The sequence below is a fragment of the Typopeltis vanoorti genome, chromosome 1 (genome assembly GCF_054136105.1).
Source record: "Typopeltis vanoorti isolate ZY-2024b chromosome 1, IOZ_Tvanoo_1.0, whole genome shotgun sequence".
Lineage (NCBI taxonomy): Eukaryota > Metazoa > Arthropoda > Arachnida > Uropygi > Thelyphonidae > Typopeltis > Typopeltis vanoorti.
In genome coordinates, this window is record NC_143549.1 from 57,149,766 (window position 1) to 57,279,408 (window position 129,643).

General features: G+C 35.9%; 1 protein-coding gene across 1 annotated transcript; it reads left to right on the forward strand.

The window, feature by feature from the left end:
- The first annotated feature begins 39,891 nt into the window (after positions 1 to 39,891).
- LOC150110007 (monocarboxylate transporter 9-like) lies at positions 39,892 to 103,406 on the forward strand. Its single transcript, XM_090390562.1, has 5 exons — positions 39,892 to 39,969; positions 65,909 to 66,162; positions 90,477 to 90,620; positions 95,074 to 96,009; positions 103,185 to 103,406. The coding sequence occupies exons 2-5, from the start codon at positions 65,979 to 65,981 to the stop codon at positions 103,292 to 103,294; spliced, it is 1,374 nt and encodes a 457-aa protein (XP_090246688.1). The 5' UTR covers positions 39,892 to 39,969; positions 65,909 to 65,978; the 3' UTR covers positions 103,295 to 103,406.
- Positions 103,407 to 129,643: the final 26,237 nt, after the last annotated feature.

Sequence of the window (129,643 nt, forward strand, 5' to 3'; positions counted from 1 at the left end):
GCAAACAATTCAACTAAAGGGCACCTTGGGCGAATACCAACTCATCGAACCTGGCGTTCTTCAATGCTCAGTTCGGGGAACTATCTAATTTCTGATTTACATAAACGACTTATGTTCGTTGGAATTGAAAGGGAACCTCATCAAATCAGCTATGCTGATGATACGAATAATAGTTTGCTCCTGGAGCGACATGCAAACTTTAAAGTGTAACAAGGAAACTGATTTATTAAGTCTGCATAAACGGTTTAGTGGAAATGAAATCAAAACAAACATTTAAAAAACTAAATTTATCTATTCGAACCCAAGGATAGAGAAGCACTATCGTCAACCAAATACTCTTCCACTTCGTGCGACCCCAGAAGTGACTTTAGTGCTATACTATTCAGAGGGTCTACAGTTATTATTATTTGGACCCACTTGTGGATCATAATTCGAAATGGGAAACTCATATCCAAGATGTAACAGACAAAGTAAGCTACACATTGTACAGAATGTATAATATTAAATGCATAATATCTCATAAATTTTACAGACTCTATATTAAACAGTGGTATATTCAAGAACGCGGTATGAAATTTGTAGTTACACCTATTCTCCTCCCCCTCTCTTCTGCAGAAGATGTCTGCTCTGCCTAGTAGTGATGAGTGAGCTCATCTTTTGCGGATATCTTTTAGTGATGTCACCTCCAACTGAAACTGATAACTTTGGAGGGAAAAAAATAGCATTTGGGTAGTGGAAGTGAAAGGGTAGTCAAGAGGGTGACAGAGGTCTTCCCTGCAATACTCCCCCTCACCCCCGCTCACCCAGAAGATGTCTGCTCAGGCTAGTGGAGATGAGCGAGCTCATCATTTGCAGATATCTTTTAGTGATGTCACCTCCAATTGATACTGATAACTTTTTAGGGGAAAAAATAAAAAAAACGCATTTATTTATTTATTTATTTATTGAACTTTAAGATCTTAATTTTAGACAAATCAAAATATTCGGATGACGTGTGAATAAAATATGAACTTGAATTAGAATATGAATATAGAAGAAAATACGGATATTTATTCAACTTTAAGATCTTAATTTTAGACAAATCAAAATATTCAGATGAATTATGAATAAAATATGAACTTCAATTAGAATATGAATATAGAAGAAAATATAGATGAGCTATGGAAAAAAAATTGTGTGTTTAAGTGACACCAGTATATAATTAATTATTCAGAAAACCTCGAAAGACTGCAGCCATCACGACTTACTCTAAGAATTCCCACCCTTTAACAGGAAAGAAATACCCCAAAATGTATTGGAAAATTAGTACACCCATCTATAGAAGGAAAAAAACTGTATGTTTGAGTGACATCAGCATATAATTAAATTCAAACATTCACGTCACGATTCCTTGTCTTATCTTGATCTTGATCTGGTTAAAAGTGTCCCACCAATCACGACACGATTCCTTATCTACTAATATATCTCACTTTTCCATTCAAAACAATATCGTCACTTATTTACAAGTAACAAATGAAGTCACTTATCTACATCTCATAACAACCCACACCCACATCACCATTCCTTATCTTATCTTGTTCTTGATCTGGTCAGAAGTGCACCACCAATCACAACACGAATCCTTATTATTTCCCATAATTCCATACGCGAATCAAAACACAAGAACTCACGTCATTGACACATATGCCCCCCCCCCCCAAGGAAATTCCTAATATTCCAATCTCATGACGTCAGCCCGCAATGACGTCATCAAATGAACAACCAATCACGTTACGATTCCTTATATTATCTTGATCTTGATCTTGTTCAAAGTGCCTACCCTACCCTACCCTACTACTTAAAAGAAAACAAATACTGACTTGGAAATACTGAAGGTCATCATCACTTCATTGTAGAATGGTATGGAGAACAACTTTTAGGTTATTGGTTGTAGACTAAAGTTGTCCTGTGAGTAGGAGCACTGGCTAGGTTTTAGTTTATTTGGTTTAACGGCAGAAGCAACTCAGGCTATGAGACCAGTGTTATTATGTCTGTTAATGCGTGTTTCTAATTTCCAGTTTGCCTGCTTATGGAATGAAAAACTGAAGTTCTCCGGAGGAAAAACTATGCCATCTACATTATGAGATCGATAACTCGTTTCAGTTGAAAAACGTTGATAATTGTTCTTCGCGTCTTAAACGGGATTAAAATCCAGGTATTTTAGAATCCAGGCCGAATCCAAGCCAGCGCGATTGGCCGAGTGGTTAGCGTATCAGCTCTCTAGCCAAAAGGCTGCGGGTTTGAATTCGCATTGGGCATGCATGTTTGTGATTGTCTGTGAAAATACTAGTGGTGGTGAGTGGTAGATGGCGTTGATGTAGATAATGGTAGTTGCGGTTCGTTTTAGGTGATGGATTGAGTTGTGAAGACAGAGAGCTGTAGAGTTAAAATAATTCATTGGCGTGTATGGAAAAAATATGGCATTCCTACTTCAGATAACTGGTGGCAGCATAAAATAGAGACAGTATTGGAAAACGAAACAGAAAAAATTCTCTAGGAGTTTAGAATACAAACTGATCGGCATTTGGAACCAATAGACCTGACATCACAATTATAAAACATCGACAGGTTTGGATTATCGATATTGCAGTACCCAGTGATAAAAACATTAACAACAAAGAACTGGGAAAAAATTACTAAATATCGAGATCTGGCAATTGAAGTTGGCCGCCTGTGGCTTAAACACACCAAAACCATCCCAATAGTTATCGGCGCACTTGGTGCAATTTCAAAGAAGCTGTCCAACTATTTACAGCAATTAAACATCAACGAAGTGATCCCATATGACCTACAAGAAACAGCATTACTTGGAACAGTCCATATTTTACGATGCTACCTAACGGACTATTCTTAGATTCTTGGGTAGAACCTGAATTGTTCTGTATCACCATTCAAATTGTTGTTTAAATGATATCTTATTTTCAGTGAATAATAATAATAAAAATAATAATAATAATTTCTAACATCAAATGTCATCGGCGAAACCGACTGAGCTATGGATGCTCTGAGTACGAGGAATGGTAATCGATACCATCGAAAAAACTATGCATATGATTCGAGAACAGTGATACAGAGATAGGAGTATTTATTAATATTAAAAAGATGGGTGATGTAACGGAGTCTTGAGGAACACTTCCATTAGTACTAAAATTCGAAGAGAGAGAGAGAGAGAGAGAGAGAGCACTGTAACACTGTCCATTATCATAGGTTGAGAAGCACCAGAGAAAAAATTGTCGACCGAGTAACGAATGGTAAACTGAGACCATAACATGAAAATTCCTGAGAAAACCTTTTTTGCTGGATCTCAACTTAGAAGGTTCTACAAACGTTTCTACGGTAACCGTGCAGACTAGAGTTGTACTGTATATGTTAAGTAGCGAAACCTGTGTGAACATTGATTATTTGGTAGTTCTCTAGATTTAAAAGAAGTTGGCCAGTTGATTATTGCCTTTTTCAATTTCCATAGGAAATTGATTCGTGACTGCAAATGTTTAGAGAGCACCGAGGGGATAGAAATAGGTTTATAGTTTGATAACAGACTTTTATTTCTGTTTTTCGTTTTTCTTTCTTTCTTTTTTTTTTTTTTGAATCAGAGCTTGCTCCCATGCTGTTGTGAGGTGAATACCACTGAGTATAGTAAGGTGTAGAAAGGACCGCAAAGGATTGATGTGAGGTTAGCTGTTTGCTATATCCCCTGGATTCTATGGTTTACCTAAGATACATAAGTAAGACATTCCTTTTCGTCCAATTGTCGACTGCATAGATTCATCTATTGACCGAATAGCCAAAATTTAAGCACACTTATTGAACGCTCAGATTGGTAACGTTCGCTCATTCATAAAAAAATCTTCCAGTTTTCTAGATAAAGTAAAAAAAAAAATGTTTCTTTACAGCCCATTGATATAATGGTTAGCTTTGATATAGAATCTCTCTCTTCACAAATTTTCCTGTTGAGGATGCATTACGTCTATTTTCAGAAGCATTACTACCTAATATAGTGAAATTATTCGACTTGCTATGCATTCCGGATATTTTATTTGTCAAAATAAGTTTTATAGTTAAGTTGAAGGAAGGAAGTTCCCATTAGAAAGTCCCCATTAGGAAGTCCACTTGCTAATGTTTATTTAAAACATTTGGAAGAAACATCGCATACCTTTTTAATTTAATAGAAACATTTGCATCCACGAATTAAATTTGCTATGGATATAGATAAAGACAACAAAGTAGTCCTTTTTATTCCAACTGTCACCATCAGGTGAATTAATTACTTCCGTTTATCGGAAGTAATTAATTTGAAGCAACATTCATCATCTACACCTCAACTATTACAGCAGGGACTCTTAAACATCAAACGATATATGAAACTCAATGGCTTTAGAAAGGACCGCAAAACGTCTTTTCAATTGCTGTAATCGTAGATTAAAATAATAAGGAAACAGTATGTTGAGTTCCAATCCCCTACATTTGTGGCATCTGAGAAGCCATTTCCAGAATTCTTAAGAAACACAATTGGAAGACGGACCATTTAGACGATGGGAACCATTCTGCTACTTTTATTCCTATCAACAAATTAGCAGAATGGTTTCCATCTTCCAAACTGTCTCCCCTAGCTCTTTCTGGTGTCTACAAAGTTTCTCGTGACTGCCATCGTTCTTAAATTGGACAAACTAGACGGTCAGCAGAAAAGAGACTACAAAATTCCCAATCTTAAATTAACAACGGTAAATCTGAAAAATCTGGCTTGGCACAGCACGGAATAGATAAAGACTACAGTATACGATGGTCTGAAAGCTGCTTTTGGTGGAATGAACTTCATAATATTGTACCATTGTTTTCGTTTCTATTTTATTATACTTCTAATAATTTCTTAAACTAGTTTAAAATGATTTTTTGGGGTTATTGTATCATATAAGATAACACTTACAGGTGGCATCAAAGTATTACTTGAATACTTTGATACCAACTAAAGAGTGGTCCGAACTACATTATGTACGTTTTGTGTGTGTGTGTGTGTGTGTTTCTCACCTATTACAAGACGTACATTTTGTATTCCATCACAGCAGCAAACTAATAAACACAACTAACAGTATTGTAAATTCACAGAATTTTAATGATAACAGAATATAAAATAACACATTCTTATGTTAATTAGTACACTAATATAAACAATACTTTTGTATTTTGATAGAACTCTTTTCAGGAATGTTCATTTATAAATTCGGTTGTTGGAATTTCTAAATGGAAGGAAGTATACTTATAGCAGTGGGAATTACATGCTGTGTCTTTGCACGAAGTACACTCATGTTAACAATATTCTATGGATTCATTTATGGTAAGTTATAAAAATATCATCGAAGCAAAAATCATTAATCCTAAATATACTTCATATATTTTATTTAATTATTTTAAAAAAAATTGATGTTGCTCTCATCTATGAAAAGCTGTGTGCAAACCTATAGTACATTTTGTACCCTGGGTGGAATTAGGACTTTTTTCTATTTTTATCAATTTTATATTTTTTTTGCGTTTTGTAAAATTTATTTTTTACACAATCCGGAAATCCTGCTCTATAGACCAAACATTGAAGTATCTGATTATCAATTTAGAGGCTGCAGAATCGTCAAGTAGGACACCGTTTTTCATATTCTATTACGAAACATCCTTAATTTCTGTCTACAAGTAAGGAAGAGCAGCATATCTATCAAAGAACACCGCGTTAAAAACAGAGAGTCGAATTTACGTGCGCAAGAATAGTTTGGTAAATTTAAAGTGTTTGAGAATTAAAGACCTTCAATAGAAAAAGGACTTTATTAAAGAGCTTGCAAATTAGTCTGTTACTGTCATCACTCCGATATTTCGTATCCAGCATTACGGTCTTTTAAGTTATTTCTGACTGAGTCAATTCACTAAGATCATGGTCTTCTTCTGGTCTTTTATCTACATATCTTGACATCAAACACCTGTTTTGATAACCTTTCCACTTCTATTCAGTTTAAATGCCAGTATCATATTAAAATGAAGATATTGGAATGAACTTGACATTGTCTGCATCCATGAACGTCTAAGCAGGACTAATCTTAGGTAGTATGGTCATTTATGATGACAATACTACCTAAGATTAGTCCTATTAACAGATGACATCAATTGAGCCAATAATTGTTCTCGGAGTCCTCATATTTGTAGTTTTCACTCTTTGATCAAGTGCTTTATTTCTTACCCAACTCTCAGATCCATAACTTAAAACTAGTTTGAACACTGTCTTGTATCCTGCAAGTTTATTTTATTTTATTTGCTAATTTCTTTCCTAAGACATAAAGTTGTTCGCCTAGCATTCCAGCTCTACGTATTATGTTAACTATTTCCCATATTCGCCATAAATTTCTCCTGAATAGTTGAAATATTTTACTGTTCAATAGGTTCTCCGCTGAAAATGCAGCTGAAGTGTTCTATTTCTGACGATATTCATAGTTTTTTTGTTTTTATTGATAATGTTTTTGCCAAATTAGTTTTAGCTGTTATTTAATTTAGTGCGAGAATCCTGGAGACTTGCACTAGATGTAAGATTTAGGAGTACAGCATGATCTCCATAAAGCAAGCATTTAGGTTTTACATCTCAGATCCACATATCAGTTTAATGCTACTTTCTTTCATAATGCATTCATATAAATCATATATAACAGTGGAGATAGCATGCACCCTTCTCTTGCACTTGGTTTTACATCAAACCCTCTTCCTGTATTCCTTTTAGGTTAAATAACAAGTTAAATATAGTCTATGTATAGCTCTGTGTAATTTATCCCTCCCATTGATGTAGCGTTTACAAACACTTTCCTCTGGGCTCATTGTTGTGTGCCTTTTTCAGATAAAAAAACTTAAATAGAGATCCTTTCCAGATACAGCATGGAACACTGTAGCAAAATTTAGAGAATAAGGGTTTGGATTATAAAATATCAGCATGCATAACAGGATGGCTGACTGACAAATATCAAAAAGGCTTATACGGGGGATGCGAAATCTGTAAAATTTAAGGTAACTAATGATGTATCAAAAAGGATCAGTCTTGGTCCACTGTTATTAAATCTGTACATTAATGACATTTGAAAGGATTTGACAAGCAATATATAGCTATTTGCTGATGAGGCAAAGATAGGTAGGATAATTAGGAATGCTGCGGATATGCAGTACTTGCAGAATGATTTGAATAGGTTGGAATTTTGGACAGGGGAAAATGGGTATCAGTTCAATGTCAGTAAATGTAAACTCGTGCTGCTTGGCGTGAGTAGATGTCCAATACCATATTATATTGGTGCGAATATGCTAGAAGAAATTGATGAGGCTAGCGATCTTGGAGTGTTAGTAGAAAGCAAGTTGAAGTTCAGTGGCCATGCAACAAAGATTTCAAATACAATTTAATAATTTAGCAATACGGAAACGAATTTTAACATATAAAGAAAAGGCTGTCCTTTTCCCTTTTCACAAAACTTGGATATGACCTCACTTGGATTATCATGCACAGGTCTGATCTCCTGGTGTCGTTGTGATTCCGATACAGTGGAGAAAGCACAAATGAGAGTGTTAAAATGATATCAGGATTGTGGAATACTGATTATGAAGACATTGAGAATTTGTAGACTGCAGACGTTAACAAACAGGAGAAAGAGGAGGGGGGGGTGATATGATTGAGACTTACAAACTTCTGAAACGGTCATACAGGATTTCAGTTGAAGGAATGTTTCATCTTATGCAGTGTGGAGAAAGGACAAGAGGGCATTCTATGGAAGAAGAGAATGAATTCTGCGAAGAAGGGGGATGAGGATTAGATGTTTCTCTCACAGGGTGGTGCATGATTGGAATGGATTGCCATTGGATGTTGTGAGGTGCAAGTAATGTGATGAATTCAAAAATAAGTACGACAGTTTGTGATTGTATTATAGTATGTGCTCTCCCTCGAAGAGTCCCTGACTCCCTAGAGATCTCTCTTAATAATAATAATAATAATAATAATAATAATAATAATAATAATAATAATAATAATAATAATAATAATAATAATAACAGATAACAGATAACAGATACTTGCAAGTTAGTAATTTTCTTCCTCGAAGCTTAGCAGAGCTTATCTGAGGAAGATAATAGATGACAGAGAGTGGTGGTTTCATGGTTGTGTTCCTATAGTGGTCACAAGCCAGGTGTTGATTTTATTGTTTGTTGGTACGTGATTGAAAGACTTCGACTGCTATTACAGTTTAACTTTTTTTTTTTGTGCAAATAGGGTTGGATTTAGACATGGTGTGTTTGTTTCTTTGTGTTCTTGTAGTGGTAGTTTTTTGAGAGGAGGGGTTGTCGTAGGTTTATGTGTGTGTGTATGTGTGGTGGGGGAGAGAGAAACAGGAATTGCGCTAATTTTCATTCTCGCTATAATATTTATATAGTGCCTGTTTCAGCTCTCTGTATGTTCCTAGGTTTCTGTTGTCGAACGGTAGTTTGTTTATCATATCAGGTACGTAGAAGTTTCGGGTGGCTTTGTCATTTGATTGTTGTACTTATATGTTATGTAGTTTGTTGACTGTGGTCTTGTTATTTGATATGTTGTTCTGGTTACTCTATATGTTGGGCTGTAGTAGTGTTTTAACATGACTGTGTAGTGGCGTAAGTGTTCCACCTTAAATATTTTGTGTTTTGTACATGCTTCCTGCATAAGAGTGGGTTGTTCCCAGAATATCAGTTTTATCATTTTATCTTGCAACCATTTTAGCCTTTTAAGTCGGTAGTCTGCGCAGAATGCGTATGATGTGATTGCATATCTTAAAATGTTTTCACATAATGCTTTATAGATTAGTATTTTTATGTGGGTTGGGGCAATGTCTTTTAATCTGTATAGTTTGCTTGCTATTATCCTAAGCTTGGTATGTAGGTAGTTTGTATGGCTATTCCAACTTTGATCTGCATCGAAGTGAAGTCCAAGGTAGCGTGTTGTTTTCACCTGTGTGATGGTTGTGATTTTAGGTTCTGCACTTTGTGTATAGGAGGATGTATGTTTGATAGTGAGATATTTAGTTTCTATGGGCACGGTTTGGGGGTTTTTGAATATCATTAGCTTTGTTTTTCCTGGGGTTATATATATGCCATTTTCGGTTAACCAGTTAGTGATTTGATTGATGTCATGTTGCATATTTTCGTAAGCGATTTTTGCAGTGTTGTGAATGGATACTATGGCAGTGTCGTCTGCATACTGGAAGATTTTACTTTTTAGGGGGAGTTGGCTTATGTCGTGTGTGTATATGTTAAATAGAATGGGAGATTGGACAGCTCCTTGCGGTACTCCACAGGTTACATGTACCTCTTTGCTGTGTGCTGATCCTATACGTGTGATGTGCTTTCTGTTTTTCGTGTATGCTTTAAACCACTGGAGTAGGCGACCTCTAATTCCGATATGGGTAAGTTTCGTTAACAAGGTTTTATGTGTTAGTGTGTCAAATGCTTTTGTTAGGTCAATGAATACCACTAATGTTATTCTGTTTTTATCCAATGCAGCGTTTATTAGATCTGTGAAATCTTCCAGGAGTTTTGCTGTTCCTTTATTTTTTTGAAAGCCGTATTGTGTTTTGGGTATGATTTGAAATTTTTCAACGTATGTGGAGAGTTTCTGATGTACAATGCGCTCCATGATTTGGTTGATTACAGGCAGCGTGGCGATAGGTCTGTAATTACTTATTATGTTTCTTTTTCCCTGTTTGTGTATGGGTGTGATTAATGCAGTCTTCAGTGTTTCAGGTATGTGTCCCGTTTCGAAAATTTTATTTAACAGTTTTTGTATAACAGGAAGTAGGTCGGTTGAGTGTTTCTTGATGTCTTTTGGTCTGATTCCGTCTATCCCTGGTCCTTTGTTAGGATTAATTTGTTGAATTGCCAGTGATAATTCTTCTTTTGTTACTGTGGGGAACCACATCGACTGGGTTGCTCTTGGACCTAGTGGAGAATGTTCGTATGTGTGAGGAAAGGTTGTTTCTTGTAGCTTTTGGACAGAGTTCACGAAGTGCTGATTAAAGTTGTTTGCCAACTGTTTGAGGGATTTGGAGACGCAGGCAAAGCTGTGTTTTATTGTTTCTGAGGCAGTGGTTCTGTGTATATTGTCCAGCATTTCATTAATCAGGTGCCAGGTTTCCTTTATGTCATTCTGTGCTGTTGTTAATTTGTTGCTGTAATAGTTTCTTTTTGCCGTTCGAATCTGGGTTGTTAGGAGATTCCGTTTTCTTTTGTATTCAGCTTTTAAAGCGATATTGTTCGGCGACTTCTTAAGTTGTTTCCATAGGGCATCTTTTCTTTGTATGTCTGTTAGTATGTTGTCTGTTATCCATGGATTTTGTTTCGTTTGGGGGCGTATTTTTATTTTTGTTAATGCTTTGTTGTATATTTTGTTAAATGCAAGTTTAAGATTATTATATACAGCTTCAGCAGAGTCTAAAGATGTTATCTGCATCCAGTCTGTTTTTCTGATTTCATCGTTCACTATTGCTTCGTTTACAATGCTATGATACTGTTTTGTAGTCTCAGTGATTTTTATGGGTTCTGGTTCAGTGTGTAACTGCAATGCTGTGAAATAATGGTCTGCTAGTTTGCATGTTATGACGGCTGCTGTGTGGCTGTTTGGAGGGGCCCTTATATTTATATGATCAATGCAGGTTGAGGTTGTTGTGTTTCCGACTATCTCTTCTCGTGTATACGACTGTATGGATGGGGTTATGTTATATGCGATAATAGGTCTAGGTATTGTTCTGTGTTGTTATTTATGTTCCTAATGTTTATATTAATGTCTCCTATTATTATCAAGTATTTTGAGGTGCCTACTTTCGTGGCTGAAAGCCATCTGTTTAGTTCTTCTAGGAATTTTGTGGTGCTTAAGTTGGGTGGTCTGTATATTGCGTTTAATATCAGGGGGGTTTCTTGTTTGATGTTTTTAATTTCGATGCATATGTTTTCTGCGTGTTCTAATTTATAGTTTATTTCTGTTACTTCTAGTTTATGTTTGGTAAATATTATTATACCACCGCCTCGTTTTGTTTGTCTGCAGTGTTTGTGTTGTTGGAAGTGTGGCATTTGGTAGGAGGATGCCTCTTCGTTTGTCGTAGATACTTCAGTCAGTATTAAAATGTCTATTTCGTCTATATCTTCCTTCAGATAAGCTTGCAGGGTCAGCCAGTATTTTTGAATGCTTCTGATGTTGATGTTGAGAATAGATAGTCCTTTTTTGGGGGTTGTCAGTTGTTTCCATTCTGATATTGATTTCAGAATGTGGCAATTATCATGTTCCGGGGTGATTACGTCTGCTTGATGGTGTGCATTCATGTTGGTTGGGGTGCTGGTCCTTCTTTACGAGTTGTCATTGTTCCTTTCAATGTGACAGCCTGTTGAGGTCATCTACGGATTTTATTTCGATTGGTTTTGAGTCTTGTGTCTTTCTAAGGAATATTTTGCTGTCTCTTATCCATATAAACTGGTAATTGTTTTCTGTTTTTACTTTCCTTGCTTGGTAGAATATTTTCTGATAGTGTGGAGTAAGGTATTCAGACAAGTATATTGGGGTGCTGTCGTGGTCTCCTTTCAGATCCTTTACTACTGGATTTTTAATCGTGAAAGCTTTAATAAGTGTAGTTTTTGTTAGGCTGTTGGTGAGTCGCACTACAACGGGAGAAGGACGGGTATTATTTTCTATTTTCCTTTTTTGTGGTAACCGATGAACTGACTTGATGTCTCTTGGTTCAATGGGGGAGCCAATTTTTTGGCTTAGTTGTATTACAGTGTCTCTGGAAGGTTCCGTAGCTATTTCTGGGAGACCATTTATGAGGATGTCATTTTTGTGCTGCTGTTGATTTGAGAGCTCGTACTGTTGCTTTAGAGAGTTTAGTTCTTGCCGTAGGTCCGTAGTCTCTTTAATTAAATTATGCTGTCTTTCAGTTATCTCTTTGACGCAGTTTTTAATTTCTCTAACGGTCTGTAACATATCTTCTATCGAGTTATTATTAAATTTTATAAATGCCTCTTATTGGTTAAATTTTTCTGTAATTTGTGCGGTATGTTTTTTAAATAGTTCTCCAACAAAATCGATTAAACAGTCTTTTAGGTTTTGTAATCTATTATCTAGTAATGCATTTAAAGATGGCTCACCTGGGTTTCCGTTGTTGTTTTCTTTGTTTTTAATTCCCTCTGTTGTTGATAGCTGTTTACTGCCTGCGGTTATTTTCTGCGTTGGCTGTTTTCCGCCTGCGGTCGAAGGCGACGTTCCTTTGTTATCTCTGCAATGGGGACACTTCCACTCGTCACGATTCTTGTTTGATTTTCGCTGCCAGGTAGTCTCGGACAATCCTGAACATAAAAAATGCATGTTTCTTTGGCAGTTCCTACATGTTACGTGGTTTTCTTCCCCCGTTAGGTCTTCTTGGCATTTGTAGCACTTCATTTTTCTTGTCTGACGATCTTGCTATATTTTCTAATATGGCGTCCTCCTTTGTTCTCTTCTCGCGTAGTTGACCAACTTATACTTCGAACTTTGAATACTTATAGTTTACTTATTACTTAACAGATACTTACAGTTTTTACATCTATATGTTCGTCTTGAAGAACGGAGTTCACTGGTGTACTTTAAATTTTAATTCACAAGAAAAGATCTACTTTGCAACTTAAAATTATAATAATAATCATATAATAATAATAATAATAATAATAATAATAATAATAATAATAATAATAATAATAATAATAATATTTCAACATTTCTCGCTGAATGTTATCTATTCCAGCTGCCTTTCCACATTTGTGATATCTTTTTCTATCCGAAGTATTCATATGTACTCTTTCTATGTATGAATATTTTCTACTACTACTCCTCTTTCACTGTTTGTTTCATTTAATATTTCAAAGTTATTACTTCAGACATCTAGGATACATGAACATCTCCAATGTTCATGTAATATTTCTTATCTTTGATTCCTTTTACACTACTCTTTTCTCCATTACTAAGGTGTTTCAATAGTCTCCGAAACATTTTCCCACCTTCTTGATATTTATCTTCTATGCTCTTGCTCTTGAATATATGAAAAACAGGAATGGAACACTGCTAACAGAATAATTAGAAATCAAACACAGGCGGAAAGAATACTGTGATGAACAGTGCCGAATTTAACCTTGTGGCGGTCCCTAGGCAGTCGAAATCTCGCCTGCCCCTCGCAAATTATCTCCTAACACGTTTTAATTTTACCAACCAACAATTTTAATAAACCAATTTTATTACACAAAACAAACATTAACAATTATTAATGTTATTAAACAAATAAATATATTATATTATTAAACAATAATTATTAGATATTATTAAACTATGTTACACAATATTATTCAACAAAAAGTAAGGATTTTTTAATTTTAATAAACAAACAAAACTTTAAACACAGAAAGCTTCATTTCTGGAGTTTCTGGTGCGCGCGCTCTAGTGGGATAACATTGAACTAAGTGGTGTGCACGTCGGCCGCTAGATGGAGATAACCATCACTACTGTACATTGCACGTATGTATGTTGCACCGAAATTATTTACTAACTGACAGCTGACAGAAAATGAGCTTTTAAGAGACAAACTGTAATGTGAACTTGATGTCTATGGTTTATATACTTTAAGTTGTTAATGGGTACATTACATTAATACAGTATTTTCTCTATAGAGTCTTTAATGTAAAGTTTACGTTTCACTGAATTTATTCATTTTTTATATCTTTTGGAAACAATTTAAGAACGCTTGATTGTAATTTTCATTCAAGATAAAATCAATATTATTTTGATCCGTTGTCGCAGGGCTCCTAAACGGTGTTGGACCCATTAGTAGGGGCCTACTCTGCCAATTTGGTAATCCGGCACTGGTGAGGAACTGTACAACAGATTGGACAAAGAAAATTTGGAGAAGCTGTCTTAACTGGGAAATTTTTCGATTTGGAAGCTCCTCCACTTAGACGTGAAGTTGAAAGAGCAGTTAAGCAGCTTAGCAGCAATAAGGCTCCAGGTACAGATGGAATCCCAGCAGAGTTAATTACGGCCACAGAGGATAGAGGAATAAGAGCGTATTGTAGATTGATTACAAGGATGTGGGAGACAGGATCATGGCCTAGAAACTAGAAGAAGTTGGTTTTCATATCACTACATAAGAAGGGAGATATGAAGGATTGCAAGAACTACAGAACTATTAGTTTAATATATCATACAAGGAACATTTTATTGAAGATCATGCTAAATAGGATAAAATTGAAGCCAAAGTTGAGACAGAGATGCCCAAGGAACAAATAGATTTTAGGAAAGGTATGGGCACCAGAGATCAGATCCTTTGCTTAACAGATCACAGTAAAGTATAAAGAATTTAGACTCCCTGTAAAAATCTGTTTCTTAGCTACACTAAAACGTTTTACTGTGTTCAACATGTGAAACTGTGGGAAGTAATTAAACGAATGGGTTTTCTCATCACTCTATCAGGTTGATAGCTAACTTGTACAGGGAGCAAGAAGCCGTGGTAAGAACAAGTGTTGGTTTAAGTGATTGGATTCAGGTAGGAAAGGGAGTTGGGCAAGACAGTTTACTTTCTCCTCACCTATTTAGTATCTGTGCTGAGGACATCATGCGTGAAGCATTGAATGAGCTCACAACAGGAATTAGTAGAGGTGCCAGATTGATCTGTAATCTGAGGTATGCTGATAATACCGTACTGCTCTGTAATGACAAGGAAGAACTAGGACAAACACTTGATAACGTTCACGAGATTAATAATAATAGAGGACTTCAGCTCAATCCTAACAAGACAATGATTATGGTTCTCAAAGGAAATACCGACAGGGAAGCTCTTGAGAAACAAGTGTACAGTAACAGAAACCCAGCAGGTTCTTATAATTATTATTACCCATGTTGCTCTTCCCAATTTTCTCAAACTTTTGCATAGGTGTGGTAGGATTCCTATCATACTCTTCTGTTTGGATCTCCAACAAGGATCTGTTATTCCATTTTTTTACATCTTCGAGACATTGAGAAGTTTGTGCAATGTTTCGAAAAACTCCCCTACTTATTCCTTAAGAGACATTTCTATTGGATCATAGACACAAATAAGATTCATTGTTTCTCTGGAGTTCAGACGAATTTCATGTGTCTCTATTTCACCCATCTTCTCCAACAATGTTGCTGGCACAAAGAGATATGGATAAGATGGTAACTTATCATCTTCATACACAAATGGCTTTTTAATACAATCACAGCTGTATAGAAAAACAGAGAGGTGAAGTATAATAATTACAGAACTGCTAAAAAAACTGATTCTTCATTCCATACGACAGATTTCCAGCGGTCTATCCAATCACAGGGACAGAGCTCTGCATCAGCCATATCAATCTGGAGTACTGTATTTGTCTGAGGATATAATTTTGTTACTCAGTGGCTCATCTGTGGAAACCGCACCTATGTATTTACAGTATATGAAGTTCTGGCACAAACACTGCGTTTTTCCCACTAGAGATATACAGGTTCGCTGCGATGTCTATACTCTCTAGTGTGAAATTTTCTCTACTAAAGACATAGTACAATATTATAATAACTACATACATTTTTTTGCAATATTTTGCTTAAATTCTATTTCATTGATTTTGATTATTATTATTATTATTATTATTATCAGACTCTGCTGAATCTGTATATAATAATCTTAAACTTGCATTTAACAAAATATATAACAAAGCATTAACAAAAATAAAAATACGTCCCCAAACGAAACAAAATCCATAAATAACAGACAACATATTAACAGACATACAAAGAAAAGATGCCCTATGGAAACAACTTAAGAAGTCACAGAAACAATATCGCTTTAAAAGCTGAATACAAAAGAAAATGGAATCTCCTAACAACACAGATTAGAACGGCAAAAAGAAACTATTATTACAGGAACAAATTAACAAACAGCTCATAATGACATAAAGGAAACCTGGCAAATGATTAATGAAATGCTGGACAATATACACAGAACCACTGCCTCAGAAACAATAAAACACAGCTTTGCCTGCGACCCCAAATCCCTCAAACAGTTGGTAACCAACTTTAATCAGCACTTCGTGAACTTTGTCCAAAAGCTGCAAGAAACTCTTCCTCACACAAACGAACATTCTCCACTAGGTCCACGAGCAACCCAGTCGATGCGGTTCCCCACAGTAACAAAAGAAGAACTATCACTGGCAATTCAACAAATTCAACAATTCAACCAACCTATTTCCAGTTATACAAAAACTGTTAAATAAAATCTTCGAAACGGGACACATACCTGAAACACTGAAGATTGCATTAATCGCACCCATACACAAACAGGGAAAAAGAAACATTATAAGTAATTACCGACCCATCGCCACGCTATCTGTAATCAACCAAATCATGGAGCGCATCGTGCATCAGAAACTCTCCACATACGTTGAAAAATTTCAAATCATACCCAAAACACAATATGGTTTTCAAAACAACAAAGGAACAGCAACACTCCTGGAAGATTTCACAGACCTAATAAACGCTGCATTAGATAAAAACAGAATAACATTAGTGGTATTCATTGACCTAACAAAAGCATTTGACACACTAACACACAAAACCTTGTTAACGAAACTAACGCATATCGGAATTGGAGGTCGTCCACTCCAGTGGTTTAAAGCATACACGAAAAACAGAAAGCACACCACACGTATAGGATCAGCATAGAGCAAAGCGGTACAAGTAACCTATGGAGTACCGCAAAGAGCTGTCCTATCTCCCATTCTATTTAACATATACACACACGACATAAGCAAAATCCCCCTAAAAAGTAAAATCTTCCAGTACGCAGATGACACGGCCATAGTATCCATTCACAACAATGCAAATATCGCTTACACAAATATGCAACACGTCAATCAAATCACTAACTAGTTAACCGAAAACGGCATATATATAAACCCTGGAAAAACAAAGCTAATGGTATTCAAAAACCCCCAAACCCTGCCCATAGAAACTAAATATCTCACTATCCAACATTCCTTCTCCTATACACAAAGCGCAGAACCTAAAATCACAATCATCACACAAGTGAAAACAACACGCTATCTTGGACTTCACTTCGATGATGATCAAAGTTGGAATAGCCATACAAACTACCTACATGCCAAGCTTAGGATAATAGCAAACAAACTATACAGATTAAAAGACATTGCCCCAACCCACATAAAAATACTAATCTATAAAGCATTATGTGAAAACATTTTAAGATATGCAATCACATCATTCGCATTCTGCGCAGACTACAGACTTAACAAGCTACAATGGTTGCAAGATAAAATGGTAAAACTGATATTCTGGGAACAACCCACTCTTATGCAGGAAATACAGACAAAACACAAAATATTTAAGGTGAAGTACTTATGCCACTACACAGTCATGTTAAAATATTACTACAGCCCAACATACAGAGTAACCAGAACAGTATATCAAATAACAAGACCACAGTCAACAAACTACATAACATATAAGTACAACAATCAGTACGGCAAAGCCACCCGAAACTTCTACATACCTGACATGATAAACAAACTGCCGTTCGACAACAGAAACCTAGGAACATACAGAGAGCTGAAACAGGCGCTATATAAATATTATAGCGAGAATGAAAATTAGAGTAATTCCTGTTTCTCTCTTCCCCTCCGACACATGCACACACAAACCTATGACAAACCCCCTCCCAAAAACCATCACTACAAGAACATAGAGAAGTCTTCCAAGCACAAACAGTAAAATCAACACCTAGCTTGTGAGTATAGGAACATAACCATGAAACCACCACCATCTATCATCTATTATCTTCCTCAGATAAGCTCTGCTAAGCTTCGAGGAAGAAAATTATTAACTTGCAAGTATCTGTTGTCCACAATTGTAGTGTGTCATAAATATTATATATATAATTATAACAGCATCTATGCATGCAATTTATCTGAGACATAAAAAAAATAAAATATTATTAACAATATTATTCTTATTATTATGTATATTCTATATTCAAAATTCTGTATAATCTTTACTGTAAATATATTTTTAAAAATTTTAATTGATATCCAATGTAGAAAAGTACCACTTAGTGCTGAATTCTGTAAAATTATAAGTTGCAATGTCACTCAAGATGTTTATTGTATGTTAAATATTTTATCAGATCAATAAAAAAATATTATTATTATTATTATTCCAGCTGGTAAAAATTACAAGATGGAATGTCATTAAAGACGATTATTGTAATTGTGTAAAAAAGATTTCAGAAATCAATGTAATTTTATCAGCTATAAATTTTGTAATTTCTCTAATTTATAATGTAATTATTATGTGTATGAAAACAAAATAAAGTGTTAAAAAATTATTATTATTATTATTATTATTATTATTATTATTATTATTATAAAACATTATTTCGATGCCAACTACAGGAGAGTCAGAAATACATGCCATATGACCAGACCTCAGACAACTAATTATATCCCATATAAATACAATAATCACAATGGAAAGGTCACGCGAAACTTCTACATCACAGACATGATAAACAAATTACTTTTTGAATACAGAAATCTTACAAACTACAATAGCCTGAAAAGAGCTCTAAGGACATACACAACATATTCGTTCAGGCTTCCAGTTCAGCGTCGCATCAAGACATTCCAAGTTGTCGTGTGTGTGTGCGTGTGCATGTGCGAATTTCTCAATCAATGGCATCAGTGGAAATCAAGCCAATTAAATTTGATTTCATAGCTTCTCAACACAGCAAATAAACCAATAAATAATAACAGATAAGCTCACAAATAAGCTTCGAGGATGAAAGCTGAGAAAATAAATCTTATCTCGTCGAAGATAAAAAATATAAATAAATAAATAAAAAATAAATGTATCATATGTAATCAAATGCATGTAATGTACGTATCACATGTAAACAGATGTATGTAATGTTGTATCATATGTAATGATAAGTATGTAATGTATGTATCATATGTTATAAATTATTATAATTATAATTGCGAAAAAAATTATTATTATTATCAGAATACATGAATGTATCAAATGTAAAGAAATGTATGTAATGTTGTTTCATACGTAAACAAATGTAAGTAATGTTGTTTCATATGTAAACAAATGTATGCAATGTTGTATCATACCTAATCAAAACTACGTAATGTATGTGTCATATGTAATAAATTATTATTATTATTATTATTATTATTATTATTATTATTATTATTATTATTATTATTATTATTATTATTATTTCTAAATAATAATAAATCCCACTAGTGGGCTAAATCCCACGTTCTTCATAAAAGCTAACCCAAGCTTTGAAGTAGGTGGGATTAACTTGCCTCACTCATCTACAAGTAATCCTTATAAACAAATGCAGAAATTTGTTTGTATAATCACTCTTTCTGAAACTTCGAAAAAAAAAACATTATTATTATTACACAGAGGGTGTTGTGTAGGCAGACGGAGGCATGCACTCTATTATCGCTGCTCCCATTTTTATAGATTTAAAGTGGTTTTAACTCAAGTTTTTAATTTGAAAGTGCTGCTATTGAATTCTACTAGTCACGCTGAAGGCAGGGAGATTTAAATGATTAAAATTAGCTAAGTAACCTCCAAATTTTGTGTGCTGAAAGTCATAGAGTGAACTGTTGTCACTAACAAAAAAAATCAAAGGACGTCGCCAATTTAAAAGTTTCACTACAGTCGCTAAAGGGAAGACAATCCAAAGGTCACCGAGATAGCAAAGGTCAGGCACAATGAGCTGTAACAAGAGCAATAAGCCATTAAGCGACAAATGGGATGGGACGCATTGTTCTGGATGTGGCCGAAGACAACGCTACCAATGCTCTGGGATCTAAGAAAGCACCTGGAAAGCAAAAGGAGCCTCGAAACGGACCGAATGGCGCTGTCTACAATGCATTGAGAAAATGAAGAACAAAGAAAAAACACCAAAGAAAAGCAACGATGGACATCAAAGTAAGTCCCTTTCTGATCCTGAAATTAGAGACAACTTAGACTCATTCAAACTTATGGTTAAAGATTTGCTAAATACGCACATTGAACAAATTAACGAAAAATTCAAGGAGTATGAACATTACATACAGTAAAATAACATGACTATTGAAGAAATGTTAGGAACCGTGCAAGAAATAAAGACAAAATTAACGGTAGCGATAGAAACATATGAAACACTCAAGCGCGAAAATGAAGAATTGCGGAAAGAGGTAAACACAGTCAAGTATCAAATGGAACACATGCTACAAAAAAGAAAGAAAAAAGAACTTCAAATTGAGGGAACACCAAAAGAAAAGACAGATTTAAGCAACATAGTGCAACAGATCGGCAGCAAAATTGGAATTCAAGTTGCAATCACAGCAACCGCCACCAACCATCGCTCGTTTTACCAACATAAGTCTGAGGGACTCATTCTTGCAGCAAGCAAGAAAACATGGCCGACAACATCGATCCCAACTGACAAGAAACTCCCAACATCAATGCATACATTTAAACACTGGACTCCATACTTCAAAAATCTTTTATACCAAGCATGGAAGACAAAATCAGAGAAGCTCGACAAGTTCCTATGGACTAAGAATTCACAGATATTAAGGAGAAAGAATGAAAACAGTCGAGTTTATATAATTGCAAGAGAATCCGACCTGCATAGCCTACCAATTTAAAACACTAACTCTTCACATCCTTAAGAACAAGATTAGAAATCACTTAAAAACTATGTAATGGAGACCTCAAATATAGTTGAATATATCCAATCAGACAAAGAAGTATAAACCTCAAGGTCTTGGACTCTTTGAAGAAATGGTCAGAAAACATTTCCACCAATCCCGACTTCACTATCATACACACAAACATAAGAAGTAAAAAAAAACACTAGATTACATTGATAAGACTGCTCAACTATACCTTGACAAACATAGATGTGTTAATACTAACCGAAGTTGCAATAAACGATAAATGACACAGAAATTTACGCACACAACAAAAATTATTACCAAACCTACAACTTATGTAGACCAAACAAAAGAGGAGGAGGCATCATAACATTTATCAAAAAAATACAATGCGACTGAAAAACAAACTCATTTCGAACATGCTGAAACACTAATTTTGGAAATCACAAACAGCGACAAACATAGTATCAAATACACAATAAACACAATATACAGAACCCCAGATAATAATCCACTAAGTGTTCTGCATTAGTTAGAAGCATGGCTAAGCAACATCGAACCCCGTACAACACAGAGGCTCATCCTAATGGGAGACATTAATATAAATGCATTTGAGCACGTTTCTTCAACCACTAACACATACCTTGATATCCTAAGTCAGTATAACATAAACCTTACCATTAACCCACCAACAAGAGAAGAAATACTCAACATTTCACTAACACAATCATCAATTGACCATACCAACATATGGGCTCCCATCCATGCATATACATCAACAATAATTACAGTCAAAATTGCCAATCACTACTTTGTTTCAAATTCGTTTTATTTCGTATCCTACCCCCATAATACAGGACATAATATTCCAGTTTTGGAATATTATGGCCTTCGTGGTTGTTTTTTAATTTTAGGGGTGTGTGTCTATGCATGCGTTCATTTCTACGATTGTAATGAAATCCCCTCCAAAAACGATCTCTCCTGATGAGTCCGATAATCAAGGAGACAGAAGAAATACACTTGAAATCGATAAACAATTCGTTGACCCCATAAAGGAGAGAGACGATTCTTCAAATGTTTAAAGGGTCAGAAATCTTGAAGCTGGAAACAAAAGAGTATTTAGAAGAAGAAAAAAAAAAGAAGTGGAACCAGCCAAGGAGAGAATGTCGTTTGTTAGATTTATGGAGGCAACACTTTCCACTCTTCGAGTTACCTTAAGATTAGTGATAAATTTAAAAATTATTATACTTGCATTCGTATACACGGCATTTACCCTTTCGTTTATAATGCATTATACTGTTATAATTGATTTTGCTAGCGATAAAGGCATCAGTAAGAAATATGCTATTTATCTTGTGTTGTCTGCCTCTCTACCAGGCCTATTCTATCAGCTGTTGGTTGGATGGATGACCGATAAAAGAAACTTAAGCAGAAAGAATGTTGTTGGATTATTTATAATAACAGCAGGAATAGACATGGCTTGCATTTCCTCGGCTAACAGTTATACAACCTTGATGTTGGTGTGTGTGGTTTCGGTTCTTGTAACTGTGTTTTCACTCAGTGATCAAAATTTTGTTTGATGATTTTCTGGGAAGAGAAACATTTGCACTTTCAACTGGTCTCTCTGTCTTCATTACATGATGTGTTAATATCTTTACACCAACTCTTATTGGTAAGTAGTGCATCGAAAATATGTCAAGCTCTAACATAACATATGATATCTACCTTTTACTTTTAAATCAGACTTAACATTCTTTAAAAGAGATATTTTGTTTGCATATTTAAACAATAATGGCCTGATCATGTTACAGTGTTTGATAATGTCCTGTTAGCACAAGACGAAATGACATAGAAAAATAGGAAAGATTCCCCTCGAATACTCTAATAGCATTCGAGGGAAGGAGCAAGAAGAGAAGAAAGAAAGAATCAAGGGAGGAAGAGGAGGGACCAGTCTGCAGATAATATAACAGATGTATATTACATGAAGTAAGGCATGGTCCAGCATCAAGTACCTCGGGTTTGCCACACCAGAATCCCACCAGAACACCTGAGCTTGGTGGCAGAGAATCGTGACCATTGGAAGTTCCTCTTGCAGCTTTTGCCCCCACAACCCAATTAGGAAGAGTGGGCCTTGAAGATGTATGTATGTATGTATGTATTTAAATAATAAATGACTGTTTTTTTAATTGCTGAACTGTGGATATTTAGAGTTTTTTTCCCTCCTCCCCATTTTTCTTTTTGTAGGACAAACAGCAAGTTTACCACAAACAGCTCCCTACCTATGATCCTTAAGGCTTACGTAGGGAGACTGAAAAATTGAAGTATTCCCGTAGAGGACGCCTTTATATCTGAATCTTTACTGGCCAGGTTGGCAGTGATTTTTGTGTTATTTTTTATTATATTAAAGCGCTGAGCAAGTATGCTTTGTTTATACCACTTGTGTGTTGGTTTCATTATTTAAATTCTGTAATGGATAATCAAACTACATCGGTCAGTTGAAAAACAACAATATGATGAAATAGGATAGTGATAATTGGTGTGAATCCTCTGACGAAGATTTCAATGGTCAGTGGATAAATATTTGGAGCAGAAGTGAAGTAATGACTGTTTTAAAATTCACAGAATGAGGAGCGGAATATTTCAAATTCATCTCATAACACTTAGATTTTCCTAAAGTCTTGAAAGAAAAATTCCTCTGAAAATAATGAAGCAACATTTCACATGATAGTTTTAGTTTTCTGAAAAGTCGAAAATATTTTTCTAATCAAAACAATCAATCGTTCTATGAAACTGGATGGTTTACAAAGAAGCTGACGTATGACAATTTCTGAATGAAACGAGTGCCTATGACTAAAGAAACTGATTTAATCATGCCGCTCATAGACAATTTTTGTATACCAACATGTTCATTTAAATACGTTCTCCATTTATACTTGACGTATTCGAGTAGATATCAGTTTTCCAATAATCATGATCATAACAAAGACAACCGAAGTAGTTGAAAAGAATAAGAGCTTTGTTATGTTTGTTGCCCAGATTATACTGAGATATACTCATAACGCTGATTATTTCTGTCGCAACAAGTGATTTATGATAAGTTGTATGTTTTCTCTATAAATTAATATATATTAATTTATAATAGCAGGCTTGATTGGCCGAGTGATTGATGCGTATCCGTTCTCCAGCCAACCCAACAGGCTGCGGGTTCGAATCCTGCCGTGGGCATGGATGTTTGTGATTGGCTTAAAAATATTAGCGGTGGTAGTCGGAGGTAGATGGGGTGCAGATGTTGAAAGCAGTTGTAGTTGGTGGATTGAGTGGTGGAGACCCAGAATCGTGGAGTAGATGCCCTCCTTCGATGAGTCCTTGAACTCCCTGGAAGTGCCATGTAATAATAATTAATATTCATCTTGGCTTCCCGTATTAGGCAACTGTTTGCCTGTAACGTTATCTTGCCCATCTCCTCCTGGACCTTCCACTTGATCAATGTCCCTTTAATTTATATTTCCAAGCAATATTTGGCCATCTGTCCTCATTCATTCTATCTATGTGCTTTTTTCCAGTTCTTTCTATAGTTTGTGATGTCTTCTGTTATGCTAATTATGGATAACTGCCTTCTTATTTCTTCATTTCTTATCTTGTCTATTCTTTTATAGTCTGCGAGTGGTCTTAGGAACTTCATTTCTGCAGCTTCCCAAGTACTTGTCTTTTATCTCGTTCTGCCCAAGTCCATGTTTCACTGTCATATTTCAGAATTGGTTTGGCTATTAGTTTATATAGTTTTATTTGGGTTGTTCTATACATCTGTTTAATGAAGTGTCTATTCCAAGTTCCAGTGACTGTGTAAAATTCGATGCAACATCATAATTCTTACATTGTTTAATAACATCAGTTTTACAGAAGTCACATCCGAAATTCAAAGAATTGTAAAATTGTATATAAGAGATGTAAACAATAATATCAGCCCATATAAAATTAGCCCAGAAAAATTTACATGATTCTGTAGATAAAAGATATATGAGTATGTATTTCAAAAGAGAATCCCTCAATGATTAGAAGTACATTAGAATTACCTACATAAGTAATACAAAAGGCCCATCTGTATAGACCCAGAGGAATTACACATGGCAAAATAAAGTAAACAGGTATCTAAAAATAGAAGTTTAGGGGAAATTACCTTAGAGTTCCGAAATATATTTGATGTATCACTTGGTATAGGGTAGAATGGAAACCCATTGTAACCAAAGCAGTCCGACACTGCCATCAAGGTCGATAGCAGAGAGGGGGGGGGCGGTATACATCAGAAGCTGTTACGCTATGCTGAAAAAGGGATTAAACTATACTTCAGAGAGATAGAAGTCAGAACTCTTTAGAAGGAAAGGAGTTAGCACGTGATAGGTACGAGGATCTCAGGCCTTAGTTCAAAGTTTGCGCGGAAATATTTGGGTCTAAGAAACTTCGCGCAAGGTCCAGAGAGGCGAAATAAAAAGGTCAGGAAACTAAGGTGGATCGACTTGGAGAGATGGGACGCCAGGAGAAAAGAGGGGAGTCGATCGATGGACTACGTACGATCCCGGATGAAGTCATGGAGGGTTATCGGAGGCGAAACCTTGTAGAGCGAACAGCGGCCCAGGACCAAGATGACCCTACGTCCGAGTCCCTGCTATGCCGAAAGATCGCGCTCCAGCCCTGCGAGAAATTCCAAAGGTGAACACGGTTTCAATGATGCGTCTGAAGCGATAGAGCAAGCCGTAACAATAGAAGGGGGGGGATCCAGAATAAGCCCGAAGAGAAGATACGATTAAAGTGCAATTGTGCCTATGAAAGAATTAATGTGAGTTGAATTTTTTGTTGAAAACTTTCTCTTAATTTATGATGTGAAGGACTGTTTTGGATAAACTGAATTCTTAGAATTGAAAGAAATAATAGATCGAAAACTAATTCGCATGAAGTAAATCTGCTTTCTGAATAATTGAAAAGATGTTAATGAAAGTTTAAGCTTACGTTGTATTACATTGAAATGGTTTAAAAGAGCTGATAAGAAAATTATAGAATTTAGAATTGTAATGGTGTGAAAGGTTGATTGCTAAGTGAGTGTTTCTTTTTGTGAAAGTAAGAATTGGAGATTTTATTAGTCAAAGCACGATAATTCCTAGATTGTAAATGGGCTGATAGTTATTTGATATACAGAATTAATTGTCTGATGAGTTACGTATTTGATGCTTATAACATACCTGAGAGTTGTTCTATGTGATGTTTAAATTTTGATGCTTAGCGTTAAGAGAAAATGATAGTAACATCATTTAAGTGTACAAATTGTATTATTGTCTAAGTGTGAATAAATATGTTTGTTTTAATTATAAGAAGTGCCGTCTGATCTTTTTTTTTAGCAATTACACTGTTCCCAAAAATACGATCCTGTAAGCGGGAAAGAAATTAAACCTTGGTACGAACTTTATGTTAGGAGTTAGCCACGACTAGAATTAACTATATAGAGGTGCTTTACTGGAGTGTCATTAATTTCTTATACCAATTAGAGATTTTTTGTGGCGCAGTCTGGAATAATCAAATAAATTTCTAAAAATCTTAAGTATGAGTTTAATATACTGAAAGTAGAGAAAAGGAATTAAGATTAACTGATTATATAGAAAGGTAACGGATAAGGATAAAGTATAGTAAAGTTAACGAAGGAAAGTATAAGAGACAAGTCAAAAGAAAAGATAGATATATAAAGAAATCGATAGACTGATTAAAAGAAAGATAGATATATTACAAAGGCGCAGTAACATTAGAACATTATAAGTAAATAATAAATAAAAGATAAAAAACTCAAAAATATTACAACTGCTTAGAATTTTTGCTTTTTATATGCGATGTCGATTTCTCCATTGGGGCTTATGTAATTTCCTAGATATTTAAATTTGTTCACTTGTTCTAGTACCTTGTTGTGGATGACTAGTTTGCATCTTTTAATTTATTTACCTTGAAATGCTATTGATTTCGTTTTATTTATTAAGATATTCATGTCATACTGTTCTATTATTTTGGTCAATACGTGCAGATTTTTCTGTAATCGGTCTTCATTTTCAGCAAAAATAACTTGATCGTCAGCATATAAAAGGCTGGTTAATTCTTTATTTTCTATTTTAATTCCTACGATTTTGTTTTTTTCTCCATTCTCTTGAAATTTTTTTTCATATATATACTGAAGAGTATTGGTAATAATCCATTTCCTTGAATGAGACCCCTATTGCAGCAAGTTTTTTACCTTGGGTCTAATATACGTTATAGACACCAAGAAATTTTATACTTGGTTTTAATCCCTTTCCCAAGTAAGCAAAACAAAGTTTTGCGCGTGAAATATATTCACGTTATCCCGTATAATGCAAAGCATACCCCTTTTCAGGCGTGTATAATGCAATGCATAATGGGAAGGGCCAATACCCAGGCCGGTTTCACTGAATAAGTAAAGCCATCGTTTTCCCAGGAAAACGAACTCATCAGTGAGTAGGTAGACCTGTTTCAACTTTTATTGAGGTCTTTTCAGTGGGAACCAGACTAAGGAGAGATACCAAGGTCCTTATAAGGACTGGCTTAAAGGGGCGAAGCAAGAATGCTTTTCATCTTCCCCGTTATCTGTAGAGGACAGTGTAGGAATAAGGTGTTATTGAGCTATTAAAGCTCTGATCATGGCAGGAGGATAACAGCAATAGCCGAGCCTCAGTTAGAACTTCATTGGCTACAGTATTGCCATTATTTCCTCGAGATACCAAGGTTTTTCAACTTTCAACATTACTGACATAAGGGGTGAAGCAAAAGCTTTTTATATTCCCCGCTATCTTAAGAGAAACTGTGAGTGGAGAAAGTTTGTGAGCTAATTGCTCGCCCTGAGTGGGTGGGAGATTACTCCTCAGTGTTGAAGTTAAGGATGGCTTTAGGTCTTTTATGTTTGAAATAATCCATTGCGTCATAATCTGCAGCCAGTTGGATCAGTTTGTTAGGGCGCACAGATGCTTTTGAGAAGAATTGGATTGCTATAGTCTGCATGAAAGTGCAAATATAGGGGACATTTGTACCCCGATGTAGCTGGACAGTTCGGATGAACCACGGGGCGCTCAGGATCATTCTGAGACATTTATTCTTGATACGTTATAATTTGAGAATACTAGTATTTGCAGTATGACTCCAGGCCGGTGAAGGGTAGATGAGTATTGGACGAACCATCAGTTTATATTTGAGAAGTTTGATTCTGGTGCTCAGCTTACTTTTTCTGTTAATTAGCGGATAGAGCTGGGCTGTGGTCTTTGATGTGTTTACACAGAGATTCTTGATATGGGAGCTGAAAGTCAGTTTTCTGTCTAATACTACTCCAAGATATTTGATCTCGGTTTGCCACGGGATTTTTATGTTGAAAAGGAGGATATCTTCTTTAGGAAGCAAAGATCTTCTAGAGAATAGGATAGTTACGCTGTTCAGGGGATTCACTTGGAGTCTCCATTTGTTGAAATACTGTTCGATTAGCAGCAGGTGTTCTTGCAGTTTCTTGATCGCCTAGGTGCGGCTCTAAAGATCTGGCCAATATCGCTGTATCATCTGCATATAGAGCTTTAATTGAAGATAATGGATTGTGAGGTATATCAGACAAGTATAAGGAAAATAGAATCGGTGCTAGTAAGGATCCTTGTGGAACTCCAGCCAAGATGCGTTTTTGTGTTGAAACTACCCCACACATCATGACTTGCATAAGCCTATCGTAGAGGTATGCCTTTATAAGATGAATGATTCCCATTGGTATACCAGATGATATCAGTTTGTATAGCAAACCATAATGCCAAACCTTGTCAAATGCACTGGCTATGTCAAGGAAAACAGCCCCAATGCATTGACGGCAGTTATAACCCGTGATGATGTATTCCACTAATCTGTGTATTTGTTGCGTAGTGCTATGAGATTGGCGGAAGCCAAACTGCTCCTCAGGCAGGATATTTAGTCGGAGAATTGAATCTTGGAGTCTGGTAAGAATTACCTTCTCGGCAATTTTGCCGAGATTTGAGATGAGGGCTGATTGGTCTGTAACTTTCATCTGGGATCTTTTTCAAGTTTATGGATTGGTATTATATCCGCCAGTTTCTAGTAGGAAGGGAAATGTTTGTAGTGAAGAAGGGAATTAATTATATTTGTCAGATGGACAATAGATCTACGTGGTAGAAGCTTTATTACCTTGTTAGAGATACCATCGGGTCCAGGAGCCTTTCTGTACTTAAACTTCTTAATAATATCATATATTTCAGCAGATGAGGTGGGTGCAATTTGAGTGGAATATGTGACAACAGAATTGAGTGAACATCTGACGTTACGGTGGATCTTGTATATATGGTTAAAATCGAGGTGATCGTATGCAGGTTTACATTGTTTTTCAAGATGATTTCCTATTGCTTCTGCTTTATCAGCATCAGTGTGGATGAGACCTGAATCTGTTTGGAGGAGGGGGGAACAGGTTTATTTCTGTTTTTAATCTTTCGGATGAGATTCGATATGGAGTGGTTATCAGTAGAGATGGATGTCAGTTTTTCTTCCCAGAATTGAGTTCTATGGGCTGCGAGGGCATCTCAGACTGCAGAGTCGAACCTGTTCAAGATCCGTTTGTCTTGCGGTACCCTGGTGTTGTGGTATCTTTTTCTTGCCTTACTTTTTTCTCTGATCATATTCATAATATCTTCTGGTAAGTGGTTAGATTTGCGGGTTGTTGCAGGGGTAGTAACTGTGCACAGACTGCTTCAATCTGTTCTGTTAGATTTTTAACGGCTTTCAATTTCCTCTTTTGATTTTATGATGGGAACAGGACCAATATATTTCGGAAGTACCTTGGAGAGCCTTTCCCAAGGAATGAATGAGTGAAGGAGGGGGGGTAATTTTTCAAGGTTTCCCAATTTTAACCGTATTGGGTTGTGGTCTGATGATAGATCATTAATCGTCATTAAATTGTATTGGAGTCTGATGTGCTACAGTATGGCTATGTCCAACACTTCAACCCGACCATAAGTGCTGTGATGGTGGGGTCCTTAAGTCCTTAAAAGGACTGGCTTAAAGGGGCGAAGCAAAAATGCTTTTCATCGTCCCCGTTATCTGTAGAGGACAGTGTAGGGATAAGGTGTTATTGAGCAATTAAAGCTCTGATCATGGCAGGAGGGTAACAGCAATAAACAAACCTCAGTTAGAACTTCATTGGCTGCAAGCATTGCCATCCATTACCCTCCAAGGGCATTGGATTGAGTGAATCAACCACCGCATCTCACGGTCGATTGATTCAATCTCCAACCATGGGCGGGGTTGAAGTAATGCAATTGACATTTATGTCTTTAGGGGTGAAGCAAGATGCTTTTCATATTCCCGCTATCTGTTGTGGTTGCAGTGAAGGTAAAATTTATGAGCAGAATGCTCGCCCTGATTGGGCATGGAGATTATGCATCACTAAAGGAGGCCAATATAGCTTTTGGTCTTCTATATTTGAATATGTCCGTTGGATCGTATGCTGTAGCTTGTTGAACCAAATCGTTGGGATGTGTGGGCGTCTTTAGGAAAAACTTGGTGGCTAAGGATCGTAGAAAAGAGAAAATATAGGGAATATTTGTGTCTCTGCGGAGTTGAATGTTTCTAACATACCACGGGGCGTTCAAAATCATTCTCAGGCACTTGTTCTGCACTCGCTGTATTTTGATGATGTTAGCATTAGAGGTGTTGAAGTAATAATGCAGAAATCATTGCAGAAATCATATATATCTCATATACAAGCAGAAAAAAGGTACTTGACCTTCATAATAAAAATCTCTGGAGGAGATAAAGATGTAGCAAGTTTCTTACCCTGGTTGTAATATACGTTAAAGATACTATGAAATGTTATACTTGGATTTAATCCTTTTCCCAAGTAAGCAAAGCAAAGTTTTGTGCATGAAAATATATTCACGTCTGAGCTACTTGTATATAGAGGCTGATGACTTCATATCACTTGGCTTAGTATGTATCCCATAATGCAAAGCAAATCGCTTTCAGGCCTTTCAAGGTTAATTACTTCCACCTTGGTATCTCTCCCGGGTCTGGTTCTCACTGAAGAGATTTCAATAAAGGTAGAAACCGGTCTGGGTAGTGGCTCTTTCCATTATGCATTGTATTATACAAGCCAAAAAGGAAGGGTATGCTTTGCATTATGGGATACATACTAAGGCAAGTGATATGAAGTCACCAGCCTCTATATACAACTAGCTCAGTCGTGAATATATTTCAAGCGCAAAACTTTGTTTTGCTTACTTTTACACCAAGTATAAAATTTCTGGGTATCTTTAACGGAGACCTCTATTGGTTTTAAATTTTCAGTTGTTTCATTATTAATTTTAATTTTAATATAGCTTTCTTCCATAATAATAAAAAATATTAATATAACAATTATATTAAAGGTATTATTTCTGGGATAAATCCCATGTTACTCCTCTTTAAGCTATTATTTTTACAGCTATTTTGCCTGATTCTGTTTAGGAGTGCCCCTGTTTTAATGTCATTGGCTTTTTACTCACGAATTCTTAGGGCATTGTAGATGTGTATTTACAGACAAATATATGTAGCATAATGAAAGACAATTCACACATACCTTTTCTTGGATGCTGTTGCTAGTCTTCTTTCTGCGGTGTGCATACGTCTGCTGTTATGGTGTTGGAATGGAGTGTGTTGGGGGGGGGGGAACTTTGGCAAAGTGGGAGAATTAAATTGAAAACCCGGGTTTTTTGTATAATATATGCATATTATTATTAAGGGTGGGCGGAGTGCTTTTTTATAGGGTGGGAAAAGATGAAAGGGGTTGAAAATAGCAACTGATTTTTTTTGAGGAAAGGGGAAGGGGTAATGGGAAAGGGGGGGGCGTTGACGGGGTGCGAGCAGTTTCGACTATGTTGGTCCTCGTCTGAATTGTTTTTGAAGTGTTTGTGTTGTCGCCTGTTGGTCGGAGTTGTGACCTCAATTTTATGTTGTGAAGCTTCCAAAAATCGGAGATTTTGTAGGGACGGTGGACGTTGAATGACCTGGCGTCACATTTTATGGCTATTGTTTCCGATATTCTAAGCATTATCTTGTCTGTCTATTATGATGGCTTTGTCGATTTGCGAGGTATGTTTTTGTTCAAGGGCGTGAACTGCTATTTCTGTTACAGAACAAATCCATCAATTTCTTAAACCTGACATTAATTAGAAAAAACAACAAAATAGACAAAAATATACAAACCCACACATATCGGAAACCACCTCCATTTCCACTCATACCATCCATATTCTGTCAAAAAAATCGGTCATCCTTTCACAATTCATAAATGCCTACAAGTTTTCAACTAACCATAATTATCTGAACACAGAAATAAAAAAACTAACACAGATTTTTAAAAATCGCAACTGTCCCACACAAGTAATAATTTATGCAAACAGGACAGCAAAATCCCGCCAAAATAACCCAAGTATCAAAACAAACTTCCCAGCACAAAAAATTATCAAACTGTCATACACCCAGAATACAATACAAAGCCTACAAATACATTTTCAAACATACTGACTACAAACTGGTATTCATCACAAACCAAAATTGGCAAATATTCTAAAATCCACTAAATCTCACTCGAACAAAGAAATATTTGAACACCACAACGTAGTCTATAAATTTCCCTGGTTCCACCATCAGGTCTTTATGAACAAGACCAAGAACACTTCCGTGACTGTAACATCCCCATTCCAGAACATTTAAACACTAAAAAACGCAACATCGAAAAGAAAATTAGAATACAAAGTACTGGGAAAACAGAAATAGCAGTTCGTGCACTTGAACAAAAACATACCCTGCAAATCGACAAGTCCATCATAATAGACAGACAAGACAATGAAACAATGCTTAGAATATTGGAAACAGTAGCCATAAAATGTGACACGAACTCAATTAACGTCCACCGTCCCTACATAATCTCCGATTGTTGGAAGCTTCACAACATAAAATTGAGGTAACAACTCGGACCAATAGGCGATAACACAAAACACTTCAAAGGCAGAAACACATAGCCGACTTGAAGTAGTATCCACTTCCTCCATGAGTTCAGACGACTACCAACATAGTCGAAACGGCTCGCACCCCGTCAACCCCCCTCTTTTCCTATAACCCTTCCCCTCCCTCAAAAAAAATCAGTTGCTATTTTCAACCCCTTTCATCTTTTCCCACCCTATAAAAAAGCACTCCGCCCACCCTTAATAATAGTATACATATATTATACAAAAAACGCGGGTTTTCAATTTAATTCTCCCACTTTGCCAAAGCGCCCCCCACTCCATTCCAACACCATAACAGCAGAAGTATGCATACCACAGAAAGAAGACTAGCAACAACATCCAAGAAAAGGTATGTGTGAATTTTCTTTCATTATGCTACATATATTTGTCTGTAAATACACATCTACAATGCCCTAAGAATTCGTGAGTAAAAAGCCAATGACATTAAAACAGGGGCACTCCTAAATAGAAGCAGGCAAAATAGCCGTAAAAATAATAATTATATTAATTAATTAATATAATTATTAATTCCGAAAGCGGTAATTATCTCAGATGATGATACTGATTTATCTCCAAAGGGACAGACAAAAGTAGTTTTATCGGTCCCTTTGGAGAATGAATATTCATCAGAGAATTTATTTATTTATTTATAAATAAATAAATAATAAATTTATTAATATAACATTTAGTATGTTATATACTGTTATTTATATTTTAATTAAATATAACTTTTATCTGTGCTTAATTTTCACTTGCTATTACCAAAACTTACAAATTAAAAACTTGCAAATTAACTACACATCAGTGCCCACCGCAAATATACACAGCTTTAAGCTGATCATAGCAGCAAAACCAAATGACAAAGAATAACTGATTTATGGAATTCTAATTCTCTTATTGTTTTTGTAGATTACTTTAGAAACACTCGACAAAGCTATAATGGTTTGTATTACACGCTTGGTGCTGTAATAACTGCGGTAGGATTATTGGCTTTATTTCTCGCTAAGAAACCTCAGTGAGTTGTGAAACCAGAAGACTACTTCTACAATTAAAATGAAGTTTTTCAAATAAAGTACAATTATGTATTTTGCTATCATTATCCACTAATTAAATTATTTGTCAATCGATTTCTATTTTTATTATGTTGCTTCGTTAATATTTATCAAAGTCTGAACAGGATGATTTAGAATTACTTAGTTGTGAGATAAATTATCCGAAGTGGTTCGCAGCATTAATGTGCTACACTTTAATATACTTCTGTGGAAGATTTATCATAAATAATCAAATAAAACTGTCAGTGGGACCTCTAGATAACTTACGACTTAACAGCACCTGTTAGATGAACTAACTTCTAGGCATTTTCTTCAGCCGATTCTTAGCATACGTAAATAGGCTTTTTTCTTCCTAAAGAAACTTGTGTATATATAATTCTAGCATATCATCAAAAACACAATATCATAGAACACATATGTGCACATATAAATAACTCATCTTTGAAAATCATATCTAGTTATGAATTAAAAAAAAGTAATATCTTAAGTAGTTTTTTTCTGTCTATTTTAGAGAATGAAAATTCGTTAGTTAAATAAATAAATAAAACATTTAGTATATCATTTACTGTTATTTAGATTTTAAATTTAACTTTTCCTGGCACTTAATTTTCACTTACTATTAACAAAACTTACAAATAAAAAATATTTGATATTTTACGTTTGCAACAATGATTTGCTAAGCCTTTCCGGAAACAAGGAAAAAAAAAAGGTCTAACAGTCTTAAATGCAGACATGTGGTTGCTATCTTGAACGGAACAAGTTCGAGTGATAAGAAAGGTTCAACGAGTTAAACAAAATTTTTGAGGTTTACCGAGGGTTTATATAATACTTGAATCAGAAAAGTAAAAAAAAAAAAAATAGCTACCCACTCTGTTTTGAATGTTTTTTTTTTTTCATTTTTTTATCCACGATTATAAACAAGTTATTATTCAATCAGATGCCTACAGTTTTTTAAAGTTAAGATTTTGTTTTCTTTCTGAAAGTATGTATGTTTAGATTTTGCTAAACGTTTGGATAGATTGCCACGTGACAAGCTAAGTAAACTAGAACAGATGGGGTTGGATGGTAAATTAGTGCACCAGACTGGAGATTGTTTCCCTGCCTGGTATTAGCAAATTGTGCATGGGAGAGCAATAAGCCGGATGAGGAACGTCACCAGGATATGTTATGAATTTATTGCTGATTAATTTGTATGTAAGTAATATTTGGAATCGCATGGATGGTGATAAGCAGTTCTATGTAGATGGTGCAAAGTTGGGAATTACAATGAGGAGTACAACGGATGTTGTTAGCCTTGCAATTGGATTTCAATTGACTCTTTGAATTGGCGAATGAATGGGGCTTCCAGATCAACGTAGCAAGGTGTAAGATTTTAAAGTTTGGGGAAATCAGATGAGATGCAGAGTAAAGGATTGTTGGATATATCATAGAAGAGGTGGACGGATGAGGGATCTAGCAGTGTTGGTGAATAAGGACCTGAAAATTTGAGGACAGTTTGCTAAAATGTTAAGATAGTACAGCGCACTAAGGGATTATTACCGGATTAATGTGGATCATATTTCTCATAGATTAGGTGGAGACAGGTGGGTAGAAGAGGCTATCTCTGGAAGCTATATAAGAAAGGTGTGAACAACAAGTTCAGGTATGATGAGCTGTGTATGCGTGATGGAGGACCTCCCACTATGAGTCTTTGACTCCATGGGATCCAATAATAATAAGAATATTTTTATCTTTTACAGACTTAACACGCGGAAAAACTGTTGCTTAGAATATGGCTCTATCTTTTCAGGTTTTCAAACAAACAAATAAACTTGACGCTTTAAAAAAATATTTCTGAAAACGCTTTAATCACGTTTTAAAATTAAATTAAGATGTGCAATCCCTGAAATATATTTAAAAATGTGGATTGGATTATGTAGTTTTAAAGACTTCGTAAATAAGTAAAACATAACAACTCACTAAGAAATACTATTAATGACAACGTAATTTTTACAACATAATGGAAGTCTCTTATTTGTCGTATAATACTTACATGTCTAAATCACCAAAAGAAACTTAAAAGAGGAAATGCCAGGCCTGTAGGACGATGGCCTCCAAACCTACACTCGCTATGTAGTGAAATCACGTGACCTGGTGGACAGCAGGATAATATCACATGAGGTGACATCATCATCATCATGGCACCCTGTAGGTCTCCGAGGCGAAAATAAGGAACCATTATGCTCACCGTGCGAAAGAACAAAAACTGTTATGTGGATTCTTTTTCTTTTTTTTTTTTTTAGTGGAATTTCTTGAAGGTAGTTGGATGTAATAATATTTTATTTGTGCGCTTGTTTTTAATGAATGCATTATTACTTTTATGTGTGTTCACTTTCTATTAGTTATTAGAGATTTTGTTTTGAGGTCGGTGATTTTGAGCTGGAGAAGGCAGGTGTGACAAAACTGGAGGGTGGGAGGGTTTGATCCTAGGAAGGTGCGTGGCTGCGATGTGCAAAGTGGCAGCGATATTTCACGGGTGGGTGTTTCAGGTGATGGAACAGTGAATCCGCCTTCTATGATGTCATTTCCGGCGATGTGACAACAGAGCTGGCGATGTGATGCAGAGGTTGTACATTAGACTCCGAGGTCTAAAGGCCAGAGGTGTTTGGTGCTTGTTGGCTGCCTTTCTAGTATTGCTTTTTTTCATATTTAGTTTTTTTTTGCTTATGTTGGGTGCTGATTTTTTCGTTTCACTGTAAATGGTCAGTTACTTCTCGAGAGCTTCAGTTCAAAGGCAGAATCCATATTGCTGACCATTAATTACTATGTAAAAAAAATCTGTAATTTGAAAATCATTTAGGCTATCGTTTTTGTTTTGATTTGATTTGCGGAAAATAAAAAAAAAAGTTTTATCTCATTTGCAATATTGATATATGTTACAATTATTTAGACCTTATAATGTTACCCGTCCAAGCACTTTTTGAAGATTATTCTTGGAAGTGAGAATCATGAATGTATTGATAATGGTTTTCTCGTTATCCTGATTTTCATAAATTCAAATAACTCCTACTCCTGTTCATATGATTTCTAAAAATACGTGTGGGCGTGTAGATTTCATAGAAAATTGATAGGCTGGAAGTAATACTCGAGACTCACTTTATGATATCGATTTGGTTTTTGTTTTTCTTTGCTTCGTATAAAATGAAAATTAAAATACAAATCAGAGTTCTTTCACTTGCAGTATTGTAATATATACCTTGTAAGATATTTTCATTCGAAGCACATTCTGCACTTCGAATCCCATATGCTGCTGTTGGCAACCCATCAGCAGGTGTTTAGGCAAATACTACTTTATAAACAAATCAAATATATTCCAAATTCGGTTTTATTTATACTTTGTATTTATACTTTAATATTACTGGTTCATTGTTAAATTCTTTCATTATTTCATCATTCTTTTTAATGATCACATAGGATACACTTTGCTGTTTTTCGCATAAATTTCATTTTGATCGCTTAATAATCTCTTTATCTGTTTTGTTTCATTCTCCAGATTTCACTCCAATAAAGCAGTGTTGATATACAGCTAATACACTGCAAATACAATTTACATGAGCTATTATAACCTGATACAATTGCATCAGGTTATAATTGCTAATGTAAACTGATTATCGCAACAATTATAATAAATATTATATTATTAATACCAACACAGGAGATCTGATGGCTGAAACAAAAGTTGCTGGGTCAAAGCAACCAGGTTTTAAGTAAGGAGGAGGAGAAGGAGAGCATAGCGACAGCAGTATGAATCCTATTAAATCCATCATTTCTGGTGACAATAGTATAATGATATAGGAAATGTTTATTTGTCAAGCGCCTGGGTGCTCAGAATCTGAATTTCTCTACAGTCCGCTTGAATATTGGTGTGGATTCAACGTGCTCATAAACATTAGAATAACAATAATGCATTCGTATGATCATGAGGAACAGCAGGAACTGACATTCATCTACAAGGACTAGCATCCATGTGAGACACTTTTAGAACTCTCAGGGAGTTCATAAGTCCAATCTATTGCAGCTGTTCTGAGGCTAATGAGAGTGATATTATGTAGGTGGGCCTAAGGCTTGTAAATTCCACTCCACTTCACTTCACTGTTGTGAGTGAGCTACGAGTTAAAGAGTCTCTACAGCAGAACTCTTTTGGTTGCTCTGCTGTAGAGATTAATTAAGGAACTTTTTTTCCAGCCAATTTACTCTTATAAAAAACAAAAATAAAATGGCATAATAATTACAATATTATAATAGAGAGTGGCATGGACAGCTGTTTCTGGGTTCATGCGCATGCAGGACAAATTATATCTACCTGCATGTCTAAATTATCATTCATTATGTTTCTATTGCCAAAGAGACGGTTTCTGATAAATCCCGAATAAATCCTGAATTCGTCTAAAATTAATATATGCGTCAGTGAGGCATATATTAATACTAATTGTAGTATTATTCAGTATATATATATATATATATATTTCAATGAGATTTCTGTAATCTCAAACAGCAGCCGAAGAAAGGTGCAATTAGTCACGTGATATCACTGAATTATATTGTCGAAGATCAAATTTAACTCAGTCAATGCTCTGTGGTTTGAGATAAACAGATGGATCCATAGTGTATTAGTAAAATGCATTCTCTGTACTCATATATCGATTAAAAAAATGAAAAGAAAAGAAATTGGAAACAAACGAATGAAAAGTACGAAAAGAACTAATAACGCTAACATTCATTAGGGCTTTTAATCAATGGAGGAGGACTGTATCATTTATCTTCACCAAATTTCCTTGCATTATTTTTATTGTTGTTGTCGAGTCCGTTGAAGAGCTTCTAGATATGACCGTGTGCCCGTAGTACTGTTTTGGCAATCTATTGAACTTTGATGGAATAGAGCTTTTCTATAAGTTTATTGTTAATTTTCTGTAGAGTTTAATATTATCAAAAGGCTTTTCTGTAGAAAAGCCTTTTGATGATATTAAGCTTTTTAAGAGATTTATTAGATATATATGTAATATGAATTATAAATCTCAGTTCAGTATCTAGGGTTAGGCCTAAATATTTAGTATTATTGTCAGCTAGTATTTATTTAACTCTCTTTCATTTTCATTTTTACTGTTTAAGACTAAGAATAAGCACTCGATGATATCCGATTTTAAACCATAAATAAAATTACGATTAAATAAAATTAAAAGTTAAAATAAAAATTTATGAGAAATAAAAGCGTCTATTCTATTCTACTCCCTCAGCCATACGGCTGGTGTGGGGTAGCTATGTGCTACCGTACTAGGGAGATGATTATGAGCAAGATGGTTTCCCGTTGCCTTCCTTGCTATAGTATATTTTTATGACTGAAGCCGTGTGTGTGTGTGTTCACGGGACCGGTTTGTCTGTTTTGAGGGATGAAAAACCCGATGTAAAATTTCACGAGAAATTATTTTTTTTAGAGAATTTTCGCTAAGGATTTAAATTTTTTTTTGTCTGAATTTATAAGAAAAAAATGTTCTTAGTAAGATGTAAAAATATAACAGAATAATTTACTGTTAGAATGCACTTGCACTTTAAACTTATTGGTACAAGCTTGATAGGAGTTAAGCCGGATTAGAGCCGAATACCACCAAAATCGTAAGGTCAAGCGGCCAGCGATGACGTTAATTCTTTCATTGCTTCTGGCTAATCCTGGAATACTCTCTTAAATAAGAAAAAATGACTGAAAATGGAATAAAATGCAACAGCACAGGGTTCTGGGCTTTGTGATCCTTGGTCTTGTGCTTGGCTCTTCACCTGCGAGGTCAACGGTTAACTTCCCTCAATCCAGGAGGATCGTTTTTCGCGCCGCCGACGCCCGATGTTCCTCCGTCGCCAGCTCTCTCTCTCTCTCTCTCTCTCTCTCTCTCTAGGCTCCGGGTATCTACGGCAGAACCCCAGCTCGTCCGGCGAAGGAAAGCTTTCGAGGACTGATCGGACGGAAGACGTACTAGTTTAAATGTATGTTACGGAATGTAAGTCGGACTTTCCTCTCGAGATTGTTAGCAAGTAAGCCATTATTTTGTTGTAGTGTGTTATGTGAATGGTAACTCGAAATCGTAAATGATTGAGAGAAGTTACTTGTTAACTGGCGGGTAAGATTGAATGTGAAATAACAGAAGAATATGTATTGTTAAGTATGTCTAATTCACAGGTAGCTTGTATCTGAATTAGTATCATTTGAGTATTGAATGTGTTGGAAGAAAGTTAATGTAATCCTTCCTGGAATATTTATGCATGCTTGTAAGCCAAGTTGTGTCATAGAAGACACTTTTATTTCACGGCACAATAGGTTTTCTATTAATGAACGCACTATGGTCTTTCTTGCTTAGATAGCAAGTTGTTTTTTGTGTTAAAGTGCCTTTGATTAAGTTAATCTTTTCTTAACGTTTATGTGCTTTGTATCATATCCTTTACTTTGATAATAAATATGTTTTTTTTTTATAATTACCTAGTTCTCATTCCTTAGCTAATGCACTATCCCGAAAATATTAACGAGCCTGCGGGAATAGAATATCGTAACGAGTCACGACTTGCATGTAAAGAAATTGTATACAAGTAATAACTTCATTTTTGCTATCTTCTCGCCCTGACTTTCAAACATAGAAAGGTCAATTAAGTAGCGCAGTCGTTAAGAAGAAATAAATTGCTTAATTGATTTTGTGCGATTGCTCAGCGACTGTTACATTAGATAGACTTACAACACGAGGTCTAATTAACCACAGAAAAAGGGGTGGGGGGGGCAAGAATAGGTATAAGTAAGAACATAGATAAAGAAACGGTATATATTACACCGAGTTGCCTGAAAAAAAAACACCCTCTACCTCCGTACGAGACTGCTTAACTCACCTTTAGTCGAAAGGGACCAGATAAAGGTTCATCACGTTATGGAGGGGAATCGAACCCAGGTCTTTCCGACCAAAGAGATACTGACTGAGCAACGGAGACTCGAAATGAAAGCGTAGCTAACGACATTTTATAATCAGATTAAACTTTAGCTAATGAGCAATAATCCAACGCCATGTAATAATGCCTAATTATTTTTTACTTTAAAAAAAATAATGAAATTCCATTTCTGCTTATTAGATATTGCTCCCTGTTAAGATTCCATTGTTCATAAATAGAAAAATAAATGTAAGAAATATTTAAAAAATTTTGAAAAACTGGAAAAATATTCTTGTTAGGTAATAGTAACAGTACCACAATTTATCGCGCAGATCGTTATATCATTATTTATGAATGCTAAAGCGGATGCATTATGGAATCCAAGCTAACCTTGTTTCAAGGAGAAGCGAATAAATACCGTAAGGTTAAACTCATATCTTATCAATCATATTTCGTAGATTTCCCAATTATAAACATAACAACCGTTATATATATATAATATTACTGGAACTTTAGAGTAGTTCAAAGTTGAAGTTAATTTTATCGCAATGAACGCCTGTGTGCTGATTAAATGTAAGCAATCGCATCAGTATAACTACCTTTAAAATGTGCTCAAATGATAAGTCTTGGTAATCTAAAAAAAGACGTATTAATAATCGAAATCGATCGAATGGTTCCTGAAGAACTAGTGCTTCAAAATTTCTATAACTATATTGAGCAAGCTACACTACAAGAACAAAGGTCGCAGACACTGATGCCATATAATCCTACGACTCCAAGAGCTGCGACGACGGCCAACTTTACCTACCTAAACGATATACCTGACTAAACTGCAAAAGGTGCAAAGGACAAATAGACAAAAGCGACTTACTGCAATGTTCTTCGGATGTCGCGAATCATACTGCAGGTATAGGTATTACAGAGTCTAATTTTCGAAAAATATCTAAGGACAAGAAATTAAAATGGAAATGCCACTTAAATTCACCTTTAATTTCTACTTAAATGCTATAAGTAGAAATTAAAGGTGATAACTCCGTGATAAGAAGTGAATTGGAAGACTTATTTAAAGCTGAGTAAATGATTTGAAATCATCGCTGGAGTACAGGTTTGGAGTACAGGTCAGGATTTAAAGAATAAAGCTGAATGCAATGAAAAACTAATCCAAGAGTTGTGTAATAAAAACGCAGAACAAAGAACCGAAAATAAATTACTGAAAGTTCAAATGAACGAATTAAAATGGGAAATGAATGAAATTCAGTAGTGCACCATGTTGAATATGCATACTATAACTGAAAAATAGGTGAATCTACTTGGAGTTAAAAGGAAAGACATCGTGCACGCCATTAGAATACCCACCAGCAGAAAAACAGATATCAAAGCAGTTGTTACGTAATTAGTGAACAAAAATATTAAAAGTAAATGGATGGCAGAGGCAAGAAAACCCAATATGATTACAGTGCAACAGTTTGATGAACAGTTAAAGCCGGCGCCAGTCTATATATAAACGAACGCGTGACCAAACTTAAAAAGCAACTTCTCATGAAGCAAAACAATTTGCCCTATTTTTTAATATTAGTTTTTGTGACGCCCCCCCCCCATCTTCCCCACTTGCAGTTCTTGTGTTGAGACACTGACAAAAACCCATAAAAGTTAGCAAAAAAAAAAAAAAAACAGGAAAAAATTAAAATCTTTAAATATTCATACAAATTTAAATACGTCATCAAATTTTTCGAAAATATTGATCTGTCATCACTGCACAGATCGTTGAATCGTATTCGCCTTTCGGAAACATTATCGATTTCATCACGGGAAGTCTCGAATGTTCTGGAATGTTTTACGAGTATAAATAAGGCTTAAAATGGCAAGACGACAGTAACACTGCAACAGTGACCAACAGTGAGATGTTGATGGTGAGCGTTATTTTACTCCAATTCGCAACGACTGCGATGCACGGTATAAAAATTATCTTTTCTAGTGTAGAAAAATTGATACATTTTAACTGGATATAAGCGTGCATCTGAAGACTGTGGATAATATTTAGATTTTGGTTTTACAAAGACTGAAGTAAATGATGAAGAAAGATCACTGTGGTTACTTGTTCAAAAGTTTTGGTGGCTGATAGCATGAAATCGAATAAATTTAAAAGGCATTTGGAAACATTTCATCAGGAGTATGTTAACAAACCTCGAGAGGTCTTTGCTGCCAAACAGAAATGTTTTGAAAGCAAAAATTTAGCATTAAAAAAAATTGTCTCTAATTGAAAAAGCTTTACTAGCTTCTTACAAAACTGCATATAAAATAGCTAAGTACAACAAGCCCCAGGCTATCGGAGAAGCCCTAATTCTGCCAGCTGCGATTGATATTGTGGAAACTATGCTTGGAGAAAGTTTGACTAAACAACAATAACAGTACATACCTCTATCAAATGATACTGTTGCTCGGCGAATTGGTGATATGTGGGAAAATATGCGGCAACAACTTTTGTCGAGGCTTTGTGACCAATAATTCTCAATTCAGCTTGACGAGGCAACAAATAGCAATAGGATTGTCATTAAATTGCGTATGCTATGTTCCATTTTGTGATAGATTATCAACAGTTGAAGAGTTATTGTTTTGTAAACCAATAGAAAGAAGAGCAACAGCACCTGAATTGTTCAAAATATTAGACGATTTTATATGCAAGGCCAACATACAGTGGAAAAATTGTGTTGGAATTTGCACTGATGGTGCCCGAGTTATGTCTGGAAGGTTTAAACGTTTACAAGCCCTTGGGAGGGAAAAATTCCGACAATGTATTGCATGATTCACAGAGAAGTTCATCTGCAAAGGAAATGAGTCTTGGTCTAAACATTGTGTTAACAACAGTTATAACCGTGGTGAATTATATAAAAATGAGACCCTTAAAATCAAGACTGTTTTCTGAACTTTGCCAAGACATGGTTGGAACGGAACATACAGCGTTACTATTTTACAAGATGGTTATCATAGGGAAAATGTTTACAACGTGTTTACGAATTAAGAGACGAAATAGCAATCGTCTTGGAAGAGGAAAATCACGAAGAAGCAGAGAAGTTTAGAGACCACTTATTTGTGATGAAATTGAGCTACTTGGTGGACATATTCGAAAAACGAAATATATCAAACCTGCAACTTCAAGGAAAAAAATACACATATCTTAGAGATGAGTGAAAAAGTTAATGCTTTTTGTGAAAAACTAGAGTTATGGAACAAAAATGTAAAGCAACAAAAATTAGAAATGTTTGCAAATGTGGATGAATTTATCAAAACCTACAAGGCAGAAGACCAACACATTAAAGTTTTATTTGCAACTATTGAAATTCATTTAACAATGTTGACGAAGAATTTTAGAAACAATTTTATAACCGACGACAACATAAGTGCAATGTACGAGTGGGTTAGAAGCTCATTTAAAATTACCCTGATGGTTTCTCAGTTGAAGGAAAGGAACAATTCATAGACTTCATGTCAAGCGGTGAAATCAAAAGACAATTTGCAGCTAAATCGCTGTTTGAATTTTGGGCCGCTGTTGATGATAAATTTTCTGCACTAAACTTTTACCATTTCCAACATCTTATCTTTGTGAAATCGAGTTTTCTGCAATGGCTGCCTTAAAAACAAAATATAGACCTCATTTAAATATAGAAAGAGAACTAAGAGTATCAGATTCCAATGTCTCACCATCATATGAAAAGCTTTGCTCCGCAACACAGACCCAAAGAAGCCATTAATTTTTAAATTCATTCTTATTGTTTAGTTTTAATTAGTTGCTTGAAATATTTTGTGATACTGATATCTCTCGTAAGCGTAACTAGTTTATTCAATACAGTAGATTTTATACATTTATTAATTTTATTTTGAAAGTATCCGCGTGGTTAGCCGAGTGGGTATGCTAGTCGCAACCATATGCCTGGGAAAGAAGTGTGTGGATTCGATTCCCATCCTCAATGTGAGTAGCTTAAGGATCTTTCTCAGACATAGCCAAGTTAGCCGGTCTTGGACGTGAACTTCAAGTTTTTTTCCCAGTTTATGTGTGGTTTTTCTTCCCGCAAGCAGGCAAACCTGCCCCAGTGAACACACGCAGCCACAGACATAGGACACACACACACACACACACACACACACACACACACACACACACACACACACACACACACACACACACACCTTTTCCTCGGGATGGGTATGGCTTAGAAGGGCTAAAGATAGCTCAGTCAGGACATCAAAACGTGCTGAGTGAGCTTTCCTTTACCACTGTTACCTCAGTAACAGTGGTAAAGGAAAGGAAAGGAACTGAGGTAACAGTGGCCTGTTACCTCAATCAACTAGGCCTAATACCTGAAGGGAGGAAGAAGTAGAAGAATTTTCAGAGTGCATTTTATGTTTTTGTTTTTATATTTTTTTGTGTCAAGAAATAGTTTCATTAAATGCTTTTGTTTCAGTAATCATCCTCACACCATCTGCATTTAGTAATTATTCTTTCATATTCATTATTTCTTTTATTTGCAGAATAAAGATAGAGTTCTTTGGGCAGATTTCGCAGAACCAGTTTTTTTTCACACTCAGACTTAACTTGTTTTTCAACAGTTGTGATTCTTCTGACTTGCTGGTTATAATTTTCATAACGGACATAATCTTCATGCACACGATATTCTTCCACATCATCCTTTTCTTACGAATCTCTTGCTTAGTAAGAGTTAAATAAGATTAAGCATTCATTTCACTCCTGCCCTATTTATTCTTCGAACTCTCGTGTCATATTCTGATATTGTATAATTTAAGAATATTTTTAAACGCATTCCCATGCACGATCTGTCGATATTTTTACCATTCAGCAACCGATATCATTGCACTAAACTCAGTATACTCCTCAGTTGGTTATAATTTTTTGCTTTGTAGTTCAGCATTTAATCTTTCCTGAATGCATCGTTCATAAAGTTCTGCATGATCATTGTCAGCACTCGGAGGCAGAATAGTTTCGTCTTTACTGAAATAACTTCCGACACTATAAAACAAATCTAACACTCTCCGACCTTGAGTTTCTTCTGTCACATGCGGCTTGAGGAAGTTATCTTGCAACAGCTCAATAAATTCAGTTTCATTCTTTTCATAAGATTTTACTCCTACCCAATCAATGTATGGATTATTAATTTCTCCATTATGATTACTTCCTTCTCTCCCATCATCTTTGTTTGGTGATACCTTTCTTCATCACCAGAAAAATATACACTAGATATATAACAGCACCTGACTATGTATTTGATCTTGTTGGATTCTACCTCACACCAGATTGCTTCAAACTTACTGCCAGAAGAAAAACTGCTACTGGTATTACAATCAAAGGTTTCAACACTAACTGGATTAAAGTCATCCGATATCATTAAAATGTTGTCCGCGCAGTTAGCCTAGTGGCTGTGCGCTTTGCAACCATATGGCTGGGGAAGAAGTATCTCAGGTTCGATTCCCGTCGAAGACATGAGGAATTTGAGGATCTTCCTCAGCCACAGGCAAGTTAACCGGTCTTGGGCGCGGGCAGTAGGGTTTTTCCTCCAGTTTATCAGTCGTTTTTCATCCCGCAAGCAGGCAAACCGGCCCCATGAACACACACACTCACACACACGGATCTTCAGCCATAAATACTTATCCCCCCATTAGGGGGATCAATTCGCCCCAGTAGGGACGGGGGAGAAAAAGGGAGGAAACTCCATATGAATAAATAAATAATTTAAAATGTCGAATTCTAAAATTTCAGCTTGAAATTTTATTACTCTCTCTCTCTCTCTCTCTCTCTTAAGAAACATTATAATAAAGTTATTGTCAAGGAATTCTTCCTAAAAGGGCCTCTGCAAGTGGCTTTGCTTCCACAGCGCTAGGTCGTTTGAAAACAGTTTTTCTTGGACCAGTTCCTGAGTGAGTTATTCTTTGGTATGTCAGCAGGTTTCTTCTCCCAAAAAGTCGAATTTTTCGTTCCAAAAACCGAATAAAATCGACCCTACAACTCACTGTTTTAGACAATAATATAGTGTGTTCTGTTTCAGGACTGCAAGATGGATGCGCTTGTCTGCTTCTCTTTATCAGATGCCGTTTATAATTAGTGATAACTTGGGAAGTTATCTCTGATTGGCTACCATTGGAGATGGAACTCTTATCTCAGTCTCCCAAAATTAGGGCTAGAATGGCCATGCATACTAACTTTAGGAAATAAAAAGGTGTTAGGAGATTTATTATTATTATTATTATTATTATTATTATTATTATTATTATTATTATTATTATTATTATTAACGCTGTTATCGCTGGTCCCGCTATTATAGGTTTAAATTGATTTTTAGCTCATGCTTTTAAATTGAAAGTGCTGCTATTTAATTCTACTAGTCACGGTGAAGACAGGGTCGTTTAAATCACCAAAATCAGCTAAGTAATATTCAGATTTTCAGTGTTGAACGTCATAAGGTGAACTGCTGTCACCAACCAACAAAGAACTAAGGTCATCGCCATTGTAAAAGTCGCACTACAATCGCTAACGGGAAGAAAGTCTAAAGGTCACCGAGACAGTGACGGTCATGCACAATGAGCTGTAACAAGGACAATAAGCCATTAAGCGACGAAGGGGATGGGCCGCATTGTTCTGGAGGTGGCAAACGACAACACTTCCAATGTTCAGGGATCTCAGAAAGCACATGGAAAGCAAAAGAAGCCGCAAAACGAACCGAACGGCGCTGTCTACAATGCCTTGAGAAAAAGAAGAACAAAGAACAGACACCAAAGAAAAGAAAAGACGCACATCAAGGTAAGTCGCTTCCTGATCCTAAAATTACAGATAACTTTGATTCATTTAAACTCATGGTTAAAGACTTGCTAAATACACACATGGAACAAATCAACAAAACATTTGAGGAGTATGGACGTTACATACAGTTCAATAACGTGACCTCTGAAGAAATGTTAGGAACCGTGCGAGAAATAAGACAAAATTAACGGTAGCGATAGAAACACAAGAAACACTCAAGCGCGAAAATGAAGAACTGCGAAGAGAGACGAACACACTCAAGTGTCAAATGGAGCACATGCTATAAAGAGAAAGAAAAAAATAACTTCAAATTGAGGGAATAACAAAAGAAAAGACAGAAGACTTAAGCAACAATGCAACTGAACGGTAGCAAAAATTGGCATACAATTCGCAACCACAGACACCGCCTCTATTAATCAAGGCCCACACAAACAAAAAGAGAGACCGCCGCCAATCATCGCTCTTTTTACCAGCAGAAGTCTGAGAGACTTCAGACTTGCAGCAAGCAAGAAAACAAGGCCGAAAATATCGATCCTAACTGACAAGAAATTCAAAACACCAATCTATATAACTGGACTCCATACTTCAAAAATCTTTTATATCAAGCAAGGAAGACAAAAACAGAGAAAAACTACACGTTCCTGTAGACTAAGGATTTACAGATATTTATGACAAAGAATCAAAACACTCGAGTTTATATAATTACAAGAGAATGCAAGCAACACAGCTTACCAATATAAAACACTTACTCTTCACCTACTTAAGAACAAGATTAGAAATCACTTAAAACTATATAACGGAGATCTGAAACATAGGCGAACATATCCAGTCAGACAGTATAAAGTTCAAGGTCTTGGACTCTTTGAAGAACTGGTCAGACAACATTTCCACCAATACCAAATTCATTATTGTACACACAAACATGAGAAATATAAAAAAACAGTTGATAAGTGTTATCTTACATTGATAACGCTGATCAACTACACCATGACAAACATAGATGCATTAATACTGACAGAAGTTGCAATAAACGACACAGAAATTTGCACATACAAAATTACTAATTACGAAACCTACAACTTATTTAGACCAAACAAAAGAGGAGGTGGTATCGTGGCATTTATCAAAGAAAATTACAATGTGACTGAAAAACAAACTCATTTCGAGCATGCGGAAACACTAATTTTGGAAATCACAAATAGGCCACAAATATAGTATCAAATAAACAATAAACACAATATACAGACCCCTAGATAATAATCCACTCAGCTTTCTTCATGAGGTAAAAGTATGGCTAAGCGGCATCGAACCCAGTACAACACATAAGCTCATTATAATAGGAGACATTAACATAAACACTCTTGACCACGCTTCTTCAAGTACTAACACATACCTTGATATACTAAGTCAGTACAATACAAACCTAACATTAACTACCCAATAAGAGAAGAAATACTCAAAATTACACTAACACAATCATGCATCGATCATATCGACATACGGGCTCCCAGCCATACATATACATCATCAGTAATTAACGTCAAAATTGCCGATCGCTACTTCATCTCGACTTCGTTTTATTATGTTACCTACCCCCCTTCCTCCCACCACCACAAAAGTTGACAAAACTCGATAATATTAATGAGCACTGTCGATAACCATGTAATAAATACAGACTGGAACAGCCTACTTAAAATAAATTATCCTGTAACATTATACAAGAATTTTCAACTAAAGTTCACAGATATATACAAAAAAGCAGCAAAGCCTATACAAGCAAGGCGAAAAGCAGACAGCAATCCATGAATAAATGACGACATACTAAATAGTATTACCGTAAAAGAAAATCTATGGAAAAAAGCTCAAAAAGTCACCCAGTGACACACATTTACAAACCTTATACAAAAACACAAGAAATAAACTAACAACAAAAATTCGTAGGACAAAAAGACACCACTGCATTCAAAAATCCGATGAATATAACGACAACATGAAGCAAACATGGGCTACATTCAACGAATTAGTAACTCGAAAAAAAGAAATTTTCAGCACAAGATTTTATTGCAAAATATTTTGGTCAGGACAGAAACCAAGAAGAACTAGCAAACTCATTCAACCATGTCTTCACAAACAATATCACGCAACTCAAAAACGGCAAACTACCAACGACCAACAAAAAAACTATAGACATAAAGTCAACAACAAACTATGTATTTTCCACCTGTAACAAAACCGGAACTGAAAGAAGCACTCTTACAACTAAAACCAAGGACCACTCCAGGAATAGACAAACAACAAACTATGTATTTTCCACCTCTAACAAAATAGATACTGAAAGAAGCACTCTTACAACTAAAACTAAGGACCATTCCAGGAATAGACAAAATAAGACTCATAACTTTATAACACACTTTGAACAAATAAATCCAATACTTTTGAGACTCGTGAACATGATATTCGACACTGGCATTATTCCACAACAACTAAAACTGCAATAATTACGCCAATTTACAAACATGGCAAAAGAAAATACTCAGAACTACACACCAATAACTACCCTACCAGTCATTTCAAAAATTCTATAAAAAATAACACATACCAGACTACAGAACTCTTTACAGAAGTACCACATCATCTCACAAAACCAATACGGCTTTCAGAAAACAAAAAGCATCATCACTCTATTACAAGACATCGTCAACACAATAAACAAAGCTCTCGACAAAAACAAGTACGTCTTCCTTATACTGCTTGTCTTAACCAATGTATTTGATACACTTGAACATGACATAATACTCATCAAACTATACTCAATAGGCATAAGAGGAACACTGCATGCATGGATCGGGAACTACGTCTCAAACAGAACAAAATTAACAAAAATAGGTACATGTTACAGCCAGGGTATGCAAATAAAGCACGGTGTCCCTGAAGGCGCCATATTATCATTCACTCTATTAAACATATACATTAACGATGTTCATAACATAGCCATAAGAAGTCAAATATTTCTGTACGCAGATGATACCGCACTAATAGCCACCCACACAGACATCAACATGGCTCTCTCCAAAGGACACCAAGACCTAAATGAAAACACAACATACTTCTACCAAAACGCAATTCTAATCAACGGCACCAAAACACAAATGTTGATAACACACAACCCAAGAATCATGTGTCCCGCACCACTATCGATACACTGTCAGACATACTGCTGCATTAACAACAAAAATACCTGCCAATGTCCCGAAATCAAACTTGTCACACATATAAAATACCTTGGCCTTTACATAGATTGCTACCTTAAATGGACAAAACATATAGAATACCTGGATACCAAACTCCAGATCATCTCAGCAAAACTCTTCCAAGTAAAAGACATTATTCCATCTAGCATAAACTCCTATATCACGTTATCTGCGAATCCGTACTCAGATACGGTATAACAGTCAATGCAAACACATCAAACAGCCACCTAACAAAATTAGAAACATTACACAGGAAAATTGTGTAAACAGTGATTTGGATACCTTACACGCAACAACCAATATCCGACCAGCACATGGTGACACACAGAATCCTGAGCATTACAAACCTGAAATACTGCATAACATTAACAAGGAATTACTTCAACATCACCTATCGAAACAACAAAAACACATATCGTATAACACGACCTACAACAACTCTCTACACCAGTGTTTCTCAACCTGTGGTCCACAGGCAAACTGAAATTATTTAAATAAATATATACCTTTTAATTATCCAAAGAAATTAAAACTGAATAAGTAAAAATTATTGAAATCAAACGGAGAATTAAAAAAAAAAACAAATAGCGTCAGAATGTTCAAAGGCGGAAGCAATAAAAGTATATTGTATTTTTCATTCTGCCACTACAATAATTTGTAGTGGCAGAATCACGAATAATAAGAGGGGTGAAGTGAACAACAATATAGTTTTATTGCTTCCACCTTCCCTTGTTGTGATCTCAGATTTGAAATGACATGTGTTATCCACATTTCAACCAATTGCTTGTTGTTTATTGATTTTTATGACTGAAAGTTTCCCTCCTTCAACCAAAGCTCAGTATACCTTCAGAAGTGCTTAATGATTCTTGGACAAAGTGTGTCGTGAGTTAATCCCAGTATTTATATATTTTTCGGAAACGTTGGACTTTGAAAAGAAGTGCAAATAAAACAAGTGCTAACCGTAATTTTGATACACGTGTTGTAACGGCGAGTAAATCTGGTACTATTATAGTAGAAGAAATAAGCAGTTCCAAGAAAATTTACAGTGGGAAATATAACAGTTGTTTAATATTTTACAGCTATTTTGACTGCTTATGTTTAGGAATGCCCCTTTTTAATATCATTGGCTTTTAACTCAAGAATTCTTAGGGCATTGCAGATGTAGTTTTAGAGACAAATATATGTAGTATAATAGAAGAAAATTCCCACATTCCTTTTCTTGGATGTTGTTGCCTGTCTTATTTCTGCGGTGTGCATACTTCTGCTGTTATGGTGTTGAAAGGGGAGTGGGGGAGGTTGGCAATGTGGGAGGATTAATTTGAAAAAAACCCGTTTTTTTATATAATATATACATATATTATATATGTATATACTAGTACACAAAACACATTCATAGCCTCAATTTGTTTTGTGTTATGAAGTGTTGTAGAACGAGTGCATGAAATCTGCGAAACTCCAGCATTGAGAAACTAAACATTGTGATGTGAAAAATAAGCAAATTGAAAAAAAAAAGTCAATTTTAGCGACGCTTATCGACATTAAATCATGGGAAAGATGTACTTTCGGCCATGGGTTCGATTAATAGCAAGGCACTGGAAGCATCTATTTCTTAAGTTTGCGCATAGCGAAAACAGGGAAACCTCATTCCATCCTGGAAAATTTACTACTTCCAGCTATAAAAGATGCGGTAATAATAATAATAATAATAATAATAATAATAATAATAATAATAATAATAATAATAATAATAATAATCGTATGATGAGACACGGCCGTGAGTCCCCTTTACGTGGAGGTAAGGCACCATCGCAGTCTCCCCAAATTTTATCCGGACTCCACAACCGGCATAGCTGACGAATCAGACCTATGGCTGGGTCAGTATTCCTGGCTGTAATCCGTGTTTATGTTCAATGGGCCGGTTAGCCTGCTTTGCGGGATGAAAAACCCCAGATAAACTGGTGGAAAAATCCCTGCTGTCCACGCCCAAGACTGACTAACTTGGCTATGGCTGAGAGAGATCCTTAAGCTCCTCGCGTCGTCGACAGGAATTGAACCTAGGACACTCCTTCCCCAGGCATATGGTTGCAAAGCGCATAGCCACTAAGCTAACAGTGCGGGATGTGGTAAAAACTATGTTTGGACAAGTTACTAAAAGATGTTGTTTGACTCCTCTTTCAATGACACTGTAGATCACAGAATTAATGATATGGCAAGTGACGTAGAATCTCAGTTAATCGAAAGAGTTAAGAAGAGCCCTTATTATGAGTTACAAATAGACGAGACTACTGATGTTACAGATGATGAGCAGTTAATATGCTACGTAAGACAGTATGCACATGATAACAACATTCAGGATGACATTCTGTTTTGTAGCGAACTTTGTCATCCCAAACAACTGGAGAAGAAATATTTCAGACTCTTAATAATTACACAATACACAAAGGGATCTTCAAATGGACTTCTGTTAGGATGGATCTCGTGCCCTTACAGGCAGGCGTATTTGGGGGTTATTTCTATGGTCAAAAAAGTGGCTCCGAATATGAATCAGGTACATTGTTTCATACATAGGAAAAGGTCTGCCTCGAATGGAATGCCACCAGAATATAAAACTGTGCTATACAACGCTGTAAAAATAGTTAATTTTATTAAGGCTCGACCGCTAAATAACAGGTTATTCTCAGTATTCTGCGATGAAATTGACAGTGAATACACAACTTTTGCTTCATTCTGAAATTCGCTGGATTTCCAGGGGCAAAGTAGTAACAAGCTCATTTCAATTAAGGCACGAGGTTTCATTATTGTTTGTAAATGAACGTAATTCTAATTTTGCCTTGCTCCTTGTTGACGAAGCATGGTTATCAACACTATCCTATCTTTCAGACTTTTTTTACGAAATTAAATGAACTAAATGTTCTTGATGCCTACGACAAAATAACGGCATTCAAGAAAAAACAAACAAACTGGTGTTGTACATAGTTATGTAAAAGACAGATAATTTGCTCCTTTTCCAACATTGGAATCCTTTTTAGTGGAAAATAATCTTTTTTGATTCTGAGTTACTGGAAAGGGTTTGTGACCACCTCAAAACTCTGAAACAGAATTTTGAAACATATTTTCCGAATAACTTTTATAAGAAATTTCTGTGGTTTCGAGATCTATTTCAGGCTTAGAGTCACAAGAACGACCTTTCGTTATCGAAAAAAGAATAGTTAATTGAGCTTTCAAGTGACAGTGGACTTAAAATGCAATTCTCTGATCTGGGTTTGGCTCGATTCTTGATCTCACCTTCACTGAGGGTGAGATCAAGGTTTTGGAATTAATCCATTTCCAAAATCGGACAAAATCGGTGATGAAACGAAAGTTAGGCCAAGTGATGTCACGGTGAGGGCTGAGCTTTGCTGGCAAAGAGGATAGCTGCCCTTGTCTCGTTAGCGAAGTTCCGTATCTCGTACGGTCGCTTGAGGGAATATGCGGCCGAGCACACCGACTCCGTCGCATGCAGACAACAACATCTGTACGTTATTCACTGCACAAAAATACACATCACAACATAATGAATATAAGCATCACACAGGACGGATATAAATAAAACCACCATCATAACACGATTAACAAATCACATGCATACTGTATATACTGCATACGTTTTTTCGCTGGTCATGGAAAACTCCTCAGGGAAATAAGGCGATTCGTATCGGCTGAAAGTGTGTGGGGGGGAATTGGGGAGCGAGCATGAATGGTTTGGGGATGTTATGCGTGAAATTTTTGGATATATTTAGGGAATGATTTGGCCAGGACAAGGGATGTCATCCATGATAGAATCCATGGATGCGAAGTTTTTATTCAGTATTATGATGAATGCAGTAAGATAAGAACAACAGTTTACTTCTCTCAGGTTCGAATAAGACAGTGCGTGAAGATAAAAGTTGCTGTAGAGTTTCATGAGAATGGGCAGATAAATGGGGATGACATATAAAGTATGAAATTTGCAGTGGGTAGATGAATGGGAATTAAAGATAAACGTCGGCAGTTGAATGAAGGCATTCAACTGCCGACGGTGCTGATATTCCCCATTCATTTGCCCATGGTACCAATGGTGCTAAAAATGTTGTGGGGTGAGCTTAATGAGTGTGTGCAGATGAATGGCAATGACATATATAATATAAAAGTTGCTGTGGGCGGATAAATGGGAATTTCAGCAGGACTGCGCTGATATACCCATCAGCAAATCGAAAACTGATACCTTTATTTGTTTACTAAAAATTAAAACTTTGTTCAGTGATGATACACTTTTAATTATTTACTGCCAACTTAATTATGTTTTCATATATATTTGTAAATGTTTAAATATATGTAATATGTAAATGTAATATGTAAATTTCATATGTATATGTTGTAAATGTATATACGAATGTTGATAATCCCCCACATGCATTTTAAAAAAAATTACATCACTTAGTGGTCTGTAGAATTGTTTTAAGTAGTATGGGTGGCGGTTTAAGTAGTATGGGGAATCGTGACGTCATTGGTTGATAACGTCATTGTGGGCGTGACGTCATGAGATTGGAATGTTTGGAATTTCCCTGGGGGGGAAATTCCAAACATTCCAATTTATGTGTGTGTGTGTGACGTCACGTTTGTTTTGTTCGCGTATGGAATTATGGGTGATGATTAGAGATAAGGAATCATGTCATGATTGGTGGTGCACTTCTGACAAGATCAAGATAAGATAAGGAATCGTGATGTGATGTGTGTTGTTATGAGATGTAGATAAGTGACGTCTTTTCTTAGTTGTAAATAAGTGACGTTATTGTTTGAATGGAAAAGGGAGATATATTAGTGGATAAGGAAGCGTGTCGTGATCGGTGGGACACTTCTGACAAGATCAAGATAAGATAAAGAATCGTGATAAATGTTTGTTGTTATAGAGTTTGGAATGTTTGGAATTTTGCTGGGGCTCTCGTCTGTGGGTGTACTAATTTTTCAATACATTTTGGGATATTTCTTTCCTGTTAAAAGGTGGGAATTCTTAGAGTAGAGTCGTGATGGCGGTCGTGTTTAGGATTTTCTGAATAATTTAATTATATGCTAATGTCCCTCAAACACACACTTTTTTCCTTCTATAGATGGCTGTACTAATTTTCCAATACAGTTTGTGGTATTTCTTTCATGTTAAAGAGTGGGAATTCTTAGAGTAGAGTAGAGTTTAGTGGCAGCTGTGTTTCAAGCTTTTCTGAATAATTTAATTATATGCTGATGTCACTCAAACATACACTTTTTTTCCTTCAATAGAGTTGTACTAGTTTTCTAGTACATTTTGGAAATTTCTTTTTTCCAAAATGTATTGGAAATATTTCTTTCATGTTAAAGGGTGAGAATTCTTAGAGTAGATTCTTGATGGTGGATGTTTAGGCTTTTCTGAATAATTTAATTATATGGTGGGGTCCCTCAAACATACAATTTTTTTTGCTCAGAAGTTTTCATTATCAGTTGGAGGTGACATTACTAAAAGATTATTGGTAAATGACAACCTCTTTTTCGAATTAGCATTATCTTGTTTACAAATGTATGGGTAATGGTGTTTTTTTAGTTTACATGAAGGGAAAAAACCAAATGGTATTTTAAAATTTAAAAATAAACGGAGACTTAAAAGGTTACAATAACTTTTTTGTATGTAGTCTAGAAATTCTAAGGATAATTTAAATTTACTAACAGTTTTCCAGAATGATTCTTCTTAATGCAAATAGATATTCCAAAATAGGTGAATTTTTATCCACACCACAACACACAAAAACACAATCTTGAAATACCGAAATTTCTGTAATAACCTGAAAAGCTATTTGACTTTTGTTCCTTAGATATTCTGTCCGTTTGGTACACAGTTAATTCCTTAGCATTGGATCATACGATGTTTCTGATGTGACTATATGTTTTTAGCAATCACATGATTCGTTCATTGTGACACACATATCCTAAGTCGTGTGTTTTCATTAGTAATAACGGGCAGCGAGCGGTAACTTAAAATTCACCTTTTTCATGAGTCATATTCTCCCTTTGATGTTTTGCACTGTTTTATCAGTTTGGGGGAAGTACGACTGTTTTCTAGTGTAAAACTCTTATGCCACATATCCTAAAATTATTCATTTCTCATTAAGGATTTTATATACTTATTGTTTTCAAGTAAATGGCTTGTTTGTTTGTTTATTTACATTTTTTGTAGTTAGAAAACTGGAATTTATTTCAAACGAATACTAGCTCTGTATTCTTTCTTATCCAGTCGCCAATTTTGTTGTATGTAGGTGAGAAATTGTGTGTTTAGGTTGGAACTCTTTGTTCCCATGGGAAATTATTGCTGAAGTAAATTAATGCTTACATTTATTTTTTTTAAAACCAATATTGACTATTAGTTTTACCTGCGATTCCTTGTGCTCTTAACCTATTTCTATAACTGAAATTTATTTATTTTATTTATTTTTTTTTTTGGCATTAGTAATTTCAATTAACGGATATGCGACAAACAAGGTTTTGAACTCGTCGTAACATTTTCGTATAGAAATTTTTTTTGCCAGCACAACAAACAAATAGTTATTTCTTATTATTTCAAATGAATATTAGCTCTGTAATATATACTTTGTTAATTTCTATGTTACCTTATATTTGACTGCAATATTATTAACAAAGTGTATTTACTGAATCTAACATACAGAAATTAAATAAAGTGGAAAAGACAGATATCTACATATATAATAAATAAATTGTCACTTTCAGGTGAAATATTCTCCACTAAAATTCTGCATATTAATTTAATAGCCATTTCCTTTTGCTTCCAAGAGTTGACACAGTTTCATTGAGTGGGTTTAAAAAAAATAAAAAAAGTCTCTGGTTAGTTTGTGGCAAGAAATTTTACAAGGAGAAAAAAAATGTTATGGTCTTAAATTTCTATAACACATCGAGACACCCAATTTGTTCATTTAAATTTACACATTTTATTTGAATGAAATATTATTTACAAATTGTATTTATGGAATCCAACATACAGAAAATAAATAGAGTGAAAAATACAAGGTTCTTCCCATATTTATGGAATTGCCATCATGTGGTTTTTGACAATGTGACTCTCATCTGAAAGTTAATTTTCATTTGGTGATCGTTGGGAATTTATTACGGTAGTAAAATTAAGGGTTGCATATTTATTTTTTTGAAACCAATACATATACTTCTCAGAATTATTAAAAGCACAGAATCTTTCGTTATGTTTCCAAAAGCATTTAAAAGTACACGTTATATTTTCACGTTTTGGGTATCCAATTTCATTTAAATCAAGAACAGGCCTCCATATTAACCTCGTTAATGTTTTTGAATTTTTCCTTTGGCGAGTAATATTTGATATTTGCATGTTGATTCTATCATCCAATTTCTTAGTTTGTCCAGAGATAGTGAACCAGTTTCCCACGTCAGCTGATGGTTATATTTTATTATACAAGAATTGTGTTTTTTAACTCTTTCAGGTAATTCTTTCCAATTACAAGGTGATTTTGTCAATGCATATCCAACAACAATTCCATCAGAAATACAAATTTCTTTAGGAAATTAATTTGAAGTCTAATTCAAAAGAAATTGGCAATCAGTTTTACCAATGATAAGTGAAAATTCGAATTCTTCACCCAGTGTCGATTTTTCATAATCATTTTCCTTCATCCTTCTTCTTCTTCTTCTTCTTCTTCTTCTTCTTAGATTACTTCATATGGCACCACAAATAAATAGGTATTTATTATTATTATTATTATTATTATTATTATTATTATTATTATTATTATTATTATTATTATTTCACTGATTATTAGCTCTGATCATATATTTTATTTTAACTTTCTGTTACAAAATTATAGACAATTAGAACTTTTCACAAAGAAACTTTCAAAGAATTTTGTGGCTCTCCCATTATTTTTACATTACCAAACACAAAACACCACAACAGAAAACAGCAGCTGCAGTGGATGAATGATTACCTTAAGTCCAAAGTCACTCACCTCTATGGTATTTTCTTATAGTACTGTTTACACTTACTATGCCCTACCCTGACAGTACCTTCAAAAATGAACCTTTTGTGCAGTGACTCAACGACATGTTTTCACATGCTGCTGGATATACTGTGGGCGTTTTTATCTTACTTTGTGTGGGGAAAGGCAAAATTTGTACAGTGTTATCTGGAGAGTGAAAACATTTTTTTTATACCAAACTTTAAGAGTTTAAGTCACGTTTTTGGGTTAATGATCTGCTTATCTCTGTAAAAAACCCAAATTCTAACAGTTCGGATTTTTGATTATGTGAACGAATTGTTTTCAGATAACTTAAACAATGTCAATAGGTAGCATTAGACAATTTCTAAAATAATTAATACATGAATATTAGTTTTCAACAATTTTCCCCCCATCCTGGCATTAATTTCACTATAATGATTTTTTTTAATAATTAAACAGAATTGCATTATGGTATAAAGTTGTGTATTTAAATATCAAGTTCTAATCAGAATAACTGAGTAAAAACTTCACTGTGGAAAAACACAACAACAAAAGCACACATCTCTGTTCATTTAAGTTTACAAATGCATATTTTATTTCGCTGAAATACTATTTACAAGTATATTCACTGAGAAAAATTCGAAAAACATGTAATTACCTAAAATATTTCACAATATTTAGTTTAGACTCTTAACATTTTCAAATGAGTTCAATGAATAAAATTTTTAGCCACTCACTGTTTTTTGGTTACATTACATCAAAACAGCTGGTTACTCAAAAGAGTTTTTAAATCAGATACCATGGTAACCACACTTCCATACATTTGATATTGTGTCAGTTTAAAAATGACACCATGCCTCCCTAAACATTCTGTGTAATCTTTTGTCAGCAAATATATACAAACAGTTTTTGTAAAATGTTTGTAAATGTCCCAAAATAAAGAATCTTTATCGAATTGGATAAAATCTTGAAAGTCTAATTTTACCATTGATGAATTTAAATGATTAGCGATAATTTTCCTCATGATACGAATAGATAGTAATTCAGTTTCCAAAAATAGTAAATGATTATTAATGTTATACATTTTTGGTGAAAATCTCTCAGCTTCTTCACCACTAATAATAAAATCTTTACTTCCATCAGCTCCTATATCATCAAGTATTAGTTACCCATCTTGGCCTTTCAGAATATAACACTCACTGAGGTCCATTTCATAGTCAACTCTTCTTTGCAAGTAGCCGAGGATATCAGACCACTTCCTGTGTAACTTTTCCCACGTGGTCCTGGATAAATACATCATAATGTACGTGTCTTCTAAAATAATAATCAATTTCCATCCTTTTAGAGCTATATGAAGAGTTTTGTCTCATGCTATTTTCCTGAAGAAAGAAAATTTCAATGACTTTTCTGGCTCACCCATTATTTTACTATACTTTCCTGGATACCAATATGATAGCTGCACAGGATGAACGAATTGCCATAGCTGCAAACACACTTGACTCATTTGTTTTTCCTTACAGTACTGTTTACCTGACCCTTAATCCCCAAAATGAAATTTTCTGCAGATGATTCACAGACATGTTTCTACATGCTGCTGGATGATATTGATGTGAGATTATCATATTTTGAGACATCATAGGGCAAATCTTATCTCTATGCCTCGAACGGTATTCAATATTATTTGTCCTTATTATGTTAAGTATTTTATCATCAAAAAGTGTTTTTGATGTTAGACCATGTGACTATTTCTCTCACTCATATGTCTGAAATTGTTGGGATGGGGAAAGAAACATTAGGTGGTGGAAGTGAAAAGGTCGTCAAGAGGGTGACAGAGGTCTTCCCTGCAATGCTCCCACACCCCATCCCCTAACCCCATCACCTCTATTCTCCCCCCCCCTCTCCTCCAGTGGAGGTTGGCTCAGCCTAGTTGAGATGAGCAAGCTTAACTTTTGCGGATATCTTTTAGTGATATCATCTCCAACTGATACTGATTACTTTGGAGGAAAAAACAGTATTAGGTGGTGGAAGTGAAAGGGTAGTCATGAGGGTGACAGGGGTCTTCCCTGCAATACGCCTAATCACCCCCCCATTCTCCCCCTCTCCTCCAGAAAATGTTTGCTCAGCCTAGTGAAGATGAGCGAGCTCATCATCTGCGGATATCTTTTAGTGATGTCACCTCCAACTGATACTGATAACTTTGGAGAAAAAAAATAGCATTAGGTGATCGAGAGGTCTCTCAGTCGTGCATATTAACACCAGAAGCATCCGAAAACATTGGTTATTGTTACAGGCTTATCTGAGCAATTACACTGATATTATTGATATATTTTGATATATTGATTCTTACAGAAGTATCCATAACTAATGACGAAGCGACTGCGTTCCAAATTCCAGAATTTCAACAACATAGATCATGCCGCCAAACAAAAAGAGGGGGTGAAATATTAATATTTAACAAACAAAAATTAATAACAAAAGAAACGGCCTATCAGTTTGAGCATGCTGAAACCCTTTGCCTCAAAATCAATAAAACCACCAATAGACAGCACCCTATAATACTAAATGCAATTAACAGGCCACTAAACCTAAACATGACAAAATTCTTGCACGAACTCAATTGCAGGCTTTCACGCCAAGAAATATGCTCAACCGAAGACCTAATGATAATTGGCGATATAAACATAAATATTGCAAACGAAAACCAGAACAACACGGTACAATACCTAGACACGCTATCCATATATAATCTAGTACCAACAATAACATCATGTACTAGAGAAGAAATATTCGGAAATACCATCACTGGCCCCTGTCTAGATCATATAAACGTCCGAGCACCACCAAACAGTTACACTGCATCAGTAATAAAGTGCAAAGTAGCAGACCATTACTTCACCACTCTAAACCTGCGCAATAAGACAATATTCATGCAATGTCCCACAGAAGAAAAGCGCAAGTGACAGAAAACAATAATAGACGAAGAAATAATCAACCACGAAATAAGAAAAACTGACTGGGAACACCTGGCCTCAGATTCAGCAGATATCTTATACAACAACATTAAACGCACACTGGAGGAAATATATAAGAAAGCTACAAAGAAAGTCAGAATTCGTTCAAAAACAACACAAAATCCTTGGATAATACAAAACTAAATCCTTGAAATACACAGAAAAGGAGGTTTATGGAAAGAATTAAAGCGATATCCAAATAACACAGCTTTAAAAACTGTATATAAGATAACAAGGAATCGACTTACAACACAAATCAGAAATGCAAAAGAAGCCACTACAGAGTCAAAATAACATCTGCACAAAACAACACGAAACATACCTGGCATCTGATCAATGAGATGGTAGATTGTGTTCCCAACACCACCGCCTCCGACACCATAAAACACAGCTTCACGAAAGACGCAAAACCTATCCAACAACTAGCAAATGACTTTAACTAATACTTTGCAGACTCCTTTCAAGAACTGCACAGAAATATTCCCCCAATCACAAAACGTGACCCTCCACTTGGACCACAATCAAAACAGACATTATGGTAACTAACCATAAAAGAAGCAGAACTTCTCTCTGCAATACATCAAACCAAATTAAACAAAGGCCCACGAATTGGTGGTATAAGACCTAAAGATATAAAGCAACATGCAATTAGTTTAAGTTCTATCCTACTAAAATTAATAATTAAAATATTTAAAACAGGACAGATGCCAGGTATGCTAAAGACCGCCATAATCGCACCCATATACAAACATGGAAAAAGAAATTTAATCAGCAATTACAGACCAATAGCAACATTACCAATTATCAATCAAATGATGGAGCGGATCATACTGAAGAAACTCACAGCATACACAGAGACCTTTCATATTATCCTCAAAACACAATATGGTTTTCAGAAAAATAACGGAACATCTCTCTTGGAAGACTTCGCAGACGTAATTAATACCGCCTTAGACAAAAACAAAATTGCCATGGTAGTCTTTATTGATCTAACTAAAGCATTCGATACATTCACACATCAAACCTTGTTAGAAAAGCTGAGGCATGTTGGAATAGACGGGCCACTTCACATGTGGTTTACAAACTACCTTCAAAATAGAAAGCATATCACACGTATCGGAACAAACCGAATCAGAGAGCTACCGGTAACCTGTGGAGTACCACTGGGAACTGTACTCTCCCCAACTCTATTCAACATTTACACGAACGATATTAATCAGCTACCACTCATAGATAAGATTCCAATACGCAGACGATACGGCAATAATATACATCATAATAACGCAAGCATACCCGAAACAAATATGCAACATGACATAAAACCGATCATAGACTGGCTCGCGAAGTACTCCATACACCTAAACTCAGAAAAGACAAAATTGATGATATTCAGAAATCCACTCACGCGACCAGTTGATAACAAATATATAACCATACAACATCGACTTTCCAACATGAAAAACACACAGAACAACAAAACCACTACAATCACTCAGGTTAAAACAATACGATACCTTGCAATTTACTTCGATGCAAATATGAACTGGAATAGCCACATAAACCATCTACACAACAAACTCGGAACAATAAGTGGCAAACTCTACAGGTTAAAAGACATAGTTCCCATACGCCTGAAAACACTAATATACAAAGCACTATGCCAAAATATACTAAGATACGCTATAACAGCGTATGCTTTCTGTGCACCCTACAAATTAAATAGATTAATGTCTCTACAGTACAAAATGATAAAACTGATCTTTTGGAAACAAAGAGAAATTAACGACCTTATATACATTGCAATGTATATAAGGTCGTTATCGTTATTAGAACACAAAATACTGACAAAACATTTATTTCATTATGCAGCTTTGCTAAAACATTATTTCAATGCCATCTACAGGACAGTCAGAAATACATACCTTATAACCAGACCTCAGACTACTAATTATATCACCTATAAATACAATAATCACTACGGAAAGGCAACGCGAAACTTCTGTATCCCAGACATTATAAACAAATTACCTTTTGAATACAGAAACCTTACAAACTACAATAGCCTGAAAAGAGCTCTAAGGACATACTATGAACAAGAAACAAGCACCAAAAATACCATACAAATTTAATGAAACACAATATATTCGTTCAGTCTTCCAGTTCAGCGACGCATCAATACATTCCAAGTTATTGTGCATGCGCGCGCGCGCATTTCTCAATCATAGATTTCGTAGCTTCTGAACACAGCAAAAAAAAACCCAAATAAATAATAACCAACTGGTGTCGTCCTCAGATAAGCTTACATATAAGCTTCCAGAATGAAAGCAGAGAAATTAGTTCTCGTCCAAGATGTATCATATGTAACCAAATTCATGTAATGTACGTATCACATGTAAACTAATGTATGTAACGTATGTAGTATATGTGAACAAATGTAAGTAATGTATCATATGTAATCAAATGTATGTAATTTATGTAATAACTGTAACAAAAGAATGCAATATAGAGTGATTATATCCATTGATATTGTATATATAGAGTGTAAAATTGCAAAGAAACATCTGTAATAATCATCATTATGAATATTTTAATAATATACGTTATAAACAGTTATTGTTATTATTTAACAAAAACTTTATGTACGAGAAAGTATTTGTTATGCATAATTGTGTTCCTATAATGCATGTAATTTATCTGAGAAATAATAAAAATGTCAAAATGTTAAAAATTTCAGTCTTGCACAAGAGATCAAAGTTTGTAAAGGGCGACCAAGCATTACTTCTTAACTTAAAAAGTGTTTTAGAATAAACTCTTGTTTCATGTTTCTGTAGAGAGAGAGAAACAAGAGCTGGGACGAAAACCCTCATTAACTGACACGGTTATTGTAGCAACCAGAACGAATAATTATTTTCATAATTTCGCTATTGTGGTGAATAGAAAGTCGTGCGGTTCCTCACATCATAATTCCTCCTCAGCATTTCTTCTCATTCTTTAATTATTTTTTACATATAAACTATTATATATATATATATATTTTGATCAAGTCACTTAATTCAAAATTTCTGGAATGCCCCCATAAATGGTAATAATAACCTATGGCACTTAGGACCTTAAGATCAATAACATTCTAAGATTAGCTTTTGTGTTCATAATTTTTGGATACGGTTGGGATATTCTGCCAAAAGTTTTATTTTTCTGTGTAAATTGCACGTGTTCAACTAGTCGGTTTGCAAATAGTAGCTGATAAACGAATTTCTAGGCGGTAAAATTCTCCTCCTCCGTGGATAAACATTTCTCCTAGTTTTTCTTAAAGCCTGTTTGCCTCATTACGAAAATTGGACATTTCGTAGATCTTTCGTAACTTTAGTCGGTTTCCACGAAGTGCTTTAGTTGGAAAGACCTGGCTTCGAATCCCATCCAACTAAAGCACTTCGTGGAAACCGACTAAAGTTACGAAGGATCTAGGAAATGTCTATATGAACAAGGGAAAATTTATACGTAGCGAAAACATGAACAATATTCATAAGACGCTATTTTATGCTTAAAAACTAAATCAACTAATCACCTTACTGATTCAAAACACTATCTTTTGGAAATAATAACACCTCAATTATAAATATATGGGGAACAGCATGCACAACAATTTGAAAAGAAATGCATTATAATATGAACACAATTCACTTTTGAAAGGTTTGATTATATTCTGATAATTTTAATTTTCATGAAAAATTAAAAATGACATTTTATTAAAAAAAAATCAATATTCTGGAAATAAACGTGTTCACCAATTATTCCAAAATTAGCACACTGAATGATGAAAATTCACCTAAATTACACCTAAACTACAAACTAAACATTCACACTCTTGTGCTATTATCTTGCATATATTCTCCTTCGCTTTATTGAATATCTTACGTAAGTTTTTCTTATCACCGTAGCCTTGATCTTAGAGTCTCTAAAACTGTTGCAGCAGCACTTGGTGTGCGTAGACTGTGATCATCATCCAAAATGAAAACAGTGAATATTTCAAAAGCACTTCTAATTGCAGCGTGCTTCATTAATATGTCCATTGTGTCCGGAATAATGCAATCAAGCGGAGTTTTGTTTGTTGCTACTATGGCACTGTTCGACGAGTCGAGAGAAAAGTGTGCTCGGATTTATAGCCTCAGTACAATTGTCTCACAGTTCTCATGTAAGTATACATATTTCTTAAGATTACTGATATAAATTTTGGGAACGTTTTTCCCCATTTTGTTTTACATATAGAATACTCCCTGTCTATTATCAATTTATATTAAATACAAGTTTTTTTTATAATTTAGAATCAGACATAACACAATTATTTTATTCTGATATCTTCAATGAAACTATTCAATTAGGAAAATGAAATAACGTAGAATTCAGAGTAATTTCAAAGAACACATATTCTTCGTCATGTATGGAGAAATGGTTTCGACTTATTTGTCTAAATGAATATGTTTGAAGATATCGTGCATTCAAAGAGAGTACAGCTGCTTGAAAAAGATTAATATAGAAGTTTGGGGGAAAAAAGATCTGAACGTAAGTCAGCGAAAGAAACCGGGAGAATTCCAAGAATGGTGTGCACAACAAATGATAAACAGAGAATAATCGGAATAACTGAATTCAGTAAGGAATACGAAATACTGAGACAATTAAAGTGATGAAGAGGAATAGGATATGGATAAGTAATAAACACCTAATATCAGAATGATATAAGTGTACGAAAGGAATAATAAGCGTATGATTGGGAGTGTTTCAGAAATGAAGGAAAGAGTGTTGTATGGTGACTCGTTAGTAAGAGGTGTGATAGATGAGAATTTGACTAAACTGTATTTACCGGGTAAAAAAAATTAAGGATGTAAGTGAGAGTATTAGGGCGCAGAAGCTCAGGATGAAAGAAATGATAGACGTAGCCGGAACGAATGATTTAAAAGGAGATAAATTTGATATGAGAGAGAACGTGAAGGAATTATTAGCGGTAGCGAAAGAAAAGAGTCACAGAGTTAGGATAGTGAGTCTGTTGCCGCGGTATGACAGAGAAGAGTTTAGAAGGAGGGCCATAATCGCAAATGACTCTATGCAGGTCTTGCAGATGGTGTGGTGTGGTGTGGAATGAGTTTGATGAGCGAAAGGATGTGTACAAGATGGATGGCTTACATTTGAATGGATTTAGTTTGCGAAGACTGGAAAAAGGTGTTGCTGAGTGATATGAGAGGGAATGTGGAAAATCAGGGAAACTAGAACTATTAAGGAGGGGAGGAAGTGGATATACAGACATAAGTGAGGCAGTTGAGTGTAAAAATGTTTATAATGTGCCTGAGCTAGTACAAAGGACAAGAAATCAGAATGGGATAGTTAGTATAACGCATCAAGATAGGGGTTGGACAAATGGACCTCTGCATTTCATGTATACTAATACCAGGAGTATTAGGGACAAGAAGGAAGAATTTTTGGCCTCGGTTGGTTCTTCCTGGCCACAGGTTATTGGCATTAGTGAAACATGGCTGACAGAAGATGATATAGTTAGTTTGATAGAATGTGTAGGATATAATGTGTTCAGGAGGGACAGAGAGAATAAAATGTGGGGAGGAGTGTTATTGATGATAGCTGATGAACTGCACCCAAGGAGAATAGAAGTTGTATTGCAGAATAGTGAAAGGAGCTCATTTGAGGCTATTTGGTGTGAGATTGAGACTAACGGAAAAAATGTACAGTTGGGTGCTGCTGTAGACCAGGTGATGGAATAGATGGTGGAGATAGTATGCATAGGAAAATTTATGAAAATGAGTGGATTATTATGGAGGATTTCAACTATAGTAACATTGAATGGAAGAAGGAGAGGACACATGTGAGGAAGCAACTGGATTTTATTCACTTACTGAGGGATAACTATCTGAGACAGCATGTAATGGAAAATACTAGGGGCTCGAGGGTGCGTGACCTAGTAATATTCTTCTTCTTCTTCTTATTATTATTATTATTATTATTAAGAGAGACCTCCAGGGAATCAGAGACTCATCGAGGGAGGCCACATACTACACACTCCAGCTATCATACTTATTCTTGAATTCCTTCACACTGCTTGCACTCACAACATCCAATGGCAATCCATTCAATCACGCACCACCCTCTGAGAGAAACATCTGGCCTTTACACCCTTCTTGGCAGCCTTCATTCTCAGCTTCCAAGGATGTCCTCTCGTCCTTTCCCAACCCCTCCATAAATTGAAATATCCCATCAATTGAAATCTTGTATGAACCTTTCAGCAGTTTGTAAGTATCAATCATATCACCCTTCTTTCTCCTATTTGCTAGTGTCTGCAAACTACAAATTCTCAATCTGTCTTCATAATCGGTATTCGACAATCCTGATATCATTTTTAAAACTCTCCTTTTTACTCTCTCCATTACATCAGAATTATATCGGAAACCAGGAGACCAGACCTATGCACAATAGTCCAAGTGAGGTCTTATCAAGGCCTTGTAAAGTGGCAAAATAACATCCTTATCTTTACATGTGAACGTTCGTTTCAGCATTGCAATTATCTTTTGAGTTGTATTTGCAATCTTTGCCACATAGCTCCTGAACCTCAACTTCCTATATATTAACACTCCAAGATCTCTAGCCTGATTAGTTTCTTCTAGCCTAATCCCACCAATATAATACGACATTGGATAGGTAATCATGCCGAAGTGAATGACTTTACATTTACTGACATTGAACTGACAGCCATTTTTCCATCATCACAATTCCAGCTCATTCAAATCATTCTGCAAGGACTGCATATCAGCAGCATTCATCATTACCCTGCCTATCTTTGCATCATCAGCAAATAACTGTATGTCGCTTCTCAAATCCTTCCCAATATCATTAATGTACAGATTGAATAACAGTGGACCAAGCAGTAATCCTTGTGGTACATCACTTGTTACCTTAAACCTTGCAGACTCAGATACCCGTATACCACTTTTTGATATCAGTCAGTCAGCCATCCTCTTATCCATACTAATGTTGTATAACCCAAACCCATTTTTTCCAATTTATGCAGCAGTCTGTCATGTTATATTCTGTCAAAAGCCTTATCAAAATCCAAAAGTATCATGGTGTATCCATTCCCCTTGTCTAGTTGAATGGTAACATTGTCATAGAATGTGAGCAAGTTGCTAAAGCATGCCTTCCCTTAGTAAACCCATTTTGTTCATTGCAAAGTAGTGATTCACTGTCAACCCATTTCTGAATGCGGGCCCTAACTAATTTTTCTAAAATCTTCACCACTACTTCTGAGATACTAATTGGTCGATAGTTTGATACATCGGTCTTTGCACCACCCATATGCAATGGAATTACTATACGCAGAATCTTCCCTGTTCTGAGACTCATATTAAACATCCTAGTCAAAGTACTGATCAATTCAGCTGAACACTCTTTTAGCACACATGCTGAATTGATCAGTCCTTTGACTAGGATGTTTAATATGAGTCTCAGAACAGGGAAGATTCCGTGTATGGTAATTCCACTGCTGAATTCTTATTCAGTTTGTGCAGAAGCTCTAATACCTCGGCCTCATACACCTGCGTTTCTTCATCTAGTGAATAGGTAACAAGGAGCTCAATGTTGTGTTCACTAGGATGATAGCTTTTAACGAAATGGGCACTCATTAACTGAACAACCTCTTCTGCATCAGTAAGCCTCACTCCATCTGGATTTTGAAGAGATATTCTGTCATATTTATTCTTTCTTTTACTTGCAGCATATCGATAGAATTCTCGTGGATTGTTTTTTGCACGCAGAGCTAGTTTCGTTTCATAATCAGACTTTGCTTTCCGTTCAACAGTTGTGACTCTTCTAGCCTGCTGCTTATAACGTTCATAACGGACGTTATCCTTATGCAAACGGCATTCCTTCCACATTGTCCTTTTCTTACGAATCTCTTGCTTAATAAGATTACACATCCATTTGACTCCTACTCTATTTATTCTTCGAACTCTCGGGACACATTCTGATATCGCATCATTTAAATATTGTTTAAATGCTTCCCATACACTGTTGATATCCTTTCATCCAGCAACCGATCACATTCCACTGAACTTAGTGTACTCCTCAGTTGGTCATAATTTCCTGCTTTGTAGTTCAACATGTAACCTTTTCTGAATGGAACATTCATAAACTTAGTCACTTCCCAAATGAGTACCACATGATCACTGTCACCAACTGGAGGCAGAATAGTTATGTCTTTAACTGAAATAACCTCTGACACTATAATCAAATCGAACACTCTTTGACCTCGAGTTGCTTCTGTCACATGCTGCATGAGGAAGTTGTCCCTCAGCAGCTCAATAAATGCATCTGAGAATTTGACTGTAATGAATATGACCATGTTGCCACCTATTGGTGAGAGTGATCATAGGGTCTTGACCTGGGAGGTGGCTAAATGTGTGAAATTTTCAGTTTAGGCAGGGTACATGTGGAAATACCGTGCTGACAAGTATGACAAGCTTGGTAGATTTGCTTGGTTCAGTGCCATGGCATGTAAAACTGCAAGAGTTGGATGTTGATAGGGCATGGGAAGTGGTCAAGAAACATTTGCAGGAGGTTATGGCGGACTGTATACCTAAAGTCCGAATAGTAAATGAAGTAGGGGTAAATGGACGAATAACACCATTAAACATGAGTTTCAAAAAAGAAACAACTGTGGAAGGAATTTAAGGAGAAAGGCGACCTGCAGGCACATGAGCGGTATAAATCGTAGACCAGAAGGGTAACGAGTGTGGTGAGAAAGGCAAAAACGGATTATGAAAGGAAATTAGCCATGCAAGCTAATGAGAATCCCAAACAGTTTTTTTCAATATGCTGCTAGTAAAAGAAAAACTGTACACGGCAGAATGATTTTAAGGTACGCCGATGGTAGGGAGGTCACTGAATCAGTCGATATAGTGGAAGTACTAAGTGAGCATTTTGCAAGAGTATATCATTCAGGTGGTGACGTTGAAGGAATGAAGGAACCATTAGTTTATGTGTGAATTGTGGTGAATGAAGTGGAGGTGAATAGTCTATTATAGAACCTTAATGTGAATACATCCGTGGGATTGGATGGTATATCAGTACGGGTATTACGTGAAGCGGCTAAAGAATTGTCAGTGCACTTGACCTTGTTGAATCTGAGCCTCGGGTCCGGTTTAGTCCCGAAGGGGTGGAAAGAGGGGAAAAAATAGTTCCACTGCATAAAGGAGGATCCAAGATTACTGTTGCAAATTACCGACCGATCTGCATATCAGGAGTCGTTGTCCAGGTCTTGGAGAAAGTAATCAAGGGTAAAATACAGGAATGGATTGATGAAAAATGAGATACTGTATGGGGGGAACAGCATCGTTTTGTAAAGGGTAGATCATGCCTTAGTAACTTTCTAAGGTTTTATAACACTGCGTCTGCTGAACTTCATAAGGGTAATGGGTTTACAGTGATACTGCTGGACCTATCTAAGGCCTTTGACAGGATGCCACATGGAAGTGTAATCCGTAAACTGCAGCATATGGGAATAGATATAGGGATGGTGAGATGGATAGGAGGGTGGTTGATGGAAAGATACCAGAGAGTAGTTTACTCAGGAGTAGAGTCCAAAAGACGGCCTGCGATTAGTGGTGGGCCGCAGGGTTCTGTTCTTGGACCACTGCTGTTTAATTTGTTCATTAACGATATAGGGAAGGATCTGAAAATGAACCGTTTCATTAGCGAACAAATGAAACGGTTCATTTGTTCGCTAATGATGCTAAGTTGGGTAGGGCAAAAGTGAATGCAGAAGATGTCAAAATTTTGCAGGATGATTTGGATAGATTGGAGGTATGGGCTAAGGAGAATGTATGTCAATTTAATGTGGCAAAAGGTAAGGTTATGCATTTTGCGGTGAAAAGATTAGCAGCAGTATATCACACTGGTGGAACTGTACTCCAGGAGATTGATTGAGGCTAGAGACTTGGGAGTGTTGGTGGATCAGGAGTTGAAGTTTAGGGGACACATCGAAAAAGTGGCTAAATCAGCTCATCAAATCACTTGGATGCTGAAGAATACTTTGACGAGCAGAGATAAGCAAGTTATTTTTCCTCTGTATCGGGTCTTGTTAAGACCCCACTTGATTACTGTACCCAGATCTGGTCATCTAAGTTTCTTCTTGATGGGAAGGAGGTTGAGGGGATCCAGAGGAGAATGACCAAGATGATAGCAGGTCTATGGGATGAACCTTATGAAAACAGGTTGAAGATTTGTGGGTTGCAGAAATTGGTTGATAGGCGGGAAAAGGGGAGATATGATTGAGACATTCAAATTGCTGAAGGGTTTCTATAGGATTAATTCAGTGGATATTTTTGAAAATAGGATTGGTGGTGGGAGGACTAGGGGACATCCATGGAAGCTGGGCAAGATTGTGGTTAGTAAGAGAGTTAGAGCTTGGTTTTTTACTTTTAGAGTGGTGAATGAGTGGAATAAGCCAGAGTCTGTTGTGGGTGCTATGACAATGAATGAATTCAAGGCAAAGTATGATAGATACTGTGCGAATGTCGAATACTTGTGATGGAGATGATGTTTAGGGCCTCCCTCGATGAGTCTAAGGACTCCTTGGAGTCCCCGTGATAATAATAATAATAATAATAATAATAATAATAATAATAATAATAATAATAATAATAATAATATGTAATAACAAAAATTATCTCCTCATAGATGGTCTCCCAGATATTGCTAATATTGCTACGGAACATCTAAGAGACACCGTAATACTATTAAGCCAAAAAATTGGCTCTCTCATTGAATCAAAAAACACATCCAGTCAGTGCATCGGTGACGACAAAAAAGGAAAAGAGAAAATAATTCCCGTCCTTCTACCATTGTAGTGCAACTCACCAACAGTCCAACAAAAACTACAATTATAATAGCTATCAGGATTAAAAAACCAGTAGACAAAGATCTGAAAGTAGACCTCGACAATACTCCAATATACTTGTCCGAATACCTAATGGCATATTATCAGAAAATATTCTACCAAGCAAGGAAAGGAAAAGCAGAATAAAATTTCCAGTTTATATGGATAAGAGACAGCAAAATATTCCTTAGAAAGACACAAGACACAAAACTAATCGAAATAAATCTGTAGAATACCCCAACAGGCTGCCACATTGAAAGGAATATTGACAACTCGTATTGACAACTCGTATCAGGAGTCGTTGTCCAGGTCTTGGTCTCGTATCAGGAGTCGTTGTCCAGGTCTTGGTCTTGTCCAGAGAAGGAGCAGCACAACAACCAACATCAATGCAGACCATCACACAGAAGTAATAACCCCGGAACATGATAATTGCCACATTCTGAAATCAATAACAGAATGGAAACAAGTGACAATTCCCAAAAAAGGACTATCTATTCTCCACATCAACATCAGAGGCATTCAAAAATACTGGCTGACCCTCCAAGCTTATCTGAAGGAAGATAAAGACGAAATAGACATTTAATACTGACTGAAGTATCTTACGACAAACGAAGAGGCATCCACCTACCAAATGCCACACTTCCAACAACACAAACACTGCAGACAAAAAAAACGATGCGGTAGTATAATAATATTTACCAAACATAAACTAGAAGTAACAGAAATAAACTGTAAATTAGAATACACAGAAAACATATGTATCGAAATTAAAAACATCAAACAAGAAAACTCCCTGATATTAAACGCAATATACAGACCACCCAACTTAAGCACCACAAAATTCCTAGAAGAACTAAACGGATGGCTTTCGGCCACGGAAGTACGCGCTTCACAATACTTGATAATAATAGGAGACATTAATGTAAGCATTAGGAACATAAATAACAACACAGAACAAGACCTAGACCTATTATCGGCATATAACATAACCCCATCCATACAGTCGTATACACGAGAAGAGATATTCGGAAACACAACAACCTCATCCTGCATTGATCATATAAATATACGGAACCCTCCACACAGCCACACAGCAACCCCCATAACATGCAAACTGCAGACCATTATTTCACAGCATTACAGTTACACACTGAACCAGAACCCATAAAACTCACTGAGACTACAAAACAGTATTATAGCATTCTATACGAAACAATAGTAAACGATGAAAACAGAAAACACACTGGATGCAAATAGCATCTTTGAACTCTGATGAATAATCTTAAACTGGAATTTAACAAAGTATATAACAAAGCAATAAAAAAATAAAAATACGCCCCCAAACGAAAAAATATCAATGGATAACAGACATACACAGAAACGATGCCCTATGGAAGCAACTTAAGAACTCGCCGAACAATATCGCTTTAAAAGCTGAATACAAAAGGAAACGGAATATCCTAACAATACAGATTAGAACGGTAAAAACAAACTATTACAGCAACAAATTAACAACAGCTCAGAATGACATAAAAGAAACTTGGCACCTGATTAATGAAATGCTGGACAATATATACAGAACCACTACCTCAGAAACAATAAAACACAGTTTTGCCTGCGACCCCAAATCCCTCAAACAGTTGGCAAAAAACTTTAATCAGCACGTCGTGAACTCTGTCCAAAAACTACAAGAAACAACCTTTCCTCACACAAACGAACATTCTCTACTAGGTCCACGAACACCCCAGTACATGTGGTTCTCCACAGAATCAAAAGAAGAACTATCACTGGCAATTTAGTCCGGGAATAGACGGAATCAGATCAAAAGACATCAAGAAACACTCAACCAATCTACTTCCAGTTATACAAAAACTATTAAATAAAATCTTAAAACGGTATGTTTCAGGTCCCGTTTTAGGTATGTGTCCCGAAACGAGACACATATCTGAAACACTGAAGACTGCATTAATCACACCCATACACAAACAGGAAAAAAGAAACATTATAAGTAATTACAGACCCATCCCGACATTGTCTGTAATCAACCAAATCATGGAGCGCACCGTGCATCAAAAACTCTCCACACACGTTGAAATATTTCAAATGATACCCAAAACAAAATATAGCTTTCAAAAAAAAAAAAAAGGAACAGCAACACTCCTGGAAGATTTCACAGATCTAATAAACACTGCATTGGATAAAAGCAGAATAACATTTGTGGTATTCATTGACGTAACAAAAGCATTTGACACACTAACACACAAAACCTTGTTAACGAAACTAACGAATTGGAGGTAGTCTACTCCAATGGTTTAAAGCATACATGAAAAACAGACAACACAACACACGTATAGGATCAGCATACAGCAAAGGGGCACAGGTAACCTATGGAGTACCGCAAGGAGCTGTCCTATCTCCCATTCTATTTAACATATATACACACGACATAAGCCACCTTCCCCTAAATAGTAAAATCTTCCAGTACGCAGACAACACAGTATCCATTCACAACAATGCAAATATCGCTTACACAAATATGCAACACGTCAATCAAATCACTAACTAGTTAACCGAAAACGGCATATATATAAACCCTGGAAAAACAAAGCTAATGGTATTCAAAAACCCCCAAACCCTGCCCATAGAAACTAAATATCTCACTATCCGACACTCATCCTCCTATACACAAAGCGCAGAAACTAAAATCACAACCATCACACAGGTGAAAACAACACGCTATCTCGGACTTCACTTCGATGCTGATCAAAGTTGGAATAGCCATACAAACTACCTACATACCAAGCTTAGAATAATAGCAAGCCAACTATACAGATTAAAAGACATTGCCCCAATCCACATAAAAATACTAATCTATAAGGCATTATGTGAAAACATTTTAAGATATGCAATCACATCTTATGCATTCTGCGCAGACTACAGACTTAACAGGTTACAATGGTTGCGAGATAAAATGGTAAAACTGATATTCTTGGAACAACCCACTCTAATGCAGGAAACACGGACAAAACACAAAATATTTAAGGTGAAACACTTATGCCACTTCACAGTCATGTTAAAACATTACTACAGCCCAACCTATAGAGTAACCAGAACAACATATCAAATAACGAGACCACAGTCAACAAACTACATATCATATAAGTACAACAATAACAACGGCAAAAGCCACCCGAAACTTCTACGTACCTACCTGACATGATAAACAAACTGCCGTTCGACAACAGAAACCTAGGAACATACAGAGAGCTGAAACAGGCGCTATATAAATATTATAGCGAGAATGAAAATTAGAGCAATTCCTGTTTCTACACTCACATACACACACACACACACACATGCACACACACACACAAACCTATGATTAACCCCCTCTCTAAAACCATCACTACAAGAACACAAAGAAACGAACACAAAATGTCTAAATCCAATCCTATTTGCAAAAAAAAAAAAAAAAAAAGTTAAACAGTAGTAGCAGTTGAAGTCTTCCAAGCACGTACCAACAAACAGTAAAATCAACACTTGGCTTCCGACCAGTATAGAAACATAACCATGAAACCACCACCATCTATCATCTATTATCTTCCTCAGATAAGCTCTGCTAAGCTTCGAGGAAGAAAATTATTACAGTATGCAATTTATCTGAGACATAAAAAAAAATATTATTCACATTTGTAATGTATTATATATATATATATATATATATATATATATATATATATATACAGGGTGTTCGGGATAAATTTGACATATTTATAATTAATTATATTTTTCCGTAAGTTACATGTATTAACACATACTTCTCTTCATTTAAAAGTTTGGACCCTTCTTCATTCATATACAAGATGTCAGAAAGGATGGATAGCTGGAACCCACCTGAATCATGGAAGAGAATAACTTGTATCATGATGATTCGTGCCCGCCATCAAAATAAGGATATTACGACTGCTGCCCAATGCTCCCTGAATACAGTAGAAACAATCAGGCATGAACTAGAGACTTGCAATGGTGACTACGAGGATGTAGCAAGAAGAAAGATCCCTAGCAGACGATCTGATTGCGTTCGTACAGCAGAATTCCTCGCAAATCTGCAGGAACAGGTGTTGAAGAACCCTGGCATTGGAATTCGGGCTTTGTTCGTGGAGTTGCTAACTGTAGTCAAGCCCTGGATAACAAGGGTAGCCAATGGTAGGCCGTATGTATGGCAGCAGGATTCGGCCCCTTGCCACACCTCTGGGAAAAGTCAAAAATGGTTGTCTGAAAATTTCTACGACTTCACCAGTCCAAATGTTTGGCCTCCAAACTCCCCAGACCTTAACCCCATGGATTATTTTGTATGGGGCGCAGTTGAAAAAGACACCAATCGCACTTCCAGTAATACAAAAGCCCAGTTAATGGATAAAATTAAAACAGTTTTTGCGGCCCTTCCCAGGGAGACTGTAGCATCAGCTTGTTCGAGGTTCCGAAGCAGAATTGAAGCTGTGATCGATGCTAATGGTGGTTATTTTGAGTAAATCTTGTTGATAGTATTGTAATTAACTCTGCCTGTAATGTTTTTTTGTCAATTCATTAAATTTAATAGATACAAAGAAGATTTTCTTTTTCCTCACGAAACTGTCAAATTTATCCCGAACACCCTGTATATATATATATATATAATTATTATTGTATCTATGTGTGTAATTTATCTATCACATAATAAAATGTTTTAAAAAATACTATTATTATTATTATTATTATTATTTCAGCCTTGCACAAGAGTCCAAAGTTTCAAAGGAGAAAAGTTTCAAAAACGTTTCTCCAACTTCATATAATCATGATCATTATCATTATTATCATTGGTAATTACAGGCTTTTAAGGTCCGAGAATCCTTGTCTCAATGTCATTGCCTTTCCAAAACTTAATTTATTAGGATAAGGCAATTAGTCTCATGCCTATTGAATATATTTCGTCTGTAAATTGTGTATGAGAATAGAATGACCGAATTTTCTACTTTCTTGACGAAAAACTAGCAGCCAAAACCCTTCCACCACCGTACGACACCGATTAAAACTCATCTTTAGGTGAACAGTCCTTATAAAGATTCTACGGATCCTAGATGGAATTCGCTTCCGGGTAGAGTTTGAAATTCTTTGGCAGAACAGGCTAAGCGAAGTGGCCACAAAATACTAATTGAAATAATATGCTAAGAGATATTGATATTTCAGCTTATAGAAGTATAAACAATGACCTTTTTCAAGAAAGAATTTAAAAATCGACATTTTAAATTGTCTAAAAATGATTTTGAATAAATAAAAAAGTGTTTGTCCTCTGTCCCAATATTTTATTTAAAAATCGCTACAACTCGATTAGCGAAAAAAATCTCTTAAATTTCATTTCAAGTTACCAAATACCAAGCAGTATCTCTGTTATGTGTAACTAATTAATTTATAAAAAAAATTAATTTCTTCAAACACTTTAGATATTGTCAGCTGTCTCTACCCGCAATTTGCAGACTTAATATAGTCTATAGGCTTTATACTCTGCGTTGTTACGGCTATAATTCCAAAATGACAAACATCGATTATCTCACAAAAGATGAATAAAAATAAATTCTGTAACGCCCCTTTATTCGCATAGGAAGTAGGCAGAGCTTCTTTAGTCCTAACTTTATTTTTAAAAATCGGAAAGTAGTGACCTCCATCTTTAAGGGATCACTGATAGCGGATTAGAGGATATCAGTTAATCAACATTTTCAGGGAAGAAGTACAGCAGACCATCGCGCCATCTATATCTGTTATATCAGCCATCATTGTTGCAAACTATATAACGAAGATGCTCATTTCATCTCATCTTCACTAATGTGTGAGGCTTAATAGCCTATTACGATTGGTCATCCTATCAATTCACATTCTAGTAAAAGTATAGTGACAGAACCCATTATTTCACAACTGGCAACTTCGCTTCACTCGTATCAGAGTGAAAACTAGTATACATAATATTAGAGGTGTATGACCTATTGTTCGCTCAGACTTAGAATCGACATGATCAAAGGATGTGATCTAACGGATTTTTTAAAATATCATGATTTTTCATCCTGGCCATTGGATGATGGGTAAAAACCACAGCATCCTGCCAACAGGATGGAAAATGCAGACGAAAAACTGAAAAATTATCTAATGAAAAATATGAAATAGATAGATCCTCGTGGGAACTTACTTCGCATGCATTTAATACAAATTCGAAAACTAAATACAAACATTAGGAGAGAAACATTGACTTTTTCTCAACAGGTAGTCGAGATATTTTCAGTTATGATAAAATTTCATATTGATTGAGGAATTATTTCAGAATGGATGAAAGGGATTAGCAACTCAAAGATATAGGTTTCTGTGCCGTATTTTGAAGAGGTTGAAGATGAGTTAATTTTAAAGCTGAAGATAAATTAAAAATGGAAGAAAAATGCTTAAAATGTGACATAAAATATGAATCAATTCTGAAGCATCAATGTTTATTTTAATTTAAATGGAAATGATAAATTAAGGATTAGATATCTATAAGGCTACTTTCAAGGATCGATCAGAGGGAATACTGGGATTGAAAACAACAATCAAACCATAGAGAAAAATTACAATAAAAAAATAATAATAATTGAATATCATTGAAAGTAGCGGTGATCTCATTTGTGAGGTTTGAAACAGGGTCATATTAAACATTTAGTTTTTTTTTAGCCAGGTCAATGTTTAAAGTAACATGCTTATATGGCATGAATATATGCGTATATATGCTCGAGCATGCTCTATAAACATTCTCTTTTGCTTTATGAACTTATTGAAATGACCCTTCACTATTCAGTTTTCTTTTTCTATTTCTAATTCAAAATTTTATTTATCACTTTCCCTAAAATTTGGTGTAAATAGTTTTTTTACTTGTTCTGTAGGTTCTCCATTGATAATGCAGATGAATATTTTCCCCATTACTCCAAATTATAACATATGTTTCGTTTTATTGCTGAGTTTCATATCAAAAGTGTTACAGGCTTTAGATTTAGTTAAACAGTCTCGAAAAGTGTTGTTGGATTCATTTAGAAATATCACGTCACTTGCATCAAGAACAGAACTGCGTATTTATCTCGATATCATCTTTAATGCTGATTTCCTTCATAGTGACTCATAAAAGAGATCGTCATAGATGATTAATAACAAAGATAAGAGCGTACTCTTGTCTTACAGCTGACTGCACTGGAAGTTTGATGTACAGTAGTTAAAACTTTAGTGCAGGCTATATATTACTTTACAGATTATTTCATTCTTAATTTTCATTTTCATTTATACCCTTTTATCTTGAAGACGTCTTATCTTCTTATTGATGCCTTTTCTTCACATCTGAAACAAATTTGTAAAAAGAGAGCTCTTGCAAAGAACGATGCCTTGGAGACTCAGTAGCTGTTGAAAATATTAACTAATTCTGTACGAGAAGCATTGATGAAGTTACATGTAAGTATAGAAAATTCAGAACTCTATGGTCGAAGAACTTAAAGAGGCAGTCCTAGAAAAGAAGAAATCATACTTAAAGTTTCTAATAGTCAATCAGCAGCCTTGTGAAAATATAGAGAAAAATGTACTGAAATTGAGTGCAAAAGTAGTTCATAAGCAAAAGTCATGGAAGACTTTGGAAGAAATATTGAAGATAAATATCACGAAGATAGTCAGATGTTCTGGAGGATGTTTACAAAGCTCATATTGAAAATAAGAATAATGTAAAAGAAATTAGAGATTATAAAGGTAACTCAAAAAAAAAAAACCAAAGATAAAGATACAGAAGTAAATGATATAATATGATATCCTGTATATCTATAAATTTACAATATATCGAATGGAAGCCTTTGAAACTCTCTTTTTTTTCATTGTTCTTGCGTAACTCCTATGACTGTATGATAAATCTCTAATTCTTCTACAAGTTTTATTTCTTTTTCAGTGATCGCTCTGATGATGGAGCATATTTTTAAGTCTACTGCGGTGGAGTTTGTGACAGTAGTTGACTTTTCTCTGTGCCCTCCTGGTATCCTGATGAAAGAGTTGAACCTCCTTGCATAAAGGGGAAATACTCCAGTTCTCATGAATTTCATCTCTTGTATTTTTATTTATGTTTTATTATAGTTACTGTAATAATTTATTAAGTAGTTTCATCATTTAAGATAATAACTACAGAAAAAAATAGCATTTAATTGCATTATAGCAAAAAAAGTAATACTTTGTCACATTAGATGCGCAAATATACAAAGGGAAATAAAATATGTTAAACGTGTTGTTATTGCAATACAGTAATTTCAATATATTACTCAGATAACTGGTATATTTTAAATACAATGTAGGAACATTAATTTTATATTTCCTCTTCAATATCCAGTTGAATAATATAATGTGGTATTTGAGTGATTTTTAATTATTATTATTATTATTATTATTATTATTATTATTATTATTATTATTATTATTATTATTATTATTATTATTATTATTATTAAGAGACCTCCAGGTGGTCAGGGACTCATCGAAGGAGGCACATAATACTCGCACCAGCTGGCGTACCAGGTCTTGAATTCATTCTCTACCTGCATTCACCATCTTCAATGCTACTCCATTCTAATCACGCACCACTCTATGAGAGAAAAAAAAATCTAATCTAGTTTAACCTCCTTTCTGATGGCATTCTCACCCTTTCCCTCCCAACCCTCTATAAAATGAAAACTTCAACCCACTGATATACTATATGACCCTTTCAGAAGTTTGCAAGTCTCAACGATATCCTCTCTCTTTCTCCTGTTTACTACCAGCTGCAGTCCACACATTCTCATGCTGTCTTCATAATCTGTATTTCACAATCCTGGTATAATTTTTATCTCACTCCTTTGATCTCTCTTTCCAATGTGTCAGAAACACCAAGAAGACCACACCAGACCTGCGCACAACAACCCAAGTGAGATCTTATCAAGGCCTTGTAAAGAGGTAAAATGACTCTTAGTTAGCTTTACATATCAAGGCTCGTTTCCGCATTCCGATCCCCTGAGTTGTATTTGCAATCTTTGATAAATGGCCCTTGAATTTCAACTTCCTCTCTACAGAAAATCTAAGATTACAATCTGATTACTGGCTTCTTGCATAACGACATTAATATACTAGTAATAAAACATATTATATACTCATTATATATAATTGGAGAATATATGATTGATTATAAAATATTAGCATGGACAAGAGGATGGCTGATTGACAGATTAAAAGTAGTATATGAGGAATGTGAGCGGTAAGGTTTACTTTAAATCTTGCCTGCTCATATCCCTCACTACTTTTTAATCTGTCAATCAGCCATCCTCATGTCCATGCTAATATTGGATAATCCAATCGCATAATCTCGAATTTATGCAACAGTTTTCCATAATGCATTCTGTCAAAAAGCCACAGCAAAATCCTAAAGTAACACGGTATTCATTCCACTTATCTAAATCAACAGAAACTTTACTATAGAATATTCCATGCTGTTTCATCAAAATATGCATTCTCTGTAAACCCAGATAATAATAATAATAATAATAATAATAATAATAATAATAATAATAATAATAATAATAATAATAATAATAATAATAATAATAATAATAATTTATTGATTTTATTGATTGTTAAAATATTTACACATACAATTGTAATGTAAAAGTGAGGCGTATTAATCCCACCTACTTCGAAGCTTGGGTTAGCTTTAATGAAGAGAATGAGATTTAGCCTTCACTATTTATGTTGTTACTGTTCATGTATGGGATGTAGGTATTGGATGCTGGAGATTTGTGATGTGCATATTAGTGTTAATTGTATATCAACTTTGTTGTCATATTTTCCAGAGTTAGTGTTTTAATGTTCCGTAGTTATCTACATGTTTTAAATTTCTTGGTAGGTTGTTGAGTTGCGTGGGTATCTGATGTGATCTCACAAGAGAACCGTATGAGTTGTTGAAGGGTGTAAGGATGTAGAGAGTTATGACCTTTTATTCTTGACTACTGGTATTAATAAATTAAAGACTTAATTAGGTAAGTTAGTCAAGTAAATAATTGTTTAATATCCGACATATTTCTCTGACTAATATCTGTTAGCATTTTTAGGGATACACAGGTAAGCAATAGAAAGTAACAAAAACTAGGAAACTAACCGACAATTCTAAATTCAATGGTTGGTAGAGGCGAAGTGTGAAGAAAGGCCTGATATATCTTGTCTGTTATTCCTTAAATAGCTATGTGTTCTTTCTTTCTTGTTTCAAAACTTCTAGATGTCTGTCCGATGTAATTGATGCCGCATGAACAGGGTATGCTGTAAATTCCAGGGTATTTGTAAAAAGGATAAATATCTTTCGGGGATCTTATAAACTTTTGAATGGTCTCAATAGGTTTGAAGGTTACTCTGATATTATATGGTTTTAGAAGAAAAGCCAATTTTATTTTGCTTATATTATGGCTAGCCTCGATGTCACATCTCTATTCACAAATATTCCAGTTTCAGAAGTCATCGACGTCTTAGAAAACTTGTTCCCACCAAACATCACCAAGTTGTTCATGCATTGTTTAGCTTCGAATTATTTTACATGGCAAAATATCTTCTACAAACAACTTATTGGATTAGCCATGGGTAGCCTTCTCTCTCCTCCTTGTGCGACCTGCTCTTAGAAAATTTGGAAACTCAAATTTTATCCCAAATTACCCCTAAACCAACCAAATGGTTTATGTATGTTGACGACATCTTCATCATTTGGAATCACAAAAAAGAAGAATTAATGGATTATCTAAACAAAATTGATTGCTTCCACAACACTATCAAGTTCACATTGGAACTAGAAAAAGATAATACTTCCATTCCTAGACGTCCTTATTAAGAAACAAACTGACAATAGCATCAACCTGTCGGTATATAGAAAACCTACCAACACAGGACACCACCTTCATTTCGACTCGTCTCACCACATATCCCAGAAACGCAGCATTATCCATATGCTCAAAAAAAAGAGCTATACAGTGTACCACAGACCCTGGCGACTTACAAGAAGAATTAATGAAAATATCCAGAGATCTATTCCTAAATGGCTACCCCCACAAGACTCACCAACAAGATTCTCTTTAATGACTTACCACAAAGACAACGAGATGAAACCCAATACATCAGCTCTATAATAATTCCATTTGTTAATACCATATCCAAAAAAAAAAGCTCTTCTTCTAAAACCATATAATATCAGAGTAACCTTCAAACCTATTGAGACCATTCAAAAGTTTATACGATCCCCGAAAGATAGCCATCCTTTCTACAAATACCCTGTTCATGCAGCATCAATTACATCGGACAGACATCTAGAAGTTTTGAAACAAGAAAGAAAGAACATATAGGCTATGTAAGAAATAACAGACATGATAAATCCTGCCTTTCTTCCCACTTTGCCTCTACCAACCATAATATTGAATGGGATATGAGTCATATGCCCTACATAGAAGAGAACTGCCATTCCAGAACATTCAAAGAAGCTGCTACAATCGTCCGTTCAACAGGTAACTTAAAGAAGAATCAAGGGCTAATCCTACCAGATATATAGAAAACTCTTAGATCATTTAACCAAAAAGAAATGAACTTTCATGAAAATTACAATAAATATCTCAACAAAGAAAACGTTGTACTTGCGACACACGTATTGTATCAGGCACAGTGATAACTTTATATAATTTTTAGCATTGTCGGTTAGTTTCCTAGTTTTTGTTACTTTCCATTGCTTACCAGTGTATCCCTGAAAATTCTGTCAGATATTAGTCAGTGGAACATGTCGGATATTAAACAGTTATTTACTTGACTAACATACCGAATTAAGTCTTTAATTTATTGATGTAGAGAGTTGTTGTAGGTCGTGTTATACGATATGGGTCTCTGTTGTTTCGATAGGTGATGTTGAAGTAATTGCTTGTTAATGTTATATAGTGTTTCAGGTTTTTTATGCTCAGGATTCTGTGTGTGTGTCGCCATGCGCTGGTCAGATGTTTGTTGTTCGCGTGTGAAGTGTCCAAATCACTGCTGACACAATTTTCTTATGAATGTTTCTAATTTTTTTAGGTGGCTGTTTGATGTGTTTGCACAGACTCTTATACCGTATCAGAGTAGAGAATCGCAGATATGGTGATATACGAGTTTTTTTTATGTTGAATGGAATAATGTTTTTTACTTGGAAGAGTTTTGTTGCGATTATCCGGAGTTTGGTATGTAGGTATTCTATATGTTTTGTCCATTTAAGGGTGGCAATCTGTGTAGAGACCAAGGTATTTTAAATATGTTACAGGTTTGATTTCGGGACATTGGCAGGTAGTTTTATTGTTAATGCAGCGGTATGTGTGACAATTAATCGATACTGGTGCGAGGCGCATGGTTCTTGGGTTGTGTATTATCAACATCTGTGTTTTGGTGCCGTCGATTAGAATTGCGTTGTAGTAGAAGTATGTTGTGATTTCATTCAGGTCTTGCTGTGCTTTGGAGTGAGCCCTATTGATGTCTGTGTGGATTGCTAGTAGTGCGGTGTCATCTGCGTACTGAAATATTTCATTTCGTATGGCCATATTATGAACATCGTTAATGTATATTTTGAATAGAGTGGGTGATAATACGGTGCCTTGAGAAACACCGTGTTTTATTTGTATACCCCGGCTGTGACATGTACCTATTTTTGTTAATTGTATTCTGTTTGAGAGGTAGTTCCTGACCCATGTATGCAGTGTTCCTCTTATACCTACCGAGTATAGTTTGGTGAGTAGTATGTCATGTTCAAGTGTATCAAATGCTTTGGTTAAGTCAAGCAGTATAAAGACGGAGTACTTGTTTTTGTCGAGAGCTTTGTTTATTGTGTCGGCGATGTCTTCTAATAAAGTGATGGTGCTTTTTGTTTTCTGAAAGCCGTATTGATTTTGTGAGATGATGTTGTACTTCTGTAAAGAATTCTGTAGTCTGGTGTGTGTGTTATTTTTTCTAGAATTTTTGAAATGACTGGTAGCTTAGCTGTTGATCTGCAGTTCTGAATATCGTTTCTTTTACCATGTTTGTAAATTGGCGTAATTATTGCAGTTTTTAGTTTTGTGGAATAATGCCAATGTCGAATATTATGTTCACGAGTCTCAAAAGTATTGGATTTATTTGTTCAAAGTGTGTTATAAGGTCTGTGAGTCGTATTTTGTCTATTCCTGGAGTGGTCTTTGGTTTTAGTTGTAGGATTGCTTCTTTCAGTTCCTGTTTTGTTACGGATGGAAAATACATAGTTTGCTGTTGACTTTGTGTCGGTAGATGAAAGTAAGTCTCCACATACACCATGGCCTGTACGAATCCTGTTAGCCGTCGTCCATATATTCCTGGGCAGGTCAAATCCGGGTGGTTTTTGGAAGATGTTTATGTAATTATGAGCTTCAGGTGATACTACTTTGGACCACAGTGCATCCCACCTTCTCACCATACCTGTCATTGTGGCTAAGACGATTACAGGCGGTTTTTATGGCAGATCTTCTGGATTTTTATTCTATTAGATAAAGCATCTGGAATAAATTCATGTATTTGGAGGTTTTGGTTATTTAAAATTCTTTTATATTCACGAAGCAAGGCATCCTGTCGTCGCAGTTCCGGAGGAGCAATATGGCTCAGAGTGGAGAGCCATTGTAAGAGGGTATTCCTAACGCATTTCGTTATTAAACGCAGAGTGGAGTTAAGTTCAGCATCTCGTTTATTGACATGGTAACTATTGACATAGATAGGGGTACCATAATTTGCTGCACTGTAAACTAGATCCATAGCAGTTTACCGCAGAGTTATGGCACCTTATTTTAATATAGTACCACAAAGCTTTTAAACTATGTTATTTCTGGTGCGAACACCGCAAGGTAAAAGAGGGTAAAAGGAAGATGATGATGACTTTAGCAGAGATATTAATCAAATGCTGTTTATATGACAGACTTCTATCCAGAGTTATTCCTAGATATTTACGTATCGGATTAAACGAAATTAATGTTCCATCAGCATACTCTGGTTTTTGATTTACAAGTCTGTTATTGAGGTGAAAGCAAGAACATTCAGTTTTACCAGAATTTAGAATTTGGTGTTAATCTGCATTTTTTATAGAACTGCCATAAAGCCGACAGATCATTTGTCAATATTTCTTCAGTTTTATAGAACTTGTCGCTGATCGCCAAAGCTAGATCATCTGCATAAGCAAACTTCCTGCTGAATGTTTCAGGAATATCTGCGATGTAAATTCTTAAAAGCAGTGGTGCGAGCCCCGAGCCCTGAGGTAATCCATTCTTAAGCACTCTCTGTTTACCGATGCTTCCTCCGGTGAATAACCTGAAATATCGATCACACAGTAATTTGTTTAGGAGATGACCCAATATGTTACATGGAATTACCTTGAGAAATTTATATATGAGTCCCTCCCTCCAAACAGTATCATAAGGCGCCGTTAAGTCAATAAAGACTGCAGTAGTCTTCAGGCATCTTTGAAATCCTGCTTCAATGTAGGTTGTTAAGCTAAGAACTTGATCTGTGCAGCCGCGATCTCTTCTGAACCCTGCTTGTTCTATTGGAACACGTTCCAAAATTTTCTCACTGATCCTGTTCATTATTAGTCTCTCCAACAATTTGTAGGTTGCACTTAAAAGGGTTATAGGGCGATAGCTTTCAGTTCTGTCTGCTGGCTTACCTGTTTTAACACAGCAATGATTTTTGTCCTTTTAAAATCTTTAGAAACGCAGCCACTTTCAAGTATATCGTTAAAGAACTTAGCCAGCCACAATCTTGCATAAGGACCACAGTGTATCAGGAATTCATTATGAATATTGTCAAATCCAGGAGCCTTCCCCATTTTGATATTTTGAAACACCGAGGATATTTCCTTACGGGAAAAAAGCAAAGAGAATTCTTGATTCTTTTGAGTTACAGACTTCATAGCCTTTAGTTCGCTCTTTATAGCGGAGCTTAAGAAAGCGAAACAATATGAGCAGCTATCTGATTTGAATTGACAAGAGGAGATTTCTCTGGTACAGAGGGGCTTGAACCACGCTTTTTAAGTAGCGACCAAGCTTTTATACTAGAGTGTTTGAAATCTATGTTTTCGGTTATTTGAATCCACTTTTTCCCTACGAGCAGCGTTAGACTATGGAACAGTTCTCCTATATCGGGATCCTTACTTTCAAGGAATTCCCGATATAGGGATTCGCTTTCATTGGTCCATACAGACATGTATTCTTTTCGGTACCTCGAGGAATGTGTATTTTTGCCACTGCTATAACTATTCTAGTGAACCTTCTAGTTTTTGTAAGTTGGGGGAATTCTTCTATGGCGTGCGTCAAGATCCGCAGTGATGTTTTCCCAGTCAGCTTTTTGGGAATTCCATCTTGAGCTAGGAGATGATGTTATCACTGGAATTTGGGCTCCTAATTCCGTAAAGATGGGAAAGTGCTGGCTAATTGGAAAAACTTCATGAATATGTCTGAAAGACAATAGAGATTGATTTTTACTATCCGTGGAGATGAATATCAAATCTGGGTTATATTTCTTATTCCTGGCTCTTGATTTAAAGGTGCCTTTCTCCTTGGCATCAAAAACCAAGTGAAGACGGTGTTGATCTGCCCATTCAGCTAATATTTCCCCGTTTTGATCATTCCGATCGTATTTCTAAGGAGTATGATGACTATTGAAGTCCCCAGAGTAAACCGTTGGGTGTGAGTATGTCTGTAGAACATCATTTGGTCAAACAGTTGCAGGTGGTTTATATACATTCACAATCGTAATATCCGCTATTTTAACAACGATTTTATGGATTTCATCATCAGTAAAAAGAATATATCAGCACAGCATTCTCAATATCATTTCGGACATATGTTATGTTGCCGTAGCTACGACTGTAAGTAATCCCGAAAATGTCGTAGCCAGGGATTATTGCTCTAGATTTAACTTGATCTCCAGTTTTGATATGTGATTCCTGAATGAGAAGTAGATCGCCGTTTTTTTCTCGTAGAAGTTTAGAAAGACATTAACATACTTATTATTATTATTATTTTTATTATTGCATTGATCAGTTATTACTTTAATCGTTTCATACCAACTATATATGAATGCAAATTATCAAATTAATAATAAACGAGAAGTATGCACTTTTACATACTTAACGTACCTAATTAAACGTGCTATACTAGTTCAGTCTTTCAAACTACAGTAGTGTATCATCGCATTTCTTGGAATCTGTGTTTAAGCTTGGCTTTTGTTTCAATTCACAATAATTTTGGTTTACTATTTTCGGTTTTGGTTTTAGTTCACTATTTTATTTCACTATTTAATAGTGTAAACAAGTTGATATTCGTATATCAACTTGTTTACACTATCATTTTTTGGAGCTATAATATGGATACATCTCCAAGAAAGCGTTCAAAAATATATACTCTTTCTCAGCACACATCCATGACTCAAAGACAAATTGCCAACAAGTGTGGTGTTGGTTTGGTACTTTTAATACGACTTTAAAGAGGTTTAGGGAGACAGGTACCTTTTCAACTAACAGAAAAGGAAAATGTGGGAAAAAATGGAAAACTACACTCACTCAAGATCGTTTACTAGTTAGGAAACACAAAATGCATCAAGGATTGTCTGCTGTAGATTTAAATAGGGACTTGGCAGCTGGAGGGATTATAGTTTCTGACATGACAGCCAGCCGAACATTGTTGGAGGCAGGAAGGACTGCCAAAGAACCAAAAAAAAAAAAAAAGAAAGAAAAAGAAACAACTGTTGACGAAGGATATGCAGAAAAAGCATATTTCGAATGTTCTCCAGTATGGCATGGGGACAATGACACGCATATTCCTGCTCGGCAAGCATACAAATTACCTTCGTGAAGCCTTCTATGCACGGTGACACAGATACGAATGTTCCTATAGCCGACGTGAGGTCAGATTGTAGCTCTTTCGGGATGGTATTCCTGTTTCTGCGGATCCATAATGGTAAACATCGGTCACCCATTGCAGTTGCAGCCGTGGTCTACCTTCACAGCATTTCTGGGAAGCTACTCGTGACTGTTGGAATTCGTTCCACAGTTTGTGAATCAGAACGCCTAGCATGCAGCCATCTAGCTACCTGTGTTTGATTGGCAGGCCTGTAGTCTCAAGATGGCTCGCCATCTGTATTCATTGGTTAAATGGTGTCTTGCGGTGGTCGAAGAAATGTCTTATTTTCACTTCAGACACGGAAATGAAAAACACACCCACACACACCCACACACTCAAAAACGCTAGCTTTAAGCCGTGGTTCATTTGTATATCCCACTGGCAGCCCCATCTAATTTGTATATGATTATCAGACAGCTTTTTACATAATGTAATTGACTTTCATGTTTTTTTTTCTTCCTCTCAAGTTATCGCGATTTTCGTTTTGTTCCTTAAATTATATAAACCAGTTTACAATATAAAATAACACATACTTATGTTATTTAGTGCTGCAATCCAATGCTTTTATTACTTTTATTACAGCACTGTTTGCAGGAATGTTGATTTATAAATTCGGCTGTAGCAAAGTCAACCTGGCAGGAAGTGTACTGGTAGCAGGGGGAATTACATGCTGTGTCTTTGCACGAGGTATACTCTGGTTAACAATATTTTATGGATTCTTTTACGGTAAGTTATAGAATTCTCTTTTAAAAAGTTATAAGTTCTAAATGTAGGTATTTCCAAATATATACACTATCTCCAAATGAAAAGTCTAATTAATCTCATTTGAAGAATGCTGATAAAGGGTATGGCTGTTCATCTGGTTGAAATTAAATAATAAAAAAAACATTTTTATACATAAAGCTATCATCTAGTTTTGGTGTCCACCACTACCATAATTGGACATGTATGATTTGGAAATTTTATTATACATCGGAGAGACTCCGTAGCTCAGTCCATACAGACGCAATTGTTTGGTCGGAAAGACCTGGGAGTCGATTTCCGTCAGTGATGTGAGGAACCTTTATCTGGTCTCTTTCGACTAAAGGTGAGTTAGCCGGTCTCATGTGAATTTTTCACCGGAATCTTGGATTTTTCGTCCCCCAGAACAGGTAAACCTGCCCCTTGAACACATTCATCTATAGGACACTCCTGGAATAGGATTGAACGACCTATTCAGTGGGATTTCCGGTTTCGAATCGTAATAGGCCACTGTTAAATCGACATTCCATTGTTATATCGATGTTTCTATATGATTTCTTAATTATTTATGCTTGATTTGTTGTTTAGGTAAATCTATCCTTTCTTACCTAAAATCTTGTACAATCAAAATCCTACCGGCTGCTCTATTGTTATATATCTACCTTTCGTTATTTATTCTTTCTTCGCTTACTTAAATCTTATTCTTATATCTAGGATTGTTTCCTCTTCGGATACTGGCGAATTTATATTTTGCTGCGTCAGCCAGTATCCTATATTAGAAAAGATCCTTACTCAGGGAGACGATACTAGATTCTTAGCTTTCTTACACAATATCTTATTTAAACTGCCTTATAGATTTAGATTATTGCAGTCGTGACCTAAATCTATATTTATATTCACTCTCTAAATCCTTCCTGCCAAAATAGGTTCTATTTTTATAAGTGGTAAGTTGGAATCGTAATCAGGCATGACTCAGGTTCAGGTAAATATGACATGTTTATTGGAATATCTAAAACATAATACAAAATTCATACACTCAATTATGCTCAATACTAAATAAAACTCGAATTAAGAGGTTAACGCTTTCTAAATTAATTAAATCTTATTAAGCATGCTAAACACAGTAACTGCACATTGGGATAGATAGCAAATGATATGAAGTTAAGCTAAATACCTTTCAGTAGTATTACTCGCAAGAGAAAACTAACAAACATTCTAATGTTACTGAGATACTAAATTCTACTATTCTCATCGCATCAAGTTAATCCTATCACATACAAAATTACAAAAGATCTATTCCAAACAATTCTTCTTACTCTCAAAGGAGGTTAACTTTCTAAATAGAGACTGTCCACAGAGTTCTTTAGAATACAGTTCTTAACTTCACATTCGTAAACAATCTTCTGTCTTCTAATGAACTTTCACACAAAATTAGGGTAACTGCACCTTATCGAGTTTTTTCCGCATCGTTCTGCACCACGTGTATGTCTGGATACTTCTCATGTATTGGCTGTCCATACGCCAACGTAGAGGTTACGCTATCTTCATTCCTTCTGCCAAAAACGGACTCAAATCTTTGCGTTTCAGGAACAACTCGATGGGACTTTTCAGCGACGGCTTGATTCTGCTAGGACTGGAATTTTTACCTTCAGCTTTGCATAGAATCCTACTTCATTTTAAGAACGCTCGCAGCCCGACATCTCATCACAGACTTCACCCCCCCCCCCTTACGCGAAGCTGCCCGCTAACTTCCGAACCACCAAAACAGGAAAATGTTACGACCAGCGAGAGAGTCTTCCGATACGAACTCAACCCCTTATATTCTTCTATAGAGTGCCCTCTTTTCTCAGTCCCCGTTTTGCACACGGCCCTTATCTTTTGGGTTCATCTTTCGCTTTTACGACGCTGTTATACTTGGATTCACAGAATACATGGCAACGTAATTTTCCGGGTAAGCTATAGCCGCTAGCGTTACACTATAGATTTATGCCTTCCAGGAATTATTACTTAGCAACTTTTTAGATGACTCACAGTAAATTTTACATAGCTTAAGTGAGGCTTAAATTTAAATCAGATTATCTCTCTTTTTAGACATATTTAAAAATGAAATCTTAATATAATCACATCAGCTTAAATATAAGGCACTTGAAATAAAGAATACAAATTTTACATAAAGTGAAGAAGTTTCACTTTTAATTACAGCTGATGTGCAGGTATTTCTCTTTGTCAGCAAGTTTTATATGTTAGATTCCAAATGAATGATTTCTTTCCAAGATTCCTTCATTTAGGATATAACACCACGAAGCCTATTATGTAACCGTAACAGGTCACTAGGCCTAATACGCAAAGGAAGAAGAAGATTATAGGTGGGAGGATGCTATTCTAAAAGTTCTAAGGTTTACTCCGGTTCGGTTATGTAGACACTGCATTACTTTATATTCTAATCTTCATTCTTATCTCTCTCCATCTTCCAATCTCTTAGATTATCCCTAACGAATTGTTCATTCCAAACTCTGTATTCTGATCACCAGTTGAAGGCTTGTTATTTCTTTTAGTATTCTTCCTATCATTGCTGCTTCTAGAATTAAAACCAGGATGAAACCGCTTAGGTATATTAAAATGAGAGTTACTAATTTTAAGCAATAGCAATGAGCCTGAAATAGTTCTCACTCTATAGACTGGTTAAGGAGGGAAATTCAGGGAGGTGAATAGTAAGTAGCTGCTATGGCGTATAAGGGAAAAGTTTTAATTTCAATGCTAAAAGATGCTCCAACCAGTGCCATAAGGTTAAAATATCTTGGAGATTATAAATTACGTATGCATTATAAGATGATTCTGTTCTTCTATATTACAAATACAAGTAACAACAAGAACATAAAGTATTGCATATCGAAGTGTTTCACAAATGTTTTTTTTTTTTTATTATTCCAGAAAAGTTAGTACATCAAAGACTATTTTCTGCAGCAATTAACGGCACGACTATTGGGGGGGATTGTGAAGTAACTGTATAACAGTTACTTCACAACTGAAGTATCTGTAACAGTTATTTTGATACATTTCTCCACTAAAATGAACATTCAATTCCACTAGTGAATCGGGATATGTTGAACTAGTTCTTAACTGGAGTTATAAAGTCATAACCCTTTTTTTGAAAGTTCTTCTGCAGCGTTGTTTCGAATCCCAATTATTATTATTATTATTACTACTACTTGACACCTCCAGGGAATCCAAAGACTCATCGAGGGAGGGCATCTACTCTACGACTCTCTATCTCCACCATCCACAATCCACCAAGTACAATGAACCACAACTACACCAACGCCATATACCGTCCACTACGACGACTAGCATTTTTACAGACAATTACAAACATCCAAGGCCATGGTGGAATTCGAACCTGCAGCCTTTGGCTGGAGAGCAGATACTCTAACCATTCGGCAAACCAAGTCGGCCGAGTTATGCTTCGGAACGGTGAAATCTGTGAAAAGGAAGGAAGAATATCTAAAATATTTACCGTGGGTCATTGAAATTAATAAATGTATATATAAGTTTTACATGATGAATGACCTCCCGAGTGGATAGTCTGATTCCCCATTTTAAGGCTGTGGAGTGATCAGGAAAATCATAAATTTAAGTAGATGTTGATTCTCTCCATCATTCGTATATAACATGCAGAAACGATTTGCTTCTTGCCGATTTCTAAAGGATTCTACTAACGAGTGTGCTGGTGAGAAATAATCACTATATTTCACTAATCAAAAAGAAGCAGAGCATTCTATTTTTTGGAATATTTTTACGAAGCTTAAAGAATGCTGCTTTCGTCTACAGCAGTCGGAAACGAGCAGCACCTCTGTTGCAAAGATGACTGGTTAAAGATTAGTTTGTTAACTTTCAAGCATTCGAGAAATATAAAACGTCGGAATTCCGTTGAATAGTCAAACTGTTAGTTCATATAAATATGCAAACCTTTTTCTGCTTTTTCCTATCTACACTGTTGGCTGAATAAGGGGTGTCGTTAACATGGAGCATCACCATCTTGATACATAAATGATATTTTAATACAAACACAACTGTACAGGAAAATATGCTGTGGAATATATTAAAATGTGGCGCTAATTTCTCCAGAAATGCAAGCACCCACGCTAAATATTTCGGTCAGTCTACTGTCGAATCATAAGGAGAGAGCTCTCCACCAGGCATATCAAACTGAAGTATTTCTTTGAGAGATGATTCTTCTGTTTCCCTTCCGAGGAAACCGAACCCATGTGTTTCCAGTATCTGACACAAACACTGTAGTTTCCCACTAGAGATGTTCAGGTCGTGAGCGATTTGAACATCTTTAGTGTACGTTTTTTTACTACAGACATAGTGCAATATTATAATAATTCTATTTCATTTATTAGAACTGTTATTATTAATTAATTAACTTTTTTTGTAGGTTGTGGATCGAGTTTTCTAAGTGTCGTGATTCCTGTCATAATCTGTGAACATTTCAAGTCTATGAAGACGACCGTTTTATCGTTTGTGTACATTGGCATAACATTTGGCGGTGTTCTGTCAGTCATAACCGAAAACGTTGTGGAGTATTATGGCCTTCGTGGTGGGTTTTTAATTTTAGGGGGAGTGTCTATGCATGCATTCATTTCTACAATTGTAATGAAATTCCCTCCGAAAAAATACTCTCTTGATGAGTCCGATAATCAAAGAGACAGAAAAAATTCACTTGAAATCGATAAACAATACGTTGACCCCATAAAGGAGACAAACAATTCTTCAAATATTTACGAAGGGGTAGAAATCTTGAAGCTGGAAACGAAAGAGCATTTAGAAGAAGAAAAAAAAGAAGTGGAACCAGCCAAGGAGAGAATGTCGTTTGTTAGATTTATGGAGTCAATACTTTCCACTCTTCAAGTTACCCTAAGATTGCTGATAAATTTTAAATTTATTATACTTGCATTCGCATACACGGCATATATTGTTTCATTCCTAATTCATTATACAGTTATAATTGATTTTGCCATCGATAAAGGTATCAATAAGGAATATGCTGTTTATCTTGTGCTGTCTGCCTCTCTAGCAGGCCTATTCTCTCAGCTGTTGGTTGGATGGGTGACCGATAAAAGAAACTTAAGCAGAAAGAAAGTTGTTGCATTTTTTATAGTAACAGCAGGAATAGATATGGCTTGCATATCCTCGGCTAACAGTTATACAACACTGATGTTGGTGTGTGTGGTTTTTGGATTTTGTAACTGTGTTCACTCAGTGATTAAAATTTTGTTTCATGATTTTCTGGGAAGAGAAACATTTGCGCTTTCAACCAGTCTCTCGATCTTCATTAGCGGATGTGTTAACCTCTTTACACCGACTCTTATTGGTAAGTAATACATCGAAAATATATCAAGTCATTTTTGTGTTTATTTTCTTTTAAAAGTAATTAATAACATATAATATGCAAATAACACTGAATTTTAAATCAAAACATAACATCATTTATCTAACATACTTCGAGATTGTCTATTATATAAATAATAATAGCAGTTTCTTAATTGCTACACTGTGAACATTCAGAATTTATCCTCACTTCCCATTTTTCTTTTTGTAGTTTGTTTACCATATTAGCGTATGGTAAACGTTAATATTAACGATTAGAGGACATATTTATTTCGTTGTCCACGCTGAGAGTTATTTCTGTGTTTTTTTATTATTATATTAAAGAACTGATCAACTACGCTTTGATTTGTATCGGCTAATATGTCGTGATTTCATGAGTTAAATACTGTAGTGGATAATCAAAACCACATTGATCCAGTTGAAAAACAGCATAATGTAATAACTGAATTGAAGTGAAGTGAATTACGTGACACCATCAGGAAGTCCAAGGACTCTTCACGGGAGGGCACTCTATTCTACTTCGCTAAATATATCTCACTTTCATCAGTGGTATAAACTATTGGAGTACAAGTGAAGTAATGACTGTTCTGCGATTGCATAAACGAGATAAAAACAAAATCAGTACGGAATATCCCAGAATCGTCGCATTGCAGACAATAGAATAAAACAACGATAGAATTATAAGGAGTGCAAAAATATGAACAAACCTTGATTTTCCTAAAATGTGAATCTTAGCTTTTTGATAAACAGAACAAATTTTAACTGTTCTATGAAGCCAAATGATATGATTCAAAAGAAGGTGAAATCTGACGAGTTTTAAAATGAGACGATTCTCTATGAACTAAATAGACTTATTTCATACTTCTGGTAATAATGGGATAATTTTTATGTTCTGAGATATTAATTTAAATATTCTCCCAATCTGTATGGGAAGTAGTTGAGTAGAAGGTGGATCAGTTTTCCGATTGCGAGAGCGGTGAGCGCTCCGATTCTGATCTGCGTACCGCTTTGAATAATAGGCTATATCTTCGGGAATTTTTCGAATTTCTTGATAAAAAGTTAGAAACAGATTTTTAAACGTACATAATTTCAGAAAATAATATTAAAAAATCGATTTTGTGTGATCCTCTAAACAGTACTGCCGCCTTAAAACTATCAAAAACTTACAAATTCGCAAAAAGAAAATGCCATAGAGGAAAAATCTGACGTGATAGAGAAAAATGGGTTTGATATTTGAAATCAGCGCACCCAAATTAGTAAAAAACAAGTCTCATATAAAAGTCAGCAAAAATTGTGTTGGACTGTGTAATCACGATGTTGGTAATTTTATTCGGTGCTTTTACAACACTATCTATCCACATGTTTTTCAAATATTAGATGTGTCAAAGACGCTTTCTTGCACTGTTTTGTTCCAACGTATATATTATATGTACTGTATTTATTATTCTGGATGCGGCCTTCCGAGGTATTTACATATATATACCACAAAGCGTACTATTACAATTTCTGTTATGTACAAATGTAGAGTACAGTGATTTTATTTTTATTTTTATTTTTTTTATACAGCCTATATACATATACACAATTTATAATAATAATAAAATAATAATTCGTTCATCTATTTCTTTGGGAGGCTTTTCTGATTTCTTTCTAAAGTTTTGCAGAGCTTATCTGAGGAAGAATAATAGATGGCGGTGGTTTCATGGTTATGTTTCTATACTAGTCGCAAGCCAGGTGTTGATTTTACTGTTTGTTGGTACGTGCTTTGAAGACTTCAACTACTATTACACAGTTTTATTTATTCTTGCAAGTAGGGGTTGGATTTAGAGATGGTGTGTTTGTTTATGTCCTTGTAGCGGTGTTTTTGAGAGGAATTTGTCATAGGTTGGTGTGTATGTGTGTGTGTGTGTGTGTGTGTGTGTGTGAGAGAGAGAGAGAGAGAGAGAGAGAGAGAGAGAGGGTAACAGGAATTTCTCTAATTGTCATTCTCGCTATAATATTTATATAGCGCCGTTTTCAGCTTTTTGTATGTTCCTAAGTTTCTCTCGTCGAACGGCAGTTTGTTTATCATGTCAGGATCACAGACGTTTTGGGTGGCTTTGCTGTATGATTGTTGTACTTATATGTTATGTAGTTTGTTGTCTGTGGTCTTGTTATCTGATATGTTGTTCTGGTTACTCTATAGGTCTTTCATATGGCTGTAGTAATGTTTTAACATGATTGTGTGGTGGCATAACTGTTTCACTTTAAATATTTTGTGTTCTGTCCGTGCTGCCTGCATAAGAGTGGGTTGTTCCCAGAATATCAGTTTTACCATTTTATTTTGCAACCATTGTAACCTGTTAAGCCTGAAGTCTGCGCATAATGCATATGATGTGATTGCGTATCTTAAAATGTTTCACATAATGCTTTATAGCAGACACATAATGTATTTTAATCAGTATAGGTTGCTTGCTATTATCCTAAGCTTGGTGTGTAGGTAGTTCATATGGCTATTCCAACTTTGATCAGCATCGTGAAGTCCGAATTAGTGTGTTGTTTTCACCTGTGTGAGGGTTGTGGTTTTAGGTTCAGCGCTTTGTGTATAGGAGGTTGAATGTTGGATAATAAGGTATTTAGTTTCTATGGGCAGGATTTGAGGGGTTTTGAATATCATTAGCTTTATTTTTCCAGAGTTTATATACGTACGCTGTTCAATAAGTAATAAGACTATATTTATACAGAAAACAGATTACCTTTAATTGCCATCATTTACATGGTCTTTTTCGAAGTAACTACCGTGAGACGCGATGCATTTGTCCCAACGTTGCGTCCACTTCTTAAATACATGTGAAAGTCCGTTTTTTGAGAGTTCTTTCAAAACCGCCTCCGCAGCTTTTACAAATGCTTTGTTGCTTTCGAAATGGCGGCCTCTTAGTGGTTTCTTGAGCTGAGGAAACAGCCAGAAATCGCACGATGCGAGATCAGGACTGCATGGAGGATGTGGTAGGATATCTGTGTTGTTCTTCTGCAAAACGTCCACTACACAACCAGCAATATGTGGCCTTGCATTATCGTGGTGCAATAAGAAGTCATTCTTCAGCAATGGACGCTTCCTTTTGACGTGCTTGATGATAATCGCTGCTGTGTTGATCATTGTCTCTGTGATGGACGTTGAAGGTCTTCCCTCACGTTCAAGATCTTCCACATTTTGCCTTCCTTCCTTAAACGTTTTATGCCAGCGAAAAACACTTGCCCTGGACATTGCTTCATCGTGGAAAGCTTCGGGTATCATGTTAAAAGTGTCCGATGCCGATTTTTGCAAACGCACACAAAATTTAATCGCATAACGCTGTTCCAAGGACTCTTCCATTTCGAAGACTGGTAGCGCGTCGTAGGCTGGCCGAAACAAGCTTGCGTTTAGTCACGTGACACTCTGGCACATCACCCGTATATGCCATCAATCAACCTCTTTTGTTAATACAGACAGCAACATTTCTTTTTTCCACAGAAATTAATATTGTGATAAGTGGTTTCGCCACGGTAAAATTAGTCTTATTAATTATTAAACAGCCCACGTATATTCCATTTTCGGATAACCAGTTAGTGATTTGATTGATGTCGTGTTGCATATTTGTGTAAGCGATATTTGCGTTGTTGTGGAATGGATACTATGGCTGTGTTGTCTGCGTACTGGAAGATTTTATTTTTTAGGGGAAGATGCCTTATGTCCTGTGTGTATATGTTAAATAGAATGGGAGGTAGGACAGCTCCTTGCGGTACTCCACAGGTTACCAGTACCTCTTTGCTGTACGCTGATCCTTTATGCGTGATGTGCTTCCTGTTTTTCAGGTATGCTTTAACCCACTAGAGTAGACGACCTCCGATTCCGATATACGTTAATTTCGTTTACAAGGTGTTGTGTGTTAGTATGTTAAATGTTTTTGTTAGGTCAATGAATACGGTTAATGTTATTCTGTTTTTATCCAATGCAGCGTTTATTAAGTCTGTGAAATCTTCCAGGAGTGTTGCTGTTCCATTATTCTTTTGAAAGTCATATTGTGTTTTGGGTATGATTTGAAATGTTTCAGCGTATGTGGAGAGTTTGCAGTCCAGGATACGCTCCACGATTTGGTTGATTACAGACAACGTTGCGATGGGTCTGTAATTACTTATAATGTTTCTTTTTCCATGTTTGTGTATGGGTGTGATTAATGCAGTCTTTAGTGTTTCAGGTATGTGTCCCGTTTCGAAGATTTTATTTAACAGATTTTGTATTACTGGACATAGTGAGTGTTTCTTGATGTCTTTTCGTCTGATTCCGTCTATCCCCGGTTCTTTGTTAGGGTTAATTTGTGAATTGCAAGTGATAGTTCTTCTATTATTACTTTGGGTAACCATATCGACTGGGTTGCTGGTGGACCGAGTGGAGAATGTCGTTTGTGTGAGGAAACGTTGTTTCTTGTATTTTTTGAGCAGAGTTCATGAAGTGCTGATTAATCTTGTTTGCCAACTATTTGAGGGGTTTGGGGTCGCAAGCAAAGCTGTGTTTTATTGTTTCTGAGGTAGTGGTTCTGTGTATATTGTCCAGCACTTCATTAATCAGGTGCCAGGTTTCCTGTATATCGTTCTGAGCTGTTGTTAATTTGCTGTAGTAGTTTCTTTTTCTGTTCTATTCTGTGTTGATAGGAGATTCCGTTTTCTTTTGTATTCAGTTTGTAAAGCGACATTGTTGGCGACTTCTTAAGTTGTTTCCATAGGGCATCATTTCTTTGTGTGTCTGTTAATATGTTGTCTGTTATCCATGGATTTTGTTTGGTTTGGGGGGGTATTTATATTTTTTGTTGATGCTTTGTTATATATTTTATTAAATGCAAGTTTAAGGTTATTATATTTCGTCGTTTACTATTGTTTCGTTTGGAATGCTATAATACTGTTTTGTAGTCTCAGTGAATTTTTTGAGTTCTGGTTCAGTGTGTAACTGTAATGCTGTGAAATAATGGCCTGCCAGTTTGCATGTAATGGCGGCTGCTGTGCGGCTGTTTGGAGGAGCTCTTATATTTATATGATCGATGCAGGATGAGGTTGTTGTGTTTCCGACTCTCCTTCTCGTGTATACGACTGTATGGATGGGGTTATGTTATATGCCGATAATAGGTCTAGGTCTTGTTCTGTGTTGTTATTTATTTTCCTAATGTTTATATTAATGTCTCCTATTATTATCAAGTTTTCTGAGGTACCTACTTCCGTGGCTGAAAGCCATCTGTCTAGTTCTAGGAATTTTGTGGTGCTTAAGTTTGGTGGTCTGTATATTGCGTTTAATATCAAGGAGGTTTCTTGTTTGAGGTTTTTAATTTCAATACATATGTTTTCTGCGTATTCTAATTTATAGTTTATATTTGTTACTTCTAATTTATGTTTGGTAAATGTTATTATACCACCGCATCGTTTTGTTTGTCTGCAGTGTTTGTGTTGTTCGAAGTGTGGCATTTGGTAGGTGGATGCCTCTTCGTTTGTCGTAGATACTTCAGTCATTATTAAGATGTCTATGTCTCTATATCTTCCTTCAGATAAGCTTGCAGGGTCAGCCAGTATTTTTGAATGCCTCTGATGTTGATGTGGAGAATAGATAGTCCTTTTTTGGGAATTGTCACTTGTTTCCATTCTGTTATTGATTTCAGAATGTGGCAATTATCATGTTCCGGGGTGATTACGTCTGCTTGATGGTCTGCATTCATGTTGGTTGGTGTGCTGTTCCTTCTTTACGAGTTGTCAATATTCCTTTCAATGTGGCAGCCTGTTGAGGTCTTCTACGGATTTGTTTCGTTTGGTTTTGCGTCTTATGTCTTTCTAAGGAATATGTTGCTGTCTATTATTCATAGGTAATTGTTTTCCGATTTTAATTTCCTTGCTTGGTAGAATATTTTCTGATAATATGGCGTTAGGTATTCGGACAAGTATATTGGGGTATTGTCGTGGTATCCTTTCAGATCCTTGACTACTGTTTTTTTAATCCTGGTAGCTTTTATAAGTGTAGTTTTTGTTGGGATGTTGGTGAGTCGCACTACGACAGGAGAAGGACGGGAATTATTTCCTCTTTTCCTTTTTTGATGCACTCACTGGATGTCTTTTGATTCAACGGGAGAGCCAATTTTTTCGGCTTAGTTGTATTACGGTGTCTCTTAGATGTTCCGTAGCAATTTCTGGGAGACCATCTATGAGGAGATCATTTTTGCACTGCTGTTGGTTTAAGAGTTCATACTGTTGCTTTAAAGAGTTAGTTCTTGTCGTCGTTCCGTTGTCTCTTTAATTAAATTATGCTGTCTTTCCGTTAGCTCTTCAACGCAGTTTTTAATTTCTCTAACGGTCAGCAATACATCTTCTACCGAGTTATTATTAAATTTAATAAATTCCTCATAGTGGTTGAATTTTTCTGTAATTTGTGCGGTATGTTTTTGAAATAGTTCACCAACAAAATCGATTAAACAGTCTTTTAGGTTTTGTAATCTATTTTATAGTAATGCATTTAAAGTTGGCTCACCTGGGTTTCCGTTGTTGTTTTCTTTGTTTTTAATTTCCTCTGTTGTTGATAGCTGTTTACTGCCTGCGGTTGATTTCTGCATGTGCTGTTTTCCGCTTGCGGTCGAAGGCGACATTCCTTTGTTGTCTCTGCAATGGGGACACTTCCACTCGTCACGATTCCTGTTTGATTTTCGCTGCCAAGTAGTCTCAGACAATCCTGAACATCAAAAATGCATGTTTCTTTGGCAGTTCTTACATGTTACATGGTTTTCTTCCCCGTTAGGTCTTCTTGGCATTTGTAGCACTTCATATTTATTGTTTGACGATCTTGCTGTAATTTCTAATATGGCGACTTCCTTTGTTCTCTTCTCGTGTAGTTGACCAACGTATACTTCGAAATTTGAATACTTATAATTTACTCATTACTTAACAGATACTTACAGATCTCTAGAGAGATCAAACAGGTAACATTTTCCATCTACGCAACGCTTCCGATAAGCGCTCTTGATTTCACAAGGTGATAAAATTCGTCTACCACTAAATGCATTATCAACACATTATGCCCGCAGTATGCGTACATGACGTTACTTTTGAAGTTGATCATAGCATCAAAACTAACTAATTAATGAAATTCTAATTCTCCTTTTGCTTTCGTAGGTTACTTCAGAGACACTCTACAAAACTACAATGGTTTGTATTACACATTTGGTGCTACAACAACGGCCTCAGGATTGTTAGTTCTATTTCTCTCTAAGAAGCCTCAGTGATTGTGAAACCAGAAGTCTACGTCTAGAAATAAAATCGAATTCATTTTTTGAAATAAAGTATAATTATGTATTTTGTTATCACTATCCACTAATTAAATCATTTGTCAATCGATTCCTTTTTTTTAAATGTTGCTTTGATAATTTTTATCAATGAACCGAATGGTTTAGAATTATTCAGAGTCAGATAAATGATCCGAAGTGGTTTGCAGCATTAATGTCCTGTATACTTTTATGCACTGCAGTGGTTAACATTTCTGGCGGCAAGATATAATCAATCTTTGGGTGTTGATTTTATCCCTTTATCGGTTTATGAAAGAAAAAAAAGGAAATTAGTGAATTTCCTTAATAACCTAAATCACTATTAATTAGAATTAATAATGTTATTCAGTGAGCATTTGTCTCTTCCATTTTTGGCTAATTAGTAGTGTTTTTCACACTTACTTGCACAGTGCGTTTTGGGAAGTATGTGTCTTGAAGATAAGTGTTCATCTTAGTTCATTTTTAGTGGGGGGGGGGGGCTGCATTCGCAAAACATTTGCGGCCGTTTAGCGTAGGAAGGTTGCGATGTCTGGGATATCGGCTTCTCAATGAAGATGACCCCTTTTTTTACGAACCTTGGAGCGTTGAATGCCATGAAGATACACTTGTTTTGTATGATTTATATTTTTCTGACGCTCAACTCCGTCCAGTATCTCTTGCTTGGCGATCCATATGTCACTGTAGGGTTTATTATCATTTTGTATAAGCAGCTTGATTCTGTGCCTAGTCGACTGCTTCGGTTCAAAAATAGATAGCGTTTTCATATTGCTTTGTTTGCTTTTGCGCACGCATAAACTACATGGACTGTAAAGGGGAGTCATTTGTCTATATCCCTAAGTGTTTGGCGACTAGCTTCCATGAGATGGGGGGGGGGGGTGAAACACGATAACCTCATCTTCGGAGTGTGTCTGTTTCCTCGTCAAGAGGACAGCAACACTCTTGTCTCCGTTGACGTTGATATACCATTTCTTGAACCACTGCTATGAGATAGCGACCTGCAAATTTTCGGTTACAAATCTCGGATGTGGCCAGAATTGAGGTATCGTCCGCGTATATAGCCACTGCTATGGTTGCCACTAAGGGGGGATGTCAGCCATATAAATAGCGAAGAGTAAAGGTGACAATAGGGGAGCCCTGGGGAACTCCTGCTCCAATCCTGCGTTAGGATGATCGAATTCCCTCTAGTTTCACGCGAAGCTTCAGATCCTAAAGATAGCAACCGATAACGTTGGAAAGGCTTAATGGGAATTTGACGTCAGTTAGTTTTTCGAGGTTACTCCGGTTAGAAGGGGTTAGGAACTCCGTGTCAGGCCTTGTGGAATGCATTTGCAACGTCAAGAAAGACAACACAGGTGTGCTATTTCCAGTTATATCCCACTGTTCGATTCTCACGATTTGTTGCACAGTGGAGAGATTCTCGCAGAAGCCAAATGTTCATTGGGCATGACGGTTTTTCTTCTAGTGAAGTTTTGCACTCTTCTCAGAATAATTCGTTCGGCAATCTTTCCTGGGCAGGAGAGCGGGCTCACTGGACGGCAGCTCTGGGGGAACTTCTTTGCTTGCTTTTTCCGGTTTCGTGATTAAGATTATGTAAGCTTCTCTCCTAAGTGATGGAAAGTAGTGAAATATTAGCATCGAATTAATGATTGTTACAAGGCGCGTAATGTGTTTGGCTATATGGGGTAGTTGTTTCCTTGTTGGAAATCCCATCTTGATCCGGTGCTTTCCTTTTCCTTAGTTTCTTGACTATTTCTACTATTTCAGTGGGTGACATTGTTTGGGTGAAACCGACAAATTTGGGATATTTGTGGGTTTCAGCGTGCGGTGTTCGCTGGCATGAACATTCTTGATGAAATCTTGGTCTGAATTCGTACAGTTTGGACTACATTGTTTTTTCAAAACTCTCATATGAAACTTCTGATCTTTAGGCATCATAATTGATCATACCTGTTTCACGATGGACTGGTGGTAAGGACTGGCGGTCTGATCTGAAAGATTTTGTCATTTTCCATAGTGAATTGTGCTCGGTGTTTAGGGACAGCAATTTCTTTTCCTTCTGTCGGTTCCAATGATCTCTCAGAGCTTGTCAGACTGAATCTATGGCTCTGTTGTGGATTTGTCGATATTCAGGTGGGGGAGGGATCAGAATCCTGTGTTACCGGCACCTAGCTCTGTTCTTCTAGCAGAATGGATTCTTGATTTCTTCTGGTAGATGGTCGGTGTTTGAGAGTGGTATTGCAGATGTAACAGCTCGGAGTAGTGTTGTTATCTGGTTTTTTCAGGTTGTTTATTGAAGTGTTAATCATCTCTTTAGATGTGATAGTTGGAACTGGGACTATGAACTCGAGGAATGTGTTAGCTAGCTTTCTCAATTTGATTACTGATAGATGGTCAGGAGTATTTTCCTGTTCTAAATCTAATTGAAGTAGTACTGGATTTTGGTTAGAATTGAGGTCATCTACCGCATTCAGCTGTATTGATGAGCGACGTTTCGGAATATGGCGATGTCTAAAATGTCTGGTCCTGTTGTGCTATAGTGTATGTGGGTTCTAGAGGTCCCACAGCTAATATATTCCTTGTGGCGGCGAAATCGTTGACGATTTTACCTTTCCGAATAGTGGCCCTGCTATTCCTGGATTGGAGTCTCAGTCGCCTACTACTACTAGCACTGCTCGGTTCCTGTATCTCCGCTAAGTCGACTTTAAGTAGCCATTTGTGGAAACACTTTGTGCACAGAGTTGATTTCCAGGCTATGTGCATTGGCAGTCTGGATTTACACTCCTGTGATCTCAATGTTAGCTGTTGAGGGCTTTTCGATTTTGCTGTGCTCAATGTTGTGTTTAATAAAGATCCCCGTGCCACCTTTCCTGGCGTTGGACCTGTCGTCGCCATATAAAACATAGTTTCTGAGCCTTGGATTGTCGGCTGGGTGAAGATGTGTTTCGTTTACCAGGGTTAGGTCGGCATCTGTATGCCGACAAGGTCTTCTACGTTCGTCAATCACCACTGCTTAGTGTGAGAATTCCTTGCATTTATCTCACAAATATGTTTGTGGCTTCCTGAGTGGTGTTCAATTTGTAATTGCCAATAAGTAGGTCTGCCAGAATGGCAGTAACCTTATCAGTTTTTATCTGTCACGTTGGGTTGCTGAGGTTCCGGTATTGTTGCTTTTTTAGATGCCGCAACTTCTGCGTATGAGGGATGTACCCGTGAAAGTTATGGGCATCTTCGGAATTTTCCGGGTTGGTTGCAGTAGGTTTTTTCCCCTCTATCTTGTTGTTAGACTTGGCCAGAGACACTTTCCCCAGATTCTCGGAGATCGTGTATTCTCTAAACTCGTTGTAGTTGGCTACATGTGGTCTACCGCACTTGACAGATTTTACCGGTTCAGTTCACGGTGTTTTTGCAAGTAGAAGTTGTGTGATTTTTCTCAGACTTGACGTAACGAAATTTTGCCTTACAGCAGCAATGGAATGGCTAAATTTTTGACAGGGTGACATTGGCCATTGGATTGCCTTCGGCGTAGAGATTCTGGCTTGATAACCAAATTGCAAACAGTGGTGAAGTCAAAAATCTCGTCAAAAATCCAAGCAGGCTGTAGTGGCATTCAGATGTCGCGACACGAGCATCACAAGATCTGACATGTGACAAGAAAATGCGCCATTACAACTGTAGTGCAAGAAACGATAGATATAATAGGATTAGTGCTGTTGTCGACATTCTCTGAATGATATCCTCAGATAAAACCTGGATTTGTAACTGAGTAACCTTTAATTTCTAAATCTCCTGTGTCCGTAAACCTTTGTCTACTAGTCAGTACTTCTACTCATCAGAAAGAAAAGACAAAGAACTTGATGAGGCTACTGCTGCTAAACTCTGTCCCTAACATGTTACTGGTAAAAAATATTTAATTATTATAATTATCATTATTATTAGAATAATAAGGACAGTCGTATACGCAAATTATAACATATAATGTAAAGTTAATTTCGAGCTCATGAGCTACACACACACACACACACACACACACACACACACACACACACACACACACACACACACACACACATATATATATATATATATATATATATATATAATCTTTATCATCTCCTCTATCATCTGTATCCATATATCCACTCTATCATCCCCAAAGTTTTACAATTTAGGGAATCTATTCGCACAAAACGTGCACATAATATTTACCTAAAAGCAAAATTTGTACTGTTAAATGAAAGAATTGCGGACACTAAATATATTTTAGCTTCAGCATTCTCTAAAAAAAGATGCATTAGAAAATAATCTGATTTCTTCTTTAGACAACACATCTTGAAATGAGGTTAAAAATATCAGCTCACACCATGCGCTTCTAGATCCCAACACATCAATCAATTGTCTCTCATTAGGAAATTTAAAACTCGTCCATCTTCAGTTGGTTTACAAGACCTAAAAATGTTGTCATAAACAAATCCGCACAAATCCTTTCTTCAGCAGAAATAAGCTTACTGTCTAAAGGGCTCAACTTCGTCCCGTCTCCTACCTCTATTCCAAAGGAACTCTTTCTACCCAAAGTAGAAAAGGCTGCCTCACATCTCCCAAAACAAGTAGCGAACCTACTCAGAATTGAAACTATTTTTATAATAAACAACAGTCGTTGGCCTGCAGATAATTTATCTCGTGCTAAAAGAAAAGCTATCCACCATCTTCGTAATGATAATGACATTATTATCCTGCCAGCAGACAAAGATAATGCAACAGTCGTACTAGACAGATCTGATTATCGTTCCAAGATCAACGATTTATTAATACATGATAATTTCTCTTTTTTTTACAAAGTGACCCTACGGGGGAACTTCATAACCGAACCAACACCCTTCTCAAATCAACTTCGGAACTTCCAAGACACACACCAGGCTATCTCTCCGTTCTCTTCATACCCTAATTCCCCGTTTGTACGGCCTTCCGAAGATTCACAAAGCAGACACACCTTTAAGACCAATAGTTGAAGGTATTGACTCACCTGCTTAAACCTGTCCAAACACTTTGCCTCTTCCTTAAAACATCTCACTGGTAATTCCTTCTCATATATCAAAAACTCTGAAGATTTTATATCTAAGGTAAAAAATTTAAAACTCAAGGAATCTGACAGAATAGGTAGTTTTGACATTGTCTCTCTCTTTACAAATGCTCCCACAGAAGAAGTCCCCAGTCTACTAAAAAACAAAGTCTCCAAATTTTTTTTTCTCCCTATTAATGCATATTAATGCATAAACTCTGGCTATTTCTCACTTGAAGGAAAAATCTATAAACAAACCAGCGGCTTAGCTAAGGGCAGCCCGTTATCTACAGTCTTAGCCAACATATTTCTCGAAGACTGTGAAGAAAGAGCTATTTCAAGCGCTACATTAACACCCAAACTGTGGCTGCGATACATGGATGATATTCTCTTCATCTGGGAATATAGTCAAGAGAATTTACAAACCTTCTTAGACCATTTGTACAATAGCCATCAAAACATCAAATTCACATCGTAATGTAAAATTTTTCTTCTCTTAATTTATTCTTATTATTTACTTTATATTTGTCTATATTCTCTTATTTCTACCTCTTAATTATTTTTAATTATCTCTCTTCTATACTAAAACTTTATCTTTAATCTTAATTCTCTGAACTTCAATATATCTCTTGGCCGATCTACACTTACAAGAACGATGCTAGTGGTTTGTGGGACAAAGGAATCACTAATGGCGGATACCTATTCCTTTGTCTCACACTGGTTCTAATACCTTTATCGGATTCAGGGAAAATTTATTTTTCAGTGCGCCACCCCTAATCCTAGATTAACAGATAGTGTAGAATCGAGGAACCAGAACACAGTTCAGCATACAATCTTATGTTACTGAGAGTTACGTTTGCAGTCGGAGCCTCTCTATAAATTAATCTCCCGCTGTGGTTCGCAATTTATGAGCAAGTGCAACAGAGAAGAAAATCAGGCAAGTCATCAGTTAAACAAAAGAAACAAAACATTTAATTCAATTGAAACATTGTACATTCTATGAATTCACTCTTAATAAATAATCTGCAATTGCTAATGAATGAGCACTAATTACTTAGATCCTCTATATCAATCTTAGCATGCATGACAAAGAACTTCAATTTAGGCTTGCAATTTACACTTGAAAATTCACACTTATTCGTTAATACTAAGGACAATTATTAGCTGAATTACTAAACTAGCATCATGTGCTCTTATACAATTTCTTCTCATAAAATCCTCATAACTTTTTCTATCATTAAAAGAGAATTCTTAGACTCCACATGCTCTCAATTAATATACTTGACAAAATACTCAAAATTCTCATTATTACTTTATCATTCAAAGAAGCATTCTCTAGTGGCCTCCCTAAGGTTTGCATATATTCTTCTAATACACATATACACATAATAATAAAACATGGATTGTACTTACCAATTGCTGGGGAATTATCTGGCCACTTTACATATCTCGTCTGGACATTTACTTTCGACACCATGTTCCTTCTGCTTTCTCTGAGGCATTCTTCAAAGGTTCAATCTGCACTTACTTCTGCCGCCGAAAATGGGTAGATGTTGTTCTCTGGTGAACTCGTTCAACATCATAACGACATCTCCGTGAGCATCTGTGAATACCTTCTGTTGGGCTGGTCGCCGACCGGTAAACTGTTGGGAAATCCACGGCAAAGTTCCTCCATCATTGTCTCGAATCCGCGGGGAACGAGGGGATGCCACGAGGAGGCTCCATACACATAGCAAAACCGCCAGAAAACTCCAGAGCCAAACTCCACACAAGAGTAAGAATAAAACTCAGCCTAAAGAACAAGAGAGCTTTCCTTGGCGCTGCACGACTTTTTAAATTGCACGCCACACGTTCACCCCACATCATCGATTACTCCTCCCATTTTCTCAGCGTTACTCACGTCACCCAGTACTGCACGCCACACACGGAATTCTAAGCCTACTCTTCTGCGCGTATGAGGGGGGGGGTGGGGGTGGAACTTATTTCTTTAGGAAAGGGTGCACCTGTACTCTTTGATGCACGTGTTTCGATTCCGGACATTTTTATTTAATCGGATTATCTCTTTCTCCCAGCAATTTATAAGTACTTACACTTAAGCAGTTTAGCTATTCTTAATACATTATAATATCACATATTAAATGAAGGATTCTCAGCTTAGTAATATTTTAGTGAAATTTACAAGAGTTTAGTATATTCTAATACATCAATAATTGATTCAAAATTGCAAGCCCATGTTAAGTCTGAAGGAAACGTAAATCAATTTAATTTTTGTTTAATTCAGAACTTAACAGTAACTCGAAGTGAACGGCATCCTCGCCTTTTTAGATTTAAAGATCACTAGGATGCCTGATTGTCTGAAATTTTCGATTTTTCGAAAAACAACTCATACAGATAGATACTTACATGCCTCCTCTCATCACCCCACCCCCATAGAAACTTGGTATTATTTTCACTCTGGCCCATCGGGCGATATCTCTAATTTCAGAAGAAGAAGAAGATCTTCCAATAGAACTTAACCACCTCAAAAACACCTTCCTAAAGAACGGATACCCACCTCAAAGCGTTGCAAACCATCTAGACCCACATATGCCAACTCGGCAAGAAGATAATTCCAATCCTATTGCACACATTCAATTACCGTACGTAAGTTTATCAACAAAATTGTCGAAAATTATGAGATTTAAATAGTAATGATGATAACACTTTTTATATATATATATAACAATCATAATAATAATTTACAGTTATATTGTTCAGAGTTACAAAAGTTGTATAGTATTACATGTTGTAGTTTACTATTATTTTATCAAGTTTGAAAAGGTGTGATTATATAACAGTATTTACACATATGCAATCTGAATATTATGTGTCCTTATTTTCACAAACATACGGTGTAAACTCATGATTTACTTTTAAAATATTTTTTTTACATTGCATACATTTGTTACAGTTATTATATATGTTACATTCATTTGTTACAATTATTATATACGTTACAATCATTTGTTTACATATGATACATTACTTACATTTGTTTACATGTGATATTTACATTACGTACATTGGTTTACATATAATACATACATTGGTTTTCATGTGATACGTACATTACATGCATTTGGTTACATATAATGCATCTTGGATGAAAACTAATTTTTTATTTTCCTTTCATCCTCGAAGCTTATATGTAAGCTTATCTGAGGATGACACCAGTTGGTTATTATGTTGTTGTTTTTTTTTTTTTGCTGTGTTAGGATGCTACGAAATCTATGATTGAGAAATTCGCGCGCGCGCACTCACACGCACACACCCACACACACAGTAACCTGGAATGTATTGATGCGTTGCTGAACTGGAAGCCTGAGCGAATATATTGTGTTTCATTAAGTTTGTATGGTATTTTGGGTGCGTGTTTCTTGTTCACAGTATGTCCTTAGAGCTCTTTTCAGGCTATTGTAGTTTGTAAGGTTTCTGTATTCAAAAGGTAATTTGTTTATCATGTCTGGGATGTAGAAGTTTCGCGTGGCCTTTCCGTAGTGATTATTGTACTTATATGTGATATAATTAGTAGTCTGAGGTCTTGTTATACGGTAAGTATTTCTGACTGTCCTGTAGTTGGCATCGAAATAATGTTTTAGCAAGGCTGCATAGTGACATAAATGTTTTGCTGTCAGTATTTTGTGTTCTGCCATTGCAATGTTTATAAGGTCGTGATTTTCTCTTTGTTCCCAAAAGATCAGTTTTGTCATTTTGTACTGTATTAATCTATTTAATTTGTAGGGTGCACAGAAAGCATACGTTGTTATAGCGTATCTTAGTATATTTTGGCATAGTGCTTTGTATATTTGTGTTTTTAGGCGTATGGGAACTATGTCTTTTAATCTGTAGAGTTTGTCCCTTATTGTTCGGAGTTTGTTGTGGAGATGTTTTATATGGCTATTCCAGTTCATATCTGCATCGAGGTAAATTCCGAGGTATCGTATTGTTTCTACCTGAGTGATTGTAGTGGTTTTGCTGTTCTGTGTGTTTTTTGTGTTGGAAAGTGGATGTTGGATGGTTATATATTTGTTGTCAACTGGTCGAGTCAGTGGATTTCTGAATATCATAAATTTTGTCTTTTCTGAGTTTAGGTGTATGGAGTTTTTCGTGAGCCAGTCTATGATCCGATTTATGTCATGTTGCATATTTTTTTGGGCTATTCTTGCATTATTATGGATGGATATTATTGCTGTATCGTCTGCGTATTGGAATATCTTACCTTTGAGTGGTAACTGATTAATATCGTACGTGTAAATGTTGAATATAGTTGGGAAGAGTACAGCTCCCTGTGGCACTCTACAGGTTACTGGTAGCTCTCTGCTTCGGTTTGATCCGATACGTGTGATATGCATAATAATAATAATAATAATAATAATAATAATAATAATAATAATAATAATAATAATAAAATGTGTGGATTTTCAATAAACAAAAAAAAAAAAAGATGAGGATCCATTTGGACGCCGTGTGATTAGCATATCCAGGAAGGCAAGACAGTCATTAGCTCCCTGTTCCACTGGGAAGTGGATTTTAGGGTGTTGGCTATTTAAATACACTAAAAATGCATGCAGTGTGTCTGGACCATATAGCCATGTAGACATAATTTTGCCGTTACTTCCAGGCAGGTTTCAAAAGCCAAAATAATGGCTTTCGTAGAACGATGAATATACCTGTCTCCAGCAACAGCCAATAACATTAATTTGGATGTGGCTACATGTGGAACATGCTAATCCATTCCAAGCCTCCCCAAAACAATATCCACATAAAGGAAATCAGTGCTTTAAAAGTGCTAAACAGTTATAACCAGTGGTGAGCTATGGAAATTTTAACAAAGGGCTAGCATCGTCGAACAAAAAAAATGCGTATTTCTCACAAAAACGTTTATTAATACAGCTTGTGTACAAATGTCAATCAAAGAGTATGAGGGGACAATCAACCTGTAAAGGCTATCGTTTTTAAACAAATATTTCATGATCTAAACATGAAATATTTGCACACAATCAACTGTTTTAATTTATCTTACATAAGAAAAACATTTTTTAACTATCAAAATATAATAAGAATAAAATCTTTTAATCGCACATATGAAATAGTCCGCATTTTTTATGAACAAACTAAATTTCGTTTGGTTGCGATAGAAGTTTTTAAGACAAACAATCTACGTCTTTTGTTTTTATATTTCAAGTGATAATCAACAGTACCAATCAAGGGGCATTATATTATAGTCCTATTTATTCATATGCGATTACCAAAAGTGAATTCTTATTTGTAAAATGGTAGTAACAGTAACTATAATATTTTATTTAATGAAATTAAATAAAATATTATGAGTTTGAGTATGAGTTTTTCGCTTAATATATTTCCAAAAATTATGTTATGTTTTCTTTTTCTTTTTCTTTTATTTTTTGAAAAATAAAGTAAACAAGAAGAACAAGGGGCTCGCAAATTTGAGAAAAATTTGATAAAGGGCTCGGAAGAGCCCCCGCGAGCCCCTTATAGCTCACCACTGGTAATAACCATATTGTCATAACTACAGAAGACAAAAGGTAATGCAACTGTGGCGATGAATTCTGATACTTTTACGAGACCAGCTACATACCAAATTATAGATCGTGATCCCACTAACTCTCAAAAGAATAAAGTTTGCAAATTATTGAAAAAAAAAGCCACTTCCTGACAAAAAGAAAGTTAAGAAGCGCGAGCCTTTTCAGATTAAAACACCAGGAATATATTGAGTGCTTAAAATTCATAAACAAGGTACAACTCTACATCCTGCTGAGGATATTATAAACAATGCCACCTACAAACTTGCTAAACATTTGGCGAAATTACTAGCCAATCTCACAAATAATTCGCACTCTTATGTTAATCCACCTAAAGCGTATTTTTAAGAACCATACCTTAAAAAGTTCAGACATAATGGAGAGTACGATTAATTGAAACCCTTGATTTACTAGTCACACCCCCCCCGCAAGATATGTTTGAACTATTTCAATTTATAATACATGCAGGTTACTTTACATGGAAAGGGAAAATATACAAACTAGATAGGACAGCAATGAGGCACCCCCCACCCCGTTCTCGCCCTTTAGCCAATTTCGACACAGTGTTCTTGGCCTTTGTACCATGTTTAAATCTTGCCCCTTTTCTGTCTTTAATATTATTTTACTTTTTATACTTCTTAATCTAACTTCAGTGAGTCATGTCTTAACTTACAATCTAGGCCGATATGCAACTTTACAAGATGTGCACATGAGCTATGAAGACAAAGGAAATATTAACCAGTACCGCCTTAATTTTTAAAATTAAGAAGGTACTGGTTCCTTCTTAATTTTTGAGAAAATTTATATTCATACTGCGCAACCCTAAAATACACTTGATGAATATTTATTCATGGAACCAAACACAGTCTCGTAATTCTTAAACAATCTCACTGTTAAGATTTATCTCGCTGTCTTAGCCCCTTAATTTATGTTTGTCAATCTTATCTCCCGTTTAGGTTCGAACTTTTTATGAACGGTTCAGTAAAATGGAAATCAGTCAAGTCTTCATTTTCATTTCAAAATGAAATTAAACATTTAATACATGTAATAATCAATTTTTACTCTCATAAATTAAATTACAATAATATTGAGAAGAGAGTAGTTTCACTTATGATTGCTAAATCTCCTGTAACATACTAGATAATAATTTCAATTCATTCCTTCTAACAAAATTCTAACTCTCATCTATGTAAGACACCACTAAAGACTATACTTTCTATAATTCACATGCATTCAGTTATCTTCACACTACTATTTCAAATATTCACAACCATCTTCACACTATTATTTCAATTAAAGTATAGAGTTCCTATGTTTCATCAGCAAAACTCTTAAAGTTCTTTCAATAAGGGCCCAGTTCTGAGTCGAAGACTTACATATATCTAATTCAATGTTCTCTACACAATGTTTACATAACAAACAAGAGTCTACATTACCAGTAGTTGAGTTCGCACTATTCCTTCATGCATATCCCTACAGCACTTTCAATTTCCAGATTAACCTCCTTGATTTACCTCGGCTTTACTACACATCAGTTGAATTCGGACATGACACATCGCTGACGGGGAGACATCCCAGCTCGTTCATCAGTCGGCTGGGCATGAGTCTACGATCTTCGGCGTGATCTGGAATTTTACCGTGTCAGGTCATTCTATAGCCTAGAACTGGCCATAGACACTGCCGCTAGCCGCAATGACCTTACGATTGACTTCTCAGTGAAAGAGTAAAGGAAAACTCCAGATAGAGCGGTATTATTCAGGTATCGTATTTTGAGGACTGGGAGGCCAAAGCCCCCGTCCTTCGCTTCGCTGGAAGTTTCCCCAGAAGAACTTTAAGGGTTTCCTGTACATCCGACTCTCTTGTTGTTCCGAGATGTCGGTGATGTTGACGACATGCTGGTACGCAGGGTACACAGAGATTTTTATCACTGTGGCCCGGGAGGAAAATGACAGCGATCCGACTTTCCAGTCCTTGAGAGTGTCGACGATCTTGGTGGTGAGATTGTCTTCGTTGACTTCAGGCTGGGCCGTAAAGAGTACCCCTAAGATGGTTATGGGATCTTCCTTAGGAACTAGGCCCAGGGGAATGTTATCCTGGTCCCAGACTCCATATATCTTTAACTGTGTTTTATCGGCATTGGGTGCTAATCCCGATATTTCGAACCTGTGAAGGATGCTAAAAAGGTTCCTAATGGAGTCATTGTCCCTAAGGGTGCCCAGCACGTCATCCGCATAGACTGTTATCTTGGATTCCTCCGTAGTGAGCGGGAGTGGTGTCCCACTGACGGCACAAGAGCTGTTGACTACCTGAAGAAGGGGCTCAAGGAAAAACAGCAAAAAAGAAGAGGGCTGAGCGGGCATCCTTTCTTGACCCCTTTCTTGATGGTAATAGGGTCAGTTGCGTATCCGTTGATTTGGAGGCGGGTGGAGCTATTGTTATAGTATCCCTGAAGAATGGAAAGGAGGCCACTGCTGACGCCAACTTCTTTAAGGATGTAAAACAAATACGAATGTCGGACGCTGTCGAACGCTCGGTTGAAGTCTAGTGAAAGCAATGGCATTTTTTAATGGATGCCAGACGGAGCAGATTTCGAATGAGTTACAGATTGAATTCAATCGATCGGCCTAGGATGCCATACACTTGGATGCTGTTGATAACGTATTTCATCCCCACTTTGAGTCTGTTGTTGATGACTCTGGCCAGGAACTTGTAGTCTACGTTGGTGAGACTAATTGGCCGCCAGTTCTTGATTAGGGATAGGTCCATATTGGCCTTGGATAGGGATAGGTCCCTATTGGCCTTGGGGATGAATACCGTATGGCACTCCACAAACTCGCCTGGCACGTTTCCGGTGGTGAGGAAGGTGTTAAAAATTGCCAGTAGAGCTGGGAGGATAAAGTCTCATGCCTCACGATAGAACTCTGCCCCCAGTCCGTCTGGACCAGGCGCTTTCCTGGCTCGGCATTGCTTAAAAGCTGCTTGTTATTTCGGCCGCCGTGAAGGGGGAATCCAACCCTGCTTGGATGTGTGCAGGGAGTGTTGGAATAGTCCAGGAGGAGGAGTCCGTAGAGGCACTGTTGTCTGAGTATAATTCACTGTAGTGCCTCTCGAAGGCTTGCAGAATGTCAGAAGTGTTGTTGAAGATGTTGCTGCCTTCCTTCCGTGATGGACAGGATGGTTCTCTCTTCTCTGAATTTTGTGAAGCGCCTGTTATAAAAGGCGGCCGACGGCCTGTCTTCCGAGCACAGATGTGTTCTTATTTTAAAGTTCCTTTCCTCCGCTTGCCTTTGCATTTCGGCGTCTATTTCGCCGTTAATTTCCCGGGTGATGTTGTCACATGGTGTTCCTTGGCGTTGGCTGGCTATGAACCAGCTCCTTTCTTTATAGAGATCTCGAAGCCGAGATCTGTGAAGGTAGGCACGTTCTTGGCCCCGTTGAATCATTCTGTTCTTGATGGTGGATTTGAACTGCGCCCAGGTCTCCCAATCCCAGCCTGCCTGCGTCCAGGTTGTGCAGAGATGTTGAAGCTGGGCTGAGAAAAGGGACGGGAAGTCTGATGGTAACTTCCAGGGGCAGGGGCGCGGAACAATTTCCACTTTTTCTAGATGGTGGTACCCGAGCGCTATAAGTTTATGGTTCGTGATGTTGTTACTTATGTTAACGTGCCTAACCGTCTCGGCTCTTGAAAGAAGCGATGGCGATAGGTAAAATCGGTCTAGCCGAGTGCCAACACCCTGGCCGAACCATGTGTAGTCACGGGTGTGGGGATTCAGATGTCGCCAGACATCGGTGAGCTGAGCATTCCGAAAGTGAACTTCCAAATGTCTGTAGCCGGATGTTCCTGATGTTGGGCTCCCCCCTACTTTATTTAGGACCGGGTCTGCCACAGTTGAAGTTACCCATCATGACGATGTGATGAGCGCCATAGAGGTAGTTATTGAGGATCTGGAAGAACGCTGGTCTTAAAGGTGCGTGAGCCAGGGCATAGATGTTGAGAAACCGGCTGGTACAGCCCCGGTACTTCCCGTTTATGGCGAGAAGTCTTCCTTCTGCATCCCTTTTGATGTTGTGAAAGGCTCCTAGGAGTGGGGGGGCGCTAGCATAAGTACCCCAACTCCGGCACTGAATGGTGTTGGGCCGAAGTTCCAATATGTTAAGGGTTACTTTTGACTAAGTTCCTGCGTGTCTCTGAAATGGCAGAAGTGGGTTTCTTGCAGGAACAATAGTCTGATGTTATATGCTAGCATCAATTTCCACACTGCCTCCTGTTTGAGTGGTGATTGGAGGCCTCTGATGTTGAGCGAGGCGATGCAAAAGGCTGGTGGTCATTGGATGTTTGATGCCCGGTCTAGATCTTTTATTTTCAAGTGTTTAACGAGTCTAATCAGCGATTCAATAGGTAAGGGGAAAGTGGAATATCCGGCCTACGGCAGGCTTGCTTCAAGTGTCGAACACGAGTTCGCAAGTACTTCGAACTCGTGTTTGTTGTTCCTTATCTTGAAGCTTATTAATTTGTCTTCGGAGATCTTATATGTGTAGGTGTTAAATTGTCACCCAGTATATCTTTTTACTCTCTCCGTGATGTTATCTTCTCTTGAAGGGGGGGGGAATCAAGCTCCATCTCTGATTCTGAAGTGTCTGTAGCCTTCCTTGTTTTGGATTTACGTTTTTTGTCCTTTTTAGGAGCCGATTTCACTTTGTGTTTGCGCCTTTGATGTTTCTGGTGGCGGGGCGGCATTTCAATTATTTCACCCTTTTCAAGAAGCATTTCTTCTGCAGGGGAGGGGTCACTTGCTTGAGATGAATCAGTCTTTTCCTCGGAAAACCCGGTGTTGTTGCCGGTAAGATGACGGCTTCAACAGAAGTTTCCGGTTCCGTCTTTGTTGTTTCCGGCTGTTCTTCTGTTACCGGTGGGGCTGTCACAGCTGATGTTGTCACGGTAGAAGTATCTACGCGGGTGTAGATACTTCTGCCGTGGTAGAAGTATCTACACCCGCTGTAGCTACTTTCTTTACTTTTCCGAGGATCGTCTGCTTGAAGATCTTTTCCCCGGTGGTTTTGGGTAGTTGTGGGAAGTCACCTTGTTCTTTGGTTATGGTAGGGGATTGTGTCAGTGATTCGATGGGCGCCCCTGCTCTTTCAGAGAATGAGCATAACGGGCAGCTTGTAACCCGGTGTTCGAGGTTGTCACATATGTGGCAGGGGTTAGGGCACCGGCTGGATATGTGCCCTATGCTGACACAATTAAAACATTTGGCTCGGAGGCATTCTCTGCCCAGATGTTCAAGTGAGCCACAATGCAAGCATTGCCTCTGAACTCCGTGGTAGTGGACCATGACCCATGCCATACCGATGTTCACTAAGTGGGGCATGGGTAACCTCATGTCCATTGTAAAAGTTACTTCCCAGGAGAACCATGTGGGATCTTCCTTGGAAATGCTCCGCCTAACGTTACTCACCTTTCTCCACTTAGCAAAGGCTTGTACCAGCAGGTCGCCACTGGCTTGGATACTCCACAGCGAACCTGTCTATTCTGAGCTTCCTCACTTGGCTCCCTAATATGACTGGTGTTACATGGTTCCCTTGTACAGGGAAACCCTCCAAAGGTTGGTCTCTAGAATTGAAAAAAAAAAGTGTCTCCACTAGAGCCAGTAAGTTAGTAACAGTTATTAGCAAAGGAACACAAAATAAATAATAACTAACAGAAATTCAACACTTGCAAAAGAAAAGCAAACCTGTAAGGCTGATTAGCCACTCTAGTACAAGTAACGAGAAAAAAGCCACGAGCTGGCGCCACAACGTCTTTTAAAACACGCGCACTATGTTTCTTGGCTAGGTCATCCTAATTTCTCCCAGCACGTCACTCCTATCACCAATCTCACCCCTAGCGTTCTATTCAGAGGACATTCACATGCGCGTTCTATTAGGTGCACATGTAGGACTTCAGGCTATTGCTGTATAATCACTTACATAGATTCTACAAAGTTTAAACTTCACAAAATGCTTAATTAATTTCAACATAATGTATTAGGTAAAACTTTCTTAAATAGTAACGTATCTGATAATTTACAATTGATTATTTTTCTCTTGATATATTGATACTGGCTCAGGAATTGAAAAATCGTGTTAAATCTGAATGAAGGTAAAGGCTTTGACTTTTCCTTTCATTCAGAGTTTAACAATAGAACACTTGATAAAATTGGTTTTAATAGCACCACTCTCGAACCAGTTTGTTTGGCTATTCTATGTTGATGATGTCTTTGCAATTTGTCCACATGAGTAGTAGGGTGATCACTTTGAACCAGATCAATACCAGAATAAGATAAGAATTCATGATGCCATGAGCATGGAATGTTTGGAATTTCTCTGTGGGATACATCTGCTTGTGACGTCACTTTGGGTCTTTTGGTTTGAGTATGGAATACTAGGTAATTGTTCGCATATGGAATTATGGGTAACGGTTCATGTATGGAATTGTGGGTGATGGTTAGAGATAAGATAAGGATCATATCTCTCTCTCTCTCTGTAACGTCACGTTGGGTCTTTTGCTTCGCATATGGAATTCTGAGTGACGTTTAGAGTATGGAATCCTTGGAATTTCCCAGGGTGACACATCTGTCAATGACGTCATGTTCTGTCTTTGGTTCATGTGTGGAATGGTGGGTAATGGTTTATAGTTTGGAATTCTAGTATCTGGTCTTTTGACTATGGTTGTCAATGCCATCAAGTGTTCTTCGCATGTGGCATTGTGGGTAATGGTTTTAGTATGGGATTCTTGGTGATGTTTAGAGTATGGATTGTATGGAATTTCCCTGGGTGACCATCCATAATTGATGTCACATTCTATCTTTGGTTCTTGCATGGAATTATGGGTAATAGTCAGCCTTGAATTCTGGGATGTGGTGGTTTTGTCAGTGATGTGAGATACGCTTTTTGTTCGCATGTAGTATTATGAGTAATGATTAGTGATTGGAATTCTGAGAGGATATTTGGCCAAGTGTTGGGGTCATTGGCTCGAGTGTGGAACTATGGGAAAGTATTTGTCAATAGATTTTAGTAGACATTTTCTAAAATAATTAACTACTGGCTGTCAGTGGCTTTTTTCCTCATATTCATAACTCATCTCAATATTTTGATTTGTCTAAAATTTTAAAATATCAGAGTTCATTACTTTTTTATAATAAAATGTTAACTTCATTACAAATTCTAAACAGAATAACTGAAAAAAAATAAATAAATTGTGTGTGAATTCACTGTGACTTCAAAAAATATATGTCATCTTACTTAAATTTGCAGTCAAACACACACACATTTTTTATTCTTTCATATTCACATTTTATAAAATAATTAATTACTGGATATCAGTGCTGTTCACCCAAGAATGCACACACACACATACACACAAACACATATTTTTCTTTTACTTTTTTCTTGTCAGTTGGTTGTAGTTAGACATTTTCTAAGATAATTGACTACTGGCTTTCAGTAGTATCTCCCTTAAACACATACAGACATTTTTTTTCATGCATGTTCACATTTTCTAAAATAATTAATTACTGGAAACTCAGTTTTATTGCTTCTATGTCATGTTTAAGATCCTAAAAACTTCATTACTTTTCTAATTAAATGTTAATTTTATTACAAATTCTAAGTATATTAAATATTCTTAAATATGGAGAACATGTCAAAAACACCTTAATTTGTTCATTCAAGTTTACAAATAAACATTTATTTGACTGAAATATTATTTACAAGTATATTCGCAATGAATAATTTAAACATGTAATTACCTAGAAATATTTCACTCTTTTGCTATTTCCCTGAGGAAAGAAAAATTTCGAATGGTTTTGGGTTTGCTCATTTTTTTTACTTTAGAGAATACACAAAACAGTACAGTATAGCACAACACACATACAAACAATGATCTGTGGCCTCAAAGAACGAATTGCAGTAAATAAACTGAAAATGCATTTAATTCTTGTTCCCTATAGGTTACTGTCCATTTCCGTAATATTGCAACATTCGCACTGTGACTTATGGCAATGTGTTCCCATGGTTGTGGATATTCTCTACTTAATGATGTCATCTGGGCAAAGTTTATTCATTTGTGTGTGTCTGTAAGAATTGAGATCTTAAAATGTTCATTACTTTTTTCTTATTAAATGTTAACTTTATTACAAATTCGAACCAGAATAACTGATAACCACAGAGGTTATCAGTTTGAGATAAGTTACATCACTAACAGATATCTGCTAATGGAGAGGTCACCCATCTCCCCCTTGACTGAGCAGACATCTTCTAGTGGAGAGAGGGATGAGGGGTCATTGTAGGTAAGGCTGCATCACCCCCTTGACTACCCCATCACCCTCCACCACTTAATGCTATATTTTGTATCCATCCCAACAATTTCAGACATATGAGTGACAGAACTAGTCACTTGCTCTTATATCAAAAAGGCTCTTTCTGCAAGTAATATTAGTAGCTCTTGATGGTGTTTTCAAAAATATAGAGAGCGCACATTTTCTTTTCACACAGTTGTACATGATAAAAGTGGCTGACAGTCAAAACTTATTTCAAAACTTTACGACCTTACTATTCTACAGGTAGAACAAAAAACAGAACTAGCAAATAATGTAACTGTGAATTTTTAATGGATAAAATACAAAATGAATTAAATAGTGAGAATTTTATTACTATATTAGATTTATCCAAAAGATTAGAATAGAAAAGCCAATGCTTGATGAGTCTTTGAACTCCTTGGAGGTGTGAAATAATAATAATAATAATAATAATAATAATAATACTATACTTGTAAATAATATTTAAGCAAAATAAAACATGCATTTCTAAACTTAAATGAACTTATTTGTTCATGCCAACCTTCAAATATTTCAAGAAACCGTGTGAACGTTTTGGAAAAAAAATTCAGCTACTGAAGTAACTTGGAAGCACAAGGAATCGGATGTTAAATTAATAACCAGAATTTTTAGTGGAGAAGATTTAACATGAAAACTATAGTATCAGACCTAATGTTCAGTTGAAGTGATAATAACAATAATAAATATATACTTTACTTGTGTTGAAAAAAAATACTTAACATATTAATGATAAATAATATAGAAAACCATTCGAGGCACAGAGATAAGCTTTGCCCAATGATGTCACAAAGTCAGATAAAATCATATCACCATTTAGAAGATACATACATTGTGATGTGTTTATCCAGGAGCACTTGGGGAAAGTTACGCAGGAAGTGGTCTGATATCCTTGCCTATTTGCAAAGAAGAGTACACTACGAATTGGACATAGGAGACTGTTATATTCTAAAATACCAAGATGGTGAACTAATGGTTGATGATACAAGAGATGATGGAAGTAAAATTTTCTCTATTAGCCATGAAGAAGCTGAGAGATTTTCTCCAAAACTTTATGATAATGATAATCATTTACTATTTTTGGAAACTGAATTACCAGCTATTTTTGTCATGGGAAGAATTATCGCAATTCATTAAAATTCATCGATGATTAAATTAGACTATCAAGACTTTATTCAATTCGATAAAGGTTTTTATTTTGGGACATTTACAAACACTATACAAAGAATGCTTGTGTGTATCTAGTGACAAATGAATACATGGAATGTTTACGGATACACGATGACATAATCCAAAGTAACACCTTATCAGATGTATGGAGATGTCCTTCTTATGGTCTCCATTCTTAAGATTGTTTTGTGTGACCGGCTATTTTGATGTAATGTATTCAAGAAACAGTGAGTAGCGAACATTTTCTTTATGGAACTGATTGGGAAATGTTGAGTGTAAACTAAATCTTGTGAAATATTTTTAGGTAATTACATGTTCAAATTTTTCTCTGTGAATATATTCATATAGCCTGCCTGGCTAGCCAAGTGGTTAGCATATTTTCTCTCCAGCCAAAAGCCTCCAGGTTCAAATCCCGCTGTGGGCATGGATGTTTGCGATTGTCTGTGGAAATACTAATGGTGGTGGTCGTAAGTAGATGACGTTGGCGGATTGATTGGTGGAGACAGAGTTCTAGATGAGTCCTCTCTCGATGAGTCTTTGGACACCCTGGAGGTGTGAAGTAATAATAAGGATTTTTATTATTACTTCACATTTAGATTATAATAATAATAATAATAATAATATACTTGTAAATAATATTTCAGCAAAATAAAACATGCATTTCTAAACTTAAATGAAAAAGGTTTTGTGTTATTGGTATGTTTTCCACACTGAAATTTTTACTCAGTTATTCTGTTTTGAAGTTGATATAGAAATCTATAACTTTATATCTTAATGAAATTCTGTTTAATTATTGTAAAAAAATGGGGAAAGATTATTTCACAGCACAACAGTGTGAAATTAACAGAGTAGGAAAACGGTGCCTTTCTAACCCTACAGTAAACTTTTCATCCATATACTCGAAAACCAGAACTGACTATTCAACATGCTAATTGATAATCTCAATTAGCATGTTGGTGTCATTAGCATTACAGAAGGACCGCTCATAAACATCGAATGGGAGGATACATGATTAGACACCATTGAAAACTGACATAAACCTAACACTATAGTCTAAATTTTTAAATGTTTGGAACTTTTTAACATAGAAATTAACAATGTATACTACAGAGTTAATATTCAGTTGAAATAATAATAAACAACTATTTATTTGTGCTGGCAAAAGAAGGTTCTTATAAAAAAATGCTAACATTGAAATCCTTGTTTGTCTAATTTCTTTTAGTTAAACGTTACTAATGCTAAAGAAAAATATGCCATTTTGAAAATAAAAAATTAAAAATAAAATTTCAGCCACAGAAGTAGCTTTGAAGTACAATGATTCAAAGGTAAAATGAATAGCCAGAAGGGACGACAAGTTCATCCCCACAGTTTTACATGCAAAACTATTTTTGTATGTCAATGAAGGAGACATAAAAAGAAAATTTTGAAAAGCATATTCAAATAAAGTTAGAATAAATTTCAAATAAATTTTATTAAAAATTTTTTAATAAAGTTAGCACTTAATTAAAAGAAGTAATGAAGTTTTTAAGATCTTAAACATGACATAGAAGCAGTAAAACTGAGATTCCTGTAATTAATTATTTTAGAAAATATGAACATGAAAGTACAAAAGATGTTTATGTGTTTGAACATGAAAGAAAAATGTGTGTGTGTGCATGCATTTGGATGGGGGATGAGGGGGGATACCATTGATATCCAGTAATTTATTTTTTTAGAAAATGTGAACATGAAAGAAAAAAATTTTGTGTATGTGTGTGTTTGATGGGGCCTGAAGGGATACCACTGATATCCAGTAATTAATTATTTTAGAAAATATGAACATGAAATAAAAAAGCATGTGTGTGTTTAAGCTGCAAATTTAAATAAGACCACTTATATTTTTTGAAGTCGCAGTGAATTCACATGCAATTTATTTATTTATTTATTTATTTATTTATATATTTTTGCTCAGTTATTCTGCTTGGAATTTGTAATGAAGTTAATATTTCATTAGAAACAAGTAATGAACTTTAAGATCTTAAAATTTTAGACAAATCAAAGTATTTGGATGAGTTATATATATATATATATATATATATGAGAAAAAAGTGTTTATTTGAGAGGGGTGGGATGAGGGGGGAAACCACTAATATCCAGTAGTTAATTATTTTAGAAAATGTCTACTGCAATCTGTTGACAAAGATTTTCCCATAGTTCAACACTAGACCCAATTACCCCAATACTTGACCAAATATCCTCCCAGAATTCCAATCTCTAATCATTACTCATAATACCTCTAATCATTACTCATTATGCATGCGAACAAAAAAACTCATCTCACATCACTGACAAAACCACCACATCCCAGAATTCGAAGGCTGTGACCATTACCCATAATTCTATGCAAGAACCAAAGTCACAACATGATGTCAATGATGGATGGTCCCCCCATAGAAATTACAAACATTCCATACTCTAAACGTAACCCAGAATTCCATAATAAAACCATTACCCACAATTGCATACTCAAACCAAAGACTCAACTTGACATCATTGACGGATGTGTCACCCTGGGATATTCCAAACATTCCATACTCAAACATCACCGAGAATTCCATACTCAAACCAAATGCATGAATGTGATGGTACAGAGAGACATGATCATTATCTTATCTCTAATCATCATCCACAATTCCGTACACAAACCATTACGTAGAATTCCATATGCAAACAATTATCCAGGAATTTCATATGAAAACCAAAAGACACAATGTGACATCTCAGATAGGTGTTTCCCCCCAGGGAAATTCAAAACATTCGATACTCATGACGTTACAAATCCTTATCTTATCTTGATCTTGATCTGGTTCAAAGTGACCACCCTACTACTCATATGGTCTTCTAAACACATTGGATACATTTCTAGTGCATTTAAATAGCCAACTCCTTAAAATCCACTTCACAATGGAACAGGAAGCTAATGACTGCCTGCCCTTACTGAATATGCTAATCACATTCCTTCAAGATGGTTCCTTATCTTTTTCCTTTCCTTATATGTTTATATAAAACACACATACAGGGAGATATTTGCACAAACAGTCACACCATCATTCAGCTCAACAGTATGATATCCTAACATACACTAACTCACAGAGCTAAAGCTATTTGTTATTTGTTCCAGTAATAATGCTCATACTGCTGAACTCAATCATTTATGTGAGACCATCTTAGCCATTTTGGCCATAATCTTCATAGGATAGGATTGGAAAAAAACTAAATGCTCCCCAGAAATCCCCTCCATTGCCCACTACACACAAGACTGCAGACAAACTGTTACCCATCCCATACCTAAAAGACACATCCGAGAAGATATCAAGAATGCTCAATAAATATCAGCTATGCACCATATTTAAACCTTATGTCAAATTGGAAACTCTCGTCCGTTAACATAAAGACAAACGCTCTTCTTTATCACATCCAGAAGTTTATGAAATGCTCTGTTCTTGTGACCGGGCTTACTATAGACAGACAAGAAGAACTGTTGAAATCCACCTTGCTGAACATAAAATATACATCAGCCACTATCACTATGACAAGTCGGGTCTATCAGACCATGCCTTGGACATTCCTTCACCTAGAATCAATTGGAAGAAAAGAAGTCATTAAAAATCAGAAAGATTGTTTTTGGAATCAACATAAATCAATCCTCAACAAGTATGGCTGTACAAATTTACCAAACATCTTGGAGACAGTTATTTTAAGATCTAATTATTATTAACATTCATAACGCCTAATTAGAACTTCTGTTCCTTGTGTCGTGTCGTCCGTTAAAATATTTTTAAACTAGTCCCACTTTTATATCCGATTATTGTTGTTTCGCGAATTGTGACAAACTGTTTTTGTGCTTTGAAGATGATGGATATAATACCAGCGAAATATCAGCAAATAAGTTAATAAATGTTATTGTTTTATCATTTTGTTGTCATCAATAGTGTAAAAATAAATAAATGATTTGAATGACGTAGTTTGTTCGTTTCAACGTAATAAAGAACTGTATAAACGTATTTCCTCCTAAAACATTATATCAGCTCAATCAGGATTTTTTAAAAAAAATATAATCAACAGTCCTGCCGTAATTGCCACAGCACTGAAAGTGTAGAACAAACCGTTATAACTTTGTAGATTGTCTCTGAAATAACCTAAAAAAAAAAGAAACAAATTAGATTAAATTTCGATGTTTTTCTTTTCTTTTTTTTTTTCTTATTAAAAGTTCTTAAACTTACATAAAAAATTATGTTCTTAACCGTTTTGAAAAAATATTAAAAACTTTTGAAAAACCGTTTTAATAAATAAATAAATAAAATTCAGTTAAATACTGAGAAGCTCGGGAATTGACTGCTATTCGGGCCAGCCAATATTACTTTTATTATTGTTTATTCAAGATCATTTTTATATTAGTGGTATTTTTGTTGTTCTGTTATTTTTTTACGATAATTTGAGTGGATAATGTTTTTCTCGATCATTAAAAATCAGCTAATCAGATGCGTCCACATCACAGACAAACTTCTATTTTCTTGGTCTTTGGCTATTTTATTTTACTTGCTATAATTACTTTTTTAAAATATAATAACACTCTTATTTATAAAGTTGTAAATTAACTGAGAAATAACTGAACAGAATTATAGTCGATGATGAGTCTTTCCAAAGGAATCTGTGAAGCAGGAAATTTAAGATAAAAAATGAGATTTTTTTTGTCTTTTTTTTTTACTTTTTTGTTTATATTATTTGGATTCAATGCTTAAAATTCAACAGGTGGCTTTAACACTCCATTGAAATACTCATTTCGGATCAATTGATTTCGGTATGCAGCCATATATTACCTCTAATCATTCTTTTGATAAGAATATCAACGAATCTGGTATTTGACTTATTATTCTTGATTTTTTTCGTAAAACCTGAAGCTAAGAAATAATAACGACGGTATTAGAATATCGCTCCTGTTCGTGCAAAATAGGCGTGTCCGTAGCATGGTTGAAAAGATGAAAAAATAAAATAAAATAAATGGATTAAAATCCATCTAAGGTATCACATCTCTTTACAAGTGCCTTTTAACTGAAGATAAACGAAAAATTCCTAATCACTTCGGAACAGTGAAGATTTTCTTGACGCAAATTCTAGATTTTATCATCTGCTTCTACCCCCCATCCAAAAAAAAAAAAAAAACATAACGCAGCTGACAGTCAGTATACTGTACTCGAATATTAATTGCTACCGTCATAATAATACAACCCCGTCCCAACCAATCGTATTATCTTTGAATTAATTAGATTAGATACAGAACGCCAAAAGATGATAGGAGTTTGATTTTGAAATACAGAAGAATAAAATTTGAAATAAAAAATTACAGCGCATTTAGTTGTATGCTAATTACAGGAGCAGTGAGGAAAAACTGCCTCGGGAATGCCAGAGAAAGAGACGTGGAGCTGTTGCATATTAGTGGGATGTAGTAATAATAACAACAGTAGCAGCTCAAACGACTAATAAAAAACTTACAGGGCTTTAATTATTTCTTAGCAATTTAATTCATATATCTTGGTTGCGTTTTTTGTAGCATTTCACTAATCAAAAACGTTTTTTGGAATAGCGAAAGTATCATAAAGTTGTTCCCGACTGTTTTACATATAACCAGGGTCGAATGCTGGTCTTAAAATTCACGCTTGCTCTTGTTATCATTCAGGGAGTGAGAGGTGTGATTGAAGTCTGATTAGCGGAATAATGAATTATTGACCATTTAAAACTATGTACAGTATTTAGAAATTTATGTTCATTTAATCATACAAATAGAACATTTATTTTACAAATGATATTTTATCTTTTCAATTTAGCTACTTGAATACAAATTTTACCCTACGGCTCTTCTTTATGAACTGGTCAATAACATCGTCATAAAAAGTTGGTCATACCTTAATTTTCCAAAAACTTATAAAGGCTGGCGGAAGCTCACTGACTAGAGCTATTTTGACTGCGCCTGGCCCGTGTTTAAGGAACAGGGTGAGATGACGTGGAGGGAGCGGAAATAGCTATGCGCGCGCATGAAATCACAGTGCTGAGGCCTGGATGCTCCCACAACCGAGCAAGCCAAGCTAGC

Bases quoted from the DNA above. Each gene is read 5' to 3' on its own strand.
- LOC150110007 (XM_090390562.1), top strand. From the start codon at position 65,979: ATGAAAACAGTGAATATTTCAAAAGCACTTCTAATTGCAGCGTGCTTC. The intron at 66,163-90,476 runs GTAAGTATACAT...CTTTTATTACAG, and splicing joins AATTGTCTCACAGTTCTCAT to CACTGTTTGCAGGAATGTTG. The intron at 96,010-103,184 runs GTAAGTAATACA...TTGCTTTCGTAG, and splicing joins CTTTACACCGACTCTTATTG to GTTACTTCAGAGACACTCTA.